This window comes from Patella vulgata, chromosome 1, assembly GCF_932274485.2.
Source record: "Patella vulgata chromosome 1, xgPatVulg1.2, whole genome shotgun sequence".
Classification (NCBI taxonomy): Eukaryota; Metazoa; Mollusca; class Gastropoda; family Patellidae; genus Patella; species Patella vulgata.
Window position 1 is genome coordinate 79,942,618 of NC_065879.2, and position 115,083 is coordinate 80,057,700.

The 115,083-nt window shown below is 34.2% G+C and overlaps 3 protein-coding genes across 6 annotated transcripts; 2 read left to right on the top strand and 1 right to left on the bottom strand.

Annotated features, from left to right (window-relative positions):
* The first annotated feature begins 32,298 nt into the window (after positions 1-32,298).
* On the top strand, positions 32,299-59,927 carry LOC126824050 (uncharacterized). Of its 3 annotated transcripts, none has more exons than XM_050553221.2 (4): positions 32,299-32,985; positions 49,688-50,469; positions 50,837-51,054; positions 51,480-59,927. In XM_050553221.2, exons 1-4 carry the CDS (start codon positions 32,939-32,941, stop codon positions 53,514-53,516), a joined length of 3,084 nt encoding a protein of 1,027 aa, XP_050409178.1. In that variant the 5' UTR covers positions 32,299-32,938; the 3' UTR covers positions 53,517-59,927. The 3 variants fall into 3 exon arrangements, with proteins under 3 accessions (XP_050409178.1, XP_050409170.1, XP_050409188.1); XM_050553213.2 differs by lacking the exon at positions 32,299-32,985 and adding an exon at positions 46,450-46,532; XM_050553231.2 differs by lacking the exon at positions 32,299-32,985 and adding an exon at positions 46,463-46,528.
* A 2,292-nt stretch (positions 59,928-62,219) lies between these two features.
* On the bottom strand, positions 62,220-73,524 carry LOC126825020 (mRNA turnover protein 4 homolog). The gene is made up of 8 exons (XM_050554434.2): positions 73,425-73,524; positions 72,746-72,804; positions 71,826-71,929; positions 70,600-70,749; positions 68,647-68,798; positions 67,891-67,967; positions 66,124-66,250; positions 62,220-62,347 (listed from the first exon to the last, which is right to left on the bottom strand). Exons 1-8 carry the CDS (start codon positions 73,450-73,452, stop codon positions 62,259-62,261), a joined length of 786 nt encoding a protein of 261 aa, XP_050410391.1. The 5' UTR covers positions 73,453-73,524; the 3' UTR covers positions 62,220-62,258.
* A 321-nt stretch (positions 73,525-73,845) lies between these two features.
* Positions 73,846-104,130, top strand: LOC126824997 (14-3-3-like protein). 2 transcript variants are annotated; one of them, XM_050554433.1, is made up of 6 exons: positions 73,846-74,000; positions 74,184-74,512; positions 94,420-94,591; positions 96,705-96,865; positions 98,354-98,449; positions 102,891-104,130. In XM_050554433.1, the coding sequence occupies exons 2-6, from the start codon at positions 74,204-74,206 to the stop codon at positions 102,945-102,947; spliced, it is 795 nt and encodes a 264-aa protein (XP_050410390.1). In that variant the 5' UTR covers positions 73,846-74,000; positions 74,184-74,203; the 3' UTR covers positions 102,948-104,130. The 2 variants fall into 2 exon arrangements, with proteins under 2 accessions (XP_050410390.1, XP_050410389.1); XM_050554432.1 differs by lacking the exon at positions 73,846-74,000 and having other exon boundaries at positions 74,105-74,512.
* The last annotated feature ends 10,953 nt before the right edge of the window (positions 104,131-115,083 follow it).

Here is a 115,083-nt window from a genome sequence, read left to right on the forward strand (position 1 = left end):
GCCGCTGCCCGGGCAAAATGTCCCTCATAGCACACTGTATGGCGTATGCCTGTCTTCATTAGCCCAGTTGGAGCAGAACAGTAGGACGTTAAACCCCATTTCATTTCATTTTAGAAGTTCAATTATGCCTTCTACAGGTGATGTCACATCACAGGGCGTCCATCATTGGCGCTATGGCGTGTTTAGTATTTACATAAGACGTTGTTGCGTGAACTAGTCTGGGCAGAATGGTGCCTTTAACTCATTTTATGTACCCATTTACACTAAATAGGAAATATTTTTTATCTAGATATACTTAAACAGCTTTATTTATTTTTCTAATACTTCACAAAAATATTTTAGAATTTAATTTGCAGATGGAAAAAAGTTATATCGCGAGCTCATTAAGCCGCACCGATGTCATCCTTCTCAATGATTGTAGCGTCCTAGTGATTATTTACTGATCAAGTATCGTTGACTCGCTATTGACACTACGAAACATATTTAGTGTACATTTTTTTAATTTGGTATAGATTTCAGATTTTTTGATTGATAACAATGTATATTATTTTGAATGGCTTTGCATAAAATTAGTATACACTTAATGTGTTAAAGCTCACACAGATCAAGTACCGTGGACTGTCACTGTTCACAGTACGAAATTATAGTGTATATATATATATATCTATATACTGGTATATATAGAATAACCAATACCCACAGTAAATAAACCTTATCACTTATATATTGACCAAACAAACTATATAAAGCTTATATCCTATTATACTCGCCTGATCACAGCACATGTTAATAACAGGACATAATAAACATTCGTTAGGCATTTGTTTTTGAAATTAATACCTTTTAGGACCATCCTTGTGGCATGTTGTGTGTATCCGTGTTTCACAAAACCAAGATAATCATTGACTTTTATTTGTGAATTCACATCATCTTCGAGAGTTCCATCAATTATATACACTAAGGGATGAGGTAAGGCTTCTTCGTTTTTTTTTTGGGGGGGGGGGGGTATTTTAGTCCATGTTTATTATAGACAAATAAATAATATACATATCTTGTGAATTCCCGTTTGTCGGCTATAGTTCACTAAGGCATGAGGTAAGACTTCTTTGTTTGTTTGGCTTTTTTTTGGGGGGGGGGGGATGTGATGGGGTGGGTGTATATTAGTTAAGGCTTTGAGAGACAAGTAATTAATTTACATTATTTGTGATTTAATATTGTTGACCAGAGTTCCATTAATTATACACACTAAAGCATGGTAGAGCTTCGTCGTTTTTTGGTGGGGTTTGTGTATGTAAGGGTGTAGGATCGGGTAGGCGTAAAGGGCGGGGGATGGGGGGGGGATATTTTTGTCAGTGTTTTGAGAGACAAAAAAAAAATATACATGATTTATTAATTCAAGTTATGTGAGGGTGTGGGATTGTGTGGGGTTGGAGGTAGGGGGAGCTATTTTAGTCGATGTTTTGAAAGACAAACAAATAATACAAATGATTTGTTAATTCACCTTGTCAACCAGAATTCAATTAATTATACGAAGGCATGAGGTATGGTTTCTCCTTTTATCTTTTTTTTTGCTGTGAGGAGATGGGATGAGATCGGGTGGGGTGTATTTTAGTTGGGTTTTTTTTGAGAGACAAGTAAGTAATGTACATGATATGTGATTTAACGTCAATCATTCATACGATGGAATGTGGTGACATTTTTTTTCATATATTTTTTTTATTGATGGGGTGGGGTGTTTTTTGTTGAGATTTTAAGAGAGAACCAAATGATGACATAATTTGTCAGGGTTGTTTACCCAAGTTCAATCATTTATGCTACATGAGACTTAGGGTTTCTACTTCTTGTAATTTTTTTTTTTTTTTTTTTTTTTTTTTTTTTTTTTTTTTTGTGTGTGGGTTGAGTTGGATTTTGATTGAAGTTGTTTACCCAAGTTCAATCATTTATGCTACATGAGACTTAGGGTTTCTACTTCTTGTAATTTTTTTTTTTTTTTTTTTTTTTTTTTTTGTGTGGGTTGAGTTGGATTTTGATTGAAGTTTTGAGGGACAAGAATTTGATCGAATTTATTTGTTAATTGAAATGTGGTAAATTAATATAATTTATATTTGTTGTAATTTTGGGTTTTTAATTTTTTTTTTTGGAGGGTGGGGGGGAGGATGGTAGAAAAGGGTTCTCCCCTTACTGGTTTGAATTATTTGAGGTTTTTATCCAGTCTGGTTTCCTCATATCCGTGGACCTGGCAAGGATAAGGCATCTAGTTGTTTGGATGGGATTAAAAACGAAGTCCCAGGTATACATGTACCATTGGCAGCACATAATATCCCCTGAAATTTAAATATATAATTAGAGGACAATGTCCCTCATGGCACACTGCATGGTGTAAACCTGCCTTTATTTGCCTGATTCATGCAGAAAAGTAGGATGTTAAACCCTATTTCATTTATTTTCATGTTTGGGATTTGGGTTTTTTTACTTTTAGAACATAATCCATTTTTTTATCTTTAAATTTTCTGGGGTTTGTGCTAAAATGCAGATGATTTTTATTTTAAAATAAAAACATTATCAATATATTTGTCCATTCTATAGATCACAAAGATACATTTGAACATTTTATCTTTTAAATTGATCAGAGAAGCATATTGCAAGCCTTTATATATAGAGTGATGCATATCTTGTTGATTATCGAGTATGTTTTATGGAGCTTAATGATCTATTGAAACCGTTTCAATGCAACCGTTGAGCGAAGCAGTTTTGTAAACATGATTGCTGTTAATGTTTCATGGAGCTTATTGACCTATTGAAACTAAAATAAAAACATATTCCTTTTCAATAGATAGGCCTACATCTGTTTTATTAGAAAAAGAAATGGGGGGTTAAATGGCTGAATAGTTAGCACGTGCGCGCTGTATCATAAGGTCTGTCATTGAGTCAACTGGCGTGGTTTCGATTCCCCGGTTGTATGTGACAAGGAGTAGGATCACCTGTCCAGCCTCGTGGGTTTTTTCCAAGTCCTCCGGTTTCCTCCCACTGCTAAAGACCCCTACGCGCAAGTGAATTATTGAAATAAAATCATATGTTAGTCCTGAAATGACCTAGTTTGTGTCAAGTGGACATTAAACCCGATTTCTCTCTCTGTCTTTAGAAAAAAATTGAAATCAATGATGAGATCTAACATGTTCTATATTATGCATGTTTCAAAAGAATATTATCTTTTGAATTAAGTGAAGCATGTTGCCTTTGGGTACAAGGACCCAGAGTACATAATTGCTCGTAAATCCAGGTCTGTGTCATGGAGCTTATTAAAAACCAACTGCTTTTGAATAGAAGAATATGTTTTGTTATTGTATTGAGTCTATAGTGGTTAAACACCTCACTGCTTCCATTCTCACTCCTAATAGTTTCTATTGTACTCGCACTCACTCATGTTCATATAAAGCTGAAGTTGCCCGTATTGGAGGCACAGTGAGGGATTTGTATAAAAGACTGTCCTATTGTTTGCTTAATACACACTACTTATCATTCTTAACTTCTATACAAATTATCCCACGAGGGGCCCTTAATTGTTCAATAGTGGGTGGTATATTGTAGGGCGTGTGTGTTGGTGTGTATATATTTGACTTTGGGGATATGTTCTTGTAAAGGTAGGGGGAGGGATAAATGTATTAAGGATGAATTTAAGTAGTTTGAGTCCTGGTAAGTGATAATAAACAGTTGCTGGATACATAGATGATAGAAATGAAATGAAATGGGGTTTAATGTCCTACGATTCTGCTCCGAACTGGGCTAATGAAGACGGGCCTACGCCATACAGTCTGCTATGAGGGAAATTTTGCCCAGACAGAGGCATTACGGCCTACTCTTATATCGAATTCATAATTATGAAATGAAATGGGGTTAAACGTCCTACTTTTCTGCACCAACTGGGCTAATGATGACACTGGCTCACTTACCAGGAGGTCCCTGGTTTGATCCCAATATTATCCAGCCTGTTTCCCCCTTGTCAGTGGTGCAGGACATAGGGTCTGGCAAGGAACAGTGTTTAGTTGTTTGGATGGTACAAAAAATGATGTCCCATGTACACATTGGTATGCACGTTAAAGAACCACTGACAGTTGGAATTTGATGAAGAGTAGGCAAAAATGCTGTTTTCAGAAAGGAGGACCTTAAACACCATTTCTTCCATTTCAAAAGCTTCCATTCTATAAGTGCCACGGAGCTCAGTGGCTAAGTGAGTAAGATGCTGGCTCACTCGTCCAGAGATCACGGGTTCACAGGGGGCCTGACCAGGACAGCTATCCAGTCGTTCGGATGGGATGAAAAACCGAGGTCCCCATGTACACATTTGCGTGCACGTAAAAGACCCCTTGGCAGTGGAATTCGATATAAGGGTAGGCTGTAGCGCTGCTATCTGGACAAAATTTCCCTCATAGCACACTGTATGACGTATGTCCGTCTTCATTAACCCAGTCGGAGCAGAACAATTGGACATTAAAAACAAATTTCATTTTGTTTCATTTTAAGTTCTGAATACACAACTGGTAATATGGTCAAGCCTTTGGTCCATTATTAAATATACCAATTGTTTGATTAATTTCTCATATGCATATTGTGCATAAATAGATTTCCAGCAAGATGATCTTATAAATGTTTCATCAGTGTTAATGGCAGGGCACGAGAGAGAATGAAAAAAATTTCCATAAGGTCGGAAATTAATGTAGCTAATTCTGGATTAAGCAAAAATAGTGTAAATTTTAGCAAGTCTAAGAATATCAAGGTTATAATTTAACGTCTCGTGAGGGTAGAATTCTTTCAACAAGCCGAGCAATTATTGAGGACTAATCAGAGAAATGAAGGGATACACGACTGTCTGGGTTTTATAGAATATTTTTGCGGTTTCGTCACAAGTCTCCAAGCTTCGACCCTATGTCTTGATTATTCTTCCTCTTAAGAATCTCCTGTTCCGTAAATAATGTCTTCTTCGAACAGAAACCTATTTAATACAGTCTCGCAGCAAGCAAAAATCTAATTCTTTTATTTCATTGGCCGATCTAATACATTGCGGCCATAGTTGTTTTTCTTCAATTAGAGTATACTTAACATCCTTTAAGAGAATTATTAGATCTCGATCAGGTTATTATTGGTCATGATATTTCTCCAGAAATGTTAACATTCCTATTAATTTTTTTCGTTCCTAAAAAGGTTTATAACTTGTGATATTTCTCCAGAAATGTTTCTATTACCATAGACATGGTGTCATACTGATTGATACAATTTTATAATGTACCGGTAATCAAATTAAATCTTCTTTGCAGAATATTATAATAATAATGACTTTATTTTTTTGATAAAGCATTTTTTAGTTGATTAAAATTCTTTTTTTCAACATGTCCCAGCTGCTATATATAACCAGCAAAATATACAGTAACAACATTTACAAATATTAACAAAGTGCGTAAATAGACCTATCGGTAAAAAAAACCTGTGACCATGGAATAATGCATATTTTAGGAAATAAACATATATTCAAAAGGATAACAGTCATTAACAAGGACTACCAGATTTTACATGCTTTATTAACTCCTTTTTGAAAGTAAAACTTGTCAACACATGTTTCAAATGTTGATCATTTAGATGCATTGTTGACTATATGCCCCAAATGTTTCATTCAGTTTTTAGATTTTGTGGATAAAAAGGATCAATTCTGACCAGCATATCCACACTCCTTTATCGCATTCTTACATATTTACACATATTCATGTCTCCACAGCCACACCCCCTTTGCTTAACTTTCCTGTACAAAGTTATAAAATTTTACACATTTTCATGTCATACCTTTTGGTGTATAAAACTGACCCCGCATATTTTAAAAGTGCGTAAACAGTAGATAACAAAGTTTGAATGACCCCTGGTCAACAACGGTCAATCCTTTTGGACTTCAGATTTTGGCCAAGAAATGAATTTGTTTATGTATTAAATATATAGTTGATAAAAGTTCAGTTTAAGTAGGTTTCCAAGAGTAGACAAAAGTCTCATGATTTTAAAGTTTCGTGAATTACGGTCACATGTCACCGAGAGTCATTATATATTCATCTTAAAACACTTGACTTCATTTTTTATGGGTAATTAACAAAAATTAATAAGGATCAAAAACGTGATTGGAGGACATGATATTTAGGCCAATTTTGTCTTTGAGTGTCATTAAAACGTCCGGTTGGGAATTTTTTCAGATACATCCTCCTGATTCATAATCAGACTCTTTTTACTTGACTTTATTTTTTATGGGTAATTGATAAAAATTAATAAGGATAAGGAATGTGATTGGAGGACAGGCCATTTTATCTAAATCATTTTATTTAGGCCATTTTTGTCCGGGTGATATTGAAACATGGGGTTGTCCAGATTAAATTCAGACTTGTTCAGGCATAATTTCTCTGGTGCCTGTCAATTTGTCTGGCACAGATTTGTCTTTGAATCAGTGTTTTTAATTATATTGATGATATATGTCCAGCTCAGAGTCAAAATGAAGTGTGGTTTATCGTCCTACTGTTCTTCTCCGACTGGGCTATTGAAGACGGGCATATGCCATACAGTGTGCTATGAAGGATATTTTGCCCGGACAGCGGCACTAAGGCCTACTCTTATATTGACTTCCATCTGCCAGGGGATCTTTTATGTGCACGCCAATGTGTACATGGGACCTTGGTTTTTCGTCTCAGCCAACACCAGGAGCGAACTCGCGACCTCCAGGCTAGCGAGTCAGCGTCTTTGTCACAAGAATTTATTTTGCAGATGGAAAAAAGTTAATTTTGGGGGCTCATTAAGCCGCACCAATGTCATCCCTCACAGTGATTGTAGTGGCGTAGCGAATATTCACTTCTGATCAGTTCGCCGAAATTTATCAATAAAAAAAATCAAACTGATTAGACCATAACTAATAAAAAATTTCATAAAGAAGTGGTCACTTTTAAGTACCATCCACATTGTTTACACCCCGTCACAGACTCTAAATCTTCTAGACTTAAAAAGGGTCAAGAGGTTTTTGTTGAGTGTTTTAACTCTTTTGTTTGGAAGTCTGATAAAGGGTTGTTTGCAGACGACAAATATAAACCAATCATAAATCATAATTAGATTGGCTTTTTGTCAAAATGATCGTTGTGTTTTACATGAAAACGTACTCTGGATCAACACCGTAAAGATAAAAATGGCTATCCTTGCAATTAATATAATAAATAATAAACTACACAGCCCTTTGCGTTCGTAAAATAAGGTCAAATATGTTTGTTGTAAACCTATTTTGTTTTAGGGAGGGTCGTAATAATTTGTCAATTATCTACTTGGACAAGGTCAAGAATATATATAAATATCTAAAAAAATGATTTAAGAGGCTTTGGGGTCACAAAATTCTTTGATTATTTTTAATATTTGATTACATTAAAAATGAATTGGGTTTATCTAGTTTTTATTGGGTTAAAAAAAAAGTAACGATTGGTAAAAACAGATGCATGAATTTTAGAAATGAAAGTGGGCTTGATTAAAGCAAAGGGGAGAATGAGAAAATAAAAAAAAAGTAGTTGGTCCAAGAGAGAATGGGGGTTTAATGGCCACTCAATACAAACTAGGTCATTTTTGGGGCTAAGATATGGTTCAATTTTATTTCAGTAATTCGCTTGCGTGTAGGGGTCTTTAGCCGTGGGAAGAAACTGGAGGAGAAAACCCACACGCTTGGACAATCAATCCTTCTCCTTGTCACGTACAACTGGGGAATCAAAACCACGCCAGTTGACTCAATGACAGACCTTATGATACAGCGCACATGCTAACCATTTGGCCATCCAACCCTCCTTAATAATAAAAGCCTTTTATTTTTTAAAAAAATAAATAAATCATTAAAAAACTTTAAAAGTATATTGATAAAAATATTATTTAATTTAAATAATTTACAAATACTGATATAACTTTTTTCTTAAGGCACAGAAATTTAAGGGGCATTAAACCAACTTAAATCTTTTGTAGAAGTTGAGTGTAAACTAATAAACATGTGAAAATTGAGTAATACCTCTTGGAGTTTATGACAACGGCCATATTAAAATAGTTCATTTAAATATTTCACCTATAAACTATATATATTGGTCATCTTTCTATCTACTTCAAAACATGGATTATGTAATTTTAGTTTGCCTAGAGGGGTCATTTCAAATGCTGCAATCTACATATTATGGGTTGGATGTACTGGTTGCTAAGCGAGTCAGGGTCATAAAATAGCCAAGGGTGTAGGGTTACAACTAAAGTTGTGATATGTTTTAATTTCTCTGTCTTTGGCTAAAAGATTACAAGATTTTTCCATATCTAAGCATAACTAATTTACCAGTCCCAGGTCAAAAGGTCAATCTAAAATTGACCAACAAACAATGTTTGGTAAATGAATCACTCAATTACCCTCCATTTTCTTAAATTTTCTTCTATCCTGGATCCCATTTGTCCATTTTCTAAAGTTTTCTGCTGTCTTAGATCCAATTTTTACTGTTGTAGAATACTGAATTTAAAAACAGGTAGCCTATAAATGTAGAAGCATGAAAAGCTCTTGGTTGCTCTTTGCAAATAGCTTTTAGTTCATTTTTTTTTAATTTAGAAATTTGAACAAAGCATTATTCAAAAGTCTGAATTGGCCATTAATTTATGAAGAAACTGAAACTTAAGATAAAACAAAATCCTGTTTTGTTATATTTTCTAGACTTATTTAAGTCTTTACATAGGAAATGTCACAGACAGATCAATAAGTTATTTAAAGGAGCTAAATCGCTAATATTTTGGACCTAGAAATTGGCAAAAATGGGTTGCAACACATATAATAATGTAATATGAATTTATATAAACTGTTTCACATTCATTCATGTCCGTTTTACTGTGAATTGTCAATTTCTAGCGTCTGGTTATTCCTGTCAACACCGATATTATTTATTGTGCATGCTCTCCAAAATAAGAATATGACTTGTGGAATATGTCTAGCCTCATTCTTTGAGCAACTTGTTACAAATGGCACTGAAACGCATTATGGTACATGATTCGTGTACCAATGGTAAAATGTTTATTTTGTCTTAAATATTGATATCAGAAGTCCATTTTTTCCAGGTAAGATCACAACACCAATGCTGATTTAAATTGCAAAAAAATGTTATAAAGATATTGAGTTACTGACTTAGCTACTTTAAAGTTCCGATAGATATCATAGGATGCAATTAATGGTTTCATTTCTAATTTTGTTTTGTCTCTGTTCTTTTGTGCATTCATCCTGGATTGTCATTAAGACGTTATCTATTCACTTTAAAGTAATTTCAGGATAAAATGGATTTGGAAGCAATAGGCCAAACCAAATTTATTTTTGGTTTTGCAGTGTATTGATACACAAAATTGCCATGTACTTGATTCCTATGCGTGAATTTTTGTTTAAAAACTTAAAAATGTAGAGCTAAAAGTTTTTGAGTTCAGCGAGGTACTTTTTGTTTTTAAATTATCCCCCACCCCCCACAAAGGAAAAAGAAGTAAAATTTCACAAGGTATCCTCAAACTACGAATTAATGTGCCCCTATGACAAATATTTAATATTAGTAATTTTTAATTTCTGTTAACTATTATTAAATAAAAGTGGGGTTGGATGGCCAAATGGTCTCTCTCTCTTTCTAGTAAGTGCATAAGGGCGCACTACACGCAAATAAGAACCGATCCGAACCCTGACAAAACAAACTACGAAGACATTGCAAGAAATAAACAACAAATATCAAATCAAGTGAATGGATCCAAGTAAAATAAAATTGATGGAAATACATTTGAAGATGGAAGCCATTTCCAATTATAACAACCATTTCTTCAATTGAAGAAAAATCTAATTTCTCAGACAATCTAGAGCTAATATGAAAATGAAGACCTATAGCTCTTTTAAGCCAAAATCCTGGATAAAAACGAAATGACTCAGGCTTGATTATCTGTGGCCAGCGACTTGCGTCAAATAAACGTCAACAGTAAGAAAAATATAGGGAGAATTTATTTGATTATATTGCGCGTGGAATTCATGAAGCGTACATACACGAAGGGGAAGAAGAATAATCACAGCGAGTAATCAACAAAAAGGGTGTTTTGGCGGTCAGCTGAAATTGATTATCCATTTTTCCATTACCAATTGCCCATTGGTCTTCATGTGAATTATTTACGCTTGTTCACTGGCCCACACATAAACATCAAAACATATTTCCTTTAAGTGATAGCCTTTCCAATTCCAGGGAGAAATCAATATATAGTTATTAAACTTCAATAGCTTGTGTATAAAAGAACCGTTTTGATATTCCATCAAAACAATTTCTCCCTCAAGGACAGATTGTCTTAATTTGTATATAACAGCTTATTGTGTTCATGGTTTTATTGTTTGGTCCAGTGGAAATAGAATAATAATTAACAATCAGAAAAATCTCATTTTGCAGGTTTCCCAGCATGTTTGTCTCTTGATTATAAATAGAAATCTTTAAGGTGTAACAAACTCCATTTCAATTGTTGATTTTTATTTTTTTGGTCCAATGAAATTAGAATAATAATCTTGTTTTGCCGATCTCCGGAGCAAGCTTTTCTCTTGATCATGTGGAGAGATCTTTAAGATGTGATAAACTCCATTTCCATTTTGATAATCCTTATGTTTATCTACTACCCCAATCACAATAAAATAAAATTTAAGAAAAAAGATGCAGAGCCAAAAAACTGAGTCCTGCATCAAACTGCAACAAAATGTTGTAAAACCATAGAACATTTTTGCGCAGGTTATCAAGCAAACAACATGATCACAAAACATGTCATTGGTATTTACCCAAAATACAAACACACTTAATCATTCAAGACTAGTATTGAAGTTTTCCAGACTGGTTTGACTTGATCGTATGGGTTTGATTTGACTGTATGGAGAGTCTTTTTGAAAATGCAATAATATCTTTAATGCTGATTTGTTATGTAGCATATCAATTTCTGAGTAAAATTTTGCTCACCTCCAAAAAATAACTAATAAGTAAAACACCCCAATATATATCCATATGTAATTCACATACTGGGTTAAAAGTTCATGTTAATAATATTCATAAAAATTCCAAGACTAGGGCAAATAAAACTTTTTACTCAAGTAGTATTAGTGGGTAGAAGAATCCCTGAAACAGTGTAGGTATTGTTAATAATATTCCTCAATAATTATCTGTCTTCATACTACAGTGTCAAAGTGGGTGCCTGATCGAAACCCAACAAAATCTAGTAAAACAGTCATACTACATGATTCAGGCATTTTACCATATTTTGTTTTATTCCTAATAAAAACTATTTCTAGACTAATAAATCAGTTATTCGAGCCGAAATGTAGTAAAAGAACCCTGCATTTTGCGCCAGGTTTCCGACATATTAGTATTACATGATCACAGGACATGACGTTTTACAATATTTTGTTTTATTCCTAACTTAACATAGTCATTCTAGACTAATAATTCAGTTATACGAGCCCCATTTTTTTTTGTATAACTCTAACTGTATATTAGAACTAATTAGTATTCTTGAATAATTACTAGTCTTCATTCTACAGAATCAGATTGGGTACCTAAAATGAAGGAGCATTTTCAGCAGGATTTTGAGATACTGCATGATTACAAAACATCACATTTTACCATATTTCGGTTTACTCCTAATGGTAAAGTCATTCTAGATTAATAAATCAGTTAATTGAGCCCAAAATAGAGTAAAACGCCACTGCAGTTTGCATAGGATTTCAGGCATACTAAATGATTAAAAAACATCCCATTTTACCATATTTTTTGTTATTCCTAATAAATTCTAGACTAATAATCAGTTATTCAAGTCCAAAATTGAGTAAAACCACAGAGCATTTTGCACTGAATTTCAAGTCAAATTTGACCATATTTTGTTATATTCCTAATAAAACTTAACTTAGTCATTCTAGAGTAATAAATCAGTTATTCGAGCCTAAAATTGTATATCTTCAGCTAAATATTAGAATTAATTAATATTTGGTTTAATATTCTTTATGGGCTTTTAATGAAAGAAAAACATGGAAGGGATTTATGAGCTCATCTTTTCAACAGCTGATATTTTTGTGACGTTATTAATTTTCATCATTCATTTATTCATATTACAAATATTATTTTCTGCTGGTCTTTTAAAGAAGAAGATTAATAAAGGTATTAAGAGATTAAGGATATATCATTTCATACCATCGCTTGAAATATGATGATAATAAATATATTAATTTAACCTTTTACAAAAATAGGTGTATATAATTCTAATTTGAAATTTTATCAGTATTTTCATCTCTGTGAAAAACACAATAAATGCTTATTTTGTAGTTGTTAATAATCATGTACATTACACTTTTATTTCTAATTACCTTTTATTAAACCCTGTAAAGTAGAACTTGTATCGCATAACAAAATGTCCTAATGGACAAGGTCTCAAACTATGGAATAACCTATGTTTTATTTATGCCATAGCCAATGATAGTTATTTTTAAGAACAATTTGAAAATCCATTTATTTTTTACTGGTACATGCTTTTGATTAATGCACAAGTTCTGAAACTATGGAATAGCATATGTTTCAATTTACCAATATGTAATATTTTTTTTCAACCGAACACACCTTTATTTTTACATGCTTTTAGTTGATATTCATCTACTTTTTTTCTGTTGTATTTTATATATTTTGTGTTCATCATACATACATCTTTTCTTTTATTGTAAATTGTTTTCTCATTCATATATTTGTATGTAAAGCGCATCGAAGCACCTTTGTGAAGACGTCGCTAAAGAAATATTCTTCATAATGGAATAGGTCCATCTCAAGTTTTTTTTTTTAAAAATCAGGGGGAATGCACTGAAGGGAGTTTGCCCACACTATGGAATATTCGATAAGAGCTGACAGTTCTCACTATAATAGTTAAATAATAGATAATGTAATGGGGATATTCTGAAAATTTCAGTCAAATTACTTCACTCTAGGCCAAGAAATAACTCTGTTTATAAACCTTGTAGCCTCGATTGTCATTGTTGCCATTGTGATGAAAATAAAAATAAAGTCTTGATTATCCATTTTGGCGTTTAATCGTAAATGACTGTTGAATGGTAGATCGGATTCAAATCGAATGAAAATCATAAGCATCAGATGGCATCGAGAGTTGATTATGGTCTTGTCATGTTAATAAATGTATAATTAATAGTTTATATAACAATTCAGACCTAAAGGACCTGCAATAGGCAGATTTAGCTCTTGCATAATGTATGTTTAATTAATGAACTTGAGAACATTTTAGTGGGGATTAAGCTTGAAAATTTAGACATTATCAAAAAGATTTGTATAAGACGATCATCTGGCTTTTTTTTTAGAAATAATAAAATAATTGGCAAGGAAATTGTCTTGACATTTAATCCATATTTGGATCGAGCGTGCCGGCATGCCATTCTCAAAAAATTAATCTCAAGGAAAAATCATTCTACAAATGCCGCCTGCAGACATTTTGTTGACCGCTGCCAAATATGGCCTGATGATCAATCAAAGAAAAACGGCTGTGGTCAATAAATTGACGGGGCTTTCCATTAAAAACTGGAAGTTTGGATGATGGAGGTCAGAATTTATGAGGCATGCTGGACTTTATTTTCCTTGACCGCTGGTCACTGGGAAATATTGATCCAAAAATATCGTTAAAGCTCAATTTAGTATGATTTGGTGGAAAGAGATTTTTTCCCTGTGAATATGAGATTATAGTGTGAAATGTGATAAGGGTAGCCATACATGATGGCCCTATAATTAAAAACTTTAACCATTAATACAATTATTTCTGACCATGATAACGCGGAATCATTTCTCACTCATATTCTGGTCACTTTTTCTGATTCGATTCCATGAAAACATATAGCCAAGATTTATTCATAAAGTTAGTCAAACTATTTTGATGGAATAAAAGAATAATTGATAAATTTTGAGATTATCTTTGTTTCTTATTGCTCACTGTAAATTTTAAGATCCATTTTGAAAATTTCTAATATGTTTGAGCTTTTGAGATTGTTAACATTTGGATAGACACTGAAATCTATGAATTTACGTTCAGATAGACACTGAAATTTATGAATTTATATATATAAAAAACCAACCACTTTTACTTCATCATTCTGATATAAATCAACAAGTATGGTCATACTATAGACTAGAAACTGACCATGTTGTTGGATGAAATTCAAAAATCTAATTCACCAAATCAATGCAAAATTGTTCAAAGAAGCAGCCCAATTTTCATGTCGATCGGACTTGAATTGACGAAACTTGAAGTGTCACCCGAAGAACAAGATAAGTAGCGGTTAATGACCAGCTCCTGGTCCAAAAAATTAAGCTGGCTGGTATACACATGTAATGAATGTGTATACCAGTATATATAATTTTCTTTTTTTTTTTTAACAAATTTGTCTTTTGTTCTTTTTATCCTGTTCTTTTAAGGTAGGGATAATGAATTGGGTTCTAGTCCTTCCATCTGTCCATCCTGGATTTGTTTCTGAAGCATATCCCATAAATCGTTCAAGATATTTTTATGAAACTTAGTACACACATCAAGCTTTTGCTAATTAGAATTCTGTGGATTTATTCAATTTTTGTGTTTTTAAATTAACAAATTTGACATATTCTTTGGCAAACTATAGGATATGGCATGTTGACTGAAACTTCTTAGTTTTTTAAAAAAAATTAAAATTGTGGTTGGTATCTTTTTATAATTCGATCCGAATGATGATAGAAAAATCATGTCCCTCGGTCTTAAACAAGGATAATAAAAAAATCTCAGAAAGCATAGAATGTACCAAAAAATCAGTCATTGCGTTAAAGCTTCACGCTTGGCATTTTCCTCCATTTGTCCATTACGATATCTCTAATGTATGTTTTACAAAAGGATACTTAACGTCACAGAATTCTTAAAGAACGCAGACACACACATAACCGCTGGTAATTTGAATAGCTATGATAGGATAATTTCATCGCCTTAGAAATGAAAAGCAATTTATCCGACGAGACGACTATCAAAGTATATTTTTATTCCATTATTCCATTTTTATAATGTACGACTCGTGTGTTGACCTGTAATTCCCCAGACTGGGACGCGCGAGACTGCTGGTCATTATGTATCGATCGCAAAAATTATTAGTCTTGGATGTTGAAGGTGAATATAGTTAAATTTAAAACTTTATTTAAAGGGGTGTATGTCTATGTATCGTGCAGTCTTCACAACGGCCGCTAAAATTCGAAGATAAGTAGATGGTAATGCGGCTATCTTGGCAAAATTCACCATTTCTCATAGCAAACATAAATGTGTGAATAATTTTTGGACCAAACTATTGTTAATAAAAGTGCTGTTTTTTTTTAAATAAAAGTACTTTTGATTGAGTATGGTCGTAAACTCTATATTTAACCTTTATTCTAGTATGTAGTGACTTTAATAAAAGTACTTTTGATTATGTTTAGCGTTAAAGGAGCTAAGTCGCTAATATTTGGGACCTAGAAATTAACACAAATGGGTCGCAACGCATACAATAATGTAATATGAATGTATATAAATTGATTTACATTCAATCGTTTCGGTTTTTACTGTAATTTCTAATCAGTTAGGTTCGGCAAAATACGCCAGTATTCTCTAGCGTCTGGTTATTCCAGTCTACGCCAATAGTATTTATTGGGCATGCTCTCCAGATAAGAATATGATGTCACCGTTTGACATGACTTGTGGAATATGCCTAGCCTCGTTTCTCGAGTCCCTTATTACAAATAGCGCTGAAACGCATTATGGTACACGATTTGTGTACCAATTGTAAAATGTTTATTTTGACTTTAAATATTGGATATCAGAAGGCCATCTTTTTCCGGTAAGATCACAACATCAATGTTGATTTAAATTGAAAAATAAATCGTGTTTTCAATGTCAAAGATTTTGGGTGATATTGAGATAGAGACTTAACTACTTTAAACTGTATATTTAACCTTTATTCCTGTATGTGGGGACTTTAATAAAAGTACTTTTGGTTATGTCTAGTGTTAAATTCTATATAAAGTAGATTTGATTGTGTTTAGTGTTAAACTCTATATATTCAACCTTTATTTTGGCCTTAATAAGAAATACTTTTCATTGGGTATAGTCTTAAACTCAATATCTAAAGTTTATTCTGTCCGTGTTGGAGCTTGAATATTGAAAATTTCTAATTTATTGATAAAGAAACTACTTTCTGTTTAATTTGATCAATTCACGTGACAAGCAGAGCTTATTTCTTTTGTATAGAACGTCCGAGACAAGCTAATCATTTGTTTGCAAACCATTTGTTCAAACATTCCTCAATAATTCTCTTTTTCTGTGAAATTTTGGACGCTCATATTTTTACTTGCATGTGTAGTGGACATCAGAAACACTAGTCCGTCGGTGGTTTGATCCATGGCCAATGACACACTGATTTTTCTTGGAATAAAAGAACGCCCTTTCATGGATAATAATAGTCTTTGAACTAAGTACTCTCGCAACAAATGGTTCTAAAAACTAATTCTCTCCAAAGATTGATCAGTTCTGTCTGGTGAGCGTACACTCCAAGATTTTTCGCAGGAATTTATGGCGGTGCTGTCTTGGAATTACATACAAGGTCTTCGTCTAGTCTGGAATCTTAAAATGATGAAGATAGATTTTTAAGAAATCGATCATTTGTTGAAGATTTGATCAAAGTTCTTGTGAGGGTATTAATGGCTTTCAGCTTTGTGTCATGTAATAATCTTTTCCGAACACCTGATACCATTTCTTATTAATTCAAGAAGTTCATGTAATCTAATAATATCTTTTCATTAAATAAGTTCATTTTTTTTGGTATTGAAGATCTCTATGAATGAAACATGGGCATATAGTTAAATATTTTAGGGATCTCACATGTCTTATACATGACAAGGAGTAGCGGCTGCGTGCCTAACCTCCTGGGTTTTCTCCGGATCCTCTTGTTTCCTCCCATGTCTATGCACAAACGTATAATTAAAAAAAAAATGTACCATATGTTAGTCCCGAACTGACATGGATTTTAAACCCAGTTGAGAGACAAGTGAAGTGGTTTTGAGGTTTGTACATGACAAGGAGTAGGGGCTGCTTGCCTAACCTCTTGGGGTTCTCTCCTTTAATTTTTCCACACTGCTAAAGCCCTCTTTGCTCTAAATGTACCATATGTTAGTCCCAAAATGACTTGGTATGTGAGTCTCGAAATGTCCTAGTTTATGTCCAGTGGAGGTTAAACCTCTCTCTCTCCCTCTCACCATGAAATTTGAGATTTATTCATTAATTATTTTTGTCAAAAATATCTGGTTTGATTTAAAAATAATCAGATAGTTTATGAGTTTCTGGATGATCCTTTAAAAGAATGAGTCAGCATGGTTACGAGTCCTCCTGGACCACGGCTCACAAACGTCAATTAAGGAATTAGTTGACAGAAATCTATGATTTAAATGTGAAAAAATATCAGGTTTTCAGATTAAATTATTAATCTGTGGTTGGGCCGATAATATGTACAATTACTGGGGGTATTTTATAATCTTTACAACAATTTATTGGAACACTTTTTTGAGCTCACTTGGTGGATAGATTCTAAAGTCTGGCTAAATTACTTACAGAACTAACAAATGAAATAGGGTTTAATGTTGTATTTTTCTAAACCAACTGGACTAATGAAGAAGAAAATACACCATACAGTGTGCTATGAGGGAAATTTTACCTGTTCAGTTGCGTTTCAACTGCCAAGGGCTCATCTACATGCACGCCATTCTGTACAGAGGATTTCAGTTTTCCGCCCCGTCTGAATGACATGCTGCTGTCCATTGCCAGGCCATCTGGAAACTGGAAAGGAAAATCCCAGAGGAGCTGTCTCTCTGCCTTGGATTAAAAAAAAAAATTTGACCCAAATCTAGACATTTTAAGTTATAAATACCATATCATTTTGTCAAAAATTACAATAATTAAAATCTAAATCACTCTTATGTTGCCATTTTCATTTAACATAGAAACAATGATAAAAATTAAAAAGTCATTTAAATTATAAATTCCTGATATTTTTCTCAAACCTATCACAATAAATAAAATCAAAATCACTTCTTCTATGCTGCCATTTTCATTGGAGAGAGAAAAAACAACATGAAGTATTTATTTAACTTTTTATTTAATGATTGCAGGGGGCATTTATTTATTTAACTGCAATCAAAACCACTTCCTTTGTGCTTCCATTTTCCTTCAAGGGAGAAAAAACAACATGAAGTATTTATTTATTTATTTATTATTCAGTGCAGGGAGCATTTAGTAATTTAACCGGAATCTCACCTCACCGGATCACGGAGCAGCAGATAATAATTTTGTTTAATCATTCGACAGTCAGAAAGGTTATTTACGAGGCACAGTGGACATTAAACTTGATGCTGACCAACGGTCACTGCTAGATTATTGATCGTACAAAATACGAGGAAAAGTAATTTTAGAATGATGGATTTTTTAGGCAAGATGTCATGTTGGAATGGAATTGACGGCCTTGATACTGATGCCGAACTTTGGATTAACGTGACTTGTTTATTTTACCGATTTTATTTGCGCTGCCCGGTTGACTTATTGCTGTGGTTGTTTTGGTTAAAACAAATTAAAGATTTAGCTTTGATTGATTGAAGTCGATCTGCTCACAAACGTTACATAGATTAGTTTTATCTCACTTCATAGAAATTATATAAAAACAACCACATGTTAGTCTTAAATTATATAAAAACAACCACATCTTAGTCTCAAATTAAATATGTTAGTCTCAAACTATATAAAAACTACCACATGTTAGTCTCAAATTATATAAAAACTACCACATGTTAGTCTCAAATTATATAAAAACAACCACATATTAGTCTCAAATTATATAAAAATAACCACATGTTAGTTTCAAATTATATAAAAACAACCACATGTTAGTCTCAAATTATATAAAAATAACCACATGTCCATCTCAAATTATATAAAGATAACAATATTAGTTGCATATTATAGGCCTATAGAAACAACCATGTGTTAGTCTCAATGTATTGACCCACAACCAATTCCTGAGTACCATAGGAATTAATTTGGGGACTGGAATTTAAAAATTTGTAAATCTACTTTATAGAAGTTTTAGAAGATCAAAATCACAGTAGGCATTTTATTAGATTTATCGGTATTTGTATCACCCACCTGAAAACATGGCTTCAGATGAAGCCAGTGTTGAGATATGACTGATTTTGTCTTTGACTTTCGGCATTGTAAGCAAAATTTAAACTAAACTTGCTGACTTCTGCTTAGTCTTTTAGGCAAAAAATTAATTGTATAGAGTTTATCCCATCATTAATTGAAACAAAACGTCAGATCAACCCTATTAAGTAGTTTATTATATCTAATAAACTAAGTTTCATTTTTTTTTTCTAGTAAATAGATTTGTTTTTAGCAGTAAAATCTTTTACGTAAATTTGGAATTACTGGAATATTTTATAAATTATTGCTGAAAAATATGAGTTTTTGGAAAGGGAGGGTAGATTTGCATGAACACATCTTCACTTAAAAAAAAAGGATGATCATTTTGGAAATATTTTGATTTTTTGATCAAAACAGTTTGAAAGCAGTGTTATTAATTCTGGTCTTTCACAATTTGTCATCTTCCCATGGCAGAATCTCCTTGAAATAACTGATCAGAAATGTGCTAGACAAACCGAAAGGCTTTAACATTTTAATAAAAGTGATTGTTGTCATTATGAAAACTTTGTATAATTTTGAGGAAATATTTTTATTATGTGGTCCAAACTGTTTGGAAACATGGATTGTAATTTTCGTCTTTAACCATTTGCCATCTTCCCATGTCAGAATCTTTAACAAATAAGGGATTACAAATATGCTAGAGAAACTCAAATTCTTGAAAGATTTGTTATTATGAAAATTTTGAAAAATTGAAAGATTTGTTATAATGAAAATTTTTTGAAAACATGTTTATTGAAAGATTTGTTATTATGACAATTTTGAAAACATGTTTATTGAAAGATTTGTTATGATGAACATTTTTATTATTTGAACCAAACATGGATTACAATTCTGGTCTTTGACAACTCCTTAAAATAACTGATCAGAAAGATTAGAGGAACCAAAAATCTTAAAATCTGTTTTAACAGACTGTTGTTATTATGGAATTTGGCTCTCATATGGGAAACAATTTTATTATGTGGTCAAAACCATTTGAAAACATGGATTACAATAATTCTGGTCTTTGACAATGCATTATGATTCCATGGCAGACTCTTATTAAAATTGCTAAGTAATGAGAAAGACGCCAGGGAAAAAGAAAAGCTTAAAATCTTATTTTTCCTCTAAAACACTCTCCAGCACACGATGAGTGTTTGTCGTCCAGTCTCCCTAATTAAAGAGAATGAGTGGACATCAGTAGCCAGTGGTCAGCACTGGTCGTCCTCGTCATATAATCAATAAAAACACAGATCTAGTCATTTCGACTGACCGAATGTTTTTTAGTTGGAAGTAAGAGCGATGGTGGGTGAATACATTTGGGGTTTTGTTTTAGCTGTTGACAAGATTCTGGGATTAAATACCAAATGTTGGAAAGGTTAGTTTGATTGTTCTATATTTTCCTGATAATAATATGGTTGTGTTGCAGATATTTTATGCCGGATTGATTTTGATTGTTGCGTTGATGACATGATCCTGTATTTTGGTTTGTTTTTGATTCATATTAAAGAGATATTTTTGGAAAAGGGAATACAATACCAATGTCATTTCCATTTCGTTCCTTGATTTCGATTTCTTCACTGTTTGGCATATGCTGGTTGTTATTAATCCAGTCAGTGCAAAACAGTAGGATGTTAAATCTTGTTTCATTTTATTTGTTAAAATACAATATGAAAACATACAATTTTAGTTTCAATATTTCAATGAAAAAGATCGCAAATTGATCAGTCAGACTTTGTACCTTGCTGTTATTGAAACAAATATATTTTATACCGGTTCGATTTCTTCATGTATAACAAAAAAAAAATATAGAATATTTGGTTTCAGTTATTCCCCCAAAATCCTCAATTCAGTGGATAAGTCATTCATATTTGAGATATTATGTCAGATTTTGCAATACTTTCTTTGGTTTTGCTGGAAAATATTTTGTGCAGGTAGCAGTTATCCAAATTATACACCACAGCATGTAAAATCTTTTGAGGATCCTCTTCTTAATCCAATTGAATTCAAGGCAGGAGATTATGTACCAATGAAATTTTGATTTTCTTTTCTTAATCAAATGTCAAATGATTGGTTTTATTACATTTTAAGGTAGAATAAGTCATGGAAAATTTGATCATTTCTGAAACTTGCGCATGACGCACAGTCTTGCATCATATGTTGTATATTAGTGAGAGATATTATGAACAGGTGTGTTTACCTGTCATAGAACACCTGATTCCACTTTTTATGGTGTTACATGTAGCTCGGATCCAAAACACACCTTATTGAGAAAGTCTATTTAACTTTTGAATTATATTTCAATCAATATTTTGTGTTTTGAAATTATGATTTTTAAATATCCCTCTAGAATCAGTAGTATTTTGTTCTTTTTCGCCCACACTCAAAAAAGTTTTAAATTGAGTGGGGGGGGGTGAAAGTCTTACTTTCTGAGGGGAAATTTTGCCCAGACAGTGGTGCTGCTTCCTACTCTGATTTCAATTCCCAACTGTGAAGGGTTCTTTTACGTGCATGCCAATTTGTACACAGGACCTTGTTTTTTTCTTCTCATCCAAGACTGTACTTGTCAGACCCTGACAAGGGGTTGACCGAGAAATTTCATCTGGAATTTCCCTTGTCAGGAGGGCTTGATGAGCAACAGCATCTAGTCATTTTGATGGTACAAAAAAGAGGTCCTTTGTACAAGTTGACATGCCCATAAAAGATCCCTTGGCAGTTGGAATTTGATATAAGAGTAGGCTGTAGTGCCGCTGTCTGGACAAGATTTCCCTCATAGCACACAGCATGGTGTATGCCCGTCTTCATTATCCCAGTATAGGAGCAGAAAAGTTTAACCCCATTTCATTTCCTTTTATAATTAAAAATTTCTCAGACTAAATAATTTCTTTGTTTAGAAATAAACAAGATGACAAACACCCTAAACATTCCAAAGAAAGCAAGTCTTATTATTTTTTTATTTTAATGAAAATGGCTTCCTGTGACTACAGAGCCACAATTTTATCTAACAGGAAATGCATGTCTGTCTGAAGAGATTGGACAAACACTGTTTTATAGTTGCTATTTCCTTTGCGTTTTCAATTTTTACTTGAAAATGGATTTTTGTTAAATTTGTTATTTGTGTTTAAATCTGACTCATTTGGTTTCTGGTGTAATTTCCTTCAATTGTCTCTTATATAACTAGCAAAATGATTGTTTTTTTAGGTCATATTTTGTTATTTTTATGGTTATTTTTTGAATGTAAGGTTAAATAGGAGCCAGGGTTGGAGTTAGAGTTTGATACTTTTATTTTTGATATTGGTGACAAAAATTTGGACTTTAATATTTAAAAAGCATCACAGTCTGAAATTTGTTAAGACTAATCAATATTAGCGCATTCTATTGATTTCTAGCTTCCATCTTTATCCTCTTAAACTGATCAGTTAACATGTGAAGGTTAACTCATTTCTATCCAATCTAAATCAAGTTTATCTCTAACCTGAATTTTATTGCTTTAATTGTCTAAATTAATATCTGAAGAGCAATTTTCAACCCCCTTGCTAAACTTAAATAAGAAAATTGGTATGGCATTGCTGCTTTATCTAAAATAGTGCAGATTAAATAACAAAATTAATATGGCATTTTAACTTAAAGTGAAGTGGTGCAGATTTTTTTACATTGAAAAGATATTTGAATTATCTGGATTGTTTTGTATTTAATGTTATTCATGGTATTTTAAGCATTTTAAGTGCATCACCTCTCCTCTTCAGAAATTATACATTTTTAAGTGAGGGGAAAAAATCATCTTCCTCAATAAATAGCTCAAGGAAAAAATGTCGAATTTTTCCTGTTTTTGTAGGAAAAATCAGTTACAAAAATTAATTTGGATTACTGGTATGCTAAATACTCAAGTTTTTTTTTTTTATGGTTATTGGTAATTTAGAAGTAGTGTGGTAGGTTTTAATTACAGTTAACAATTTATTTTATTTGCATCCGGGGCGTTGGATGGCCGAATGGTTAGCACAAGCGCGCTGTATCATACGGTCTGTCATTGAGTCAACTGGCCGGGTTTCGATTCCCCGGTTGTAAGTGACAATTGGAGTAGGGACGCTTGTCAACCTCGTGAGTTTTCTCCGGGTCCTCTGGTTTCCTCCCACTGTTAAAGACAATTACACGAGAGCGAATTATTGAAATTAAATTGAACCATGTATTAGTCCAAAAATAAACTAGTTTGTGTCGAGTGGGCGTTAAACCGCATTTCTTTCTCTCTCTCTTATTTGCATCCCATCTCTTCCTCATACCCTGGTGAATTTGCTTCTTTGTCACTCCTACACCGACAAGAAAATACCCTCTCCTATCCATCCCTGCTCTATAGTTCATTAAGGAACTTGATGACCTGATCCTTAACCCTTAACCTGGTGCACTGCCTTGAGGCAATCTGTTTCACACCAATAGTGCAAAATCATCTTCTTTAACTCTGTCCAAGATGACTGACCTTTAAGTCCATGTGCAGCAGCCTAGGTTTACATGTGACGTCACAACATTCAGCATCTTTACCACACACGTGCGTAGTTTACATCAGATGTAGTAACACAGACTGGTGCCTTTTACTCATTTTACGATCTCTGTGTAGGCCTACTATTTTATGTACCCATTTACGCTAAATAGGAAATATTTTTTTATCCAGGTATAGGCCTACTTCCAACATCTTTATTTTTTTCTTTATAATTGAAAAAAATTGTTTTAGAAATTAATTTGAAGAAGAAAAAAAGTCAATATTGAGAGGTAATTAACAAGCCCCAACATCATCACTCTCAGTGATAGTATCGGTCAAGCGAATATTTACTGCTGCTCAGTTTGGCCTTGAGGGTGCTAAAGGACAAAAAGGCTTTTAGAGGGCATTTTAACCCAAACCAATTAAACTGTTGTGACAGTCTGAGGACAGTAAATCATTTTTTTTCTCAAATTATGATGACGCAATGATTAAGTATTTATGAAAAGACCATGTCATCATTTTTCATTAGGAAGAATAATATGTATATTATATGACATAAATTTCATCAAGGTATGACATCATTTCCTTAGTTACGGCCCCAGGGTGTTATGGGTAGGCCTATATAGTTCTTTATAAATCACTGTTATGGATTGACACTTTGACAACATGGCTTCCCAGATATTTTTGCCCTTAAGACAATCAACATCATTTATTTTAACATATTCAACTCAATATGTGCAAGTTGGTCCAATGTTACCCAGAATCAAAATGGCTGCCCCCAGGGATTAGGAAAAAGAAGTTGAATAACGATGACAAGTGAGAAGATGGATATGATAATATATTTTAGGGAGTTGAATAAAGATTAGGCAATCTTGTTCATCATGTTAAGACAGAAGTACATTATAAAGAGAACCTTTGACTTTTTGATCTTGAAGTTTTGTGATTAAATGGGAGAGTTTGAACTTTTCTATACCATAGCCTAATCTTATCTAATATTCATATTATTCACATATTTCAAATATTATTCTTTTTATAAACGATTATGCTTTTGAATGTGAATGACATTTTATTTTGAATTATGGCAAAAAATAAAAAAAGTTGTTTAGACCAACATCGAACAATGTTATTTTGATGTTACAGGTTATTTTTCAAAAAACTGACAAATTTTGAAAAAACAATTTTCACATTTTACAAATTGAATAAGTGAAAATATTATCTTTTTTTGTGAAAGATAAATCAAAGATTACATTTTTGAATGTGAATCGCATTTTATTTTGAGTTATGGAAGAAATGCTAACATTGAAAAATGTAAAATGAAGTTATTTGCTATGACCAGGTTATTTTTAGACTGACAAATTGTTTATTTATTGATGTGTATCTTAATTAAATTGAAGAAGCCATATAAGTCTTTATAAGACCACTTGTATCTTTTATAATGTAGTGTTTAAAGGCTGTGGCATATAGATAAAAAAAAATGTGACATAATCACATACATAGGTACACTTCACTGTACACTTAAAAGATCTTGAAAAATTTAGAAGGTCAGTGAACTTTGGTGCATTCCCACGAAACACCTGTGGGGTTTCCAGCGAAACATAATTTATGAAAAAGCCGGAGAGAAGACATTTTGTACAATCTATTTATGTTATTATGTAATTTGACAAGTTGGCTATTTATCGTACAATTTATCTAGCTTGACTTGTTAAAATCAAATACACTTACATTCTATGTTAATAGGCTGTTTGTTTTAAATATAACAGCAAAAAGAGTTTGTGCTCTATGCCCTGCAAAACAAAACCCCGAATAAAATAACACACACAAGATGATTGCTGGGAAATGTTATTTGTTAAATAATGACCGAAGCATGGGATTCGACAGTAATTAAAATATAATTAGACTGCATTAAAGATATGTGGTTATTAGAACTATAAAGCAAATACCTCCCCCCCCTCCACCCCTTTGATTACCTATAAGAGTTTCCACTGTGCTGGTTAAGTTGTAAATGGGCCCCCCTAATCAAAGGTGTTAAATTTTAATTGTATTTAAATGTTATTTTTGTTCCATATTCTGTATATATTTATCTACTATTCTCATACCTGTATGATTTGCTTGATAAAGGCGAAAGTTAACCTCGACGAAATATCGCTTAGTAGTAAATTGTACCTTGTGTTAATATGTTCAATTACTATAAGCCTATCAAAGCAATTACCTGAAGAACGTTGGGTGTTTTAAATACAAAAGGGAAAGGATATCAGGCGTTGGTCAATTTTCACCAAATAAAAATGAAATCAAATGGGGTTTCATGTCCTACTATTCTGCCCCGTCTGGGCTAATGAAGACAGGCATATGCCATACAGTGTGCTATTAGGGAAACTTTACCCGGCCTACACTTATATGAATTCCAACTGCCAAGGGGTCTTTTATATGCATCCCATATGTCGACGTGACCTCAGTTTTTCATCCCATCTGAACAACTAAACGTGATGAATTGTTAAGATTCTATTTTAAATATTTTAATAGGCTGTTTAAAACTATAACAGGGAAAAGAGTAACAGGAATTTTTAATTTTTCAATTGGAAATACATTTTTCTATTTCCCTTTTCTCTTTAAAATTTAGTTTCAAAAGTGATAATATAGAAATGTTTTGGGAGGTTTAGCGACTGCTTTCACAATAGTGATATGGCAGTGAAGGTGTTTTTGAAAAAAAAAAAAAAAAAGGTTCAGTTAAAATGTAGCTTATTAATAGTAAATAGAAAATACCATACTATTAAATGTATTTTGTATGTGAAGTGTACATATTACAATTGTATTTGTAGTATATTTATTAAATAAGGAGACGAATTAATATAAGCCTTTGGCTTGTTTTTGAATCCTTATACCTTTTGACAGTGTATGTATACAATATCTATCATATTTGAATAAAATACTGTTTAAATCAATCATCTTTACTGCATACAATCAAGCGCTGTAATATCTAATATAATTATTAAAATATTTAAAGATAAAACAACAAAATACTCAGTGATCGGATACGAGATATCTACAATAAAAATGTCATAATCCCTGATAAACAATATTTAGTAATAAAAGATATGATAATAGACTATTAATTTATTCCATGTCCTAAATTTGAATTTTTATGAATTTTTATGAATTTTTATGAATTTTTAATTTAATTAAGTCACCCATCTCTGCTAGTGTGATAAATCTATATTCCTTCTAACGTCTGTAATAACGCAATAATTTTAATTTTTTATTAATTTTTAGTTTAATTTACACTGTCTTTATTTAACCTTGAAAACGATAATAGAAAACTTATCGAAATGTCGTGCTATATAAAAAAAAACAACATATTTTATATGGAAAACAATCACCGGTTTGTGCACATGTAGCACAACGTTTCGACAAGTATTCTCTTGTCGATTTCACGTACAAAATAAAAAAGAAATAAAATAAGAGAATACTTGTCTAAACGTTGTCGTGCTATATGTGTATAAACCAGTGATTGTTTTCCATATAATTTGTGTTGTGTTTTTTTAATAAGCTCAATCACTAAATCCCACTCAAGGATTATACAGTGTAATAAATCTCTATTTTCCTAACATCTGTAATACCATTATGAAATTGTATTACTTTTTTATTTTAGTTCAAATAGGGAATAGCACAGATGATAAATATCTATTTTTCCAACATCCATAATCGTAAATTGTCAATATCATCATTAAATACAGCACCAAATACAAACTAATCACACCGTTAAAAAGTATAATTATGACTTGATTTAAAATTTATAACTTCAACCACTAAAGTTTCCTGTAGCAAACAGGGCTTAATGTTCACTTCCACTACAGGTACATGAAATAAGAGACAAACGAGGAAAAACCAACTTTATCTTTTACATAAAGATTGATTAAATATTGGCAAGATTGGTTTTAAAAGTAATCTTAAAACCCATCTTTTTAGAAACGTTTTCTTTTAAATGTTGATCACGTATTCCTTTTAACTAGTGTTTTTCTTTTAATTGAACATAATGTTACCATAAAGCAGCTTCGGTTTGATTTTAGGACATTATTATTATTATTATTATATTGGCAAGATTGTGTTTTATATTTGATGCAACAGCATTGTTTAGTTTAAGACAATACACATCTTTACTAAGATAATTAAAATGATTAAGAATACACAATTTTCAAACTGTTGTAATTAACACTGACAGCTGTGAAAGTTGATATACTTAAATATATAGTAAACTGTATATCCTTACACACAATGTGTATTCTTTTTAATATGGGTGTGTATTCATTAAATTCCTGTAAATAATATAGATAATGTTATGGAAGTTAATATACATTTTAACTTAGATACAATACACAATGTCTTATCTGTTGTAAATCACACTAGTAAGCTGTGAATATTGACATAACATTAGATAAACACGTGTATAGTTTTTAGAGATGTCTTATGTGTATATTATTAATAAGACATCATGTATATACAGTTATGTCCATCTTGTTTAAATGAAAAATCGTATTCAACCCATAAGTTGAATAGATTAGGGGTTAATGTTTCGTTAAAACAGTATGTAGACCATTTTGAGACTAACATATGGCAGAATCCATTTCTGTGATGTGTGCTATACAAGGAGGAGGAGGTGAATTTTGCCCAGGCAGCAAATTTTCCTACTCTTTTTCAAATTCCAATCTAACTGACTAAGCACGCTTTCCTACAAAATGGTAGGTGTCATCTTTTACAAGGGGTGTTTGGTGGCCGAATGGTTAACCCGTGTGCGTTGCATCATAAGGTCTGTCATTGAGTCAAATGGCGTGGTTTTGATTCCCTGCTTGAACATGAAAAACAGTAGGGTCACCTGTCTAACCTATGGGGTTTTCTCCTATTCGTCCGGTTCCTTCCACTGCTAATTAAAGCCCCCTACACAATAGCGAATTAATGAAATAAAATTGAATCATATGTTTGTTCCGAAATGACCTAGTGAGTGTCAAAAACCCCATTTCTCTTTCTCTCTCTCTTTGTTGCAGAAGAGTAGGACCACATTCCATTTCATTTCCTTTCATGATATTTGAGTGACATGTGAAATGACATTGTTCTGAGGAATTACTTGGCACCACAACTGTAACAGGAGTAAAATGTTATGTATCTATGTCATGACATTCTCTCATCTGAAACCCAGATCTATGAATGAAATAATTAGCTATGATCTCATTGTTTTGATTGTTGTAGGCCACACCAGTTTGAATTTCTGTTTTTCGGGAAGACCTGTAAAATACTTATTTAAACTCTAAAAGTACTTAGTTGCATTGTTCAAAAGCTTTAAGTTTTGAAATTTTAAACAAAATATTTTTCACTTGAGTTATTTATCAAGACTCAGAAGAACAGAAAATCCTATTGGTGTGGCCTTATTTCTGCAAGGGCTGATCTAGTAGGGGGCACAACCAGCGAACGCCCCCCGTCTCCTATTTGGATTTCTGACTGAAAATTCATTATAATTCACTATTTTAGAACCGGATAACCTGGCCTGAACTCCTCGTTGTGGGCTTCGTGCCTTCAGCACTCATACACCCCCTCCCCCCCCCCATCCACAGTATCTGGATCCCCACTTGTTTCTGTGTTAATGATACATTAATTACATGTGAGGGTGTTGCTGTGTTAATGGTGACATATTAAATCAAGTCTGGGTGGTGCTGTGGAAATGAACAAATTTATTTTCATTGTTACGTAACATTGTGATTTTTACTTATCGAAGAGAAATTTGACATAATAAAATTAATTGTCTTAGCTGGTTGGTGAAGTTAGTTTTTCTGACATGGTGTTGAAATTATATCTTTATGTCTCATGGTGGGATAAACAAAAATCTATCTCTTTGAAAAATATATATTTTTGGCATGACATTACAAGAAATGATGTGTTTGGCCATTCATTCCTTCTTTTGTTAAGTCCAACCATAGTTTTAAGATGGAATTATGAGCTTATTTTTATTCTTAAAGGTATATATTTATATTATGTTAAATACTTTTATAAATTACTAAATTCATATTACACCTTCCTAGTCATTAATACATGAGATTGTACACCATCCAAAAGAAGTCATTCATTATTTTGTTAAACTCATCCAAAGTTTTGAGATATAATTATGAGTTTATTTTTTATTCTTATACTTTTATAAATTACTAAATTCATATTACATCTTCCTAGTCATTAATACATGACATTGTACACCATCCCTTCTTTTGTTTGTTGTTTTTGGTGCTGGGGAAATGGTATTGGTATAGACTGAACAATGCAAAGATTAAATAGATATCTCATAATGATAAATGACACATCTCTTGGAGTAATGAGATATATAATTATTTTCTTCATATTATGAAATTAAATATAGAGAACTGAAATACATACCTTGTATAGAAAATAAATGTACAACTTGCATAGAAAATAAATGTATAACTTGTCTATATATCACATGATATAAAACACAAATTTATATGGAAAGCAATCACTGGGTTTATATCACATGGAGAAATAAATACATACTTTGTATAGAAATTAAATATATACTTTGTTTATAAATTAAATACATATATTATAGAGAAATTAAATTTATATCTCAGAGAAAAATTAAATATATATACTCCTAGAGAAATTAAAATCTTTTGTAGAGAAATTAAATATATTTCATACAGAAATTAAATATATTTATAATCATACAGAAATGTAATATATATTTCACAGAGAAATTAAATAAATATAGATCTAAATTGTAGATAATTAAATAATAATATATATGATAATAATAATAATGCTTTATTATTCAACTGCATAATAAATATACAAGAATGGTAAACCATGGTCAATACAATACAATACAATACAGAGATTTATAAAAGTATATTAAATTATATTTATACTGTTTGTAAGGTATATTTAAGCCTTGAGGCTGAAATGTCATATATATTTTAATTATAAAATAGTAATGTTTGCTATGAATGATAATGTCAAGGCTTTTGTCGAAGGAAGAATGGTGTAAATGGCCTATGATGTCAATGACAGGAGTTTTGCTACAAATGGACATAATTTGATTAATGGACAGAATATTTCTTGACCAAATGCTATGGAAAAAAATCAGACAGGAGACTAAAATAATCCAATATTCTAAACTGTAAAGGGTGGAAGAAATCAATAACTCGGCATGGACTATACACAAATTTATTGCTTTGTCTTGGACATCACAAATCTTCTACTAAATACAGCATATCACTCACTTCTATAAAATAGAATGGACCAAACATACTAAAAACTGACCAATACTATTTATATCACAGGCTTGCATAGTGGAATCTTCCAAAAATTATCTGAAGTGTGCAATATTATAACTGACCATAACATAACCCATTCTCCCTTATAATATAAAATGTTGGATTGGTCCAAAAAGGGTTCAAAAGTCAAAATACATGCAACTGACCACAAGTGAGCTTGCCACCCCTTTTGTTGATAGTGAGAATGGTCCAAGAATGACCATCGAGGGCATGTAATAGGGCAGATGGTTGAATGAACATTGCCTCATCACTGGACACTGGTCATTATTATTGGTGTGAGGGTTGTGCAGTTTTATTAAGCCATTCAGTTGACCATTGGCAGTGGCACAAGCAACATGGACCAGCACCTATTCATGTTTTTTAAAACAAGTGATTATTAATTATGATTATGAATTAATTGGTGGTGATTAACAGGATTTTACACAGGACTGGAGAAATTAATTGTTATCCAAAAAAACTTAATTCTTTGGATAAAAACAACATTGGAGTTTTCAAAGCAAATGATTTTTTTATTAGAAATTAATTTTTTGAACAAAAAAGTTATTGGGACAGTTTGTTTATATCCTTGAGAAAAGATAACTGAAAAACATATGGAACTTTTTTTTTCTATATAAAAAAATCCAGATTTTGTGACATTTACAAAAAGGGAGGAATTAAAAGTTATTATGTGAATAACTGACCAGGTTTCATCATAAAATACACAGTGACTTTATCACCATTATTAAATTAATTACATCGGACTGAATTACTTCTGACATTTCAATTCGGCATGCAGAGTTTGAACTAAAATTACTGTTATTTACAAGGAATCGATAGCTGTGACAGAGAGATTATTTTTTGGTGAAAAATAAACATTAATAGTTTTGTTTGTTTATTGAAACGAAAACAAATAATTTATTGATATGTACACTGTACGACATTACTTACGCACATCAATTGATAAGTAGTATTCTGCAGTAAATATTTCTTGTCCTTGTTATTAACCAATCGGATGAAGGATTTTAGCAGTGAATAATAGAAACTTAAGTAGGGGCTGTTTATTCCTGTTCTATTAAACTATTGGATGACGTCGACGTTACAAAATCCAGCATAGCCAACACAATAAACATTTACAACAAAATGCAAAAACAGCAGAAGTGAAATAAAAACTGTTGCGGGCAATCTGACGGAACATTTCAGATTATAAAAATTTACTGATAAACATTTATTAATTGTTCATATCATATTTATTGCTGGAAACTTTTTTTATCTCGACTATGAAAAAGAGATTTGTTTTGAAGCGTATTTCTAAAATTTGCATTTTTGCTATTAGGAAATGGATTATGCCTGAATTTTGATTGGACCAGCTGTTATGAGAGATTGAAAGCAACTTTTGTTGAATATAATTAATAAACATAATCATGTCATTTGATACCCTGGACGGTCCTAGATTCCATAAGTACTCTGGATTCCGGATTTGAATAGTTCCTGCGAAATTATTGGAAATCTCTGAAGATTTTTTAAGGAATTGATGCCATTATTTAGAAGAAATATATACACTGATTTATATTGATTGGATTGATGAGAATTGTGATCACTGGCCGTTGTTTTCATTGACCAGTGTTTTGTGACGACATACTATTGGTCAGCGTCGTGTAATATCGGCACTGACAACAAACTTCCATTCACTGTAATCCATCAGGTTTTTTCTCATGCTGAGTGCCGACCAGCGAGTGGACATGTTCTGTCAAGGTCACACATAGAAAACATTTAAACGTAAACACAATTTATAAGTCGACATAACGCCAGTGAGCTTAAGAATACGTTATTTATAATAGTATAAAAGATGAAAGATATGTCGTCGTATGGGGATACAGAGGTTCTTTGGCCCAGGTATGAAAATAGTCTATTTTTTAATTTTATTTTCAGTTTTTTAAATTTATTTTTCTACATTTTCCAAAAAATACAAATTTTTAAAAAAAAAAATTCCCAAAATTTTTTGCATCTTTTATTCTTGTTGAATTTTATTCCATTTTGGTAATTTTTTAACAATTATACAAAAAAATACAGTTTGGAGAGCATATGGAAGAGTTGTGTTAATTCAAGAGCTAATATTTTTTCATATCACATCCCAGATTAATGTTTTAAAAAGTATTTGACCAGAAACAATAAAAGCACCTTTGAAAAGAGTCAATTGCCTTTCTTGTGACTAATTTTTGTTAATTTTATGGTTTATATACTTGTACATTTATTCTAACTTGCCCCGATAAATATAAGACACTTGAATTTTTTTTTTAATGGAAGGTAGCTGATCGACAAGTATAAGGCACTTGAATTTATTTTGTTAGAAGGTACCTTGACTAATAAATAGAAGGCAATTGAAAAGGTTTTAGAGAAAGATATCACTATGTATAAGACACTTATTTTTTTTAAATAGACTTTATCTGGATTGACAAATTGATGGCACTTGAATTTATTTTATTGTGGAAGGTACCTGATAAAGTGATGTATATAGGGGAAGAACATAAATTGTTTCTCATTTCTGAATTTTGTGGACTCATTACGTTATTCGACCAATGTCCTCATGGTTTGATTTAAAAAAAACAAAAACATTTAGAACAAATTTAAAGCTACATGTATTCAGTTCTTGTCAAAGCACTTTTTTTATGTCCTTGCTCCCTAGTATTTTTTTTAACCTTGCATGGGCTGTAGACAGCTACATGGTAGCTACATGTATCCAGTAACAATATTTTAGACATATTTTCTAAATGCATTATATTAAAATACTATTTAGCACATAAAGATGCATTCAAAGGACTACAGATATTTGCAAAATATATATCGAAAAAAACATAAAGTACACATGTACATGTAATAAAGAATATTATGGGAATAAACATACATTTAAAGGACAATAGTAATCCACATGGACTACAGGATTTTACATGCTTTACTAACTCCTTTAGAAAAAATCAAACCAAGAAGTCACATGTTTCACAGTTTGAGGTTGTGAATTCTAAATAAAAGATTGAGAGTTGAAAATATTGTTTAATGTTCCATGAAAGTGTTTACCAATTTTTAATTTAACAAATAATTAATCAAGTCATGACTAAAATGCATTAGGTATACTATTAAGTTACATATATTAGTCATTTCTATTACTATTTTTAATTAGAAATTAATTAATATAATAATGAAAATTTAGTTTTGAAAAGTTGGAAATAATTTTAATTACATGGTCGAGATGGAATATTAATAATTTAGGATGCCTGACCAATTATTACAATTTGCTTTAAAAAGTGTCTCTGCCATAAATTTCTTTTTGAAATAAAAATCAAAATACAGTAACAACAAGATTGATCAATTTCTGAGGCATTAAATAAATTACTTCTGATAATAAATCATTTTATTCTTTGTCTGATAGGATATACATGTTAATTGCAATAGATTCAGATGTTGAAAACAGTCCAAACCGTTGCTCTGTGCAAGATCACAACATATGTGTTTAGGAAGGGGGGGGGGGGGCGGTTAGTTCACTTTAGACCATTAAAAGCATACCAGAAAGGAGCCAGTTGTGGATGTTTTTATTTTAATATTTTGGTTCAGATCAATAAGTGTATTATGCCACCCTGTACAATTAAAAGTGCATTTTCTATACTATTACTCTAGTTAGCTACAGGTGTTTTAACTGAAGCAAGGTATACTTGCTAATGAACCACCTGATACCACTTTTGTTTTGGGAGGGGTGGGGGTGGGGAAGTTTGCATCACTTTGTAGCTGTCCGTATGATTTCCCACGAAGTCTTTGTATGGAATGAAATTTATATTGTCTCTTAATTAAAACCTCAACATAGCAGAATAAAAGTCAAATATAGAGATAACTCAAGGACACCATCAGAACTACCTTGACTAAGTAGTTTTGGCCATTTAAAGTTTACATTGGTTTCTGGTGATTTTCACACTGCCATCTTTATGTGTCTTGAACTAATATTGTAATAACAATTCTGGCTACAATTTTATACAAGCTAACACATTCTTCTTGGCTAGCATGTAAAAGAACAATTGGCAGTAGTAATTCCAAGTATAGTAAGAGTAGTCCATAATACCACTGCCTGGGCTAAATTTCTCTCGTAGCATACTGCATGGCATATGTCCGGCTTCATTAGCTTAGTTGGTGCAGAACAGGCATTTGAGTGACTTTATAGTGTTTTGAAATAATAAACTAAGTTTATAGAATCATTAAATATATTATTTACATATTAATAGACTTACCATTGCCTGATTAGAATTAATTAATTATTTGTTTTGTGTTGATTATTTTCGAAACATATGTTTGAGAAAGATAACGGCTGTCTGTCAACAGAAGTTTTTATGGAAGAGTACATTGAATTGAATTGAATATTTAATATTGTGGAAAATTTGAATATTGATAATTGTAACAAAAATACCTGGGATCCCAGATCTGGTTTCCCTTTGTTGGTGGTGCCGCATACACGAAAAAAGGTGTATCGTTGGGATGAGCCAAAAAAAAGAAAACGTGGTTCACCAATGTAGCCTAGACAGTTGGAATACAATGATGACTGGGCTTTTTACTTTATCTTTACCTGGTTTCCGCAGGTGAGAAAAAAAACAATTTAAATACAGTTATAAGATCTTACAGAGATAATATTGACGAATCAACAGAATTTACAAAAAAGCTATTAAATACAGTATCAATATGCACCCAACTAGTAAATTATTTTATCAGAATTTAACTATCTAGAAAATGCTATTGTCCATTTATCTCATGAAAAACACATAAAAAGTTCTGAATACATTGTTGTTTTGTGCGACAGCTTTCGAAATAAAGCTTCTTATCTTTTTGCGATTTTTTGTGTGTTTCATTTGGAATATAATTGTAAAGGTGAGTTTGAATGTTTATAGGGAACAATATTGGACGAGAAATGATAAGATATATACATGTATTTAAAATGAATACTTATGGGAACCGTTGATATTATTATAAAAATACAATCTTATTAAAACACGATCCTATTTCGTTTCGTTTTATATATACTGATGTCCAAAAGAAAGTATAGACACTAAAAGTATGACTAAGTTTTGTTTAGATTAAAAACATTTGATAAAGCATTACTGAGTGTGTCTCTTGCGTCCAAACTCAACATTTCTAAGCAAAATAAAAATGTGAAACAAATTGACATTCTACCCAAATACCGTATACCATGGAAAAACGACTTTGGTTGATGCAGCACAAAATGCACAGTGTATCCTTTCTTTTGGACATTAGTATAGTTCAAAAATATGGTTTATTTGTCTTTACTACACACTAGGATCTGGAAGAGTTGTTATATAACCCGCGTTCTGATTGATGTGAGGGATTGGCCAATGAAACAGTCTGTTACGGCGAGTTCTTGGCGTGCTGTGCATGGAACTGTGGGTAATCCAATAGAAACGTCAACGCTGATTGATTTATCGATGTCTGACATCATAGGGTCAAAAGCCACTCGTATACACCCTGATGAGGTGTGTATTCTAATCAGATTGATAAAAAAACAATTTATTCCTATTGTATTATTGTATAAATGATAGAAATATAGTTTAACAGCCTACTAGTAAGGAATATTAATGGGAATCATTGGTATAATTATTAAAAAAAAAACCCATCAGGCCCCAAGTTCATAAAGCATTCTCAGACATAAGTTAAGAATTTACTCAAAATTGTTCGCCTTATTTTAACTAAAATATAGTCCTTTTTTAAATTTTTTGTTGTTTTAATGTATCAAATACATCAATAAGAAACAATGTGCACATTTTTGTGTTTCTGGATCAAAGATATTTCTTATAAAAAAAAAAAATGGCATTGACAAGATGCTATTATTTGGATATCGAGAAAAATCAGATACTTTTGTGTGGCTACAATGTTTCAAGTTTACAACATTGATGCTTGGTAACACGTACATGACACATAGAATTGCACTTGTAAGTAAATATCAATTGTCAAAAAACAAATTTGGGCATCATAATCTTGATAGAGGGCGATGAGAAAAAAGTAATTAGCCCAAAGATACTTTTGCGTAACCACAATGTTCAAGTGTAAAACCTGGTTGCTACATGTAGGTAACACATGGTCCATGTAAAATTGCGATTTTAAGTAAATATAAATTATTAAAAAACTAAATTCTTGGCTATCATAATGTCGATGCAGGGTGATGAGAAAAATCAATGAGCCAAACGTAATTGATTCTCATAGATAACAATTAATATCTCTCTTAATGGTGACTAAAATTACATTATTATTTAATCGGAAACATATGCCACCTAAACCCCTTTTACCTAAAAAGGTCGGTTGTACATAAAGGCTTGGGTCAAATGGTCAGTGAATACATTCATTATAAATATACCATACTATGTAATATGAGATGACCAAACATATGGTCATTTTTTCATCACTGTGAGCTTGATGGTCACTGACCCATGACATAACAGATATGTTCATATTACATAACACCCCTTCTAAAAATGACAGCTCAGGGGCAGATGGTGTATATGTGTTTAAGAGAATTAGATAATATTGTGTAAGATTGAATAATATAAATACATTATGAATACAGATAGATGGTTTGACAATCTCATGTTGACTGGTACTAGATATATTTATAGAGAAGATAAAAATATCATTTTACTTACATGTACATAAATCTTTCGGTTATGTCAGAAATTTTATAATTTGTAATCTGACATTTTTCTAGTACATGTAAATAAACATCTGTGTATTTTCTGGAAAATATCAAATTTTCCACTGGCTTAATCCACACTAAAATGTACTCAAAATTGAATAAAAATATAATTAATTCTTTGGGTTATGTCAGAAAGTATATAATTTGTAATCTGACATTTTCCTAATAAAATGGTCGCTGTGAATTGTTTTTGAAAATATCAAATTCTCCACTGGCCTAATCCATGCTAAACTGCACTCAAAATTGATTATTTTAACATTTAGCTAAGAAAACAAAATAAAAACATGAGTAAATCTTTGGGGTATGCAGAAATTTATAAATTGTAATCTGACATTTTCCTAATAAAAAAAAGTGTCATTGTGGCATTTGCATTTTCCATGTCTTTATATTGATTAGTTTAATTTTAATTAAGAAAACAAAATAAGAATATTAAACATACATTATGCAAGAGCTAAATCTGCCTATTGCAGGTCTTTCTTTAGGCCTGAAATGTTATCTAAATTATTAATTAGACATTAATTAACTTATCCAGACCATAATCAACTCTCAATGGCATCGAATTTCTCCAATATTAAATAGATTAGAACAGTTCACAGTTCAGACATATTTTGATTTAAGCTAAAAATGGAGTAGCGAGACTTAGCTTCGAGCAACCAGTACGGTGGTTGAAATTATTGCACACGTCTTGTCAAATCTTCAAAGGCTAATATCTTTGCTCGCAATAAAGTAATTTGAATGAAATTTGCAAATTATTCATTTTGCATTATCTATTTTCGAACTATTATAACAAGAATGGTTAGCTCTTTATCTAAATCTAACATAATGTATCTTTAATGGTATATTAATCCAGTTAAAAAGAGACCTATCAACAGATCTGACCATGAATTCTCAAAGCATTTGAATATTCCTTAAAAAGGAGTAGTTTAAAACATATATTTGGGTGAAATAAAAAATTCTGTTGTCCCAGATATTTTATGTTATACTGACTCTAAATTTAAAAAAAATGAACTTTTTTTCAAAGGGAAACTATAAGGACTGTTAAATCTTGTTTGTCTGGCAAGGACACCATTAAGACTTTCCCTTGTACACATTGATGAGCATGTAGGATATTTAAGCCCATTACAAAATATCATCTACCAAAAGCTAGTACAATCTTAAAAAATTTCTACCACCATTTGTCGCTTTGGTTCATATTAATTAAGCAATATATACCAATTAACAAAAAAGAGCTGTTTTTGGCAACCAAATAAAAGAAATTTCCGCATAATCCATTGAACATGAAGGGAGTGTATAACACTGTAAAAAATAACATTAATGACTTTAATTGATAGATAATTGAGTGGGTAATAACTAGTGAAATGATAATAGAACAATTATTTTAATGTGGTTATTAATTATAGTGTGTTTAAGTGTGTGAAAAACACCAATATGGAGAGAAAAAACATGGAACCCATATAGCAAAATGATTCAAAAGTTGCATGTCTATGAACAAAATGTTTAAAATGGAGGGAAGAAATATGGAACCCATGTAGCAAAATGATTCAAAAGTCACTTGTCTTTTAAGATATAAACGAAATGTTTAAAATAGGCTAAAACAATCTTTTTAATGATATAACATGAAAAGTAAAAGTTGAGATTTGACAAATATAGCAAACAAGTTTATTTTATATTTTTATTCTATTACAACTTTTTTGATCTAACTCATAGAAAAATATTTTTGTCAGCTTTTTCTTATCAAAGCAGTTTTTGTAACTTCTGGGTATAGAATTATAATTTATAGTGTAGATGTATGTTTAATGAAAGAGTTTTTAAAAGTTTTTCTGGGTATAGAATTATATAATTGTATTATACAATTAATAGATATACATGTATATGTAATCCTTGAGAGGTATTTCACAATTGACTCATAACATATATATACTAGAAAACTTAACAACTCATAAATTAATTACATTGTTGATTGAAAGCTACATAATAATATATATCTTTTGTGATATGTCTCATTTGTACATTAAGTTTTTCTTTGAAAACTACTTGTGACATCTAGTGGAAAGATTGCAGTGACTTAGTGATTGTTTTTGTTGTAAAAAGACTTGCGAAATCTTGTTGAAACAGTGATTTTATCAAAGACTGTCATATGCCATACAGGGTGCTGTGAGGGAAATTTAGTTGCGACAGGGACATTGTGGGCTACTCTTATCTAGAATTCCAACTGTCAAGGTTTTTTTTTAAGTAGCTGCCAATGTTTACGCAGGACCTCATTTTTTTTTTCCGTTCCAATTGACTATACCCTGTTTTTATTATATTTCTCCAACCTTGTGGGTTTTCTCCATGTCGTCCAGTTCCCTTCCATTGCTAACGAACCTTACGCGCAAGCAAATTATTGAAATAAAATTGAACCATAGGTTAGTCCCAAAATGACCTAGTTTGTGTGAGTGGATGTTAAACTTTCTCTCTCTCTCTCTCTCTCTCTCTCTCTCTCTCTCTCTCTCACACCATTTACAAGGGGAAACCCGGGAAACTTTCTTGGCAAACACTGGGATACACTGGATTCAATAGTCAAGCAATACAAATATTGATATTATATATAGATAAATAATACTTAGATATTGTCCCAAAAATACAAATGATGATTCATTTTAACCATTATGAAGAAAGTCGAACAATTTCAAAATTTCCGCAAAGAAAATATTGTTGAATCATTGTGAAAAGTCAAGTTGGTTGTTAAATTTGTTTTATTTCTTTATTTCAAATTAAAGATAAAACACTTGAGTTGACCAAAATAACACTTTGATAGTGTCTACTTTCTATTCAACGTAATTTCTTAATTTAAACAAAAATACTGGCTGAATCATTCAGGAAAATCATTCAAGTTTTAGTGTTTAACCCTTTGGGTTGGGGAGGTGGAGGGAGGGAGAGAAAGAGAAGGGGAGAGATAGATAGAGAGAGAGAGAGATGGGTTTAAGGTCCACTGACACAAACTAGGTCATTTCAGAGGTAACTGTAGACAGACAGCCTACATGTAAGTTTAGTATGCCTAAGAGAGGGAAGTAAATTTTGCCCTTAATTTCAAACGAAATTTACCGACTGTATCATAATATCATAATAATCATAAAATATTTTAGTTTTCAAACAAGAAGCCTTATAATGCCATTTAGAATATATTTTGATACAATCAATGATTCATTTTTTTAACTCAGAACAAAATTACTAACCTAATCATCAAGGAAAATGGACGCTTTAATCTTTAATGCCACCTACAATATATTTTGATACAATCATGCCTAATTTTTTAATTCAAACGAAATTACTGACTGAATCATTAAGGAAATTGGAAGCTTTAATCTTTTAATGCCACCTACATTATTTTGATATGATTATTCATAATTTTTTAATTAAAACAAAATTACAGACTGAATCATCCTGGAAAGTGTTTCAGCTTTAATGTTTAATATACCATATGGAATATATTTTGATGGAATCATTAAATAATTAACATTCTTGGTGTGTGCTTAACGAGGAAAAAACAAACGATAATGACATTTACATTAGTCGTTTAGCATTTTAACATTTAAAAAATAGTCATAGATGCCATTTTAATCTGAGTCGCGGAGTACATTGGTGACAGATAATAGGACCTTAGTACTTGAAATCACACTCTATAGTAATTATCATATCTACTTAAACTAATATTAATAATATTAATAAGCAGGCAAGTTAGGGCAAAAATGATATCCCATGACCCTTGCCCTGTGTATTAAACAATATGTTCTGACCTTTGATAATGATAGGGAGGGAATAATATCCCTATAATGACCAGCGATCAACAAGTGGCTTGTCAACTGGATGAGATACATGTACAACATCAAGTAAGAGCGGATCAGAGTAGGGGAGGGGGAGGGGGTCCAGATGCTCCTCTTAAAATTCACAAATTGAAAAAGACAGGTGATCAATTTTTCCCATTAAGAAAATCTTGTGTAAAAATATTTCAGTTCACCCTTCCAATTTCAATAAACTCCTGTAAAGACCCGCCAATAGAAGTATGTTTTTGAGGAAGGGACTGTATAGTATAAAATCGCATCTTGTTGTTCGGATGGTACAAAAAAACCATCTTCATTACCAGGACATTATCAGTAACCCCATTTTATTTCATAAACTGAATGATTTTCAGTGAAATACATGTAGAGGGACTTTCTGTGTAATATATTACACTTTGTTTCGTTCAAGTGACTGGATGTTTTTTTCCACTCACCTGCTAAATATTTTTCTAGTGTTGTAATTAGTAATAAAATGTTATGTGAATCATAAGTAATTGCTCTTTCACATGACATTTTGTTTTATATTAGTGAACTCGAATAATTAACAATAGATAAATTGTCATGGCAGTTTAAGTGCAATTCTTTAAATGACCTACGGTTAACAATTCACAAAGTACATCACAAAGTTTAAATGCAGTTTAAAGTACAACAAAATTAGGAATCAGTTTTTTTTGTTTAGTAATGGATCAGATAATAAAACAGACTGTAGGTTATCCACGAATTTTATGATAATGAGAAAAAAAATGAAAGTTTTTTGTGAAATGAAATGGGGTTCAGCATCCTAATTTTTTTTATTCACTGACGGGGCTAATGAAGACGAGCATGTGGCATACAGTGTGCTATGAGGGAAATTTTGCCCGAGCAGCCGCACTGAGGCTTACTCTAATAGGGATCTTTAACGTGCACGTCAATGTGTACATGTGACCTCGGTTTTTATTGACCCATCCAAACAACTATACATTGTCCCTTGCCAGGCCCTCAGTCCTTTCTCGACCAGTAATTCGGACAAAAAACAAGGTCCTGTGTACATACTTGCGTGCATGTAAAAGATCCCTTTGCAGTTGGAATTTGCAATAAGAGTAGGCTGTAGCACCACTCTCCGGGCAAAATTCCCCTTATAACACAGTGTATGGCGTATGCTCATCTTCATTAGCCCAGTCGGAACAGAACAATAGGACGTTAAACCCCATTTCATTTCATTTATTTAAGCCCCAAGAAGATTAGCAAGCAAATATGTTTCCTTTCCAATTTGTTCAGAAGTGTTATCAAGTGTTTATACGTATTTGGTGACGAAATCATTATCATCAGTATTTTTTTACAAGGTCATGTGAAGTATGAACACGTATATCAGATGACGTTCTAAATCATTACATACGACTATCGAAGTTTAAAACGTGACAATCCTCCGTCCAACACTAAACAATGTCCGTTATCAACAAACAACTCCTGATAACAAAGGTGAATTTTTTAATCCTGATCAAAAATGGTTATCTTTTCAAATCTTTTGGACTTAGGTACATATAAGATAATAGAACTTGAGACGACTTGGTTTTTTTTCTTAAAATTTGTTGACCCCCAAAAACAGATAATTTAGTCTCATCAGTTTTGACATGTTAGTTTTTTTTTGTATTTATCTTATATATTAGAAAGCAAGTTCACTTGAACTACAGTTGTATTAAGGATGCATTATGTAAGAGCTGAATCTGCATATTGCAGGTCTTTAATTTGGCTTCAAATATTAAATACATTATAATCCTTGAGTGGCATTTAGCGATTGAACACAGTGATTGTATTTCCATATAAACTGTGTTGTGTTATTAAATACATTATTTATTTAAACATTTATTCACATGACAAGCCTATAATCAACTCTTTAGACCATCGGATGGGCGAGATTTAAATGGATTTGAAAATCCTTAAGATTTTAAAATTTAGTGATAAAATGAATAATCGAGACTTCGATTGCACACAACAGATTTTATGATATCGATTTAAGAAAAAGATATTTTTTAAAATCTGTGTTTTTTTGGATAAAATTTGATTCCAATTAAATCTTTTTTAGCACTTTTAAAAAAGCTTAATAATTTAAGCAAAATAATGTACTTAAGACCCATCCTTTCCTTTGTGAAAATTTTATTTGAAATGCTTTGTTCTTTGTTTTGAGAGGATCTTTTCCTGAAGTGTTTAGACACTGAACTTTGTAATAATTTTGATGAAGAAGGCTGCACCCAGCAACTTTTCAAATTGAAAGCGTAGTAAATAGATAAAATAGACAAAATAGAAGTTCGTTATTACTTGGTAACCCTTAGTGATGAGTAGCTGATTTCCGTAGAAAGTATATTTGTTTGTGACATAATGAGCTGTTAGTGACTGTCACAGCCGTGAAGATGTCGGATGGCAAGGGCATAACTTGACTGCATATGTTGGTTGGTGTTTGACCGATTATTAAGTAGTAGTTTCCTTGTCAGTAGTTGAATATTTCCGTTAAATCTTGGTAAGAAATCAACAGGAATTCTATAGATCCGCATCTAACAAGCACATACTTCGTCATTTCGGGGTTACGTTACAAAAATAGGAGATTTGCTATTAAAACCATGTTGATTTGCTATTAAAACCATGTTATCAGGGAATAACCAAATATTATGCAATTTTGAGATGTGTAAGATTTATGAATTGTCATATCTACCAAAATGTGTAATATTTATGTATGTTTCTCTGACATTTTGTGAGATATGTTATACCATAAAAATTAATCTGAACCACTATGCAGTTTCACAAACATACTAAGTTTGAGCTTTTACAATTTTCTTGGTTTTTTTTGTTTTTTTTTTATTTATTCTTGAGTTTTAAACTTTAGATAATCATAAGATGAATAGGCTACTGTCGAAAACTTGTGATTTACAATCAGTATGTTGTCAATTCTTAATCCAAATCTTTAAATCTTAGTATTTTGGATGTATGTTAAAAGTGTAATGATGCAGATGAAAGCAGCAGGCTATTCCTGTCTTGATAGGGTAGCTTTACAAAGAGAGAATTATGATAGAAGGGAGACAACTCTAGCTTAAAACTCAAAACTTTCAGTTTGCAGTCAAAATTTTAATATCCAAGTTTTTTTATTTTTATTTATACAAATTATAAACCCTAATTAATTTTAGACTGGCCTTCGTCATAGCACTATTTTTTAGGGGTGTGGCTACAAAATATTTGAAGAAAGGCCATTAGAATTGATATCTGGAAGAGTATGGAGAGCAACCCCTCTTCCTACATCTCCCCCCCCCCACACCCTTCCCAACACACACACACACACACACACACACACACAATTTTTAAAGGGGGTATGGGAAACACCTTGGAGATTGGATGGGGATATTTAGATACATTGATATTAAAGGGGTTTGGGGAGCACATACCAGGTTGGTGGTGGTGAGGGGGGGAGTAATTTGTTTAAAATTTTTGAATAAATTAAAAGAGATATTTAGAGCCTAGCTCCCCACCCCACCCCACCCACAAATTTATCTTTTAACAGTTGACCAATAATGAATTATCATGTAATTTAATTAATTACTGATAAAACCAACTTTTAACCACCCACCTAAAAAAAATTCCTTAAATGCAATTCATGGACCCTTCGATTGGATTGGTTTTTTTTAGATAGTGAGGCATAAGACCCAATATAACTGTGGAAATACAGTTAGCCAGTTATGTATTGGCAATTAATTTAATTAATTACTGATTTTAAAAAAACCCAAGATTTTACTTATAAATTAGAATGCTGGAATTCAATTTTCGAACCCCTCTACGGGATTAATAATTATCAGTTTGTCTATCACCTGATTTCAACTTGTCACGATCAGGCTATTTTTGCTATCACATCTTTTAAAAAACAACGCAGAATTTTTCCACGAGGTCTGTCCGTTATCTTCTGCGATATCGGGTTACGTTACACTGGCGAAAAGTTTTAAAGGTAGACTATTATCATTGTACCAGGTCACAAAGATTTCATTCAGATTTCATAATCTTAGTGTAAGGCGACTGAACTTAAAGAGACGATTGAAAGTGTTTTTGCTTCTATAATCCAAGTTTAAATTATTGTTCTATTTTGCCATATGTTGTACCCAGTGGTGTTGGGTGTAGTGTACCTTGAAAGGAAGGGTAGGGGTACATTGAAAGGGGGGGGGCGTAGCAAGGAGAGGGAAGGGGGTGGTAGCTTGAAGGGAAGGGTGGGGGTTTACCCAAATTCTACGTAAATTAAATATATAGAGCTCCCTCCCTTTCTTTTTCAAAACCTTGATTACATCATTGGGGGGTGGGGGTACTGTCATTGGGCGAGTGTGGCCGTGCAAGTAAAAGAACCACCCACTGCTAAAGACCCTTATGTGCAAGTGAATTAATTTGTACCATATCCTTGTCCCGAAATGACCTGGTTTGTGTCAAGTGGAAAATAAACCCCATGCGAAGTCTAGCACAAAATAATGAAATAGCCAGAATTTGTAAACGGCTGATCTTGCATATTGAGCAGTGGTATCAGGTGTTCCAATAAAATAATCCATTTGCACAAGATGATAAATTCATCTTTAATCTATGTGAAGTAGCCAGATTTCGTGCCGCGGTGTTCTTGCATATATTATCTGTAAAGGTCATAGGTCGAACGGGATATTTTTTGAGGTCAGTAACATTGTTTAATAAAACCTTAAGTTAAAGATAAGAAGATTTTTATTTGTTATATCAGTTACTGTATCAAGTGTTAGTATCCTATCCTTAAAGGGGGTCAGATATATATAAAGTCTCTAGTAGTGTGGGTGACTCGCTTATTGATAAGCGAAAGCATATTGTATGCATTTTCACAAAATGAAGATTGACTCCTACTACTCATGGGAATTTTGTAGGTATAAAGATTTTTAGATTTTTGAGATGTAAATCTTTGTTTAGAACAAAAAATAAATGTTGAATTTGTAGGTGTAATTTTTATTTTTTGGGATGTAAATTTTCGGATAGATCAAAAAACAATTGTCGAATTTGTAGGTACAAAGATTTTTGAATTTTTGGGATGTAAATCTCTTCGGATAGATAAAAAAAAAAATTATAATTTGTAGGTATAATTTTTTTTTTTTTTTTTCGTTTTGGGATGTAAATCTTTGGATAGATCCCCTATGCGCAAGCAAATTAACTAAATAAAACTGAACCATGTTAATTCCGAAATGACCGAGTTTGTGTCGAGTGGAGGTTAAACCCCATTTCTCTATCTCTCTTTTCGGACAGATCAAAAAACAACTGTCTAATTTGTAGGTATAAAGATTTTTAAATTTTTGGGATGTAAATCTTTGGATAGATAAAAAAAAAATGGCTAATTTGTTTATAATATTGAAAAGCGAAAGCATATTTTAAATTAAAAACACTTAAATGGATATACTACTGCTGAATTTATTAACATGCTACGTTTTAAGCGAGTTTAACAAACTGAAGATCGACTTCCACGATTGACTTATACAACTCATGGGCATTTTGTTGGTATAAATATTTTGAAATTTTTTGACAGATAAAAAAAAATGTCTAAATATTGTTTATGATATTGAAATTGTAAGCGTAATAACAAAATAATATTTGGACATATGATTGTAGGTATAAGCATCTGGACAAAATTTGTAAAACCGCCCCTAAAAATCATTCAATTACAGATCTATACTTCTCCAACATAACAAAACACAGACATTTTTTTATCTGTAGCGGAGAAACCTGATGGGTCTAGTTTAAATCCGTTTAAATCTAAGCCAAGAGATTATCTAGCGTTGGTATTTTGATTTCTTAACCCTTTAACCATCGAACGTTTCATGTAGAACATTAATCAGGAGGCCATTTTGCAGGCCAGGCCATGACAAATAAATAAAAATGACAAAAAATGTTGAATATTTTATACCACTGAATAGAGGATTCACAATCTTTCCACAAATATATAATACATTTGTATGATTTATTCGTAAATTGAAAGAGTTACAGGATATATTCTTAACTATATGATTTTCCTAGTCGAAACCTCAAAACAATCCCACAGTTAAAGGGTTAATTATATGATAAATAATCAATTGTGAGTACATATTTAGCATGTATAAAGCTGTTGTCTTCTGTGATTTGTTTTTCTTTTTTCATTACAAATGGCACTCAAAAGCATTATATTCATAGTGATTTTAAAATGTTCAGTGTGTCTTACATAGTTGATATTGGGATCCCATGTTTTCACTTTAAGATAACAGCATTAGTATTGATTGATATTTACCAAAATTGAATTAAAATGCATGTTTTTAATTTTGAATATTAAGGATAATATTGAGTTTGATGTTGAACTCCTTTTAAAGTTACAATTTCATATTTTTTAAGAAAGTCAAAACATAATTATTTTTTTGTCTTTAGCTCAATAGGTTGTCAACTCACTATTATACGATCTTTCTCACACTTAAAACTCTTCACACCGGAAATAATAACACAATTACCCCCGAATTACCTCCCTTGTTTTCTATTCCCCACCATGGAATAGCTATCTTCAAACGTTTGAATTTGAAGTTGAAAATGATATTTTTGCCAATTTCTCAACTGGCAATAGTGAATTATAGGATTAATAGGATTATTTTAGGGCTTTATTTTAATACATTTTAAAAATATAACTTAAAAATATAAAATTGTAACTTTAAAGATAAAATATAACAAATGTACTGAATTGTACTTATCTATTGATAGTCATGAAAAACAACATATTAAAAAGAATAAATGATGGGCCAAGTCACGTCTTGTGATAAGATTTTAATGCAGTGTCACCCCCTGAAAAAAATAAATTATACGTTCTGTGAGACATCCATAATTAAATGCTAATGTAAGAGTAACGAAGTATCGATTTGCATTTTTTTTCTAAAATATCAAATTTCTCATGGCTGAATCCACGTTAATATTTACTCAGATTGATTATTTAACATTTAATTTAGAAAATTTAATCAAAATATCAACACTAGATAATCTCCTGGCTTGCATTTTATCGGATTTTAAACAAATCAATTCTGTTCGCCCCAAACAAAATTGCGTCCTCTTCTCAAAGCCAATGTGGCAAAGTGGTTATAAAGCCAATACATAATTGTGTTTAAATTTTATGATAAAAAGTACATTAGAGTTAGGTCATATTAGTTCAGAAGGTGAATGTACGTTTAACAGATGTACTTGACTAGATTATATACACCATCATATATTATTGTGGTCATTATTTATTATATAAAACATTTCATCCACTTCTCACACACTATGAAGATTACAATCATAACTGTCATATATTAACCCTTTAACCACCAGACGTTTCCATATGGAACGTTTCAGGAGGCCATTTTGCAGGTCATGATCTATAAGTAAGAATGATTAAAAATGTTAAATATTTTATACCACTGAATAGAGGAATTCAAGATCTTTTCAAAAATATCTACATTTGTATGATTTATTCTTAAATTGAAAGAGTTGCAGGATATATTCTTAACTATATGCTTTTCCTAGTTGAAACCTCAAAACAATCCGATGGTTAAAGGGTTAATTTATTAATCATTTATTATAAACACTGTTTGATCCACTTCTCAGACCCTTTAAAAGAGAGCCATGGTAGCTTGGTAATTAAGGGGCTGGGTACCTAACATGCTGTTCCTCAGTTTGATCCCATTGTTGGCTGGGAAAGTTCATTAGGATTTCAGTGTGGCAAGGAAGTTTCTGTGTACATGTTGAAATTCACTTGCTGCCCGAGTGAAATTTCCCTGACAGCTCACTGTATTAAATCCCTTTATAAAATTGTTATGATTACAGACTTAATTGGTTAAGTTTTATTAACTACTAATCATAAAGTGAATAATTTAAATTGTTCTATTGTTTTATTACATGCCCACATTGTTTTTTTTACATGCCCACATTGTTTTATTATATGCCCACATTGTTTTATTATACGCCCACATTGTATTCTTCACTGTTCAGATGTTATTGAATACACGATTTACTCAAAACTTTTTCTTTTGTATCTTTTCAGGAGTGATGCAGTATCACCGAAAGTTGCCGATGTTATAGATCGGGGGATGTCAGCATCCAATGAAATAAAACAGGAGAGACCACATCAATTTTACCCACAATCATCAGTTCACTTATCGCCTGTGCCAAAAGAAAAAGATTTTAAGAGTTACCCGCACTTGAATTCCACGTTTAATGACAATTATAAATCCGCAAGCGTAGCCTACGATCAGCAGAGGGAAGCAGATGATAATCAGCAGAGGCCGTCTGCTTCAAGTCCTTGCTACAGCGAATCAGAATCCTGCAGTCAGTCTCCTAACTTTGAGGACACTTCACCGCGTAAATCATTTCACTTTGGAGAGAAATCAGAAAGTAACTTTTCTTATGGAGAGAAAACTCCAGAGAAATCATATCCTACGACTGCCGAGGGATCTCCAAACAGTGGGCATCCATATGGCTTAAAACCTACCAGATCTCCAGGACACTCCCAGTCATTCAACACCAACGATACTCCAGAGTCATCTCCCCTTAAGAGTTATCACACTCAGAATCATACCGCAACATCCTCTCCAGAAAGCCCTTATCCTAATTCAGCAGAAAAATCAAAATATTCTTTGGATCTTTCGAGTCAGTTTCCATTTGGACCATCCTTCCAGAGAGAGACACTAATGCACATAAAGGAGACTCTTCCTACTAGTTTTCCGCTTCCTGCGATTCCACAGTTAAACATATCGCCAGGCAGCAGCTCTGGTTTTACTAATGGTGACTCCAACAAATATTTTTGTCATCTCTGTAGCTACGCAGGTAAATTTATTTTTGATCATTTTCAAACCTGTACTTAATTATTTGTAAATACGCACACACTGTATCTAATCAAAAATGTGTGTGTGTGGGGGGGTGGGGGCTCTCTCTCCTACTAACTGAACACCAAATGGATAAAATCAACCAAATGTCGATAATAATCTTTGAGAGGCATTTAGTAACTGGATTGAGCAATAAACTATAACACATACTTATGGAAAAACAGCTACTTATTTATTTGGGCGATGTTTTGAAGAGTATAAGTAGCTGTTTTTCCATAAGTATGTGTTATAGTGTTATCAACCAACTGCATTAACTGACAGTGTCTTTACAAGCGGATGTAATATATTTAATATTTTTTTCGTTTCAGGAGATTCCAAGCCTGATTTTGATCAGCACATGAGCATTCACTTTGAGTACAGCTGTCCTCATTGTGATTACACATCACGAACTGAGGGGCGCCTCAAAAGACATATCAAAGACTTCCACACTGACGATAACGATCCCAATGGTAAAAATCAGAGGACTATGCCTGGGAGGCCTAAAGTTTACAGATGTAAACAGTGCGATTATGTCGCTACAATAAAGGTGAGGTCATACTTTGTGAAAGTTCACTAAAATATTGCCCTACAAATTTCATTGGATGTTCAAGAGATATGCTGAGTAGAAGCTTCAGGGCCTAATAAGGAAAGTTCCTAGGTCCACCCATTTAGAGTGAGGCATACTCATAAAAGAATTTTTTAAGAATTGTTTAGCATTTACAGTCATACTTATAATCCCATTCTGTTTATAGATCATAGCCCTTAATCAAATGTATAGTCTTAACAATTTTGTTGGTTGAGGATTACTACTTCCTACCCCACCTGATTGAGATCCAATCTTGCCTGTGCTCTACCAGGGATTGTCCTCCCATTTGTCATATTTATGGTAAGAACTTAATCATAACAGGTTTTGCAGGTTCATAGATGATAGCATTACTGAAATAAATATTTGTTGTTTTCCTCTCATTTCAGACTGACTTTTGGCAACACTCAAGAACCCATATCAAGGAGGATAAAATTCTCCAGTGTCCACGCTGCCCATTTGTCACTGAATATAAGCATCATTTAGAGTATCATCTTCGTAACCACTTCGGCTCCAAGCCCTTTAAATGCAACAAGTGTAACTATTCGTGTGTCAACAAATCGATGTTAAACAGTCACATGAAATCACACACCAATGTATATCAGTATCGGTGTGCCGACTGCACCTACGCCACGAAATATTGTCACAGTCTCAAGCTCCACCTTCGCAAATATAATCATAAACCAGCTACAGTATTAAATAACGACGGCAGTCTACCACAAGGACTTGATGCTGATCTTTCTGGTTTGTCCTTACTAGCTAAACGAGGTCCTCCACGAGGTCCACGAAGTACAAACAAAAGAGACGAACCAGAATACATGAGCCCGATGTTCCCTTTCCCCGGAAGACCTGGTATGATGGGAATGCCCAGTTTACCACATGGTCTAAATGGCGCCATGATGACACCCTACTGGCCACTATTGAATCAGATGTCTGGCTGGAATCCACACCTTCCCATGGCACCAAATGGCATGACTCCTATGAGTCTTCAAGGAAGAATGCTTGAATCTGGACCTGGTGGAATGGGACCCGTTTCATGTACTCTCTGCAGCTTTACTGCTGAAAGTCCAGAGAAACTGAGGGGTCACTTGATGAAGGTGCATGCCTCTGAAAACCAAGATCTCTTCAATGCTTATGGAATATCTTCAGACTCTTTGATGGAAGATGCTTACAAAATGAAACAAAATGGAATGAATGGCAAAAAACCTGGAACCACACCTGAGAGACCCTCAAGTCACAGTGATATGCTCCATGTTCGAACTGATACTGGACTTGAAACAAGTAAGGCAAGTCCTCACTCCTGGCCAGCCAACACTCCAAATAACCACTCCTCCTCCACAAATATCAGTAGTCGTAGCTTGCCAGAACTCTATAATGGATCAGCTAAAGACCAAAAAATCAAAGAGGAACCAGATATCTTAAGAGAAATGACGCTGAAGTTTGGATCCAGCCACAACAACTCCCCACCATCAATGGATAGAGAGGGAGCGCTGGATCTGACTAAACCCAGGTCTGAGTCTCCACCCCACCACCAATACTCAACCCTTAAAAGACCATATCCTGAACAAGAGTTGTCTTCCAGTGCCGAAAATTCCATAAACGGAGAGACGAGCACCCCAAATCCACGAAAGCGATCAAGAAAGGGTAAAGCATACAAGTTGGACACCCTTTGTCTGAAATTACAGGATGAGAAATCATCCTACGAGAGCGAGAACGAAAGTGTGGAATCAAATGGTGATGGACCAGCAGAGATGGTGAGCGATTCTCGTGGTAATGAGCATGTTAATCCCACAGGCGATGGAGCTGAATCTGATGGATCAAATCCACTACATATTAATGAGGATCACTATGACAACCAACCAAATGAAAAGACCAATGGGAGTAGTCCCAATACCATATCAGAGTTTGAAAAAATCCAAGCCAATCTCAAATATTTGAATGGAGAGACTGACGAGAATATTCGAAATGGAGAAATGAAGGAATCCAATGGAATCGAAGGCCAGGAATCACCTCTTGATCTCCTGAATTCAGTGTATCAGAATCGCAGAAAGCCAATGTCATCCGCTTTACGTCGTGGGGCTGAGGTTGCCTGGAAGATTCTGAATGATCCTGCCTCAGGCGAGAAAGCACTTGTGAATGGGGACTCCCTTGATGTTCCACCAAGCCCAACTCAAATTGGAAAGAAAGATTCCATGAATTTCACTCCTTCACCAACAGCTAAGAAACAATTGAAAGACTTCCCTTTCCACCGAGCTGAAAGCTATGAATGCACGTTTTGTGATATCGCTTTCCGTGATTGTGTCATGTACACCATGCACATGGGTTACCACGGCTACCAGAATCCATACAAATGTAACATGTGCGGTAACATCAGTCGTGATAAAGTTGAATTTTTCCTCCACATTGCTCGCACTGCTCATAATTAGACTTTGTTCATTATTATTTTGTTGCTTTTGGTGAACCTTGGACGTAACGTGGCATTATTTTGCTAGATCTACTCATCATGTTTGATATTAAACAAGAGACTGTGTCGTAAACGTTTCATATGTGTGAAGTTTCGAAGTCCAAAATCAGACAATGGCATTAAGTAATACAGAAAGAAAATCAAAAATTAGTGTCGGTTAGTAAGACGTGAAAGAAACAAAAACTATTTTTATGAAATGTTGAAGTCTTTTAGGACTGTAGATGTTTAGAATTGTGTGGCGTAGGAGTTAGAGCTTGACTTAATTGGTGATTGAATGTGCAGAGTTATTCGCCCCTTGTTAAGTAAACTTAGCGATGCTTGATGTTCATTAGGGTAACCATAGTGATGTTCCTACAAACCAGTTATGTAACTAGTAACCATAGCAACATGCTTTTGGTAACCATAAAAAGTTGTGTTGAACTTGATGTGCAACCATGGTGTTGAAACTATTGTTTAAAACATGTATCCATGGCAAAACTTTGTCAAGTAACCGTGGAGACGAATAACCACAGCAACACTGAAGATAAAGATTGCATTATTAGCATGTTATAAACTTTAAAATGCAAATGGTGGACATCTAGTAAAAGGGAGTTATACACAATAGATCAGATTCTTTACATCAAATATTTGTGTTGCTCGTGACAACATCTGCATCAATTTGAACTTGTTGTCATTAACAACTTCACCATTTTATTTGCCATACACCAATAATTATATTAGATGATTGTTTTTGTTAATTATAAATATTAAGTAAGCTTTACATATGCAAATGACTGCCTAATGTGTTGAAATCGGACATTTTTATTTTATTTTACGCACTTATTTTCGTCTTTTTCATCATTATTACTGTTTGCTGCAGTACTGCAAATGATATACCATTCACGCATATGTTCCAGTCATGTGCATCATACATTAAATATTTTCACCCATAAATGTCTACTGCCAGTATCTTCACTTATATTTATATCCCATGAACTTCGACCTCTAACTTTGTGTCATTACCTACAGGATTTTTTTGTAATATACATATAAAGAGAAAAATATATATTTGATAGACTTGTTTATCAAGTCATGTAATGTATTTGACTTCTAAATGTATTACTATAGTCATTTGTGGTCATTTCCAGATTTTTTTTTTTGATTTTTCTCACTCAACTGACTGGATAAATCTCTCGATGTGGCCAGTATGACCTTTGACCCCTGGTTCCCTAGGAAAGACATGCATGTTTATAAATGATGTCAAGATGCAAGTAATCCTATCAGACTCTTGCATCAGAATGTGTGGTTTTCCAGGCCTGCTATGACAGATCTTGATTAGTCTTGTGTAAGACAGGAAAGAAACACATTCTCGCCATCCCTTTATTCTAAGCAACATTAGCTACATTTTATAACTGCGATGGCAGGTGTTGTCAATATTAAGCATGGGGAACCTGGGAAGATATACAAGTCATGAACTATTAAATATCTTCGAGAAAAGTGTACATTCTTTGAGTTATCATGCGATATCGCTCTCACACCAGGCCATCTATTTTAAGTACCCATTAGTACGTTTTCTACGCAACATTCTACCTCATACCTGAACAACACTCCCCCTGGTCCCTTTTTTTTTCATACCTATACTCTCTGATCTCAAAATCTCTTTGATTCATTAGACTGACTGACGATTTGTTTTATTTATGTAATGGATTGAAGTTGTTTTGGGTCGAGTCAAATCAAATCAAACGGAAAATACCTGCCCTGACAAAGGTTCCAACATCCCTGTAAATGGCTCTTAGCTCTGTACATTTATATAAAGCTTGGAAAGAAGGCACCTGTTGCAGACATTGTCAGGTAGAAATTCAGGCACAGTTCCTTCTGCTGCCCGTCATTCTGTCTTGCACAGAGTTGTCTTTTTAATGATTTTATTAATATCCATATGGCAGGGCCTACAACTAAAACCATTTCCAGGTGTGATGTACAGCCAATACACATTATGGGGCTGAGTTCATTGCTCTCTAGAGATTTTACAGCTTTGGTCAGTGTTGATTTTTCTCGATACCAATTGTTACACTTTGATTTAAATTATGGCACAATTCACTGCTATTATTTTGAGAATTTGCACATGTTAGCTTTACGGGCAACTGTAAAATGGTAAATCTCTTTCAAAAATAATATTAAACTGGGACTTAAGTCTTAAGTCTGTCAACTTCATGTACATGTACGTAAGCAGGGTTATCAAATTCAGGGGCAAATAACTCGTCTATAGGTAAGAAACAGATGTTTCAGAAGAGTTATTTGACCCTGAATTTGTGAACTCCCTTACGAATAATAACTTGATAGACTTTAGACATAATACTTAGTCTCAACTTAGTATTATTTTTGAAATAGATGTTCCTAGTTACAAGTGCTGTTGATTAGCCTAAGAGTCAGTCTGAATTAAAACACCTTTAATTCATAGAATCTTTTGAATCATATTACCACTATAGCGGAGAGACCAAGTGGTGCTATGACGATTTTAGTATTAATTAATTAATGAATGAACGTTTTAATTATTATTAAATATGATTATTTTAATTATTGATTTTTGATTGATTGATTGATCTCTTATGATGCAAACCACACTTTAAGCTCAGGTGACGCTGTTTGTTATTATATTTACTGGAACGTTGTTTTCGCTTTATATATATATATATGATATATATATATGTACATGTATATTGTTAGAGCTATTGAATGGATCGATAATCGCCAAATTAATGAGAATGTTTTTGGCTAATTTAATGATTTCTGCACTTGTTTTTCTTGCTCTTTATTGCAAGTTACCTCTCCCTTTTTTCTTTTTTTTTTCCATTGTACAAAATTTGGAACTGTTCACTTTACATATTTGAGTGTAATGATTAAAGGGTCACTTCCATGAGATTTAATGGTGTCATGAAGTCTTGAACAAAGGAGAACAGGGTCCTTTAAACTTAAACTATTTCAGTTTTATGTTTTCGTTAATGAGGCATTTACAGGGATTTGTCATCTCAGAAATGTATTGTTAACCCTTTGGCACTTGGGCTGCCTGGAAATGGCCTAAATTGTTAAAGTGACAACGCTATCAGTTGTATATACAAGAGTTCAACAGAAATTCACAAATAAATGAGACATAGTAAGAAATGTTCCGAAAAGATATTTGTTTGTTGGAGTGACCCTTTAATACCATTAAATGACTGAATGAATGATATTCTGTAAGTATGTAGGTATGATAAGTAGATAATGATATGTTATAACTTAGTGCTTCTATATAATTTTACCGTAGTTCAGTAGTTCTGTATTTGTATTTAGAAGTAGTTTTAATTTATTCAAAAAATTCAACCAATCACATTAATCAAGGTAAAATTTCAACTAATTTGATTGGATAAAGTGATTTACTCAAAATATTCAACCAATCACATTAATCAAGGTAAAATATGAACTTATATGATTTGATAGGGTGTAATTTATTCACATTATTTCAACCAATCATATGTATTCTTTCTTCAATAGTCTTAATTTTAATTAGATGAAGGTCATGAATGAGGAAACTTGATAGTCAAATTTGCTTATTTATTAGTGTTGCCATAAGAAACATGAACTGCTTATTAACTTTCGATCATTTTTTTTTTTTGTTGGTTTGTTAAATTCTATAATATGTTATGACGTCAGTTTAGATTAAAAAATGTTAATTATATGCATTTTTGAACTTAAAACCTGGTAGGGCCTACGTTAAATCTAGCATTAATTATTCCATACAAATGAAAATTTTAGCTGAATGAAAAACATTAGTAGTCTACTAACTTAATGGGTGCCATAATTCACCAACCCCAAAAAACTAATCCGAATGAATTCCGGTTGCTGATTGTTTCTGTTTTTGCTCATGTTAATGCCATTCCATTTAATTTCTATTTTTATCTAGTTTTGATCATTCCAGCCTATATTGTCTCCTCCTTGACAATAATGAGTATTAGTCACAACCAATCGTAAAACACACTTTATTCTCCATATGACCGGTATACAAATTTAGAGCTGTTTTGTTTGTCCAGACTTAACGTATTGTTATAAAGAAATCACAGACAATATAGACTGGAATAATCATGACTATTCTACGCAATATCTATATGTGTGTTCTCAAATAAAATGTGTTCTTAGCCTTATTGCTCAGTTACTACATTTGGATAACCACAATAATTTTTCTTTCGCAGATCAATTTCTTTAAACTGGATGTATACACACAAACAAAAAGTTACTTTATGACAAACATTTTTAATTCTATAATGTATGGTAGTTTTGTGTGTCTGGATGTTCTTTGCTTTAGTCTTTATCACTCAGGGTGCAATTTTATATTAATTGCCATTGTTTGTCACTTCCTTTTGAAAATTGTAAAATATATTTTGGATAAGGTAATGTGTGTGCTTGTGTATTAAATAATGCGAAAATGAAATTTGAGAAATGACTTTTGATTGGATATAAGTGTATTAGGCACAGTGGCACAGCCAATCGTGTGCTTTGATTGATTCACAAGTATTCGGAATAAGCCCCTTGTCTGCTTTGATTCCCAGAGAATTCTAATATTCCATATATAAATGTTCATTGTAGAAGTTCAACTCATGTATGCATTTTCAACCAATTAAATATTGAGCACATCTTTCATAAAAAAAAAACCCCAACAAAGTTATAAAATTGAATACATATCAAGTCTAAAGAATTTGTCTATTACATTATGATTTAAACATAAATAAATCAGTATTAATTTTGAATGATCTCGAAGACAACTCCATGTATATTACATATATCATATTCATTTCATTCATTTGTTGAAGCAGCTGATCGCCATTTGTGGGATTGTGTAAACACTGAATCTCTAAACAAGCCAGTGCCACCTATAAGTGATGGGTAAAATCTTTGATGACCTCGTTTTCATCTGAGTGATTATCTGCCATTTATATGTTTGCATTATTTTTTTAATTAAATGTTAAATAATCGGTTTGGTTATATTGTTTGAAAAATGTAAATGACGCTCAGCTGCTTTGACTATCATAAATTTCATATTTAAGATTCAATGTACACCTTTTAACAGTTTAAGCTGATTGTATGAATATATTCTTGACTTAAGCATCCAATATGGTACAGACTTTGATTTATATTTTATATGGAAAACCACGTCATACAAAAATGAGGTGTTTGTGAAAGTCAATTTATTTGATAAATGCATTGATGCATATTGTTCTCCATACATGGATTAATTTGTAAAATAGTTAAACAACATACAAAAAATAACTAATTGTTTCACAATTGAATATTGGTGGTTACAGTTCTCCATACATCAACAAGGATAATTTTTCAATTTGAGCCTTTGTTTCATTGCATTAGTCATAATCAAATTATTAATTAATTACATATTTAATCAAAATCATTCCAGTGATCAGTATATTCCAATTAGTCATTTATTAATTGTTAATTAAGTATTATTAATTTTACCGGTGATTTATGGGAAGTTAATTAAGGATAAAATGGAAACAAAGGCTTTAATTGTACAGTTATATCCATACTGAAGGTCAGACTAAGTGATCTGGACTAAAATTTGAATATCAGGTCTTGCACCTAGTAAAACAAAAGGCAAAATAAGTTAGATTTCATGTTTTTCTGATCATATCTCGCTATCAAGTGAATTACAAAGGGAAGACAACGCTGCTTGTGAGAGTGGTCATACACCTGATAAATGATAGACAAAATAGTAGTTATTTTGTTTCCTGTTTTTCTAATCACAAAATTACATCAATATATTTGAAAATTAAAACACCCCCATGAATGATCAGGTGTACCCTCCTTCAATTAATTTGATCAAAATATAATATATATTTGGATTAGTTCATTCTTCATTATAGGGGTGTTATAATTTAAAATGTTTGAAATTTATACAGAATGAATTCATATTTTACATTTTAAATTTAAGTTTAATTGTTTCATTCATATTTTTATTTACAATTTTTCCAAATGAAAATCATAATCTGTTTCTTAAATTACACCTAAATACAGTATTTTTCAAGCTCCATATGACCTTCTCTACTTTATTTAAAACCAGAATGTTTAGAATTAATGTACAGTATTTTTGTGTTTGGTCAGTATGTGAGATTGTAATGTTTAGACACATTTCTGTTTCTTCCTGTTATGTGTGTACAGATTTAGTTGACATCATCAAAATGTGTGTACACATTTAGCTAACACCATCAAATTATGTGTACAGATTTAGCTGACATCATCAAAATGTGTATACAAATTGTGCTGTTATGGTATGATAGCTTCAGTTAACTATATATATAAATATATATCTTATCCTTTTTTTCCTTGTTTATGTGAAATAAAATCATGGTATATTTAACTTGCTAGTTTTGAGGTTAATTTTGTTGGGGGAGTATCTGCGTGGAGCCGAGGAGAAATGAATTTTATTCAAATGAAATGGGGTTGGCTAGATCCATTTGTTAAGGCCAACTCAATTTTCGTCAATGTCGCTGAGATGTAAATAAACTAGGGCATGTGATTATTGATGAGATTGTGGGTTAGGGTAAGTGTTAGGGCTAGTTCCAGGGTTAGGGTTTGGATTAGCACTAGCCCTGTTTACATCTTGTGACCTTTGACCAAACTTAAAGTTGGCCTTATCAAATAGACCTAACCATGAGGTTGAACATCCTACTCTTCTGCGCAAACCGGGGTAATGAAGAGATGCCGTGCACTCAACAATGAGGGAAATTTTGGCGTTTATGCCTACTCTTAGTCGACTGACACGCCAATGTGTACACAGGACCTTGTTTTTTATTTTTCCATCCAAATAACTAGGCACTGTTCCTTGCCAGGCCCTCTGTACTGTACCACTGATAAGGTGAAACCAGGGACATCCTGGTTAGTTAGATAGCATCTTACTCATTGAGCCCCTGTAGCTCCTACGACTTGATATGGAACTGTGTGATACAGCTAGTAGTGACTCGTGCCCTCCACCTAAACCCAAAAACATGGAAGCCCCAGTAGCTCCTTCGATTTGATATGGGTAACTGTATGATACAGATAGAAGTCACCCGTCCCCTCCACCTAACCCCAAAAAACATGGGACTTTTTAAATCCTGTTACCATTTGTCTGTAGGGGACTTGGTGTGCTTGTAGTGCTACAAGTGTGCGGTTTAGATCAATAGGTTCATCAATGTGTCAAGTTGTATGGTTTCCATCACAGTATGTGTCAAAGGGTAGTAGGGTCACCTGCCCAACCCCTGCACACAAGCAAATTAATGATATAAAAATTACTATAAATATATGTTAATCCTGAATGGGCTTAATTTGCATATATTCAAAATGGCCGCCAAATGTCTTTGAGTCTCATAATTACACGTGAAAGATCCCTTGACAGTTGGAATTCGATATAAGAGCAGTGGCGGCGCCAGCCGTCGGTGATTGGAGGGGCAAAGCTGGGGCAAAGTCCAAGGTTAAGAGGGCAAAGGCACGAGCTTTAACTAGGGGTTGGGGGCCTCCCCCAGTACATTTTGAAAAACAGGTTGCCGGAAATGCAGCCTGGCAGTATTTCAGGCACTGATCGATGAGGTAAAGTGTCAAATGAACGGACTTGCGAATCACAATGAAGCCCACTCAAGAGCGTCAAAGTAGGGAGTCTTCCCCAGAAAATTTTGAAAAATAAACTGCCGGAAATGCTGTCTTATAGTATTCTGTCAGGCACCGATCGTCGGGATAAATAGATCTGCCCAGATACCGTTCATCGCCTGATCACTAGTTTATCCGACTAGAGAACAAAATGTCAAACGAACGGACTTGCGAACCTCAACGAAATCCCCTTGTGAGCGCCAAAGTAGCGAGTCCATTGGGGACCTCGCCAAGAAAATTTTGAAAAATAGACTGTCGGAAATGCTCTACAACATGCAAGTTTATGACTGAGAAGGTATTGATTACCGAAACGTATCACAAATACTTTTTTTTTTATTTTCTAAAATTATTGGGGGGGGGGCGCCGCCACTTTAAGAGTAAGCTGTAGTGCTTTCGTTGGGGTAAAATTTACCTCATAGCACACTGTATGGCGTATGCCCGTCTTCATTAGCCCAGTATAGGAGCAGAACAGTAGGACATTTATCCCCATTTCATTTCAACCTACAGTATTAACAAAAGCTGGTTTAACATAACCAGCAAAATCAGTCACCTGGGTCACTTCACCAAAATGCCTGTTTTCATTAGCCTAGTTGAAGCAGAACAGTAGGACATTTATCCCCCATTTCATTTCAACCTATTAACAAAAGCTGGTTTAACATAATATATGACATGTAACAGCAAAATCAATCACTTGGTTCACTTCATCAAAATTTAGTTCTATACATTTCCTGAAAGCCACAACTGTTGGCATTAAAATGAAAAAAAAATTGCGATTCAAACTACTGGTTGTAAATTATTTGACGTGAAATAGACCACTAGTTTTGATTGTTTTAGCAAAGAAAAATCTTGACCATGTATATAGCCTCATGAACGTGACTTCCCAACTGATTTTGCTGGCACTGGTCACATATGCATACCCCATCCTACTGTACCTTATTTAATGTCATACATTCCAGGTCAGTTCCGAAGATTTTCCATAGTAATTGAACTGGAGAAAACAATAATAAAACTTGACCTAGAATTATTTTAATATATTTAATCCAACAAACGTTCTACAAATCTATCCTTCTTCATTATCTTCATCTTTATCCTCTTCCTCGTCCTCCTCCTCCTCCATGTCGGACCCTCCCTTCTTAGAAGCTGCTGTGGCTGAAATACACAAGACAGAAAACAGTTAAAGGGAGATAACTACATTTCTTACAAGGACATTTTGGCTGAAAGGTAACAAATTAAGGGTCATTATTTTGTAAGAATACTTTTCATTTGCTAAAAGATAAAATTTCTATTTCAAACAAGTAAAAATATCTTTTTTTAATCTTTGTGAATAACAGTAGCAATAGGGGGCAATTACTGCTTGGGCAGGCAATGAGTGGCTTGATCATGTGACTTTGTTGTAAAGTGTAATGTTAGTGTTTTGATGCCTAGTTGCAAATTAACTAGAACTAGTGAATTAACAGTAACTATTGACAACAACAACTGCCCCGATGTTCAGCAAAGAGTTGCTTTACGACATTGTCTTCACAAGCCAGGCCTAAAATGAATTTAAATGAGAGAAATAAAATGAAATGAAATGGGGTTTAACGTCCTACTGTTTTGCTCCGAACTGGGCTAATGAAGACGGGCATGCGCCATACAGTGTGCTATGAGGGAAATTTTGCCCGGACAGCGGCACTACGGCCTACTCTTATATCGAATTCCAACTGCCAAGGAATCTTTTACGTGCACGACAATGTGTACACGGGACCTCGGTTTTTCGTCAAATCCGAACGACTAGACAGCTTTCCTTGTCAGCCCCTCCGTCCTGCATCACTGACAAGGGAGAACCACAATTTAAATGAGAGAGAGAGAAATGGGGTTTAATGTAAACTCGAGACAACTAGGTCATTTCGGGACTAACACATGGTTCAATTTTATTTCAATAATTCGCTTGCGCAAAGGGGTCCTTAGTAGTGGCAGGAATCAAGAGACCCGGAGAAAACTCACGAGGTTGGCCAGACGACCCTACTCCTTGTCACGTACAACCTGGGAATCGCAACCACGCTATTTGACTCAATGACAGATCTTATGATACAGCGCTTGGGTGCTGGCAAATAAAGACAGGCATACATCATACTGTGTGCTATGAGGGAAATTTTCGTCCGTACAGCAGTACTACCGTCTACTCTTATTTTGAGTGCCAACTGTCCAGGGCTGCCGACAACCAGTATCGCAGCGCAATTTGCGATACATATTTTGTCCGTTGCTAATCAAAAATTAAAATCTAACGTTTTTGATTCGCAGTAACTGCGAATCAATAATATGCCTGTCATTTTGGATATTGACACAAAGATTTATCCACATTTCTCAACACTTTCAACGCGTATAAAATATCAAATAAATTTTATAAACAAAACGGAATTCTCCATGTGACATTTTCTTCTCGAACTACCCAGACTCAATTCATGATACTATATAATACAGGGACATAACTCTATGAATCGGGACTATTAAACCGGAAATAGGGAATCAAGTAGTACCACTCACGTTGCGAGACATGTCAATTTCGAGTAATTATATCAGTATTCAATTTGAAAAAAAATAAATTCAGTGTATCCCCCACGTATTGTAAATAAAATATAAAAAATAAATACGTGTAAACGTATTGTAAAGTGAGAAATCAAAGTAAGAATTCCCGTAAACTATTATTGTTTATATCGCGTGCGTCTAGTTAATCGAGATTATTCGTAAAATACCGCGTGCTTCCGATTGAACAAAAATAATAACACACGATAAAAAGCAGACGAAATTGTTTTCTAACGAAGAAATAAGAAGCCACTGCCAAGAATTGGCTTCAGACATAAGGCCTAACAAAAGTCTACATTCATTCAGAAATGTTCACAGCTAGCTGTAGAAGTGCTAACATTCTAAAAAAATCTTAAGAATGAAATCTAATCATTTGCTATCAATTAAAATTAAAATAATCTTGTTATTTAGGTGTTTTATGTTGATTTGAAACTGAAAAACTGCTAATCAATTTTTAAATTTGCTAATCAAATTTGGCAAAATTGGACTTTTTGATTAGCAGTGCTGCTAATCATCTGTGAAAAATTACCGACAGCCCTGCAACTGTCCAGGGTACTTTTACTTGCAAAACAAGTTCGACTATACTAATGTCCAAAAGAAAGTATACACACTAAAAATATGACCAAGTTTTATTTAAATCAAAAAAATGTGATAAAACTACACTGAAAATGTCTCTTGTATCCAAACTCAATTTTTCTAAGCAAATGGACATTGTACCCAAATACTGCATACAATGGAAAGACGACTTTGTTTGAAGCAGGACGAAATGCTCAGTGTATACTTTCTTTTGGACATTAGTATACATCTAGAACAGAAATAAAATAAAATAAAATAGGGTTTAATGTCCTACTGTTCTGCTCCGACTGGGCTAATGAAGACGAGCATACGCCATACAGTGTGCTATCAGGGAAATTTTGCCCGAACAGCGGTTATACGGCCTGCTCTATTATCGAATTCCAATTGCCAAGGGTTCTTTTACGTGCACACCAATGTGTACACAGGACCTCGGTTAGTGTAAACACTGACTAAACACTATTTCTTGTCGTGCCCTCAGAGGAAAGAGGAAACCACAGCGAAAATACTGAGGAACTTTCTCAGTCAATACCGGGAGTGAATCCGAAACCTCCTGTTAAGACAGCCAGCATCTTGCTCACTGAACCACCACGGATTCAGGACTGAAAAAGGTGTAGTTCTTGATTCTTGATGACAAACAGTAGATAACATAGCATTATGTTTGCTTCTATTAAACCAAGACTGGAAATAAAGCACCTATCAAAGACATTGTCAGACACAAATTGAGGCAGGACAGAGGCAAGGTAAAGTGTCGAGTTGTATATGGATGGGACAAAAAATCAGGGCCTGGCTGATATAGAACAGTAGGATGTTTCATTTCCTTATGGGGAACCATGGTGGCTCAGTAGGTAGGATGTTGGTTCGTTAACCTAGAGGACCTGTGTTCAATCAGGATTGTCTGGCGTGGTTTCCCCTTGTCAGTGATGCAGAACAGAGGACCTGGCAAGTGACAATGTATAGTTGTTCAGATGGGATAAAGGCGTGCACGTAAAAGAACCCTTGACAGTTGGAATTCAAAATAATAGTAGGCTATAGCCACTGTCCAAGCAAAATTTCCCTCATAGTATACTGCATGGCCTATCTGATTAAAATACAGATCTATATTTCGTTTCGTTTTTTTATACTTTCGACGGCCTACACTACATGAAGATCTGACAAGTTATAGCGATAGGTCACGTCAGGAGTCAAAAGACCGACTTATGACCCTATGACGTCAGACATTTGATTAACCAATCAGCATTAATGTTACTAGTGGATTACCCACAGTTCCGTGAAAAACACACCTTTAGCTCTCCGTAACAGACCGTTACATTGGCTTATCCCCGACACCATTCAGAACACGAGTTAAATAACAACTCTTCCAGATCCAAGTGTAGTAAAGACAAGTAAAACGAAATTTTGAACTATAAAAACGAAATGAAATAGGATCTGTGTTTTAACCAGATTGCTGCATGGCAGTATGCCGCCCGTCTTCAATAATCCAGTTGGTGCAGAACAGTAGGATGTTAAACCCTATTTCATTTCAATGTTTAAGTGGTCTTTATTAAAAGATTCCACTGTTCCTACCGGTTCTACTTTTATGTTATAGTTTATTAATGATTTAATTTATAAAATAATCCTGCCACGATTTACTCAACACGTTTACTTTTGTATCTCTTCAGGAGTGATGCAGTATCACCGAAAGTTGCCAATATTATAGATCAGGGGATGTCAGCAACCAATGAAATAAAACAGGAGAGACCACATCAATTTTATCCACATTTTCATTTTCTTATGATATTAGGACTTACCTTTAACATTGACTTTAGTAGGTACAATAGGTTCAGGTCGTTGATCAAATAATAACCATTTACCATTATTACTCCACATACCTTCAACTGTTACATGAAAATCTACCATCATGTGATCAAATAATTTCTGAAACAAACAAACATTAACACATCAAGAGCTTGATTCCAAATGAATTCTCGCTATTCAAACTAGGTATAGAGACTGAAGTCAAGGAACAATACATACGGATCACAAAAAGATTCAAATCAAAATTGCAAATTTTCGATACCTATTCAGATCACCATTTCAATCAGAAAACCCAACTTAGATACTTCGTATACAAAGGATGCCGCATGTTGACAACTTTCAGGGGCATGTCGAGGAATTTGAGCAGTGGGAGGTCCAAGGTGGAGACGTCAAGTTTGGCGTTAGGTCTGGAGGTACTGTGAATTTGATAAAATCAGAGACAATCTTTCTGCTCATTTAGGTGTATAATTCTATAGGATTGCAGTGGAATTGAACCATTTTTTGGACTGATATTGCTTTTAGAAATATGACTATTTCAATATAGTAGTTTGCAAGGGATTCAAAATCCCTCAAATAATCATCAAAAATTTTAATATCAGTAGAATTTGAAAATTGAATAAAAGGGAGACAACTAAAATTAGTTAAAAGCAGTTAGATCCCTTTAACCAGTCCAGTGTCTCAAATGTAGCAGTACTGCAAAATGATGCTTCATAAAACCCAAGATATTCAATTATTATTATAAAGATAGTACTGACCAGGCGGATTAAAACAAAAGTATTGATCTAAAACTGGTTTAACTGAAATTATCTGCCTTAAATCCGTTAAGTGTCATAAAATGGCTTTAATAATGATCTGAAGCCCCGGTGGCTCAGTGAGTCAGACATTGGCTTGTAACCTGGAGGTCCCATGTTCGATCCCTGCGTTAGAAGAGAAAGTTCATCAGGATTTTCTGGCGAGGTTCCTCCTTGTCAGTGGTGCAGGACAAAGGGCCTGTCAAGGAACAATGTATAGCTGTTCGGATGGGACAAAAAAAAAGAGATCCTATGTACACATTGGTGTGGACATAAAAGATACATTGGCAGTTGGAATTTGATATAAGAGTAAGCTGTAGTGCTGCTGTTCGGGAAAAATTTCCCTCATAGCACACTGTATGGCATACGCCCATTTTTATTAGCCCAGTCGGAGGAGAACAGTAGGACGTTAAACCCCATTTCATATCCATTATAAAACATAAGAGTTTCATCAACCTGTTTCTACAAGTATTAATCTAAAATAACACTCAGTTGAATCAGTCCAGTGTCACATTTTTTTTTATGATCCATTATAAACCCAAAGATTTTCAATCTGTTTCAATAAGTAGGCTATTGATTTTATATAACATCTTTAATAAATAAAACAAGGAAATTCAGTCTAAAACATCCTGTACCCTTATATACCAAAAACCTACGATTAATATGTTTCCATGGAAACACCAAAATAATTCAATTTGAGAAATTCTATAATTAGCAAAAGGCACAACTCCTATAATAGGTTGATGTGTTGACTACTTTCATAAAGGTATAGTCAACAGTTTATGAGATATGTGGCTAAAGTAATAGACAGGGCCTAGTTTAATATCAATTAAATGTGTATTTGCAAGTTTTGATGACAAATTGACTTTAACTTTCAAGTATAAATATGGACTTTAAAAGTCGATCAGCTAACTAGAACCAGTGATATTGGTCAAAAGAACCGGTGATGATGATGATGATGAAACTCACCAAAATTCTGGATTGTTCTGGGGTTATTGGGTCACCTTTTTCACAAACTTTATGATCTCTTAACAATGTTATCACTCCTGAAAAATTTAATTATATAAAAAATCTCAGATCAATAAAATTAATATATCACTCCTGTATCTCGATATGAAAAAACATTAAAATATGACGATTCCACTTATACCCCGTAAAATATGGTATGACATTTTCGAAATATACTGATGAAACAGAGAGACAGAGAGTTTAATGTCCACTGACACAAACTAGGTCTTTCTATGTCATTTCAGACTAACACATGGTTCAATTTTATTTCAATAATTCACTTGAGCGTACAGGTCTTTAGCTGTGGGAGGAAACCGGAGGACCTGGAGAAAACCCAAGAGGTTGGACAAGCAACCCTACTCCTTGTCACGTACAGAGAAAGAAATTGGGTTTAATATCCACTCGACACAAACTAGGTCATTTCGGGACTAACACATGGTTCAATTTTATTTCAATAATTCACTTGCGCTTAAAGGTGTTTAGCAGTGTGACGAAACCGGAGGACCTGGAGAAAACCCAAGAGATTGGACAGGCGACCCGACCTACTCCTTGTCATGTACAACCTGGGAATCGAAACCCAGCCAGTTGACTCAATGGCAGACATTATGATACAGCGCGTACGTGCAAACCATTCAGCCATCCAACCACCCCTGATGAAACAAAATCCTTAGTATGGTATAAAAGAATAAAAGTATTCTATAAGAAATGTTCATTCACCTCTCTGTAAACTTGTTGGTAATCCTAGCTGTCGCAACTGTGGTTCCATAGCGTGTGATAAATCTGGTATTGGACCTTGTTCTAGTGTAACTGTCTGTGTTGCTATGTTACCAGCCCTTGCAAAATCTGGTACCCGATAATCATCAAAATATCTGTCAATTATAACATAAATATCTTGTCAAATATTAGAAAAATATCTTGTCAAATATTAGAAAAATATCAGTCAAACATTAGAAAAATATCAGTCAAATATTAGAAAAATATTACAAAAAAATATTACAGCTAGAGCTAAATTACTGGTGACGATTCTCTGCCTCCATCTACAAAAAATATTTCATTTTCGACTGAAGAATAATAGTAAGTGCATCTTGTTTTTTGTATTAATCGTCTAAACTGCAATCTAATTACAATCGTGGTCGCGGCGGACTACTCTGAAACTTTTGAAAAAATGTTATGTTCTCATGAAAAGCATATGAATCTCTGATCTACATGTATACACTTCTTGCTACATTGCCAATCGTCTTTCCTCTTTCGCTCTCACGATTTGTTTCCTCAATGTCTCATTACAACATTTTGATCTGTAAATAATGATGATTATGTTTCATAGTAAAAGGTGATTTTGTTCTTTGGAAGGATCGCGATCAGATAATGGTTTCTAGAATGGGGTCGCAACCAACAAAAGGTTGGGAACCACTGTTTTAGTTGTATAAATTACTAATGCTATCTTACCAAGGTTGTTTTAGTTGTATAAATTACTAATGCTTCTAGGGCTGGCTGAAAAGTTCTAAGCCTATTTGTGTAAGATCTGTACAAAGTTGATGGTTTCCATTTATTTTTTTACATACTCCCCTTCGAGGTGTACACACTTTTGCAAACGATGTTGCAAGGCCTGGATGCCGGTAAGGAAGAAATTTTCTTCAGCCACCCTAAAAAAGTCGTTTACAGCTGACATGACGTCATCATTACTAAGAAAATGGCGACCGGCTAGTTCCTTTTGGGGGCCAAAAAATTATCAGGTTCTGCTTCAAAACAGCACAGATTTTCACAGGAAGTCAGAAACCGGACACATTTCGGATCCAGTCAAGAGCTTTGGCAGAAACTTTTGTCATTCCTAACTAGTTGGCGATAATGTGCTCAACCCTCTCATGAGAGATGCCCACAACACTGGCAATATGTCGATTGGTCAATCGTCGATCAGCCATCACCATGTCATGCACCCGGGTAATGTTTTCTTGAATGCTTGCTGTTGATGGCCTTTCAGGATACGGGTCATCGCCAAGGCTCTCTCTACCACAATTAAATTCCGCGGCCCACTTCTTTACTGTGGAAAAGGAAGGGACATCATCTCATAAAGTGGAGACCATGTGGGCATGGATCTGTGTTGGGGTTAGTCCTTGGGTTGCAGGTACTTGATGACTGCCCTATAGCTAGTTTTGTCCATTTCTGGTGATTTCAATGGGTAGGTTCACAAGATGGTCTGGTAAGAAGACAATAATAACACTACAGTTGCAGTTCTGACATCTATGATTCATTTAATGATTGTACTTGTTGATGGCAAAAGTTTGTTTCAACCCAATTGATCTATCCTTTTTAGACTTGGACGTTTTCAGTCAGCCCTCGTACCTAACCAAGGTGTTTATTTATACTGATCGTCTAAATCACTAGCTAATGAACACCTTTAAAGCAAGCCTGGAAATAAGGCACCTGTCACAGACAATGTCAGGCATAGATTCAGGCACTAAACCTCTGGTGCTTGTCATTTTGTCCGGCACTGATTTGTCTTTTTTATTGATATTAATAATACATGTTCGGCACTAAGTTGAAAAATGTCAGGTACTATTTCATCCATGCCTGACATTTTGTCAGGTACCTCTAAAACCTGCTTTAAAGTCTTATATTTCTTCAATTTACATAAAGAAAATGGCCGCCTAGTGTACTGAGGCTTAAACTTACTTTAAAACTGTTTTTTTGGTTTCATTTGTAAACAATAAACCAGTCTGGCCCTTTAACTGCTGGGCTAAAAAATGGAGATTTTCTCTGTATTCATCTGATTCCGTTCTACCTAATGCTACGGCCATTAAACTATTTTTACCAAAGAAAAATCTGGAAAATAAATGTGATTATGTAATTTTTCATCGATACATTTTCGGAAATGAAATGAAACTGTTCTATACTAACTGTGTTAATGAAGACGTGCATATATTGTGCCATGCAGTGTGCTATATGGGAAATTTTGTCTGAACAGTGACTTTTCCACATATTCTTTGTCGGATTTGGGGATCCTCCTTCTGATTTGTCGCAGAATCCAAGCACAGTTGTTATATGATTTCAAATGAAATGGGGTTTAACATCCAACTATTCTGCTCCGGCTGGGCTATAGAGGACGTCTTTATGCCATACAGTGTGCTATGAGGGGAATTTTGCCCGAACAGCGGCGCTACAGCCTACTTTTATATCGAATTCCCACTGTCAAGGGATCTTTAACACGGGACCTTGTTTTTTTCATCCCATGCTAATAACTAGACAGCTGTCTTGGTCAGGCCCTCCCTTCTGCACCACTGACAAGGGTAACCACACCAGAAAGTCTTACTCACTTAGCCACCATGGCTCCTTATACGATTTCAAAGATAAGGAAAATAACTCTCTTTGAATAATTCACTCTTAAATATGAATTCCAAAATGAGTAATATGTGTGTGCATAAAGCTGTTACAGGAGCAGTAATACCTATTATTCATTGATGCATCGCCTATGCACTGAATGACTGATGCAATAGTCAATGGTGATGCAATTATCAAACCTATATATGTAGTGGCTATGCATTGAAATGATTGAATAAAACACAAAACAAACATTAAAAATTGAAAGAAAATCCGGCCTTCGGATTAAAAAAATAATGTATGGCAATTTCTTTTTTGCTGATGAAGAGTGAACATCAAACAGAATTTAAATCGGAGCTATGATACAAGGAATTCTCGTTGAAACAGTGACTCTCAGTGACAGACAAATTTACCAATGCATCGGCATGAGTATCGATGTTTGCTTTCCATCCATTAAGACAGGTGAAAATTAAAGGGGAAGCCAACGATTTTCAAAGACAAGGTAAATAACTCTGCCAATAATTGATCTGAATCCAAATTATGATGAGGTTAATGTATAGGTATGTAAAAGGAAATAATACCTGCTGTGTTTCCAATCCTGTCGAATGTTTTTTAATTGCACGTTTCTCATATTTTGTACAGAAAAAGTAAAAATTCTGGCATATTTATCCACACAATCTCGTACCTGGAAAAATAAATTTAATACATATAAAGTAAAGAGAGAGATGGGTATAAGTTCCACTCTACACAAACTAGGTCATTTCGGGACTAACATATGGTTCAATTTTATTTCAATAATTTGCTTGCGCAGAGGGGTCTTTAGCTGTGGGAGGAATCAGAAGGACCAAGAGAAATCCTATGAGATTGGACAGGCTACTTTACTCCTTGTCACATACAGATGGCAAATTCAATCCACGCCATTTCACTCATTGACAGACCTTATGATATAATGCGCATACGTCAAACCCATTCGGCCACTTAACCTCTCATTACATACCTGTACACGAATAAAGAATCATTATCAATTTCAAGTAGTCTTCACGATTTTCAGTCTTATTTCCTTTTGTCAGTGGTTTAGGAAGAACTGTCTGGCACGGGAGAAATATCCAGGTGATCAATTGGTATGGAAAAACAATATCAAAAGAGAGAGAGAGAGAGGGTTTAACTTCCACTCGACACAAACCATATCATTTTGGGACTAACACATGGTTCAATTTTATTTCAATAATTTGCTTGCGCGTAGGGGTCTTTAGCAGTGGGAGGAAATCAGAGGACCCGATGAAAACTCACAAGGTTCGACAGGCAACCCTGCTCCTTGTCAGGTACAACCGGGGAATCGAAACCATACCAGTTTACTCAATGACAGACCTTATGATACAGCACGCACGTGCTAACCATTCGGCCATCCAACCTCCCACATGATTATGACACGATTCACACCAATTCAGTTAACCGAGGTGACAGAACAGAAGAGATCAGGGAAAGAACGGAATTCACTTACATCTTCTATTATTTTCTGTTTAAATTCCAGGCCTTTTTTTCTTGTCTGTGTCAATGAAACTGAAATGACAGAAAATGAGTTAATATCACACACACTGGACCTGGTAATACAACGGAAACAGGACACAATTTTATACACTAGATTATACTAATAATACACAGCGACTACCTCTAGTCTAGGGAACTTTTTTTTTATTAAAAATTAACAATATCTTTACTCAGGAATAGGGATTTGGGAATAGGCATAGCCTATCTCTCCCGAAGGAACTGGCGTGCTAACCAGGAGTTAGCTACTCCTTAACAGTGGTACAGACTAACAGAGGGCCTGGCACTGTCTTGTTATACGGATGGTAATAAAAAATTGAGGTCCTGGGTACTCTGCTCTGCTGTACAAGTAAAACTACGAGTAAGACTAAGAACCCTTGGCAGTTGGAATTTGAAATATGAGTAGGAAGAATTTCCCTCATAGCACTCTGCATCGTGTAAGCCCGTTTCCATTGGACAGGTTGGTGCACTTAAAAATCCCATTTCATTTATTCATATCATTTGTGAAATCATTTTTACAGGGTTCCATCTCTATACGACTGTGCACTGTCTACTAATTAGAACAGGGATTAATAACCCTCTACTATAAATTAGTCTTAAAAAATCATAAAGATCTGTTGATCAAGTAGTCTTACTTTTCTTCTCTCTCTTTGATTTTGGCATTTTGTTTGATCAAATTGTCAAATATCAGTAACAAAAATATGAACTACAAAACAACACGTGCTCGTCAAAATAAAAGTAAACAGGAAGTTGTCATAAAATTTTGCATGATGGGTCAAATCAAAACGTAATATCAATTTATTTTAGGTAATTATAGATGTTTATATTGGGGTGTCATGAAATTGATCTTTTGTGAAAAAATGTAAATTATGAAATTAGGTAGTGTTACCTATTGAAAGAATATATTGACGATATGAGTAATCCTCGGAGCTCGTGTCACCATAGAAACGTCTGACGTAAAGGCTACCCTGGGGTTCGAGCAGCACGCCCCTGAATTCTTTTCGTCCTGGTCGTTGAGTCAATTTTGTTCGTTGCTGTCAAATGGACGAATTAATGATGGTCTGAAAAATCGAGTCTACGGGTAAAATTCGCGCAGGAATTCAAGGAGAGATAACTCTTTGAATTCATTGATTGACTCCACGTATATAGTTCCCCCGACAACCGTTACTGAATATTGTGTAATTTATCAGAATCGCCTGCTTAAAAGCAAGGTAAGTAGACTATTCTTTTTTCTACGAGAAACTCCAGGAATATCCTGTTTTTAAGGCGTATTTAGCAATATCAGTCATACATTATGTCATTGACAGCATAAAGTAGGGCTAGGTTCCGCCATCTTGAAATTTTTAGGGTCATGGTGTATTGTCGGTATAATTTTATGATCTTAATTATTTCAGCATCTTAATTTCGAGTCAAAATGACGGCTAAGAAGGAAGATTACGTACATAAGGCTAAATTAGCCGAACAGGCTGAAAGGTACGATGACATGGCCGCTGCGATGAAAGAATGCGTTGAAAAATCGACTGATGGAGAAGGGTTGGATAACGAAGAACGAAATCTACTGTCAGTCGCGTACAAGAACGTTGTCGGGGCTAGAAGATCGGCATGGAGGGTCATATCAAGCATCGAACAGAAGAGCGAATCAAACGACAAAAAACAGACAATGGCTAGAGAATATAGAGAAAAAGTAGAAGAGGAGTTGAAGACTATTTGTAAGGAAGTACTGGTGAGTGATTATTATAATAATTTGCAGCATCGTTTGCCGAGAGAGTCGAGTGTGTGTAATACAGTATTGAGTGAGTAGTCGGTTGTAAGCCTGTCAGATCGATTCACCGTAATATTAATGGAATCTTCCGCAGTTTGTGACCGATTACTATGCATTATATTGTTACCTACACGAATTAATTTGCTGTAGTTCTAAATCACATTGTCTGCTGTGCATTTACTTTTTGGGTCTCAATGACATGACAAAGGGGAGTTGTTTCTAAAAAAAAAAAAAAAGGTGATGATACCTACTGGGAATGAGATCAGATTTGTCACGACAGAATAGTGAATGATGGGTTTAACTCCTCAAAGCGAGTAAAATAAACATTTTGCTCATCCTTTATTTGCATTTCTTCATAGAGCTGAGAATTTGTTCCCCGGATGTTGTTGAATTTGACTTTATTTTGAAGAATTTAAGAAAATACATTGGCAGTTGTCCTAATTTGATACCAAAGCTTTTTCTAAAATTATTTTTATTTATGTCATTCCAATTATTTTGTACTTTTCCTAATCTGGAGCTAGGTATGTTAATCCATCTTGAGGTAATAAGCCAGGAATTAACTTCACATTATTATCTTAATCTACTACTAAGCAGATTGTAGTTACCAAGTAGATTAAGTTATCATGGCTTCTATAGTATACAATTCACCAGCTGGTTAATTTGTGGACTCGTAACATGAATATCCGTCTTCATTAGCTCATTACACCATTTCATTTCATAACATGAGAATATGTGTTAATTCTCCCATGCTGCTTCAGATGTCATATATTGCTAGCTCACCAAGGTAAACTAGCCACTAGAGTCCATAAAGAGTAGCCATGATATCTGGACACATTTTTTCTTGATTAACTAGACACAATACAACAGGATGTACTTGAATGCCAACTCAATATGATATAGATCTTGTTTGTGCAAGTCATTAAGCCAAGATTAGTAATCAATATTATCAGTGTCAGAACAACAATCATTACTTATTGTTGTATATTATTAGATGTAAACAATTGTTCATGAAAGTTTGATTAATTAATGGTTTTTAACTCTGTGTGGACCAATGGCTATTACCATTTACTGACCATTGCCGATAATCGTATTTCAAGAAGATGGTCCACCTGTTGCTACATGTATATTCTAACAATAGAAAATGATCACAGCCACTAAGAATTAAAATTAATTTTTAGAAGATGGTCTCCATCTAATTCTATATTTTAACAATAGACTATGATGACTGCTACAGTCATGCATTCATGTAACTTCCGGGAAATGATTGCTTGGAAGGGGTAGAAACACTACTAACAGTTAATGTCGGCAAACAAAATAAAGATATTTACTACCTGGTATGGACATAATGATTTTAGTTGTAGGCCTATCTGACAAATTGAATTATGTGGCAGACTTGTATTAAAAATATTATAAATACTGTGAATAAGACGCCAGTCGATTGTTCAAAGCTCTTGTTAACTTTTAACGACTTGTTAACATGGAGTTAATGGATCGTTATCCTTAACAGAGATAAAGTCTGGTGCTGGAAGCCCCGTTAACTTAACATGTCGTTACCTTGCTTTTATATTTAACGGAGGTGTTGTGCTCAGTTATCTGTTTAACGATGGCATTAGTCGGTTGTCAATCGAAGTATACCATTAGCAAGAAGTCATAGGTTACCAGTGTAATTTTCTATAGAACATTCTAGAGGGATGGTGGTGGGGCTATTTTATTTTCTATAGGATGGAATTCTATAGTATTCTACAGAATTTTGGGGGTCTGTAGGAAATAATGACCCCAAATATTCTACTGTTTCTGTAGTGCAAATCCCATATATTTTCCTAGATTGATGCTAAAATTTATAAAAAAAAAATTTATAGTGTTTTCTGTAGTAAATTTTATAGTTATCTTTTTGTCTTTAATCATGTTTTGTGAACAGGCTGTACAGTTGTCTGACTGGCTTCAGTTTCTGTTAATACTAATTTCTATGAAGTTGTTATACACACATGTACACATACATTGAATTGAAAAATTTAAAATTCAGTCAATGAACAGTCTTCTATTGGATTAACTTTAATCAGTCCATTATCTAACAGATAATAGATAATTGACTTTCCAGCAATAGAAATTTAACGGACCGTTAACAAATGACATGTTAGCAAGATAACGATCTGTTAGATTTTAACGGAAGGCTAAAAGAACTTAGTTTTAATCAACTAGCCCCAGAGGGAAAGTGATTGATGCAACCTGACAATGTTAGTGACTGATGTCTTACACTCTTTATTTTCAATCATGTTGACTACAACTATCATTTCCAAAATTAGGGACGCCATTTAAGGTAGGGTGTCCAACACAGTTATGAATGGGCTCTTTTAAAAGTTGACCTTTTGCAATTGTTCCCACTCAAAATGATGATTTTTCATGTGATTGCATGGTAGAGACACATCACATGTATGCATTCATGGCGGTTGCTTATATAAGCATGTATAGCCATTGCATAAATGACATCGTCTACATGTCTATCAACTGACAAAGCCCCAAAAATATGTTAACGATTCAGAATTACAGTAATACTTATTAGGGTGACTAATAGCAAACCATGGTCACATTTTTGCACTAGAAATACTCGGATGTGGTGTCAGATTATAGTTTACAATTTCAGTCAATGGTATTAGTAGATCAGAATTTTAATCTGTGGAATACAGTATTTCTGCTTTTGTAATATTTCAGATATCGAAGAATTCTTTTGAACAAAATTTTTAGTTTCTGTATTCCATGAAATTAGCCCATCTGTGAGACAAGGGAAATCCCCTAGTGATAGTTTACAATGCTATATTTAGATTTGTACCTCTAGGATTAAGGACAATAGGGTTACGCTAATCTCACAACTACTTGCAGGTTGTATTACAAGACAAGTAACATGAGCTGTTGCTAGTAGACAGATATAAAATAGCTTGATTCCTGGACCTGAATCACAAATTCATTGGACCATTGGATCTTGCTTTATGTTCTTATTCAAAGTTTGATGTTCATAGATAAAGCCAATATTCAGTTACAATCCATTATGTGTTAAAGTGAAACTAAAATTAACAAACAGACGGACTTCCATTTAATCTAATGAAATGTGAGGAGAATTGGGTGGTCGAATGGATCATTAGGTCTGTCATTGAGTCAAGTGGCATGGTTTTGATTCGCTGCTTGTACATGACAAGGATAAGCCTCATCTGTCCAACCGCATGTGGTTTCTCCGGGACTTCTGGTTTCCTCTCACTACAATAATCCCTTACGCGGAAGTGAATTATTGAAATAAAGATGAAACATTTTAGTTCGTGTCGAGTGGACTTTAAACCCCATTTCTCTCTCTTGAATTGTAGAGAGCTTTAAACCGACTTTTAATTAAATAGTGTACTGTGAAATCTGGGATTATCCCTTTAAGAGAGTGGTGGGGAAGGGTCTAATGTGTGCACTTTAGATCATAAGGTCTGTGATTGCGTTAATTGGTATAGTTTCCATCCTACTGTTTTACAGTGTACGTGACCAGGAGTTCAGTCACCTGTCAAACCTGTGTTTGTTGAGTGGACGTTAAACCGTATTTTTCTCTCTTAGTCTTTCCCTTTAAGATGATCGCTGATTAATGAATATAGAAGATTAGACCATATCTGCATATAATAATAGTTAAGCATTATTTCTTCCTGGTTAGTTTTTAGATTGAGTAGGACGACTAAAGAAAATGTTACTCGTCGTTGTATTATTTTATTCATTTAACACTAAACAGTTTTTATAACACAAATCAAGGGTGTGCCCATTTCTTTTCAAACAGGTTTGTTTAAACTTTAAAAAAGAAATATTCGTGGAAGAAGGATATCTGTTTTTGTGTAGGATAGGAAAAAAATGATTTATTTTCAATTGGAGACTATATTTTCCTAGTTTCAAAGTCAAGGTCATGGATGTATCGAGCTCTTTCGTGACTAGCTTGATTGGATTCACAATTAGTATGATTAACAGCCGATTCATGACAAGAAATTATTCTGACTTGAAAAGGTTCGAATATTATTTTCAACATCAGGGCCCTGTTTCTCGAAATTTTAACGAAAGATAAAATTCAATTTAAGTAGATACTTCAATTTTGATTGGCTAAGCACTAAAATCAATCTAATATTATCCAATCAAATTACTAAAATTTGGATTTTATCTTAGTTAAAATTTCGTGAAACAGGCCCCAGAAGCAATATTTTGCTTATTTTTAAAAATAAAAGCAAAAACAAAGTTTAAAAAAGCAAAAACTTTCAATAGTTGTAATCAAGCAAGCAATCTAAAATTAATACATTTTTTTGCCTAGTGCCAAATGGAACAGAATTTTATCGTTTGGACCTTTGTCAATTTAATCACCACTTGTTCACAAATGTGTATTTATTGGTTTTTGCATATAAAAAATGTGATAATCAGTAGTGATACAGTAGTAGTGTTTTAGTTACGGCTGAGTTAACGGTTGGAAATGATCTTTTTCGACTTCTTAGGTCAATACTTAGGGATACACGATTGGTCAATAATATCACATGCTTTGAGTTTTGTGTATATTATCTGTCGGGAGGGTGACGTATTGTTATTTCATTGGTTGAGTTACGAGTGGCCGATTATTTCCGTAAACATTTTCAACATTTACAGAGAGTAGAAAAACTCAAGTTTTAAAGTTTGCTTTTTAATCAAAATTACTGTAGACGCAAAACCTTGCCTTATAATTCAAGTCTAATTTGAAATTTTCGTATTTTAGCACACTTTTTGCACCTTTGATTTTGCTAATTTCAAAGTCTGGGCTTGTATAGATTTTTTGCCCCTTCAACGTGTTGATTATGGTATTGTTAATACTTTTAGTTGGGTAATTGGGTGTGATCTTCATGATTCTAATCTATACAACGAATAGTGTTGCCAGTCTGGTTCTTATCTTATAGGGTATTGAAGTATTCATTGGGTTCTCTGATTACTTCACACGAGTAAAGGTCACCAGGAGTGTGTTCAAGAATATGAGCAGTAGTGATGGAGTGGGGGCTAAGTTTGGGGTGAAGCCTGGATGAATGTGGTAGGGAGTTGAAGTGTTTTGCTCAAGCACGGGGAGGGTCTTGGGCCTTTGGACATACAGGCCTTCGGACATACAAATGATCACTGTGTGTAGGTATGGCAATTAGGGAAATAAAGGCAGACTAAAGTAAACAGGAAAATATGGTACACTGTATATTAACCCTAAACAAGTTAATATAAAAGGAAATGGGGTTTTGCATATCTACTGTCTGCACCAACAGTGTGCTACTAGGAAAATTTTGCCTTAACAGCTGCAATACTCCCAACTTGTATTTCAAATTCTCACTGTCATGGGTTCTTTAGCGTGCACGCCAGTGTGTACATGGGAGCTTTGTTTTTCATAACTTAAAAACGACTAGTCACTGTCATTGCCAGATCCTCCATCCTACACAATTGACAAAGAGGAACTTTCTCGTTCAACACTAGGAGCGAATCCGATATTTTGTTAGTGAGCAAGCATTTTAAGCACTGAGCCAGTTAAATGTACCCTCTCTGTATCCTTGAAATCTGCCGTGTAGTTAATATGCAGCCTCTCTGTATCCTTGAAGTCTACAGTATAGTTAATATGCACCCTCTCTGTATCCTTGAAGTCTACAGTGTAGTTAATATGCACCCTCTCTGTATCCTTGAAGTCTACAGTGTAGTTAATATGCACCCTCTCTGTATCCTTGAAGTCTACAGTGTAGTTAATATGCACCCTCTCTGTATCCTTGAAGTCTACAGTGTAGTTAATATGCACCCTCTCTGTGTACTTGAAGTCGACAGTGTAGAAAGTACTAGAAAATAAAAGTATGCTGTATGTTTGGCTCGAATTGACCTACATTTATATTTCTTTGAAATCTACAGTGTACACTAGAAAATTAAAAAAATTAAGCATTTTAGGCCCAGATTGACCTCCCTACTCATTTAAATGATCTACAGTGTACTAAGAATGGCCTGTTTTAGACTTCAATTGACCTGCCTGCTGTCACATTGAAATCTACAGTATATTATCTGAATGTATTAAGCACAGTGAGCTTATTGTATATTTTTCAGTATACGCCTTATAATACATGCTTTATATTCAGTATGATTGGTCTATCAAATATGTAGGTACATACAATATGTGACCATGCTAGGAGTTCATTGATATTGTACATGTATGTGAAGCCTGTCGTTTGTGTCATGCTTCACTGAACAGAAAGTCTTAACATGAATAAACTTCTCCCAACATTTAAATTTTTCAAGCCAGTAAATTTATTGTTTGCTTTTTAAGGTACGTTTAGGTTTTATTATACTGGCTGCTGGTTGATACACAGTCGTAGTCGTTTCTATTTTAGAGGAGAGCCGAACAAAGCTCCCCTCATCAAAAATCTGAAAAAATCGTTCCCCTAAAAAGGCTCTCCCAATTTCAATAGAAGGGTGATTTAGAAATTAAGGAGAGTGATTAGTAGTATGTATGGGAAATAGTTCTGAAGATCAATAACTGCATGTAAGGGGTGGGGGGGGATTAATACCATAATAAAATGGTGGAAGGGTTGCCTCTCAAACTTTGTGGGTTTTCTCCAGGTCCTCCGGTTTGCTCCCACTGCTAGAGACCCCTACGCGCATGTGAATTATTGAAATAAAATTGAGCCATGAGTTAGTCCTCAAATGACCTAGTTTGTGTCGAGTGGGCGTTAAACCCCATCTCTCTCTCTTTCTTTCTCTCTCGCGCTCTCTCTCTTATGTAAGGGGAGCATGATAATAAAACATAATAGCACTCGTGGCATGCCTTAAAAAAAAAGTACTGAATACATGTAACTGTAAATCTCCCACCCGTGTTAATTTAATTGTATCTCCATTCTGAATGTTCTGTGTAAGATAATTAATCGTTACTTAGTTTGGATCCATTTTCTGATTTCTAGAAACTAACTTTTATATTACTATATATCTTTTCATCTCTTTATTTTTATACGCCCACATTGAAATGTGGATGTATATTGCCGTCGCCCCCGTCCGTCCGTCTGTCCTTCCGCCCATCGTCCACAATTTCTTGTGAACGCTCCAACGCCAAAAGTTATCAAGTTATCATCCAATTGTTTTAAAATTGATATATGTTGTTTACATTAGTGAGATGAAGAAGCCTATTTAATTTCAATAATTTCCGTTTATTACGTCTAGAGTTATGGCCCTTGTTTCACTTTGTTGAACCTTGTGAACGCTCTAATGCCAAAAGTTAACATACAATCTTTGTGAAATTTATATGCAATATTAAATTTAGTGAAAAGAAGAATCCTATTGAATTTCAACAATTTCTGTTTATTACGTCTAGAGTTAGGGCCCTTGTTTCACTTTATTGAACCTTGTGAATGCTCTAACTCCAAAAGTTATCATCCGATCTTTCTGAAATTTACATGCATTATTTGAATTAGTGAAATGAAGAAGCCTATGGCCCTTGTTTCACTTTGTTGAACCTTGTGGATGCTCTTACGCCAAAAGTTATCATCCGATCTTTCTGAAATTTATATGCATTATTAAGATTACTGAAACAAAGAAGCCTATTGAATTTCGGCAGTTTCTGTTTATTACGTCTAGAGTTATGGCCCTTTTTTCACTTTATTGATCCTTGTGAACGCTCTCACGTCAAAAGTTATCATCCGATCTTTCTGAAATTTATATGCATTATTAAGATTGCTGAAAGGAAGAAGCCTATTGAATTTCAGCAATTCCCGTTTATTATGTCTAGAGTTGTGGCCCTTGTTTCACTTTATTGATCCTTGTGAATGCTCTAACGCCAAAAGTTATCATTCGATGTGAAATTTATATGCATTATTTAGGTAAGTGAAAAGTAGAAGCCTATTGAATTTCAGCAATTTCTGTTTATTATGCCTAGAGTTATGGCCCTTGTTTCACTTTAATGATCCTTGTGAACGCTCTAACGCAAAAAGTTATCATTCGATGTGAAATTTATATGCATTATTTAGATAAGTGAAAAGTAGAAGCCTATTGAATTTCAGCAATTTCTGTTTATTATGCCTAGAGTTATGGCCCTTGTTTCACTTTATTGATCCTTGTGAACGCTCTAATGCAAAAAGTTAATCACCCGATCTTTGTGAAATTTATATGCAAGATTTAAATTAGTGAAACGAAAAAGCCTATTGAATTTCAGCAATTTACAATAATTACTTCTAGAGTTATTCCCCTTGTTTCACTTTGTTAAACCTTGTAAATGTTCGATTGATGATAGTTATCATCCAGTATGTATGAAATTTATATGCATCATTTAAATTTGTGAAACAGGTCTATTGAATTTCGGCAATTTCCGTCAATAATTTCTAGAGTTATGGCGATTGTGAACATTTGAATGACAAAAGTGATCATGTGATCTGTATGAAATTTATATGCATTATTTAAATTAGTAAAACGAAAAAGCGTGTCAAATTTCAACAATTTCTGTAGATTACTTCCAGAGTTGAGACCCTTGTTTCAGTTTGTAGAACCTTGTAAACCCTCAAACGACAAAATTTATAATCTGATCTGTATGGAACTGTCTTGTAAAGGCCCCCAATTACGTACAAAGGAATAAATATGCGACAACCCTTGACGACCATTCGGACGATTTAGCTGCTGTGGGCGTATGTTTTGTTGTCTGGCAACCTATCTTTGAAAATTTGATTTCATTGAACTTATATAATCAGGTATTTGAGTCATTAAAGTAACATTAATAATAATTGTCATAAAACAAATACAAAAAATACACTTGAAATAGCCTCGTAATTATTTGTCTCTCAATCATTTTTTTTATGGCTCACACCCATAAACTGTGACACTTTAGTTTCGATTACAGACTGTACATGTATGATTTGTGTAATGTTAAACTTCCAGGAATAAACCTGAGTCTTAAGAAGACTAAAGGACAAGAACATGTAAACCGCTTTATTTATTTTTTTTTAGCTTCTTGCTGTCTGCTGTCTGAACCCAAGTGGTTTATCAGACTATATATGTAGGCGATCAGGAAGTAGTAAAATATGCTAGTTTATTGAAAGACGCATCATGTAAGACATAGATACGACAGTTGGTCCTTTTCCTGGCTGATATACTAGTTAAAAAATAGGTTAGTGCTAAATGATAAGGCCGGCTCGATTTTTCGTCCTATATGTAGGTCATGTGATGTAAACAGGGCTAGCACTAACCCTAACCCCTGGACCTAGCCCCAATGCTTACTCTAACCCTAAACTACAATCTCGCCAACAAATCGTGCCCTAACCTTATTTACATTTCAGCCACCTTGACAAAAATTGAGCTGGCCGTAACAAATAGATTTAGCCTTCAAAAATAGATAATGAAAAGTTAATGTACAAAAATTTCAGCCAAAATACTTTTTTCTGAGCAAAAATACTATTGCTACGATAATAAACAAAGTCTTGATTACCAGTATTCACTTTAACGTTTAATAATTCAGTGGTGCTGGTGTTATAATCCATTGAATATCTCAGCCATCCAATGGTATAGAGAGTTGATTTTAGGTTTGTCTTGTGAATAAATGTTTAAATAAAGACGGGCAATAGATAGTTTTAGTTATTACACAATGCATCTTGAACTTTACTCTATATTTAGGAAGATTTTTAGGGTTTGTGAACTAGCCGTTTTTATGTTAGTCTGGTCTTGGTTATCTAAGAAGGGTATAATGTCCTACTTTGCCAACCAAAAATCCTTGAAATAGACAAGCATGCAGTGAGTGCTACATATCTATGAGGGAATTTGACCTAGACAGTGACCTTTTCACCCATTCTTTGTCAAATTCCAACTGCCAAGGGTTCTTAGATGAATATATACTAAAAAAAACTCCAAACTGTACACAACAAACTTCAAACTAACAAACTCCAAACTGTACACAACAAACTCCAAACTGTACACAACAAACTCCAAACTGTACACAACAAACTCCAAACTGTACACAACAAACTAACAAACTGTACACAACAAACTCCAAACTCTATACAACAATGCCTGTTAATAGGTATATGATATGATGTCGTATCATGTTATATGGTTGGAATTTATTTAAAGAACAGTATTGATTGATGCTGCATTCATATACAGCCTTGACTTGAAAGGGGTTTTAATTTTATTACCATATGCATTTCAAACAGGGGTCTCGATAACCGGGTTCGCATCGCAGTTTGCGAATCAAATCTTGCCCGTTGCTAATCAATTTACTACAAAGTAGCTAACTTGATTCGCACAAATGCTAATCATAATTTTGCTTCTTTTATTTCTCACATGGACATTTTTATGTACCCTTTTTAACTGTAAAGAGTTGTGGACAGTTTTTATAATGATTTTTTGACATTTCTTCGCCAGTTTAGTCACGATCATCTACTATGTAATACCTATTACTGCTAAAAGCAAAGTTCTAGCGCCCCCTATATTACACATATTATATTTGGTTTTTTTAATGACAGGCGTTTTTTTGATAAAATAAAAATAATCTATTGATTTTCTTCACAAAAAGGGATAGATATTATGGAATATAGGCCTATAACAAAGGTAGGCACTAGTATTGATGCAGGTACTAAATGACGAATTTATAACAGAGATTTGCAGCAGGGAATTTTCGATCGGCGACAACGATCTTCGTAGTGTAGTTGTAGGCTAAAGTCTGTCAGATTTACCGATGTATCATCAATGAATTTGATGTTAGCTCCCGATGTATCGACGCGTTAAAAATTATTTGATTGATATAAGCACTGACGAGTTAATGGCTGTTACGTCAACAAATGACATGTTTGTGAATATCAGGGATCGAATTTGACGGACGCAAACATGCAAAATGCGTGTTGATTTTGTAGACTGCGTGTCACAAAATATGTCACACGAAAAAAAATGCGTGTAACATTTTTTCGCTTATTGTTACTGAATAACATGATTTCTTCTTTTACGCAAAATCAAGACGATAATTACGACAAAAAAACGGAAATTCTATAGATTATTTTCCGTCCTAAGTTCCTTGCAAAATGTAAATAAAGCGATGTCTATATCGGCGTTTTGTGACATCTGCGCATGCTTTTTTTCCCCCGAACTGATCGGGGTAAAAATCTTTTATTTTATCGGCTAGGAGTTTACCCTATTCAATAAAAACAATACACACATATCATAAATGACCTCTTTTAGTGTTCGACTATCTGTCCTTTCATTATTGTCGTTATATTCCATCAAACAAATTCCGACATCGGTCGAAAATATACGTTGCTTTCACGGACACAAACAGTTTATTAATAGTAAAAAAACACAAATATTGAAAAAATGTTTACCTTTTGATGTTATTTATGACATTTTATTGCTTAATGATGAATAAATACTATAATATAAGGAGCTTTGTTTACGTCACGTGACTTCTCGCTCACTTTTCCACCCGTTAGCATTATCCGTTTCTTTTCAATTTCTATAAATCTTGACAAATTGTTTATACCGATACTTTGATTTTCTAAAGGAATCATTGATTTTCAGATTGAAATAAATTTTAATAAAGCAGAAATATAAATTATGCCGAGAGTTCCAGTAGACTGATTTAATTATCATTCATTTCAGCGTCGGACGTACGTGTCATGCATAGCTGTCCGTGATCCGAACAATTGCTAAATCAATGTACACTTTTTGACATAGTACTTATGTTTTATAGTTTAATTTACTATCCTTGTATTATATAATGCATCCTCAAGAAGGTTTACACTTGAATGAGAAAAAACGAGTTTTCAAGGGTAGCTATAAAAATATGTACGGCCGAATGAACACAAACTTTAATGAAAAAAATTGCCCCTTGAATTTTTTCAAAATCATATTTTTGCTTGTACATTTGAAATCAACAAGCAAAACTTTGCTTGTGTGTTTTCAAATAAAGTTCTATCCCTGGTGAATATTGAATGTTCAAAAGACGAATCAATCCAGAAATGTCATCGAAATTATTCCGATAGGCCTACTACGTTTTTACCGGTTAATAACATATGTCATGAGAATGTCATGAGAGAGGATACACAGCAATGAGCAGACATTGAAATATTTATGACAATAATTTTGAAATAGTGTGACTGAAATCAAGCTTTGCATAATATTGTAAAATTCAACAGATAGATTTTACTTCAATCACAGTTTTCGAAAATTGTAGTCCATGGATATTCACACACTGCTAATCAAACCTGGATATTGCTAATCAATTTGCCTGAATTTTTCGAACTGCTAATCAAGTTTCGAAAAATTATCGAGACCTCTGATTTCAAACTAGGTCATTTCGGGACCAGCATATGGTTCAGTTTTATTTCAATAATTTGCTTGCACGTAGGGCTCTTTAGCAGTGGGAGGAAACTGGAGGACCAGGAGAAAACCCAGGTGGCCCTACTCCTTGTCATGTACTTACTGGGGAATCGAAACGACGGCAGTTGACTCAATGACATACCTAATGATACAAGGTGCACGCGATAACCATTCGGCCACCCAACCGCCTCGGACAAGAATGAATTAATATCCTTGACATCTTGAACTTCATGATAAACATGTAGTATAGTAGGCATCAATACAAACGTAGATTAAAGAGTCAAAATCAATGACAAACACAAACGACAAGTTCAGAGGGAAGTGTGCCGGAAATCATGACCGACAATGTTTGTGACAGTAGCCTTCGGCCACACTAATTTAATTTTCTGTTCAAGACCACATGTAAAAATTTTCTGATTTTTTTTTCAGGAAAAATATTAGTCTAAAAACCAAAAGTACTTGGTTGCACTTTTAATTCCAATTTTTCAGAGTAGAGATTTTGAACTAAACATCTTTCATGTGAGTCTATTGGCTATATATTTGTCAAGACCTCAAAGAATTGCGTGGTTTCCCCTTGTCAGTGGTGCAGGACAGCTGTCTAGTCGTTCAGATGGGACGATATAAGAGTAGGCCTTCCTCATAGCACTCTGTATGGCGTATGCCCATCTTCATTAGTCTCGTACAGGAGCAGAACAGTAGGACGTTAAACAGCGGTGCACAATTCCCATCACCCGACGCCCGGGACAGGTTAATTTTTTTGTTGGACAGCTGAAATTTCGACAGCTGCAATTTCGCATTCCGTCCACCCGCGGACAGGCTGATTTTCTCTGGCAGAAATTCTTTAAAATTGAACAATACTTTGTGATTATTTAAAGCATTTTAGTTCCAGTCTGCGCAATAATAATAGCTGAATAGACTGACTTTAGTCAGAATAACTTACTAAGCACACGATAGTTCTACCGGTAATAGCTTCCGGTACTAAAAATAACTTTTCTAAAATTAATGAGTATTTTCGAATGACAACATTCTCTACCGAAGATACCGCAATTATTTTTTTCTCTATGTATTTTGTGAAAATATGTCTTCCTTTTATGGTTATTCACGGCTTTTTATTGTTTAATGATAAATAAACAGCAATAAATACTGTTATTAACTCCCAAGTGTTCATTTCACGAAGATTGCAAATGCTGTAATAATAGAGTGTTTACATCACATGATACGTGTCTTCTCACTTTTCCACACGACCAGTGGTACTGTTAGAATTATCCCTGTTTCACTAATTATGTATACCCACACTTTGATTTTCCAAAGGACTCATTTATAATCATTAAAATATACTTTATGTAGGCAGAAATGTAAAAAATTCTAACTATATTGAGAGGTACCGGTAGAGTGAATGACATTGTGTCATAGTCACATAGTGGTCCGTAAATCGCATGATCCGAAAAACCGCTGTTTATTTGACTTAGTTAATGGGCATTTTTTGAGACAGCACTCGTATTGTGTAGTTTAATTTAGTATTCTTGTATTGTAATATTTCATTTTCAATACTGCATATATGAGAAAACACGAGTTTGCAAGGGTAAATTGAACCCGTAGCTATAAAAAGGACTGATATAACAACACAAACGTTTCTGATATTTTTTTTCTTTTTGTCCCTCCCATTATGGTTGTTGCTGTCTATTACAATTATAACATCCAATACATAATTGATGATAATATGGATAGTTTGAGACAGTATTGGAACATTTGGATGCTTAAATATTTGTTACTTTTTTATTATTTTTATGTTTAGTCATTAAAATAAATTAAAAACAAAACAACCTTATTTTTATATTCAGGGCAGGTGTATTTTTCTGTAGGGCTAGCAAATTTTGTCATGACGCCTGCCCATGGGTTAGTGGTTCAAAAGTGAAATTGTGCACCCCTGCGTTAAACCCCATTTCATTTCTCAAAGAACTGAAAATTTCGATTGGTTTGGCCTTAATTGCACTATATCATAAAGAGGATCTGTTGTTGTAGAATATAAATATGAGCAACAGGAGTTATACAGTGATGATGTATCAGTACCAATACTCTCATGTTGTTCAAGATATTTATTGATTTTTTTACCGCTAAATGTTGATAATGACGATTCATGGTTTCATCACAGATATTATAATTCTCTTCCTTCAATCCATCCAGCATAGCCGATAAACAGCCATTATTATTTCTGGTGGTCTTTCAGCCTACACATTTGATTAATTACTGAACTGTTTGTTCTATCAAATACTTGTTTGATCTCTACATATTATTATGGTTTAGCCATTTGTTCGTTCTCTTCATATTATTATAGTCTAGCCATTTGTTTAAACTATAGCGGAAGAGACAACTAACTAGGTCATTTCAGGACTAACAGTGGGAGGAACCACACAACCTGGAGAAAACCAACGATGGGTTGGGCAGGTGATCTTGTCACATACAAGCTCGGGATCAAAACGTACCACTTGACTGAATAACAGATCTTATGATCTAAAGCAGACACATAATGCCACTTGGCCACCCTATCCCAATAATAGGGATTGAGGAATAGACATAGTCAAACTACATATATATATGACTTCTGTCTGAGATAACGGAATTGTTATTGTATAAATGTAAATGAAATAAGCTTACAGGTGTGTAGGTGAAAAAAACAAGTAAAATACATTTGTGTACCGCTAGTACAGGTCCGGTTTATAGTTACAGATTGGCTACCGTGTTGTTCAGTGTTGTGAATAATATGATTTTTATTACTGATCTTAATCTCTCTGCGTCATTTGTATTTTTTGGAAAATTACTGCTTAATCCAAGATCTAGTCTTCTCAAAATTTAATATTTAACATATAATTAGAAAATAGAATTTTACTCAATTGGAATAAAGAGGCCAATCAAAAGATTTCTGTGAAAATCACAGGTCAATCAAATACTGAAAGTATTCAAATCTGCTGATGATCAGAAAGTCTTTTGACTCCTTGTTGGTATAGTCTACCTTATAATGCATAATGCCCATCTGCATTTGTATCTACATGTAAGAAGGGAGTGGGGGACGAGAGTTCATAAAATCTTTCGATTAGTGTGATTTCGATCCCAAGTAAGGTCGTCTGCCCAGTCTTATTGGTTTCCTGTGGATTCTCTGATTTCCCTCCTCTACAAATTATTGAAATAAAGTTGTACCACATGTTAGTCCCAAAATGCCCCAGTCTTTCCCTCTATACCAATGAAGCTATATGACAGTCTTCATTACATGTAGATGGCAAGTAGCATGCTAAACCCTAATTCATTTAGCTCTGCTTTTCAAAAATTAAGAAATGAAATAAATAATATATCCAGTGACGCATATGTAGGTGTTGAAATTATCATTCTTTTTGCTTTTATGTGTGTGATTGATGACGCGTTTAGTTTATGGAGTACACCGTCGTAAAATTCCACACATCCAATTTATTGATCTGAAATATTCAGTCACATTTACACGATGGATTTTATAAGGTAGTAAAATTCAAACAGCTATTAGGATTTTAATGGCTGCTACTACGTGAGTTAAAACTCACATATTTTACTTGTAATTTCTGTTGGTGTGATTTTTGTTCTCCTTTTATGGTGATCGTAAATTGAAGTCATGTATATCATCCTTGTCTAGGGTCAACGAGGAAATACAATCGACTTTATATCGATCATTTCTTGTTGTCTATGTCAAGTGCACGAGTATTGAAGGTGTATAACATTCTATCAGAATTTGTTTATATTATATAAAATAAAATATTGCTGTAAAAAAAAAAATGGCGAGTCTATCAGTTCATATTTTGTACCATGTATGTCAAGTGCATGACTTGATGGTGTTAAGCATTGAATTTCTATATATTATGATATAAATGGGACACATAAAAAAAATCTTGCTGTAAAAAACTAGATCTTTACTAGTAAGTCTATCAGTTCTATGTATGTCAAGTGCATGACTTGAACTAAATTGAGGATGTTAACATAATAATTTCTTTATATTATAAATAAAAAAAAAAAATCTTAAATTTTGAAGAAAATGGGTCTTGAACTGGTATTAGAGTAGGCAAATTTATCATTTTGATATGCCTACATGGAAATGTGGTCGTATATTGTCATCGCCTCCGCCTGTCGTCCACATTTTCTTCTGAACTCTCTACAAATTTTGTCATTCGATCATTTTAAAATTTATATATAAGTGAGGCAAAGAAGCCTATTGAATTTCAGCAATGATATTTCACGTGTAAGTGTTTTAAAGATTTTGCCTTGTGGACTGCTGCTGTGAGCGTGTCCATCTTTATTAGCAGGGTTGGTCTAGAACTGAAGACATTAAACCCCATTTCTTTTATCTAAATAACACAATAACCTTATATTTTATAGTAGTCTAATACATGTATGTGGTAGTTGAAGGTATAAAGTAAGTGAATGGTCTATATAAATGTGTATGAGTCATGTTCACACTGTCTTCAATATCAGACTATCTATGTACAGCTATTTAAAACGCCTTGCGCTTACACTACAATCAGCTGTCTTTCTACACTTAATTCATCTCTGGGTAATCCCACACAGATGCACTCTTATAAATTTGTAGGACACACCTATGTTGAGATACCTATCCACTTTGAAAGTCAACTCAAGACAACAAATTTGATTCAAATGGTTATTTAAAATTTTAGTTCCTCAGATTGTCTGGTTTGTATCAGAACTAAAATTAGTAAATGATTTTCTCTATATAATAATAAAGCCCTAATATGTCTGAATTACAGAAATACTTTTTGATGGTCATTTTTATACGCCCACATTTTCATGTGGACGTATATAGTCGTTGCCCCTGTCCGTCCGGACGTCTGTTCGTCCACAATTTGTTTGTGGACAATCTACAGGTCACAATTTTTATCCGATTTTGACTTAAAGGAGCTAAATCGCTAACATTTGGGACCTAGAAATTGACAAAAGTGGGTCGCAACGCATATAATACTGTAATATGAATGTATATAAACTGATTTACATTCAATGGTTTCCGTTTTTACTCCAATTTCAAATCAGTTATGTTCGGCGAAATAATCCAGCAGTCTCAAGCGAGTGCAAATTTCTAGCGTCTGGTTATTCCAGTCTACATACGCCGTTTGATTTGGTGCGATGTGTCTAGCCTCGTCCCTCGAGTCTCTTGATACAACTGGGGCTAAAGCGCATTATGGTACACGATTCGTGTACCAATGGTAAAATGTTTATTTTGTCTTAAATATTGAATATCAAAAGCCCATCTTTTTCCGGTAAGATTACAACATGAATGTTGAATTTATTTGGCAAATAAATCGTGTTTTCAATGTTGAAGATTTTGGATCATATTGAGTTAGAGACTTAACTACTTTAACTTGAAATATAGGTCTATCTCGGAAAGATCTCGGTTCCTTTTGATATTCGCATGTTTCGGACCATAACTTCATGGATTATGGCCCCTGATTGTACGAAAAATCAAGTTGTTAGCTTGTGGACACTCTAGAGGTCACAATTTTGATCCGATTTTGATGAAACTTGATATGCATGTTTATAACCCAAATATCTTGTTCCCTTTTGTTATTCGCGCATATTGGATTGTAAGTTCCTGAATTATGGCCCCTGAGGACCGCGCACTCCGCACTACACGTGAAACAAAATCTACAAGATAAACCTGCCGACAAGACAGAAAATAGACATTGCACCAAATAAACAAATATCAAATCAAGTGAATGGATCCGCGGGCCAGCCGTATGCATCCACTGCGCTGTACAGTCCCGGGCCTGTAGTGACACCGACTTCACTCAAATTTGAAAACAATCGGGAATACAAAAAAGACGTAACAGAAATAATGCTTGTTGACCAATTTTCGACAGTGGTCGTCTCCTCAATGGCGATAGTCTGCCAGTTGACATCATGAGTTAGAACGTCAAACAATTTTAACAATAAGGGCGATAATCCGGATAAAATCTCGGAAAACGCTAAAATAATAATTGTACCGGTAGTGAACAAACGGGAGCAAAACCCGACGAGAACATTCTGCAGTACGAATGGTTAAAACTCTACTCTAATAGTAAGTGCAGGAGAACCGCACTACATGTAAAACAAAAATCTACAAGATAAACCTGCGGACAAGACAGAAAATAGACATTGCACCAAATCTATATATATATTTGTGACTGTCGTTTGTCTGTCTGTCTGTTCGGGGTTGGCGGCTACACTAGGTCTGCCCCGAGTCTGAAATTTGGGGTATGTGGGTAGCTCGGACCGGGGAGTAACATAAGCCAGGTGGCGTTAGTCTACCACTTCCGGTTTCGGAGTTATGACCCCCGAGCAAAGCCGGGTATCCTGCTAGTAAAGTAATAATTAATGATAATATAGTGTAAAATATAGTGATAATTGATAATAATATACATGTAGCTTGAAATGTAAGTAATATTTGATAATAATATAGTATAAAATATAGTTAAGCGATATTTGATATTGTTCAAAATGAGCTGCAAGTATAATATAATAATATGTAAGTGGGTGTAATACAATGTTGATGTATATAACAGAATACTACCGGCAGTTATATTTTACTATAATACTGGGAGATTTTGGCAGACATTTCATTTATTTAAAGTATTGGCAAGCTATCTGGCTGTCTGCATATCATTTGGATGCAATCCGTGGTGTCTTGTTCTGTGCCTGAAATATTTGAAAAAATAATCAAGTAGAGCAGTTACGGCACTGGACTGTCCGTTTCAAATCCCAGCTTGAGCTAAGAAGTACCTTCACGATTTTCAAGTCTAGCCATCACAATTTTCAACTACTACCCGTACCTAGGACAGCTATGGTTATCATCTGATTACTGATACATTTTTTTTTTTTGGATACATATTAGCACTTGAAAATAATACAATTTGATTTTTTATTAAACATACATTATGCAAGAGCTAAATCTGCCTATTGTAGGTCTTTTACTTTAGGCCTGAAATGTTTTCTAAATTATTAATTAAAAATTAATTACTTTATCCAGGCCATAATCAGCTCTCGATGGCATCGGATTTCTCCGATATTAAATAGATTAGAACAGTTCAGCCATATTTTGATTTAAGCTAAAAATGGAGGAGCGAGACTTAGCTTCGAACAACCAGTACAGTGGTTGAAATTATTGCACATGTCTTGTCAAACCTTCAAAGGCTAATATCTTTGCTCGCAATAGAGTAATTTGAATGAAATTTTCAAATTATTCTTTTTACATTACCTTTTTTGAACTATTATAGCAAGAATGGCTAGCACTTTATCTGTATCTTTAAATGTCCCCAGTACTTACAAATGAATAAATATGCAATGTTTGTGGACTGCTCAGACGTATATTTCTGATTCTTTGCTGGGCAAACTATCTTTGTGATGATGCATTGTTTTGTTTTTAATGTCTTTATATTTACAGAAACTTCAAGATATGTTTTGTTGCTTGGCAACCTATCTTTATGTAATCTTGTGTTTTCATTTAATCAAGTTTTTTTTTGTCTTTCTAATTACAGGAACTTCTGGATAAATACCTTATTCCTCAAGCTAAAGCTCTACATGAGAAGAAAGGTTCAGATGAGGAAGATTCCGGACCACCTCCAGCAGATAGTTTAGTATTTTATTTAAAGATGAAGGGAGATTATTACCGATATCTAGCCGAAGTTAGTCAAGGAGACAAAAAAGGAGGTAAGTAAAGTCTCCCCCCCCCCCGTTATGAGGGTTGGTTGGGAAAGGGAATAGGTCTATACTATGCATTTTAAATCATTACATAATCTAGTCATTCGGATGGGCTAAAAAAGTCAGGTTCCATTTTGTTGTCCATGAAAATTTAATGACAGTCTGGTTTTAGACTCGATTGAATCCAAGCCGGGACAGTGTACTTTATTTAAGTTGAATACATGTATGTTAATCTTGAGCGAGGGTCAAACTAATATTGTCTACAATAAATTTTAATGCTGAAAAAGTGTAAATGTATAATATACAGGCCAGTTTGAATAATAACCCAATGTTCACTGGCAATCTATATCTACACTACATGAAGATCTGACCGGTTGTAGTGGAAGGTCGCGTCAGGGGTCAAATGAGCGGCTTTTGACCCTATGATGTCAGACATTGATTAATCAATCAGCGTTGACATTCCTAGTGGTTTATCCACAGTTCCGTGCACCGCACGCCAAGAATTCGCTGTAACAGACCGTTTCATTGGCTAATCCCTCACATCAACCAGTACGCGGGTTATATAACGACCCCACTTAGACAAGTAAAACGAAATTTAGAACTATAATAAAAAACGAAAAGAGATAGGATCTGTATTTTAATCAAATTGTATCCTGTGCTTCTATATTTGTGGCCATAAAGAAGTAAATATATGTGAAAAAATTCCATGTTTCCAAAGTTTGAAAATTAGGCTCCCGGTATGTAATTTAATCATAGAAATACCACTGGTAAAATAATCTTACATATATGTTGTACTAAATTTAGGTTAACCCTTAACCAGTCGACGTCAAGTGGTCAGGCTAAATATTTTGTATGCCTATTTCAATCGACTACTGTCAAATAATTATAAGTGATAGACTCTTGACACCAATAAAAAAGTTGAAGGGGATAAGTTGATCTATAATTTGCAAATCATTCCAAGACCTTTTCATCAGAAATATTGTCTTCAGAATCGGTGTCATCGATATAATCCGAGTCGGAATCATTCATAAGTATTTCAACGTTCCCGACATCGTTAAATTAAGTTTTTTGTCAAAAATTGTTGAACAAAGACATGTTTTTCATAATGCCCTTGACAAGACAAGTTCCTGTCTGACACACATGCGTGGCCATATCAATTAAATACGAAACTAAATACTAGAATGCGGCTTATCAAAAAGGTTTTTGCTGTGGTCGACTTTAGTCGACTGTGACCACTTAGTTGTATAACGTTGTGGTGACTATAGTCGACAATGACCGGTTCAGGGTTAAGTGAAATCTTTGGTGCCCTTCCAATGGATGATCAAGGCTCTTGGGACTCTTGGTCTCGACACGGCTAAATGTGCACGCTTCAGTTGCGTGTCTCGAACTGATTTCTGACTACCCCGCACTCGCTTTGAGTCGATAAATAGCCATGGCACGTGCAATTCTCTACAAATATATCAACTATTACAGCCGTAAAAAATCTATTGTTGACGATTTTGAATAGCAGTAAAATTTAGCTTCTTGGTTATTACAGCAGCTTTAGTAATTATGTTTGTTTTATTTTTTAAATTGCTTTATCATTAACTGTACCGTTAAGAGCGGCATCTTTTGGTTTAGTACAAATACTATCTCTGAATCACTTTCTTTAGCAGGAACATGATACTAGCAGTAGTTTCATTTTACTTTTACAAGTTTCTTAAAACAATTGTTGAGTTGTCTAAAGTGCTTATTTCTAAATTCAATTTCTTGTTCTAGCTTTCTGTTATGTTTCGTAAAAAAGTAGTCTTGATTATCCCGACCTGTCAATCAGACGTAGAATGGTCGATAGACTGGTTAAGCGAGACTAATTTCAAAACAAGGGCACGTAACCTATCTTTTACTCAAAAGTGTCTGGATGTTATGGACGCAACTTGGAACCAGTTTTCAGTCTATTATTTATAGATGATTAATGATCATAGCTTATTAAGTACAACATGATCGTTTATTTAGTAACTATAATTGTGTGAAACTGATTTGAGGCTTGGCATATATATAAATATTGTGGCGTAATTGTCGAGATATTTGGAGATATTTATTTATGGTGGGTCACCCTACTAAATATATGTTTTGTGTTTTTCAGAAGTAGTAGGAAAATCCTGCAGTTCTTATAAAGAGGCTGACGGAATAGCAGAGTCTATGGCGACAACTCACCCTATACGTTTAGGCTTGGCACTTAATTTCTCCGTATTTTATTATGAGATCATGAATAGTCCTGAAAAGGCCTGTGAATTAGCTAAAAAAGTAAGTTTGCACTTTCTAATGTTTTTACCTCGAAAATCACCATAGATGAAACGTTTGTTTACGTCACGATTCTATTCACACCACAACTATGTAGTATGTTGTCGAAAATTGGTGGTCCCGTCGACACAATCTGAAATTTGACAATCAATGGGCAGAAAAGTCGCTGTCTGGACAAAATTTCCCACATAGCACATACATGTAGATTACTCTTCTATGGAATACAATTACTGCTTATTAATGAGCGTTTTGACATTGCTTGATAAAGGCTTGATAGAGAATCCTAGTAAAAAGCAGTAATTGTATTCCATAGAATTGTGACCTGTGCGTGTATTCTGGTTTAATTACTAAATGCCATTGTAACAGTTCATTAGATAGGTTATGGTACAAAGTAAGACGTTAAACCCCATTTCATTTCTTAAATTAAGCAATTCCGTGACTTCCAACATTACATGTATCTCATTCCCCAGCATGTAGGAAAAACAGACCAGGTTATCCCTTTGTGTGTTGTTTTGAATTGTACTAGACAAAGATAAGAGACAGAATACCTGTATACCCCACATGAGCATCCACTCCCATTTCTATTGAAGCCACGGTTGTTCTGTGAGTCAGGTGCTTCAAATTCATACACATTGGAAATACGATGAAGCGTATGGATTTTTTGCAATTTCCAATAATTACTGACAGAGTTGTGGCCCTTGACATCTTTGAAAAATCTTTTGGATGCTGTAGAGACCAACGTTATTGTCGGATTGACATCAAATTTATACACAGTCTCTAAGGTCACAAGACGAGGAAGCCTATTTCCGATATTTACTGCCAGAGTTATGGCCCTTGATCACTGAAAAATCTTGTGGACACTGTGAAGGCTATTAATCTTCAACTATTTCTGATATTTATTGTCAGAGTTATGGTCCTTGAAACAAAGAATCCTATTGACTCTTAATGATTTCGGATAATTACTGCTAGAGTTGTGGCCCTTGATCTTTTTGAAAAATCTTGCGGATGCTCTAGAGTCAAAATTTATCAGCCGATTTTAAATTTATTCGTAGTGCTTAAGGTCATGAAACAACGAAGCCTGTTGATTTCTAATGGTTTCTAATAAATATTGCCCGAGTTATGGCCCTTGATTTTCAACAATTTTTATTAAATAGAACAGCTAATATTACGTTTTTATTATACTAAACATTAGCATTGAGCAGAACTAGGAGCCAAACAAATTCTAATAATTTCTTGATAAGTAATTATAAAATATGCGACAACCCTTGCTGACTGCCCAAATGGCTAAGCTGCTGTCTCTGGCAACCTGTCTTTCCATGTACACGTTTCTACTTGTGTTTTTGTTGGTTACCGGTACATGGAAACAGTCCCATCACATTTGCCTTTGACCAATTTTTTCACCACATGTGCACATGTTAAAAGAAATTGTATTTTGTGTTTCCAGTGTAAGATTGAGTATTGATGATAAAAGAATATTTTTGTTTTTTTCAGGCTTTTGATGATGCTATTACCCATCTAGATTCATTGAATGAAGAGTCGTACAAAGACAGCACGTTGATAATGCAGCTGCTGAGAGATAATCTTACGGTAAGTTGTCCTTGCATGCTTGGATCCATTATGGCTCACTGACCAGGAGGTCCAGGTGTCATTACATGATTTTTGGAATGTAATTAGTTACTCATTACATGACCATTACTTCAAAAATGTAATGATTGCATTCCATTACACCCATTACCCCAGCCCAAGCATGTGTTTAAGAAAGATCCATGGGAATCTCCAACTTGGTTTCCTCTGGTCTGTGTGTGCAGGTTGAAGGACATACTTAGGAAAAGTGAACAGAGAGGATAAAACATGGGAATTTTGGTGGCTTTGGACTGCCGGTCAGACATTTAATGCTTTCACTGTTGATAAGCCTGGCGCCATGGTTGCTCACCAACCTTAAAGGTCCCAAGGATTTGTCAGTAGTAAACAATCAACGGGTCCAGCTATGCTGTTTTTACCGCTAGTACTTCACTTTTCAACATAAAGCAAGCAGATTCTTTTTTACTTGTATTTATTATAACAAAGGTAGAAGATAGCCCGCCCTCTCTTACGTGCAAACTTTTAACACCATGTTTTAAAGTGACATTTTTATGTAACACCTTGATCTGTAAATAACTTTATTAATTCAACCTGTCCATAATATATCATAATGTGGGTTTACAAATTTACATTGTACCAGTAGTGTACAAACAACCCTTTTTGAATGGATATTATTCATGTATGTGCAATTAAGTCATTATCTACTTCAGTGAAGCAAACCATGAATAAAGCATTCCTCTTTAATGTAGCAACGGGTGCCGTGCACATGCCAGAGGGCTCTAGAACACCTGATACCACTTTCCATTGGAAAGTTGCTCATAAACCTTTGAATAATAGCGCCTAACAGGCAGCTGTGTTTAATTATGTTCTCCTGATTTTGATTGTTTCTGTGTGTTTGAAGTATATGTTTGTGATATGCGCTTAGAAACACTTCACGTGTAATGAAGCGCTATATAAATCGAACAATAATAATAATAATAATAATGTATTCTTTGAGCGGCATTTAGCAATTGACATTAGGTGGAAAAGGTGATTTTGAGATTATGATTATACATTTGATTTTATAAGTTTTTCAAGTAGATCTCATCATTCTTCTCACAAAACTTTTTACAGATTCAAAATCGGATGAAATTTTTTTTTTTAAGGAGGCTCAAAGTTGTGATTTTTGACTTTTCGCGGAAGAAAGGTTTTTCAACACCTTGAAAAAGTCATTTTTGGTGTTTTTTGCAATGCCATATTTCATTTCGTATCGAAACTATCAAAAATGTAGATGTAAATTCATGAAATACAACTTTAAGGCTAATTATGTTTCGATTTTCACATTTGTGTAACAATTACTCCAATTTCCCCAGCAACTCCAAAATACATAGGTTTTCTGAAATATTGAACCTGGTTGTTATGCATTTTAAAGTCAGTAGCTATCAAGTAAGATAAACAGAAAAAAAAATAGTAAAAATATCTAAATGCCTTCTCTCAAGAGCTGAATATATGTTCATTTTTGAACAATTTTCCGCGGCACACAATTGCCTATTTTTGGGGCGTTTTTGGGTCATTAGTAAAATAAGAAGGAATGGAGATAAACAAGTGAAATTATGGGAATATGTCAAAAAGTTTGTGAATTTTTAAAATTACATATTTTTAATCCCCCATATATTATCAATTTTGGTTGTCATAGCAACTAAAATGGAAAAAATGCAATTTTTGACCATTTTCAACGCTGTTTACCATGACCCAAAAAGTGATCACCACATTTAAAAATAAGCATTTTAAAATATTTGAAACCCATATAATGTCAAATGATATGGATTGTATAAGTTTGAGCAAAATATTAAGGAGTTTGAGTGGTTACCATAGCAACCACTGTATATTTTTTTTAAAAAAAGCATTATTTTTCAATAATTATGACATCAATATTGATAATTGTATTATTTAAAATCAGAAGCTATTGGGCAAGATTTTAAAAAATAAATAAAATCAAAATCTTTATAAATACGAAAAACTAACCCCAAAAATGCAATTTTATATCATTTTGAATGGTACGTGTTTTTACCATAATGAAACATGAGATCACTGATCACCCATTTTAAAGAAAGCTTTTAGCATCTAAAAGCAATGTGATATTAAATGTTATAAATTGTATAATTGTTATAAATTGCATAATTTTTAGTAAAATATTAAGAATTTTGGGTGGTTGCCATAACAACTATATAATTTTAAAAATAACATACCGATAACTGTTGTTTCACTATTGTTTGTTCTCTGCATGTAGGCCTATTGCTTACATGTTACAAGAACATTTCTATTTTGTATATACATTATTATCTAACAACATTGACCAAAAAAACAAATTATTTGTGGTGCATCTAAATAATTCTCTAAAACTTTTAAAAGAAGACTAGGTAGGTACCCATACGACAGTCAGTAGGCTAAGGTACATGTACTATGTAGGCCTAGGGTGGCACTAATGCTAGGATTTTGACTGGAAGAATTGTTTTGTTTTTACAATGTAGGTCTACTTTACATTTGAACATTTTCATTATTCCTCCAAATGTAGACTATCGTGGAGCAACTACCCTTTTTTTATTCGTATATTTTCGTCAACAACATCAAATCTAGGCCTATTGAATTTAATAAAGCCTTCACCCTGTGTTTGTCGGCCTAGATTCAATTTGTTTTTTACTGGCTAACAAATAAAATTTGGTGTTAAATAAATGTATTTTCCCAAAATTACAATGAATTAAACATATAAATAATTAGTATGAAAACCGATATATATAATGATAAAATATTGAATAAATTGCCTTTGTAACTGTACGGCCATTTTATTGACTTACCACGGCACTAATCTCAAACGAAATGTTGTAAATCGTCAACGGAAATTCCAGAATTTGAGCCATTATTTAAATTATTTTTTGTTGGTGTTAATTCTTTTGCCATTCCAACTTTATTTGGGTATTACAATGGTCAGAAATCATGTTATTATTATCCGTAAGTCCGTTCCTTTAGACGAATACAAGTCGCAACCGGAAATGGTTCTCCCATACCGTGTTGATATTTTCCGATTTCATTTTCATTCGTGTGCACATTAAATACTTCAAATTAGGCATGAACAACAGAGAATTAAGTAATTCAGAACATTGAAATACTTGTCTATGTTGGCAATTTTTTAACGGTTGAAAAATATTTGGTGTTAAATGTAAAGGCGTGTGTAATAGGAGCGGAGACGAGAGGAAATTTCCCCTTCGATAAAAGCGCGCGAATATGAGTCACGTGATGTAAACATTGTGGATCCTTGTCGAGATCAGGCATCAAAATAATGGAATTATCTATCATTATGTCTTTTCAGGCAAGTCATTTATTCATATAACATACATGTAACGCTTATTTCATAAATGAACAATGAGTTGCATTGAGACGTAATTTACCGTGAATATGCGTCTTAGGAACTTGAAATTATTTTTTTCTTCGCGCGTTGAAATGACGTCATCACATGCCAAACTACGTTGTTAATTATTTTCCAAAACATTTTCCGATGTATACCATTTTCAAATGCCCGATTTTGTTGATTTTAATAGCATCGAAACGGCAATAAAACAAACTTTCGATCGGTCGGGGGTGCTATATTGGCAAATTTCCTCAAAAAAAGATTATGTGAATTGAAGTGTTCAACTTAAAAAAAAAAAAGCATGGTATTTTGAAATGTCAACAAAGCACCCCCGACCGATCGTTCAATTATCTTTCTAATGATATTAAAATGAAAAAGAAATATTAATAATGAGTGACCTCGCCGAGCATTTGAAGTGGGGTACCCTCATTTAAAAACGTGACAAAATTTTTCTGCGTAACGTCAAAACACGGCAAATTGACGTTTTTCAACTTACGCTTATGAAATAAATAAAACGAACACATATATAAAAATTATATCAAACAAAAGAACATAATATCGGCTTCCAAAATATTTTTAAATTATTACAAAAGATTAAGTAGCCACTGTTTGACGTTAAGTTAAAAAAGGGTTACAAATCCGGAAAAAAAGACTTTCTTCCAACGCGGGCAATGGAGCTGTGACACCTATTGACATACGTAATAAACACAAAAACATATGGAACACAATTACTATTATAATTGAAGCAACGTTTCGTTGAGGGTTCTATCAACGTTTTCCAGCAAATGATGATGAAAATAATATATAGAAGGTTTAGGTACAAAAACAATTAACAGCTAATTAATCAATAGGGAAATGGTTAATTAGCTGTTAATTTTTTTTGTACATAAACCACCTGTATATTATTTTCATCATATGATTAACGGTTAATTAGCCGTTAATTGTTTTTGACATATGCTTCATTGGCCAATGTTGATACAGAAAAGTGGACTTTTAAAACTCCATCTCCTTTATTCACCTAATTAACTAAAAGGAATAATGAATATAAAAATTTCTTTTCAGCTATGGACGACAGACACACAGCCTGATGAGGGAGACACTCAAGAACAGGAACATTAGCTTTATATATCTCCATGGAAACACATGTTGATTGACACCACCGTGTGATCATGTGACTGGGAAGCTCAATTTTTATTGGTTGGCTGGACATCAGATGATTAAAATAAATACTAAAAGTCGTAGGACGTCTCTTCTCAATGGCTCTTCGCTATTAAAATTGTCATCGTTGTAGAGAATGATAAACTTCATTTCAATATCAAGTTTCCGTTCACATGCAAGCTAAATTCTTTTTAAAGAAATAATTGGGTTGGAATTTCTTAATAATTTTGTTTTTTTGTTGGTGCAAGTTCCGCTGGCACATTTCATATCATAAATTAACAATTTTTAGGACTGAATATTTTTTTTCTCCCCTGTGAATTGTTCGTAATTTAATCTATCCGACAACTTGTGTAGCTAACGTGTATACGTACGTGTTGTTAAAACTAATTCATTATTAATGATTTTTTATTTTATTTTAAAAAGCTACCCGCCCCCTTCCATCTCCATGTAGCGTACATACCCCCCCGGCATATCTCATCTTGTTAGTTGAGAGGACTAAAAGGTGACACGTAGAGAATTTTAAATATGTGTTTCTATTGTAAACTGTTTTGGGTTATTCGTAGAGTTATCTATATAGTAAATTATTGTATTCAAATTATTATTATTATTATAATTTCTAACATCCCATCTGTAGAGCAGGATAGTCTTAGTAGAAATATCGTCGGTCGCCCCCCACCCCCCCAAATTTCCCTAATCTGTACTTTTATTGAGATCCTATTACTATTATTACAGTAATCTTATAAACTAAAACACGATATTTAATAAAGCCCAAATGAAAAGCCAAGAAAATTTCTTTTTTCTGTTAAATAATGAGACTTAAATATAGCCTTCGACAGCCAACCGTGAATTGAACATTTGACCCATGAACTTCAGTTGAGTCTTTCCTTCATCTTTCGTCAAATTGTAATTAAATTGGGAAATTATAGAAAGCCAGATTTTTATCCTTGTGTTGAAAAAAAAATAATAATAAAAAAAAGTTTAACAAATTGTGTTCGAATAGTATAGTTCTATTAAAAAAAAATGAAAATTGAACGACTGTGACGTGAGATACTTTGTTATAAAATGTCAGACTTACAATCAAATTTGATTATCATGATAAATGTATCAAATTTGAACTATATTGCGCAATAAACTTGGATCTCTACACACTGTTCTGTATCTCTGAACCTCATTTGAGCGATTGATGAATCCCTTGCAAACTACAATTTTGTGACTGTTAAATCTCTAAAAGGAATATCAGTCGAAAAATGGTCCAATTCGACATCCTTTGCAGATGATATAGGAACAGGATATGGCCAGAAACCAGTGCCATCTTTGCTACAATTTTTGATGGGCCTCTTTTTTAATGATGTTCGTGGAAAATTTGATATTTTCCTAAAAGTGCAAATAACGCACAGGGACTTTGATGAAGAAAAATCTAAGGAGGTTCATCTTGGCATTGGTTGTTACCCTAAAGATTTGTGAAATAAAATTTACCCCAAAAGCTGTTCGAATCGATTTATAGCCTAGTTTGGAAATAACAAAATCAAGATCTGTTTATGAGAACTTTGTATTAACAATGTGAATTGGTTATACACACACTTCTGTGGAAATATTTGATAATGTGTTCAAATCGGCTGGATCCAAAGTTAGAAAATAAAAAGGGCTTTGATATCCTAGTTTTCAGCACCGATGGGCTACAGAAGACGGAGCCAAATTAGGAATTAAGCGTATCTTATGATGAAGATCCAATTGTGTTGAAGATGGCGTGGGGTAGATGAAAGACTCAACTGTAATAATGGGTTCTAAGTTATGAACTTAAAAGAATATATTAAATATTGGGTGAAATTAACAGCAAAAACAACATTGTGCTACACTATTAATATTAATATTATTAATGTTCCTAGCATCTAATAATTTCATTTATCGTCATCAGTAAAGTAGCTTAATAAAATTTTAATTTTAAAAGAAAATTGACAAAAAAAAAATCAGTGTATCTTTTAAACATTTTGTTCCTGGTATTTTTTTTTTTTTTTTTGATTTTTTTTTCCCGTCATTTCAAATCCTAGTGATGATGAGAAATAAAAAATTAACAATTTTTAAGAAAAGTGATTTCTTTCTTTCTTACTGTGTTTGTTGTTAACAAGCTTTGATTAATCTCTTAAACAGCCATTCATTGTTCATTTTTTCCATTTTTTTTTTTTTTTTTTTTCATAGTTTAGTTTTTACTTTTATGAAGAATTTATATCAATGGAAAATCGGGAGTGAAAATGTTGCAGCCATCTTAGAGACAATTTCATTATTTTTAAATGTAGTCTTTGTCAACAAGATTTTGTATTTATTATTATAACGTCAGCTGTTCTGTGAGACTGGATGCTCAAGTCATCAGTTTGAATTATAATGATTACAAATTATTAGTCCAGACATTTTGATGAAAGGCTAAAGGTTTGTAATGATTAGAAGAAAAAAAAAATTGATCGACTTTCAATCTGTCTCTTTAGTTTATTAGGCCTGTAGTTAAAATTTTACAAATTGGTTGAAATTGACTTTGAGGTACCTTTGCATAATATTCGAGACTTTTTTTTTTTTTTTTTTGTGTCTATGCGGCTTACAACATAACAATTTTCCACCATTAGTTAAATTCTATATGAATATATATATACAACACAACTAATTGTTGTGGTTAATAAAATTTCTAAACAGAAAAAAAGACATTGTTCCATAGATATGTGTTTCCATAGATCAGTGCAGGGGGGGGGGGGGGGTCGGACCGTTGAACCGGATCTAAGGGGTCAGGGGCCCATAGACCCTGATTGGAAAAAACAATCGTCCTATATTTTTTACAAAATAAATTTTTATCGTTGCATCCACTAAAAAATATTGTGGCCGAAATTCGTGGAGAAAAATGGTCAATTAGTAGAATGCTGGAAGTGATTAAAGCCAGTTGTTTATTGTCGTCACCCCTGTCCATCCGTCCACAATTTGTTTATGGACTTTCTACAGGTCACAATCCGATTTTGACGAAACTTGAAATATAGGTTTATCTACAAAAGGTATTGGTATCGGACTGCAACTTCATGAATTATGGTCCCTGATTTTAGTCCTGCGCATATGAGCAGGACTGAAATGACGTCATGGCTTGTTTATTGGCGGAAAGTTACGAATACTCACTTAGAACAGTTGAAATCGCAGGTAACACTGACATTCAGGAAGATGTTATACTTATGGAAAGGATATGTTGACATAATTACTTGCATTATTTAAAAAAATTATGAAGCTTTTCCAATGACCTTTGAAATAGGTTTATATCCCATAGATCTGTTTCTTTCAATATTCGCGCATTTCAGACCTTAAATTACTGGATTATGGCCTGTTGTACGAAAAAAACAACCGATTTTTCCTTTTAGCTTGTTCTCGATTCATCTCTTGCAAAGTGTTGACGTATCTTGCATGGCAACCGGTGTTTTTTTTATCATTCTAAAAAAAAATTCTTCTCGGTGATGAGGGCCCAAGGAAAACAGTTGGTCCAGAACTACCCAGTTTCCCAACCTGGCGTTCAGAGTCAAATCATATGGGTGTTGTTGAATAAAATATGGCCAAATAAAATTACAGAATGAAATCTTGGGTATTGGTAAAATGATGAATGAATGGAGGTTGATATATCAGAATGAGGGCAAGTGTGAATTGTGGGCAAACAGGCATATATGATGTCATCAAAATACATATTGTTCCTGTCAATTGTTTCATGCTCTAGAGTCTATAATTAAATTTATACACAGTGGTTAAACATACATTATGCAAGAGCTGAAATTTTAAGCATATTCCCTTTGCATTATCTAGTTTTTATAAGCCCACATTGAAATTGTCTTTGCCCCCTTTTGGCGTCCACAATTACTTGTGGACGCTCTAGAGGCTAAAGTAAATATCTGATTGACTTTAAATTTATACACAGTGTTTAAGGTCATGAGACGAAGAAGCCCATTGATTTTCAGCGATTTCCGATAATTACTGTCAGAGTTATGGCCCTTGATTACTTTGAAAAATCATGTGGACGCTCTAGAGGCTAAAGTTAATATCCCATTGACTTTAAATTTATACAGTGTTTAAGGTCATGAGACGAAGAAGTATATTCATTTTCAACAATTTTTTATAATTACTGCCAGAGTTATGGCCCTTGATCACTTCAAAAAATCTTGTAAATGCTCTAGAGGCCAAAGTTAATATCCGATTGACTTTAAATTTATACACAGTGTTTAAGGTCATGAGACGAAGAAGCCTATTTTCAGCGATTTCCGATAATTACTGCCAGAGTTATGGCCCTTGATCACTTTGAAAAATCTTGTGGGTGCTCTAGAGGCGAAAGTCAATATCCGATTGAGTTACAGAATAAGTATGCTCCAGTTACCTCATACTACTTTGAGAATAACTGTGCTTAGGTTACAGCATGCATACGAGATGTTGATTTGGAACTGAAATCCTACTCTGCTCACTTGAATTCCAGATTTTATTGGAGAGGGGACAGATATGAAATGGTGTTATGTGGGGAAAGCCTGCCTCAGAAAATTAATTAAAATTAGAAGACCTCAAACGTGTTTTTATTCTATATCTATTCTATTTCAGCCCGTGAATACACAGCAACCTGGGGTGGGGGGGGGTTGGATGGCCAAATGGTTAGCGCGTGCTGTAACAGACGGCCTGTCATTGAGTCAACTGGCGTAGTTTCGAATCCTCGGTTGTACGTGACGAGGAGTAGGGGCCCTATCCAAGCTGTGGGTTTTCTCCGGGTCCTCCGATTTCCTCCCACTGCTAAAGACCCCTACGCGCAAGCGAATTATTGAAATAAAATTAAAAACCATATGTTAGTCCCGAAATGACCTAGTTTGAGTCGAGTGGACGTTAAACCCCATCTCTCTCTCTCTCTCTCTCTCTCTCTCTCTCATTCTCTCTCTCTCCCCACAGCAACCTGAATGTGGTGCAATATAGTCTTATTTACATTTTGTAACTGAAATCCCACCCAATGCCCACCTGAACCCCAATCAACTAACAGTTCTAATCAGACTGTTGCAGTGCAGTTGCATTCACGGGACACCTGAAATTTAATTCCTCAAAAAGCTGATGAAACAAATTATGATACCGGCTTAAAGCAGAGTGGCTCTAGACATTGTTTATTACACTGAATTTTAATGTTGGTCAATTTAGAGAAATTTCGATTCCCGAATAATAAAACTGTCGGCAGCTCAATGAAGAGTGGTTCCAGGCCAAAAAGTCATGTGAATTAGGGCACTTTATTTTGCCGACAATTGGGCAAAAAATTTTCTTTGTCCTCTTCCCCCGTCTCTTACTCATATGGCCGTGTCCCCACAATCTCTTCGGGGATTTGTTTACCTTAAGTGGGCATTATCTAAGATTTAGATAAAGAGCTAACAGTTCTCTGTATAATTGGGAGGGGATGGGGGAGCGAATGTGAATGGTTAACGCGTGCGCGTTGGATCAGAAGGTCTGTCATTGAGTTGTGGTGTCGATACCCCGCTTGTACGTGTCAATGTGTTGGGACGCCTGTTCAACCTTGTGGGTTTTCTCCGCCCCCCCCCCCCACTGCTAAAGACCCTAGGCGCAAGCGAATTGATAAAATAAAATTGAACCATATGTTAGTCCCGAAATGACCTAGACCTAAATAATGAAAAGGGATTATGTTGAAAATTTTAGTCAAATTACTTCATTATGAGCTGAGTGTAGTCTCGTTTGTCATTGCTATGGTTAAGATAATAAACAAAGTTTTAATTATCCATATTTAAATTAAATCACGGCCAATTGTATTTAAATGTGTTGAAAATCTTGAGTATCCGAATGGATGGCATCGAGAATATCGATTATGGTCTTGATAAGTTAATAAATGTGTAATTGATAATTTATATAATTTAAGGCATAAAGAAAGACCTGCAATATACAGATTTAACTCTTGAATAATGCCTATTTTAGGTCTCATTCTGATCCATGTCTTATCGCAAATATCAATCCGCCTCAAATGATATTCTTTGATTCTAAAAACAGAAGGATCATCGTGTGTACTCGATTGATGATAATTTTGGAGGTCTGTATCCTGAATACGCAATTAAGAGTTATCGCCCATTATAAATGAAATGAAATGAAATGGGGTTTAACGTCCTACTTTTCTGCTCCTAACCTGGGCTAATGAAGACGGGCATACGCCATACAGTGTGCTATGAGGGAAATTTTGCCCGGACAGCGGCACTACGGCCTACTCTTATATCGAATTCCAACTGCCAAGGGATCTTTTACGTGCACGCCAATGTGTACACGGGACCTCGGTTTTTCGTCCCATCCGAACGACTAGACAGCTTTCCTTGTCCCATTATAAAAGATGTGATCTGGGGGTAGATAACAAACCTTAATCTCTCAACCCTCCGTGTTTCGAGATAAGACATGAGGCCATTATTACCTATAAAGTTGCACCTGCGGGAGCGATTCACACCCGGCATTTTTAAGCAAAATTGACAATAAGTTTTAATCAAAACAACGATTGATTATTGTTATTTATAATATTTCTACAACACCCAACTACAATTAAGCATATAATCCTACCGGAAACGGGTACAAATCGTCGTTTTTAAAATCGAGGCGTTAAGCCGTTACTAAGACCGCCATCTTTTTAAACGATACGCTGTCATCATGAAGGCGGGGCTAAATATCTTGGCTTTTATAACAGCCAATCAAAAGGACAATCGAAAGCACAGTAACTATGAATGGATTTCGATGGCGGTGAAATGTCAGACAAAAACAACGCTTCATTAATTTAAACGCGAATATTTGGAGTTTGGCGACAGTTGTGCCACTACATTTGTCCTCTGTAAGTTTAATTAATCATAATATCATAAACTTATCTATCTAATAAAGAAATTGAGTTTGCCACTTGGAACTAAAGGCATCCAATCGTAGCTAAAAACAAACACATCAGTATATCTCAACGTTTTTAGCTACGTTTCGTAGCTAATCTGGGGAATGCTCGATTGTTAGTCCGGAACGTGCCCAATTGCCGTAATTAAAGAGATAGAAATGGGGTCGTACACTCGACACAGGCTAGGTCATTTCGGTGCTAACATATGGCTTGATTTTATTTCAATAATTCGCTTGCGCGTAGGGGTCTTTAGCAGTGGTAGGACCAGGAGAAAACCCACGAGGTTGGACAGGCAACCCTAGGCCTACCCCTTGTCACGTACAACCGCGGATTCGAAACCACGCCTGTGGACTCAATGACAGGCCTTATGATACAGCGCGCACGTGCTAATTAACCATTCGGCCATCCAACCCCCCGTAATTCAACACAATTAAAGGGGTTACGATTGAACGTTACGGAATTGAATTCTGTCAAACCCAGAAATAGTGACAATCAAGTGAAAATGGGGTTTCTTGGCTCGAATGCATGTGTTGACTGTATGAGAAAATATATAATCCAACCACGACAGCTGAAACACATTTGTTGTGTTTTATTTACGTCACGATTCTACTCGCACCACCTCCGTTGTTGGACTGACAGAACTTTTGCAAGGAATGAATTTTGCGTCACACCTTTGCTATTCTGAACGTCCCGGACTGAAAATCGAGCATCCCGGAACGAAATGTCTCAGCTATCATTGGATGGTTGAAATATTTTCTCATGCAGTCGGCACATGCGTTGCAGCTCGAAATCTCCCTTTTCACTCGATTGTCACTATTTTTGGGCTAAAACTATTTGTTAAGACCAGCTCAATTTTTGTCAAGGTCGTTGAAATGTAAGTAAGGTTAGGGCGCGATATTGTAGGTAAGGATAAGCATTGGGGCTAGGGTTTACATATCTTGACCTATGACTCATGACGAAAAATTGTGCTGGCCTTATCATTTAGCACTAACCCTATTTTTGAGATTGAGAAAATTCAATTCCGAAACTTTCAATCGAGTTGACTTATAACCGAAATTTGTGTTTAAATGACTTAAATGGACAGTTCCTAAATTTTATTTGTCTGCGGTTTGTTTTGATGCAGTTTCACGCGATTACCATACTCAATGAACCGTGACAAACCCGGTCTTCTGTACCAGCATAATTGTTTTAAAATTGCTGGGCTGCCTGCACCCCGCTTAGAAATGGAGTTACCTCCCATTCCATCCTCAATCGTACCTTATTCGAGTAGTTACATAATCAAAGATATTGCACAAACAGCATAATATGTCGCATATTGTCGTGGTCCGTCTTGACGGGGTCAATAGGCCACAGTACGTAATAGGCCTAAGCAACAAAAAACATGCAAATCAAACAGAAATAGGCTACAACCTGACGATTGCGTTATGTACCAAATCTGCCTATTGTAGATCTTTTAATGTCTGCCACAAAATCGAGACTTTGTTTATTATCATAGCAATTGTACCTGACAATCGAGACATAACGCGATTTCTTGTCAAAACTTCAAACATCCATAACTTCGCTATGATTACATACTGTCAATGGAATAGCATGTCCAAATGTCCACTAAAACAAATTTAGCGAATATTGTCACCGGTTATGCTAAAATCGCAGCAAATCGGCTTTGTAAACCTTACAAAATGCATATTTAATAATACGCAGATTTGTTGTGTATTAGAAGTGTGTCGTAAAGACTGAAAAAGAAGGCAAGGCATCACAGGGCTGAGAAATATATATATTTTCAACTGTCATAATACACATCTAGGTTCCGTATGAAAACAGATAACCAAACAGCAATCTGATTAAAATACAGATCTATATTTCGTTTCGTTTTTTTATGGCCTACAAAGACAAGTAAAACTAAATTTTGAACTATAAAAACGAAACGAAATAGGATCTGTGTTTTAACCAGATTGGCCAAACAGTAGCAGACGAAACAGAGCTAAATGGGTCACCAGTAGCCCACCTTGCTTCTGATACCTATTGTATATTTTGTATTGTCATCTAACAATATTGTGTACAATTATGTTATATATGGTACAATGGGTCTGTGACCTATACTGAATAATACAGATTATTATTATTAACGGTAGCCGTAAAGTTGTATTAAACTGCCCCTGTTCCCCGCGGGATGACCTGAAATCAACGGAAACTGGAAATTGGATGTAATCACTTGGGGTCAATGCTTATATAGAACGGTAAAGATATCCTTAAAACAAATTCACCAACAAAAGACACAATTCTCAAATCATGGGAGTCAAAAAAAAACTTTACCCAAATTTCTAATCCTACTCAATCCTAACAAGGCGCAGTGTCTACTTGTTCGGATAGAACTAAATACTTAGGTCTAGTGTACAAATTGGCACGTAAAAAAAACCCTTATAAACAGGATACCGTTTGACGTAAAAAATGCCCTCTGAGCTTTCAAATGATTATGACGAACTGGAAATGCGTTTTAGTTCATTTTGACGACATAATCAATTTCTCCGAAAACTTTGAGCAGCATATATATCCAACATTTACATAATGTGTCCATCACACTCACGAAAGCCTGAATTACACGAAAGCATTCCAAATGCAAGTTCCCAGCTAAAAAAAATGTCGGGTTGACCAGATGAAGATTGACGCATTTCTAGCTTTTCTAGTTTCTAATTATTGTAGGACATTCTTCCTAAACTACGTTAAGATAGCAAATGCACTTTACCGACTATTACAGAAAGGAGGTGAATTTAACTGGCCAAAAGAGTGTCAACCTACTACACTACAGCTCCCATATCGACGTAGTATAGCAAAGCCTTTGCCCTGACAACAGATGCCAATGCTAATTAATTTGATACATTTTGAGAAATCTGGCGTTGGTGGTCTAGAAAGGGTTATTCACTATTGGGACCATACACTGGGGTGTATCTTTATGAAGAGTGCCTTGCTCTGGGATGTATTAGAAATGTCCATGTTTAACTTACTAATTTTAAGGTCACTGTCGTGACAGACCATAAAGCAATGACGCCCCTTCATACCGTAAAAACCCCAGGACGCCTTTGACGATCGGCATTGGAAATCCAAGCATATGACTTCGATATCGCCCATACGACTGGTAAGGAAAACACCAACGCTGATTCTCCGTCTCGTAGAGCGGTAAATTCAAGAGGAAGACCATAAACAGGAGGAAGTTCAGTCAGCTCTTTCCAGAATATATCGTTCCCAAACGAGGTTCCCAAGCAATGCTCGCATACCGCGACTTACGAGCATGAGAATGTCATAAGGGTAGAGACCGCAAGCGCAGTACTGATACACACATGTTATTGGCCAAAACTGTAGCCCACCAGTCAATGAATGAATTTTGTGGCCAGGTAAAACCTATTAGCGAATCAAATCTGGTTATCGTCCTCCAGTATCGTCTCAAATATGCCAGTTTAAGAGCTAATTTCTCTAATAATAATAATAATAACGACATTTATATTGCGCAACTATTCATCTCACTTGGGGATGCTCTAGGGGCATGAAAGTGTTCACATGGATCAATTATAGTGCCTAAACAGCCAGGTTTTCACACTTGATTTGAAGATAGACAATGTTTCACATTTTCGAATGGAAGGTGATAGCGAATTCTATAGCATTGATGCATTATACTGAAAAGTCCTTGAACCACGTAGACTTCCTAGATCGATTTCTTACCAGTACAGACGGATTTAAATACGCACGTTATTAGTATGCATATATAAAATATGGAGGGGCTACGGAATTCTTTGGAGGGGCTGGGGATGTTGCCGGCTAAGAACGCTCCTAAGAAATCATTATTGTTGGCGAAATATCGGGGGGGGGGGGCTCACAGTGGCTACGGGCTCGGTCATGGCGCACCTGAGATCGCGAAAATAGTGTACAATTAAATTTTCAACAGGTATGGCTTTCCGAGAAAATGTGTTAGTGACCGTGACGCTGGTTTTATGTCTAGACTAGTGGGCGCCGTATGTGAAATTCTCAAAGTTAAAAAAGGGCAGTACCAGTTCATTATGAAAAACCAAAGAGCTCTTTAATCAGTGTTATTAATTCTTATTTCTTAAGAGTCATTCCACGAGGATACCATGCAGAAGGTGGGAAGGTGGGGGTCGGCAGATCAAGTTCATCTCGGGGGGATTTTATGGACTCCTCAAGACTACTTCACAGCCAGGAGGGCCGATCTCAAAATTTCACTGTTATTGAGAAGCAGCCTCTGGGTGATTTTTGGCCAATTTTGCAATTTTCAGGTCATTTTTGGTCAATTTTCAGCCACCTATTGTAGCGAGTCTAGGGTTTGGATGGAAATGGTTGTGATTGGTGGGTCTTCCTGTGCCCCAGTGTGAAGACCATAAAGTCGCATCTATTCTCTGGGAGTAATGATCAGCAAAATTGTAACATATGGCGACTAAAACCGAAAATATACACCTGCGGAAATTAGCTCTATTTTCTATGATGCGGGGGTAGGTCAAAATATCGAAATGGTTTTATGCACAGCTCGACACACTCTATCGATATAACAAAATAAAATCTCTGTCACCTCTCTTCAATCAATGCAAAATAATAAGTCAAATTTGGTGAATTTTCCCTATTGTAATCTCTCATTCTCTATGAAATGGCCAACTACTTTCATTCAGGGTAAGCCAGCTTTCTCCGTTTCTTCAACAAATCATTCGCCAGCGCTCGCAGGTAGCAGCCTGTAACCCGCTCGAGCAAAACTAGTCTCTTTGATGATGAATGGTATCCAATCTATGATGGCCGCGCCCGAGACCGCAGAAAATTGTGTTTTTCCTTCATTTTTGGCCATAGAATGTGGTACATATCCCAGATATGAGCATTGAAATGACTTAATAGATTGAAAGAGTGTACTACGGACATTAAGGCCCGTCCTTTAGCACATTACATAGCAATAAGTGAATTGAGAACCGAATGGGAGCTGATTTCTTGAAGAAGTGGGATTCTAGATGGAAAGGTGATATGTGCGGTCCACCGCTACCGCCTGGGTCTCAAATGGAATATTCCAAAATGATGTAAACAATATGCTGTCCATAATGAGGAAATGGGCTGTCAAAAGAGCCAATTTGCTGCACCACCTCAGGTTAGTTCTTCAAATAAATGATATGACGTAGGGTCAAAAATTAAACTTCATCGTGGGATCATTTTCAGAGC

Excerpts from the sequence above, each read along its gene's own strand:
- LOC126824050 (XM_050553213.2), top strand. The coding sequence starts at position 46,480 with ATGCATTTTCACAAAATGAAGATTGACTCCTACTACTCATGGGAATTT. Across the intron at positions 50,470-50,836 it reads TCATCTCTGTAGCTACGCAG|GAGATTCCAAGCCTGATTTT; the intron begins GTAAATTTATTT and ends TTTTCGTTTCAG. Across the intron at positions 51,055-51,479 it reads ATTATGTCGCTACAATAAAG|ACTGACTTTTGGCAACACTC; the intron begins GTGAGGTCATAC and ends CTCTCATTTCAG.
- LOC126825020 (XM_050554434.2), bottom strand. The coding sequence starts at position 73,452 with ATGCCAAAATCAAAGAGAGAGAAGAAAA. Across the intron at positions 68,799-70,599 it reads ACCAAAAAAACAGTTTTAAA|ATATTTTGATGATTATCGGG; the intron begins GTAAGTTTAAGC and ends TATAATTGACAG. Across the intron at positions 62,348-66,123 it reads TACTAAAGTCAATGTTAAAG|CCACAGCAGCTTCTAAGAAG; the intron begins GTAAGTCCTAAT and ends TGTGTATTTCAG.
- LOC126824997 (XM_050554433.1), top strand. The coding sequence starts at position 74,204 with ATGACGGCTAAGAAGGAAGATTACGTACATAAGGCTAAATTAGCCGAA. Across the intron at positions 74,513-94,419 it reads CTATTTGTAAGGAAGTACTG|GAACTTCTGGATAAATACCT; the intron begins GTGAGTGATTAT and ends TTCTAATTACAG. Across the intron at positions 94,592-96,704 it reads TCAAGGAGACAAAAAAGGAG|AAGTAGTAGGAAAATCCTGC; the intron begins GTAAGTAAAGTC and ends TGTGTTTTTCAG.